The 142,445-nt window shown below is 50.9% G+C and overlaps 3 protein-coding genes across 4 annotated transcripts in view; 1 reads left to right on the forward strand and 2 right to left on the reverse strand.

The window, feature by feature from the left end:
* Positions 1-16,235: 16,235 nt before the first annotated feature.
* Positions 16,236-69,940, reverse strand: AP1S3 (adaptor related protein complex 1 subunit sigma 3). The gene is made up of 5 exons (XM_041737399.1): positions 69,808-69,940; positions 32,809-32,987; positions 30,583-30,691; positions 22,984-23,121; positions 16,236-18,294 (listed from the first exon to the last, which is right to left on the reverse strand). The coding sequence occupies exons 1-5, from the start codon at positions 69,808-69,810 to the stop codon at positions 18,259-18,261; spliced, it is 465 nt and encodes a 154-aa protein (XP_041593333.1). The 5' UTR covers positions 69,811-69,940; the 3' UTR covers positions 16,236-18,258.
* Positions 69,941-87,297: 17,357 nt separating this feature from the next.
* Positions 87,298-132,338, reverse strand: WDFY1 (WD repeat and FYVE domain containing 1). Of its 2 annotated transcripts, none has more exons than XR_005985021.1 (12): positions 132,095-132,338; positions 114,544-114,611; positions 109,716-109,789; positions 104,746-104,800; positions 103,085-103,235; positions 101,386-101,498; positions 99,884-100,010; positions 98,923-99,028; positions 93,676-93,777; positions 92,070-92,306; positions 91,216-91,324; positions 87,298-90,181 (listed from the first exon to the last, which is right to left on the reverse strand). XR_005985021.1 is itself a non-coding variant. In XM_041737249.1 (12 exons), exons 1-12 carry the CDS (start codon positions 132,229-132,231, stop codon positions 90,122-90,124), a joined length of 1,233 nt encoding a protein of 410 aa, XP_041593183.1. In that variant the 5' UTR covers positions 132,232-132,330; the 3' UTR covers positions 87,298-90,121. The 2 variants fall into 2 exon arrangements, 1 of the variants encoding a protein (XP_041593183.1); XM_041737249.1 differs by having other exon boundaries at positions 92,070-92,200; positions 132,095-132,330.
* Positions 132,339-137,994: 5,656 nt separating this feature from the next.
* The window catches only part of MRPL44 (mitochondrial ribosomal protein L44), a 7,715-nt gene continuing 3,264 nt past the window's right edge, over positions 137,995-142,445 (forward strand). Inside the window, exons 1-2 of the mRNA XM_041736982.1 lie at positions 137,995-138,265; positions 140,373-140,841. Coding sequence (XP_041592916.1) covers positions 138,087-138,265; positions 140,373-140,841 — 648 coding nt within the window. The 5' untranslated portion in view covers positions 137,995-138,086. The remainder of the gene's footprint in view (positions 138,266-140,372; positions 140,842-142,445) is intronic.

Genomic DNA, 142,445 nt, shown 5'->3' on the forward strand with positions numbered 1-142,445 from the left:
TCCCCAACGCCCCCTAATTTTCCTGATGAAAAATCGAGACATTGGGCAAAATCCAAGGTCCCACAGAGAGTAAGTAGCAGAACTGGGATTTAAACCAGCTCTACCTTGACAGCCCTGAATATGACCTTGAACAAGAAATTCTTTTCTAATTGCAGTACCAAAGCGGGAATCTAGAGATGTGGATCCCAGGTCCAACTCTGCAATTCATTATCCAAATAGGAAAGTCACTCGCTGAAAATAAATTTATTTTAAATTTTAAAATTTTCTCATTTGTAATGAAGACAAGGGATTACGAGATGATCATATTTTAAAGCCCCGTCAACTACAAGAGTCTGTTGTCTTGGTGCTTTTTTTTTTTTTTCTAAATTTAATACTCTGATAAAAGGGTACCTATTGCATTTTTCTTTCTGAAAATATTTGCAATGAAAGGTTTTGGATTTTTTTTTCCCCATTCAGCCCTTTGTGGCAGTCTCAGACATTTCTCTGGGACCATCCTGTCCCTTGCCTTTGTGCCCAGGGTCCATCCCCCTTCTCCAAAACTCTTTCGTTCCCTTGCAGACGATTTGTCATCTGCCGTGTGAGACCCAGGGCACAATCTGGGCTCCGTGATTCCCAGCAGGTGCTTCCCGCCATTGGGTTCCGCGCTTGCCCAGCCTGGTTCCCTGGGCTCCCCCCAATACAGTGTGCTCACTCGCTCGCTCGCTCATGGTCAGCCACTCGTTCTCACTCCTCCCCTCTTCCTTCTTTTTCCTTTCTGTTCTATCACTTCTCTTTCCACTCCTTTCTTTCTTTCTGAATAAATGAATCTCTTGAAATCCCTTTGAATTGGGTTCATAACCAAGAAAACCGGTCTCAATAAATCAACATGCCTTATTTTCACCCACACGGTTTGTACCTAAGTTGACCCTCCACCATATTCACCAGACCTGCCATCCAAAGACTTCCAAGTACCCAATTGCTGACCAGTGATTCGAAATCAGAAGATTTGGGGAAAAAGTCCCATTTCCACCTCCTGACACCTGTGAGACAGCACTCAGGTCAACCACTTCCTGTGCCTTGGTTTTCCTAGCTGTAACATGGGCACAACACCGGCTTGGTCAGCCAGCGAGGGCACCAACAGCTGTCACGTGGCGGGAGCTCGATAGTCATCTGGTCATTAAGTGGCGGGAAGTGTGGCATTCTGGAGGTGAGTTCTGGAAGAGAAATTCCAACGTGGGCATGAGCAGCAGCAGCAGACTGGACTAAGCATAGATCTTTCCAGCGTGAAGCCAGTGTTCATTTGGATGTGATGCTCTGGCATTTCGGCTTTAATAGCCGTCATAGACTAGAGGATGTACTGAGTGGCTACTGAGCCCAGCTCTGCTAGGCCTTTCACCCGGCTGGCTCCTTTCTTCTGGGTGTGCCACACCCGCTGGCCGGCAAATGGAGAGAGACGGTTCTGTGGTTGTTTCTTTGGGACAACTCTGCTCTGAAACTGAGTCCCCTGTGGCCTCTCCCAGCCCAAGCCAGTTGCTCTATTGCAAACTCCTTGATTCTTGCCCACGAGCATAATTCACTCCAAGCTCTTTTCGGAGTTGAGTGAGGTACTACTGAAAAAGAGGTGGGACGCCTGGCTGGCCCAGCGGTTGGGCATCTGCCTTCAGCACAGGCCGTGACCCCAGGGTCCCAGGATCGAGCCCCACATCAGGCTCCCCACAGGGAGCCCGCTTCTCCCTCTGCCTGTGTCTCTGCCTCTCTCTGTGTGTCTCTCATGAATAAATACATAAAATATGTTTTTTAAAAAAAGAGGTGTGGGAATAGGTAAACAGATGAGCAAACAGAGACATGAATCGGTGAACAATCTTCCTATATTCTGTGGATCTTCAACATTTGAACAGTGTGTGCCCCTGAGCCCTCGCCTTATGTCACCACTACGCAGCCCTGGCTATGATTAATTCTGATCTCTCTGTGCGTGAGGTACGTGGTCCGAATATAGTCTCATCTGATAGAATCATGAAATGAAATGAACTCTTTGCAGCTGCTTCACAAACTCTATTTTCTGTCACTGTAAATATGGGGGAAAGAGGTGAATATAGCAAAATAATAGCCAGAAGTATTATGCCTCCATATGATTTCTAGAGTTTTCAGTTGTCTGTCAAGGTTAGGAGAAACAAAGGCTTTAAAACAATTTTTTTTTTAAAAAAAAGGCTAAACCAAATATAAACCACGTTAGCATTCACCATAAAGGCACATAGTTTTAAACTTGAGTAAAAATATTACATTAATAAATATAGCATGAGGCACACTTGGATGGCTCAGTGGTTGAGCGTCTGCCTTTGGATTTTATTTATGTGTGAGAGAGGCAGAGACACAGGCAGAGGGAAGCCCAATGTGGGACTTGATCCCAGGACCCCAGGATCACGAACTGAGCCGAAGGCAGATGCTCAACCACTGAGCCCCCAGGTGCCCCTAATTAATTAATTAAAGCATGATATTAGGATAATAGATAGGGCAATGGGTGTTTTTATTTTTTTATTTTTTTTGTTTCTTTTTTAAGAAAGAGGAGCCAAGACATCGTAGACTCAAGTCAACATGATAACAAGTACTAATTGGGAACATACTGTGGATTTATTCATCGCCCAATCAGGAGATAAAAGCCTGCCCCTACTCGATGCCAGACTGCGGGCTCTGGACACAAAGGGCCAAACTTTGCCTTCCTGGGCTCCTCGCAGTTGGGGGGATTGGATGCAAGACCTGACCGTGCAGCTCCTCAAGGGCTCTGTTGGCAGAGCACAGAGGGTGAGGCATCCTCCTCCACCTCGGAGGGCCTGGGAGGGCGACACTTGGGTCCTAGAGATGAGGGGGTATCCTCTGGCACGTGGGGGGAAGCGGAAATGTGGGGAACCCACTGCCTGCCAAGCTCTCTTGAGAGCCGTGTTCTCGGGCCGGCACACACGCCCTAGCGGGGGCCGGGAGAACAAGCGCACACGTGCACGCTAATGCAGGTACATAGCCAACAGCCAAAGCAAGTAGACGATAATTTCGAATCATGTGAGTGTTAAGTAGGAAATAAAGCGGGTTAGTTAAAGGCTGAAAGTGACAACGGGAGTGATCTCCTCTCTGAGGAGGCGACACATGAGCTGTAGGATCTAAACCTGCAAAATCGGTTTAGGGAAGGAAGCCAGAGCCCATCGCTGGTTGGGGGCCCGGCTGACCGCGGGGCCCGGGGATGGGGCGGCTGGAGGGACCGTGGCCACACCTCGTTCCACACCTTCCAGCTTGGACATCACCTTCCGGGCACCGGGGCGCACCGCAGGCCTCAGGACAGCCGGGGACAGACCAGCCAGGTAGCTCAGCTGTGCTTTGCTCAACCACGAGGAAATGGCAGGTGCGGGGCTTGGGTCGGGGGATCCCGCTCGGTCCGCATTAGAAACACCGCAATAGGGGATCCCTGGGTGGCGCAGCAGTTTGGCGCCTGCCTTTGGCCCAGGGCGCAATCCTGGAGCCCCAGGATCGAATCCCACATCAGGCTCCCGGTGCATGGAGCCTGCTTCTCCCTCTGCCTGTGTCTCTGCCTCTCTCTCTCTCTCTGTGACTATCATAAATAAATAAAAATTTAAAAAAAAAGAAAGAAAGAAAGAAACACCGCAATAATCCTCTCTGCCTCCTTGAGGAGAGCAAACCGGGTCAACGAGACCTGACGTCTTTGAACAGAGTGGAAACGGGCCCTGATGATGCTCCCGGGCAAAGCTCGAGCCAGACTCTAGGGACGTGGCCCAAGCCCCACGGACGAGGCGCCAGGCCCCCAGAGCACGCTGAAGCCCCCACGCCCGCACCTGCACAGTGCAGGGGTCCTGGGGGCCCCCAGGGAAGAGCAGCTCTGCAGGTGGGGAGGACAGAGCGCCCTGAGCTCCCGGGGGGGGGGTGACCCCGAGTGTAACTCCCCGCCACAAAGTGTCCTAAGGGCCAGACGCAGCGTGGGGAGCTGGCAGGCTCACCCCGGGGGGAGGAGAACAGAGTCCGTGAGGCTGGGGGCCCACCACGGCCTCCTTCGGGCGACTCCGCGGCCCTGCTGGGGGAGGCTCCGCGCCACCCGTGGTCAACGACCCCCTTCGGCGACTTACTTAATAGTCACCGAACTATTCTTCTGTCCCGGGGCTTGGATTGTTCTAAGCACTTTGAACCACGGCCACGACGGCCCTTGTTCGTGCAGACTGCCCACGTTTTGGGGTGTCCCGCACGTCAGATGGCTGTGCAAAGGGCCAGAGGGTAAACACGCCGGGCTCCCCCTCTTCCTCTTTCTTCTCCTTCCCCTCCTGAAAATAGGTTAAGACCCTGCAGACCATCCTTACTTTGCCGGCCACACAAGGACAGGCCGCAGGTGGCATCTGGCCCCGGGGCCAACTTGCCAAACCCTGCATTTGACCCCCAGAATCCCTGGACCAAAGGACCATCGCTGCGTCGTGTACACACACCAACAAACTCCTCCTCGGCTCTCTATGCTATTCACCTGGGTCACCCAACACCGGGTATTATTTTTGGTTTTCCTTTTTCTGCTAAATATAATTTGAATTTATGTGGAAGCATTTGCTGGGAAATCTTATTCGTTTCTTTAAACCTGCCAGTCTTCCTGAAACTTTTTAAGAGTCTGAAAATGGAGCACATAACCCTAGAGAATTAAAATGCCTCATTATGCCTTTTTTTTTTTTCTTTCCTTCTTTTTTTTTTTTTTCTGTTCTGTGGAGGGACAGCCTTGCCGTATCCTACAAGGTATCATGTCACATCAGACCTTCAGCACACTGAGGATACATGCTCCAGAAAACACTGGCCTGTGGCCTTTCAAATGTGTCCCAAAATAAGCTTTATCATTTGGGGATTATCCTGAATATGTCAAAGAAAGAGACTATTTTAAACCTAGAGTTTGTCTATGATTAAAGTTCTTATTTTGTCAGTTTGCCCTCTTGGCCTCGGGGGTGATATTGGCCGCCTCCTCGCTTTGTCTGCTGAAGCAAGAAGTTGGGCCTAGCTGGCAGGAGTTGGGAAAGGAGCCTGAGGGAAGACGGCGGGGAGGGAGCCCCCGGGGAGCACCCCCCAACCTGTCTTCCAAAAAAGAAATCATCTTCCCTGCATAGAATATCTAAGAAATGGTATCTGGGCGCAGTCTCTGTCATCAGCTCACAAAATGCCCTCTCAGCCCTAGGCCCTTTGCGCTGTTTGGCCCCAGAAAGCTATTTTCAACAACACGAACCCTCTTACCAACGACAGTCAGGAGAGCTCTTCAGCTGCTTCTCCGGTAAATCCAGAAAAGACGCCAACAGCACTTAACACGCAATGAGCACTTCCCAGGCTCCAGGCCCCGTCCTGGGCACAGATGAAGGAACTGAGGCAGGCAGACGTCTCCTGCCCAGAGTCCCACGGCAGGCAGGTCACAGCAGCAGGACAGGAACTCTGAGACTCTGGGTGCTAAACCCACCTTATATATATTTTTAAAGATTTTATGTATTTATTCATGAGAGACAAGCAGAGGGAGAGGCAGAGACCCAGGCAGAGGGAGAAGCAGGCTCCACGCAGGGAGCCCAATGTGGGACTCGATCCCAGGACCCCGGGGTCACGCCCTGAGCCGAAGGCAGACACTCAACTCCTGAGCCCCCAGGTGTCCCTAAAACCCACTGTATTAGTCAACTCGGTGCTGATCTCAGGAGTCCGCTGAACGGCCTGTGTGAAGAGACTGCCCTGGTCTTGGTGGACGCGGCCCGTGGGGCTGAGAAGGGCCCCTCCCGCCACTGCCTGCAAGTCTAGAGGGACCAGCAGAGGGACAGGCTGCCCGGGGCAGTTAGAGCCCCCAGGTCTCCAGAGCCGCTGGCTCTATCCACACACTCTGTTCACCTCATTTCCTTCCCTTGGGAACAGGGAGATCCGTTTTGTGCCAAAGCAACAAAGTGAACGTGTGTTCCCGGCTGCCCGGTCTGGCTCGAGGCAGAGTCCCCACAACGTGCAACCCATTGTGTTCGGCCCCAAACGCCTTCCGGGCGGCGCCCTCTGTGGTCTCCGTAATCACTTGGTGTCACATGCGTGTGCCCGATGACGGCTCCTGAGCGCGAGCGGGCGGCGCGGCCCCAGGGTGGTGGCGCAGGCCTCACGGGCCCCAAGGCCTGCAGCCCCGGCTGGAGCTTCTCTGCAGTAAGTGGACACAGCGTAGGGTCAGGAAGGGACAGGGCCCGTGGGCCGGGTCCAGGAGAAACCGGGCGCAGGCCCCTGGGTGGTCACAGGGACCACCGTCATCTGCCGGCGACAAGGTGCCCAGGCCTGGGGCCCCGAGGTGAGGGCTCGGCTCTGGGGCAGGCGGGGCCTGCGCGGCTGCTCTCGGCCCGGGCTCCGGCCCCTCACCCACAGCGGGGCAGGTGTCCACCGTAAGCCACCGCCGGCCACACGCAGCCCAAGGCCTCCGTGGAGGCACTGTCCACGCAGAGCGTTCCAAGGACGCAGGCTCGGGCGCCAGGAGCCGGCGCAGCAGGCCGCACGGTGACCCTGTCCTGTACACGTTACGGTCCCAGAAAAAGTTACACCTCCTGCGACGGGTCTGTGCGTAGCATCGAGAAATAAAAAGGGACAGTGCGACCCTGAGTCTGTGCTCAGCTGTGTCCACGGGGACGTGCCGGGTGCGAACCCCAGGACCGAGGATTCCGGCTGCGTCCTCCCACCCAAGGGATGAAAGTGTGACGTGTGCGTTTACGGAACGAGCCGAAGGGTGCGGCCGTGAGCCTGAGCCCCAGGAAGCTCCCGGTCGGCAGGGCAGGTCCCGGGCCCATGGGCAGGGATGTTCTCTGCCCTGTAGCCCCCCACGGATCCTCCTGGGGGTGGGGGCAGGGGCAGCTCCGCGGGATGTGGCACCTGACCCGGGGCCTACATGGTGGCCAAGGATGGCCGGGTCAGCCGCCAGCCGGGCGCTGTCGCACACGAAGGGGAAGGTAGCGCACTGCAGGTCAGGGCTACGGCCCGTGCATTTGGGGTTTCTGGGCGGGCCCCTGGCAAGGGCTCCCCTCTAAGTGCTCCCTGCAAGGTGAGGTCTGTAAGGCTGATGGTCCCCAAGGAGTTGCCGGCAGAGGGGCCAACCTGTCATGGCATTCGTGAAAAATAATCCACTTTGGCTCTCGGGCCTCCTTGACGGTGGCTCTTCCTTCTAAATTCTGGTTTTATTACTTCTCCATCTATAAACCCGAACGTGAAATGAGAGAATCAGTAAATGCAGAATCTTTACAGCTGCCAGCGGAGACCGATCACTTTCTCCTTAATGGCTGTCGTGCTGCCATGCCCCCTCCGCTGCTCCAAATTTTAAAGATCTTTGTAAAATGGAAACTGCCTCGGGATGCCTGGGTGGTTCAGCAGTTGAGCATCTGCCTTGGGCTCAGGGCGTGACCCTGGGGTTCTGGGATCGAGTCCCGCATCCCTGAAGGGAGCCTGCTTCTCCCTCTGCCTGTGTCTCTGCCTCTCTCTCTCGCTCTCTCTGTGTCTCTCATGAATAAGTAAATAAAATCTCTTATAATAAATGCAATAGAAACTGCCTTTCTTGTCTCTTCTGAGCAATACCTGGGTGAGGTTTGGCGTGATATGTCCTTGGTGGTCGGTCATTCCTAGGGCAAATACCATTTCCTGCTACAGTAAGCGTCTTTAAACCGTGTTTTTATTTTCACTTCTGTTTACAAATGTGCATCCTTAGCTGTGTTTTCACGTAACTTGAATTCGCACAGATCTTACACGGAGTCCAAAAAGCAAGTCAACTCCTTTCCGCGGCGGAGGGCGACTTAGCATGTCACTGCTGTCTGTTGCGAGAGTTAGAAAAAAAAATCCTCCAGTGGGAGGCAGGGGACCTGGGTGGCTCGTGGTTGAGAGTCTGCCTTGGGCTCAGGTTGTGACCCCGGGACCCTGGGATCGAGTCCTGGATCCCTGCAGGAAGCCTGCCTCTCCCTCTGCCTCTCTCTGTGTCTCATGAATAAATAAATAAATCTTTTTTTTTTTTTTTAATAATAAATCTTTTTTTTTAAGGAGTCTTAAAAAGAAGAAGAAAATCCTGACAAAGGGACCTTCCAATAACAGAAAGCCATTGCCTATGGCAATCGAGCAGCTGAGTCATAATCCACGTGACCCAATTAAAAAATCCAGGCAGGCCCTCGTGGGGGCAGCGGTGGTTCCCTGGCCGTGTACCTGCAGACCCCGCCCGCGCACCTGCCCGCGCCCCCCCTCGCGCACCTGCTGCCCCCCCCCCGCCCGCGCACCTGCCCGCGCACCCCTCGCACACCTGCCGCCCCCCCGCACGTGCACCTGCCCGCGCCCCCCTCGCGCACCTGCCGCCCCCCCCGCCCGCGCACCTGCCCGCGCCCCCCCTCGCGCACCTGCCCGCGCCCCCCCTCGCACACTTACCGCGCACCTGCCCGCGCCCCCCCCTCGCACACTTGCCGCGCACCTGCCCGCACCCCCCTCGCGCACCTGCCGCCCCCCCCCCCGCCCGCGCACCTGCCCGCGCCCCCCCTCGCGCACCTGCCGCCCCCCCGCAAGTGCACCTGCCCGCGCCCCGCCTTGCACACTTGCCGCGCACCTGCCCGCACCCCCCCTCGCGCACCTGCCCGCGCCCCCCCCTCGCACACCTGCCCGCGCCCCCCCCTCGCGCACCTGCCGCCCCCCCCGCCCGCGCACCTGCCCGCGCCCCCCCTCGCACACCTGCCCGCGCCCCCCCCTCGCGCACCTGCCGCCCCCCCCCCCCGCCCGCGCACCTGCCCGCGCCCCCCCTCGCACACCTGCCCGCGCCCCCCCCTCGCGCACCTGCCGCCCCACCCCCGCCCGCGCACCTGCCCGCGCCCCCCCTCGCGCACCTGCCCCCCCCCCGTCGCACACCTGCGCACAGGCCTGTCTCCCCGCGGCGGCAGCGGCCGCGCGCACCCCGGGCTTGTCCGGTTTCTTCCTTCGGAGGCGCCGAGCACGTGGCGAGCACGTGCGTGGCCCCACTCGGGGCTCGGCCTTCCTGCCCCGCCGCCCTCCCCGGCCCACGGCGGGCCCGGCTCCATCAGCTTGCTCGGCGGGCGTCATCCTCTGCCCAGGACCCGAAATCCAGCGGTCACCTGGAGCTTGGGGATCCGTCCGTACATCGAAATCTTAATTTTAATGTGATTTCCAAATCCAGGACAAGAGATGGCGCATAGGCCCTGGGCCGAAAACACACCGTGGTGGCGACGCGCTCTGGAAAGGGGCAGGGTGCTCGGTGCCCAAACCTCTCCTTAGGCGCTTCAGAATGTTCCAGTGAGGGAGTGTTGAGGCAAACGCACCTTCTTTAAAAAAACAGGTTTTACTTATTTGACCCAGAGAGAGAGAGAACACGGGCAGGGGGAGAGGGAGAGGGAGAAGCCGACTCCCGGCTGAGCGGGGAGCCCGACAGCGCCCACCCCAGGACCCCAGACCACGGCTGAGCCAGAGGCAGGCGTGTGACCGACGGGCCCCAGGTGCCCCGGAGATGGGCCTTCTACAGCGGAGGCTTTCATACCTGATGCGACGTGTGTCGGTGACGGTGTCTGTGTGTGCGAGACACCAGCCGTGCTCTAGGAGAGCCAAAAAACTGCTCGCTCGCTCACTCGCTCTCTCTCACACACACACATCTTGCTCTCAATTTTTCAACAAGAGATAAGACATGTACTTAAATATCCGTAATCTAGAATTAAAACAACAAGTGCCCTGGGAAGAATGGACGTAATGCAAAGGGGCCTCAGAGATAGGGAGGAAGGAAGGATTGACGGGAGAGCCAGGAAGAAAGTGACACTTGGGTTTTGGGGTGAAGAATCCGGATACGGTTGGAGCCAATAACCCTTACAGGTAAAAGAATAAATAGAACGAGCAGCAGCAGAGAAGACAAGGTAACACGCTGCCCTGTGAGGGAGCACGTGGGTTAGGAGACTCCAAGATTCAGGAGGGGTGAGATCATGAGAGGTCCCAAAGGTCAGACTAAGAAGCGGCGGGGGTGGGGATCCCTGGGTGGCTCAGCAGTTTTGGGGGCTGCCTTTGGCCCAGGGCCTGATCCTGGAGGTCTGGGATCGAGTCCCACGTCGGGCTCCCTGCGTGGAGCCTGCTTCTCCCTCTGCCTGTGTCTCTGCCTCTCTCTCTCTTTCTATGTCTATCATGAATAAATAAATAAAATCTTAAAAGAAGAAGAAGAAGAAGAAGAAGAAGAAGAAGAAGAAGAAGAAGAAGAAGAAGTCGTCCAAATGAAACTGTCGCCAGCTGGTGGAGCCTGTGGCTGAGGGAAGGGGCAGGGATAATGGTGAGGACTCACTCTCCCCAGGCAGGGGTGCAGGCCCAAAGCGGAGGCTCTTACAATTCCCCGAGCAAAGCGGAGTGAAGTAAAGCAAAGCAAAATAAAAATAAAATAAAATATAAAAAATAAGTCTAATTTTCATATGCAGTCTCTCAACTGATTTCGTTTTCTTACCCAGTAAGAGCCAAACAAAACCCGCATGCATGCCCCGGGTGCCTGCCCGGAGCGACCTGTTTGTCCGCCTACAAAAGGGACCGATGCGCGGGTGGCACCCCAGGATCCGCTCTCCACCCTCTTCTAGATAATCGGTCGCTGGCATCGGCTGTGAAGGGGCCACGCATGTCCCTTGCGCTCGGTGCCCACCCCCCCCCCCCGCCCCGGCTCTCAGGGAGGCCAGGCTGGCGGCGGGTAGAGGTCGGGGCCCTCCCGCGCTCCCGGCTCTGGGGTCTGGCCGCGTGCGGCACTGGACGGACAGTGGCCGCGGGGGAGACCACCGCCCCGCGGCACCCCCTGCGTGCCGCTCAGCCCAACGCAAAGGCCTTGTGTCACAGTTGGGTGTAAAGAGGGTTGAAATGATAAGCCGGGTGACATGCAGGAAATTGTCACTGAATTTAAGGATTTTTCAAGATTATCAGTTCCTTTTATTTAAGATTAGCAAAAAAAAAAAAAAAAAAGATAAATGTATTCCTCCTCTGTCCTCCCCTCTGAAACAGGTAAGAAGTTCCACCCCCAAAATTACACAACAGACACCTGGCGATCCCCCCTTTTCCTATATTCCAGCACTAGCTTTCTTTCTAGGCCTCTCATGGCACCCCTCATTCGAGTGCACTCCCTATACCTCATCTGTGTCATTTAAAAGGGTGATTAATGAAAGGGAAAGAAGAGAAAATGAGTGAAAATATCAGTGAGGGTGACAAAACATGAGAGACACCTAACTCTGGGAAATGAGCAAGGGGTAGTGGAAAGGGGGTGGGTGGGGGGTGGTGGTGACTGGGTGACGGGCACTGAGGGGGGCACTTGGCAGGACGAGCACTGGGTGTTATGCTATATGTTGGCAAATTGAACTCCAATTTAAAAAAAAAAAAGAGCAACGGGGGAGAAAAAGAGAAACCAAGAAAACAGAGTCATAACCACACTGATGGGACCAGAGGTAGGTGGGAAAGTGGGGATGGGGAAACAGGTGATGGGGGTGAAGGAGAGCACCTGTCTTGAGGAGCACTGGGTATTTTTTGGAAGAGCCAAGTCACTATACTGTCCACCTGAAACTAATATTACACTGTATGTTAACTATGCTTCGATGAAAAGGGAATAAATAACTAAAAATAAATACTTTGTACAATTTGTTATAAAAAATTCTGAATATAAAAAAATTAAAATTAAAATAAAATAAAAGGGTGAAAAGATGTTTAAATGTCATTAGGCTTGTACTTCATACCCAGAAAACAAACTCATCCAATATTTCATGGGGTGACACCTTTGAAGAAGACAAGGTTTAATTAAGCAAACGATTAGCATGGAGACCTGATCCAAGCATAAATGTTGATGCGCTGCCTACGCTTTTTTTTCTTTGTATAATGAGCAGCATAGACAGCCTCACTTCCAAAATCCTATCTTTTTTTAAAAGTTATTATTTATTTATTCATGAGAGACCCAGAGACAGAGGCAGAGACACAGGCAGAGGGGGAAGCAGGCTCCCTGCGGGGAGCCCAATGCGGGACTCGATCCCAGGACCCCGGGGTCACGGCCCTGAGCCCAAGGCAGATGCTCAGCTCCTGAGCCCCCCATACGCCCTAACATTCCAACCATTCCAAAGAGCAAGCGGGACACCCAGCCCCAGCATAAAGGCCTCCAATGTCTAGTCCATTCTGATGCTCTGACCACAAATACGATAGAGTCTTAGGGTTCAAAAACTCCCAACAGAAAGTTATGGTCTCCACCAGTGAGTGGAGCTGTTTGCTCCAAGAGACTTAATGCTGAAAAGTTTGTATAGATTTAAAAAAAAAAAAAAATCAAGCCATATTTCTCACCAATTCAAAAGCTCACAACAGTCAAAATTACATTTGAATGCTATTTGGACGGCTGCCTCAGAAAAATCACTTCAGAAATATTTAGTAATTATGTATTTGGGCTCCTACAATGTTGAAAATAGAACACACGGGCAAAAGGCAGGGGGGATGGAATAAAAGCATCTACACATGTAGCACTTTCTAAACTAATGAATTTGTGTCATTTTTACTTTAGGACTCCTCATGCTCGAGGTTGGGTATGCTGAAGATGTAAATTTTCTTCCAACTTAATCTGCTCTATGCTGTTAATTCCTTTTAAAGTAAAGTTTGCAACGAATACACAAAGTCTGCACACACTGCTTTCTTTACAACTGTTACAGCTGTCGGATGAGAGTAGGTATTCCAAGTAGAACATAAGTGATTTTATTCATTTTTCTTATTATGTACATCGGTTTACGCATTCATCCATCCATTGTGTCAGTTTTGGCCTTTTTTGTTGTTGTTGTTTTTATTTAAATTCCAGTTAATTAACGTCCAATGCAATATTAGTTCCAGGTGTAGACTTTAGTGATTCAGCACTTCCATACAACGCCCAGTGCGCATCACAAGTGCATCCCCATCACCTAGTTCCCCCAGCCCCCACCCACCTCACGTCTTGTAACCATCAGTTTGTTTCCTAGAGTTAAGAGTCTGTTTTCTGGTTTCTCTTTCTCTTTTTCTTCCCCTATGATCATTTCTTTTGTTTCTTAAATTGCACACGAGTGACATCATATGGTACTTGTCTTCCTCTGACTGCATTATAAAGCATAATACTCTCTAGTTCCACGCATGTCATGGCAAACGGCAAGATTTCATTCTTACTTATGGCTGAGCAATATTCTGTTGTGTGTATACACCATGTCTTTTATCCATTCATCAGTCCATGGGCACTTGGGCTCTTTCCATAATTCGGCTGTTGTAGATAATGCTGGTATACACATCGGGGTTCGTGTATCCCCTCAAATTAATATTTTTGTATCCTTTGGGTAAACACCTAGTAGTGCAATTGTCATACTTAGCCAAAGTGTGATTGTTGATAAAGTATCATTAAAGACATTTTTCCAGAAATAAAAAGATGTCAGAAAATTGTAATTTAATCAATTCATCAGTTTCTCCAAAACATAGTTAATCCTACATAAGTAAAAGTAATATTTATATTTTAAGATGTCTTTAGAAGTTTATTTCATTAAAGGAAAACTAATATTTCAATACTTCCAATTTTACAAAATTAAATTATCACACTTTAATTTTGCAATTTAGTTTTATACCATTCTAAAAACTGCAAACGGCTGAAAAGTTTTTTGAGACTTGATAACCCTTCAGGTCCACTAGTTCTTTATTTTTCACATTTACATAGTCTTCGATTTTGCAGATATTTTTCCACCATATTAAAAAAAGATGTATTAAACCTGGAGTCTTCGCAAATTCAACAGATTTCTCCCCCTCCCAAACACAGTAAAAAAAAAAAAAAAAAAAAAAAAAGATTTAGTTACTACTGAAGCAGAATGAAGATTATCTCACATTTGAAACCAAACAAATTCATTCCTTTTCTTCAGCCTGAATATCTTATTTACTTCAAAACATTACTAAGTAGGGGCACCCGGGTGGCTCAGCGGTTGAGCGTCTGCCATCGGCTCAGGGCGTGATCCCGGGGTCCTGGAGTCAGGTCCTGCATTGGGCTCCCTGCATGGAGCCCGCTTCTGTCTCTGCCTATGTCTCTGCCTCTCTCTGCGTGTCTCTCATGAATAAATAAAATCGTTTTTTTAATTATCAAATAAATTATCCTGGCATCCTTCTACTGAATATTCATTTTACACACAATAATAGCATTTTTTAAAAAAGATTTTATGTATTTATTCACGAGAGACACAGAGAGAGGGAGAGAGAGGCAGAGACACAGGCAGAGGGAGAGGGAGAAGCAGGCTCCATGCAGAGAGCCTGATGCGGGACTTGATCCCGGGTCTCCAGGATCACACCCTGGGCTGAAGGCGGCGCTAAAGGGCCGAGTCACCCGGGCTGCCCCAATAATAGCATTTTAAACATGTGCAAGTATCAAGAAGCAACGTTCTAACAAGATCAGGTGTAGTTCAGAGAGTCAGCTGGCAGGTGGTGCTAACCATAGCAGAAGCTCCCAAACTCACACAATTGCAGAACCACACCTTTTACCGGCCTCCTGGAAACCCTCAACATTTTCTAAAGGAAAGACAAAAGTGCTTTTTAATAATACTACCAGTAAACAGATAAGAGGATGTGTCAAACTCATGGAAATAATCCTAATCTAGAATATGGTTAAATCATAAGCCTATCATCTCAGATTAATCTGCCTTTGTTGGGAACTATGCTGTTAATCCAAAGAGAGAGATGCTTTTGAAGTCACAAAACAGACTAGTTAACAAAATAGTAAATGAACACTTTGGGGCAAATAAGTTGAGAGGAAAACGACCTAAAATATTGATGGCACAGATGCACGGGGAAAGCTAATTGAGATTCAGCTAATAGGTGAATTTATTCACAAAGAATTTATCAGAAATAAAAGTACATCTGTAGGTCTGAATTCAATATTAAATAGTACTACTAGGGGCACCTGGGTGGCTCAGGGGTTGAGCATCTGCTTTTGGCCCAGGTTGTGACCCCCGAGTCCTGGGATCGAGTCCCGCATCGGGCTCCTGCAGGGAGCCTGCTTCTCCCTCTGCCTGTGCCTCTGCCTCTCTCTCTCTGTGTCTCTCATGAATAATAAATAAAAATAAAATCTTTTAAAAATAAATAAATAACAACTGGTACTACCAACAGGTGGAGCTGGTGTCCCTGGGTGGCTTAGTCGGTTAAGTGCCTGACTCTTGATCTCAGCACAGGTTTTGATCTCAGGGTCGTGAGTTCAAGTCCCACACTGGGCTCCACGCTGGGTGTGGAGCCTACTTTAAAAAAAAGTGTGAAGCTAATAGAGCCCTATTTGTTTCAGTCCTTCCTGTTTTTAGTTCTATGTGACAAAACAGATTATCACAGTTGAATACCAAAGTACATTGTCTACGGGCAGAGTTTTTTCAAGTTTGTCAAGAGCTGAAATAAGAATTGAAGAAAATTTTAATGATCCTCCCTTTGTTAATTACTAAAAAATGGTCGGTGGCTTATTTTACTTACATCCCCGAGCATCTGATGGGACTTAACCCAAAACTGCAGGGACCATGTGGAAAGAATACATTAACATTTACCAACGACGTTCATTGATTAAACCTTAGAAAAGTAAACACAGTTCCTCAGTGATGTTTCAAACAATATGAATCCTAGAGAGGAATCATTAGGTCTAGAAGAACAGCAGCTGATGAAAAGCTTTATCATTATTTTAGGAGACTTGATTTGAGAAAAAAAAAAAAAAAAGTTTGAACAAAGTAAAAATTCACTTATTCGGCCACAATAAATGCCAATTTTACATTTGCTCATCAAAGAAAAGAAATTACTAGATTTAAAGAATGACGGCATCACTAACTACAGGCAAGGAGATCAGACTATCAAAATGTGGGTGGATGATGCGAAAGAAGTCAATAGGAGCAAAGCAGCAAATACTCTTCTTTCATTTGCTGTCACCTGCTTGTGAAGTTGCTCGAAGCATCAGGAAAATAAAGAGATCACATTAGGGGCGCCTGGGAAGCTCAGCGGTTGAGCATCTGCCTTCATCTCAGGTTGTGATCCCGGCGTCCTGGGATCGAGTTCCGCATCCGGCTCTCTACAGGGAACCTGCTTCTCCCTCTGCCTGTGTCTCTGCCTCTCTCTGTGTGTCCCTCATAAATAAATAAAATCTTAAAAAAAAGAGAGAGATCACATTAAAGGGACTCCATCAGGAATTATGGGTAGCAATTTCAAGCACATAATTGGATTAAAAAACAATTATATTCATAAAAACACACTCAAGTACCTCATTAAAAAATTTAAAAACATTTTATTTGTAAGCTTTATACAAATTTAGTATTTATTATTTTTTGCTTGGTAGTTTTATTACAATTATATAAGATAAAGAAAATATAATGATTATTTTCCCCGAGACTCACATAAAAAGTCTTCCAAATCTCTCAAATTTACAATGTGCTACATCATTATGTTCATTTTCTATGTGAGACACTGACACAGAGTCTGAAAAGCCCTACATACAGCTCAGCAGGGTCTGAGGTGGAATTATCCAATTTGAAAGAATCATGAATAAATACCTTCACCTCAAAACGGTGGAAAACTTCAAAAGAACCAGAGAAACTGTGTTGATTTACATAAAGTCCATCTCTACAAAACTTTTTAAAAATAAAGAGTTCCACTATATTGACAAAAAAAGGCAAAACCACAAATCTGAAGACATAAAATAAATCTAAGTGATAAAAATGACAGTTAAACTTTAATCCGAGGCCATGATTGTCATCACATGATTAATTTGAGTAAATATTAGATATTAAAAGCCCAATAATTCTATTATATACTAATCTGAGTTATTTCTTTTTAGCAATGGCTCTGTTGAGGAATTGGTCCATGTTTTCTTCTGTTCTTGTGGTCTTGTCTTATTTTCCCCTAAATCTGGCAAGATGAATCAAAGAGGACGTTTTTCCCTCCTTCATGGCCTCTAAAGATCTACCATATAGGATCATCTAGAGAAAGAATACAACAGCGAGCCCACTCTTCTCATAGGAAAAGCACGAGGGGCCCCTAACCCCTAACTCAACAGAAATCATATCAGGCCTCAAAACTGGTAATGAAAAGGCACAGGTAGGACGTTGGAAGTGGAAACCCAAGACCGAGTATTAGGAGCTATTTCCCTATAATGCGTGATCACATTTACTACTGCTGTAGACAGAACGTTCATTCCAGGAAGCACGAATACAACATATTCACGATAATAGTGGTCAGCAGCAAATAGTTAATTTGGGGGCATGAAAAAATGAGAAAGAAGGAAGAGCATCTACCACATAGGCTGTAATACTATTCAATTCTCTAAGTCTAATAAACAATAAGCCTTCAAATATAGGAGATGCACATTAAAACACAGTTGAAGCAAAATCTTTCAAGTAACGAGTCCTTGGAACCTTAAAAATTATTAAAATTGAAGTAAAAATGAGAATTGCTGCTATTGGTATTAGTCTTCATTATACTGTTTTCATAGTAAGGGAAGTCATAGATACTGTATCTCCAGAAGGTGCAAATCCTTAATTAATACATAGAGTTTATAGGAAACATGGCCTTATTGGAATGCCCTTTATGTTCAATTAAAAAGTAAAAAATTAAAAAATTAAAACCTCAACTAGATAGCAGCTTCCAAGATAGCAAAACCATTTAAGTCCCTTGCTATCTTTGGTTATTTTCCTTAATTCCAACCTTGAAAAAAAAAAAAAAAAAGGGAATTCAGGACACTAAAATCAGATACATTGTATCTAGACTGGAATTACGTTTTACTAAGTATGTGAAAAATGCCGAGCGTTAGGTATGAACTCTGAACTATTAGCATGACTTGGAATTATGACACAGTTTAAAAAGCTAAACATTTAGAAAAGAATTATTGGTGGGACATATATTTTACATTCAAAATCATGGGTTACTACGATACAGTTTTCGGCTGTCAGTAGAGGATCAAATCCAACAATAACAAAAAAACATACTGCGACACGTTTATTTAAATTAGCTTAGACATAGCACGTGGAGTTCAAACATCACGAACAAATATTCCATCAGCGGAGTCACGGCAGCAGCTATTTTACCACCCAGAGCTACACCAAGTAGGGGTGTGCGGTACAACACAGACATGTAATAGTGCTAAACATGTTAAACAACTTGCTGCTAGTTAACAAAAAAATCCCTTTTGAGTTATTTTTGGCATCATGCTGGAGACTGCAAGGAGCCGGCGCGGGCGCTGCTAGGGTTCAGGCTCGCAGCGGCTGGCACGGGGCGTCTTCAACCGACGCGCAGCTAAAACGTAGGCTTGTTCATATATTCTTCCATTGTCTGAAAGAGAGCAGGAAATCAGAACAATTTCGCCTTAAACCACACTCTGGCAGAACGGGAAGCCTTTTGCATTCTCTTACTTATTCTCTGCCGCACAGAAGTTTCCGAAACACACCTGGACATACGTATCTGCATTCGGGCGGAGAGCGGCGATGCAAAGCTTGAGGATGATTTGCAACGTAACCATATGGCCGCAACTAAATAACTTTCAACAGGCTTGATCATACAAAGAATGTCTGATAAGACAAATGCTAGAGCCACAGCTGCCAGTGTATGACCACTGACCTCAGAGACACGTGCCCACTAAAGGGTCGTGCAACCGCCTCCCGCCAGGTATCAGAGCAATCTCCACGGTATTCGCGTAACATACGCCTCAGACAGATTCTGTGCCAGACCTCTTCGTGCGCTTATTGGCAAGCTGCAGAGGGTAAACAGACCACGGCTCTCCAGAATCTCCTCCATGTATTTTGAGGCTTTCCTCCAAGTATGCAAACCGTCTCCATCCCCACAGTCAGCTCGTTTGCTAGCGCGCCACGGGACCGTCATCTTTTCCCAGCACTTTAAAAAAAATATGCTCGGACAGATTCCCAGTTACAGGTAAGTCAAAACACACAGCGATGCTGCGAGCGCTCTACCGTGCAAGACAAGCGGGTTTTCTCTTGCGCTCTTTCCTGTTGGGAACTTAGGTATTTGTATTACGCCGGGCTCCTGGGTTGAATCAGTAAGAGGGTTCAGGGGGCAGCCCCGGGCAACGGCCCCGCCTCTCCCGTGCCAGCCGCGGAATCGGCGATGCACAGCCCGTTCTCAGGCTTGGGTCGCCGGGTGCGGGGCGCGGGATTCGCTCGCCCCGGCCAGGGGAGGCATTGACGGGCAGGGCCCGAACAGCAAGGCCATGGCTAAGCAACACTGTTCACAGGATAATAAAGTTAAAAATCAAAACAAAAACAAAAACGAAATAAAGTTAAAAATCAGGTGTTCGACTGTTTCTCACCAGCTCTGTTTAGCATTCCAGGGCTCCTCTGCTGCAATACCAGTGCCCAGTCACCCACACTTCCTCCTAAAGCTCTTACACCTGCTGGATGGGCCCCGGCCAAGAGAAGCCCACATCCTGCGGCCTTTCCCCTGCCTCCTCTTAACGGACGCCGCCGGTGTCTTCGGCGTTAGCCGGGGTATCACGCTGGCCCGGGGCCCACACCTATTTTGTGGGATCTAGAGTTTTTTATACCATTAAAAAAGGAATACAAAGGGGCGCCCGGGTGGCTCAGCCGGTGAAGCGTCCAACTCTAAAGACTTTATAACGTGGATATTCCATTTTACATAACATACTTTATAAGATATTCATCGCGTGTTATGTCCACTTTGCACGGAGACATCCTACCTTTGCAAACCTGACATACGAGCCTGCAGCCTTGGAAGGGGCTCGGCCCAGCAAAACGCTCTGGAATTGTCACTCTACTGGCTTCCCAGCTCGCTGGCCCCTAGTCACCGGCATGCCTCACGGCCCTGGCTCAGTCTAAGCGCCGCCCTGACTGCTCCCCCTGAACCGTGCTCCTCCTCAAAGCACAGAAACCAACAGCACCCAAGATTAATATTTTCTTGAGCTCGCACTTCAAAGGTTGGAACAGAGTTTTAAGATTGACACGACCCTAAGAGCCCTGCCCCAGCCTTTCACAAAAGGACCCAAATCTGTCCCTGGGACCCTTCCGTTACCCATCTTGCACCACCAAATTTCTCGTGGCTTCAGCGTGGGCTGTACGACAACTTTGTGCTGCAGCTCGGCGTTGCTTGGCTGTTACCAGGGGTTGTGCTTTTCAGGGTGACGATGTTGGGGCGCCCCCAGGCGCTTCTCACCCATCCACACAGACACAGGCAAGGTAGCCTATGGTTCCCTGCTAACGAGGTAGCATTTTGACCCACGCTTCTCATTCTGCGCTGGAGCCTCTTCTGTCGCCCCTGGCAGTGCAGCCAGGAATTGCAACCCCCACAGGTAACCAGCACCATCTCCCCATTCAGTTTCTAGTCCCTTCTTCTTCATTTTTTAAAAGATTTTATTTATTTATTCATGAGAGACAGAGACACAGGCAGAGACACAGGCAGAGGGAGAAGCAGGTTCCCTGTGGGGAGCCCCATGCGGGACTCAATCCCAGGACCCCAGGGTCACGACCTGAGCCGAAGACAGACGCTTAACCGCTGAGCCCCCAGGGTGAGCTCAGCTCTATTCCCTTCTCCTCTGTCCACAGGTTGTTGCTCCCAAAGTAAGGCCCCTCCTAAAGTCACCCCCCAACCAATTAAACTGTTCTCTTCTTAATCCACATCACTCATGTCCAGCCCTGGGACGCTCAGGATACCTGTCGAGCATTCGGGATATTTAAGACTATGTACGATCTCCTTACTAAGTATGTGAGGACAGGCCAGCCTTCTTTATTCTAAGAAACCTTTATTAGGTAAGAGTCGGGAAAGTTCCAGGGGCTAAAAGCAAACGGAGTATTACAAAGGCCTCCTTCAATCTTTTGTAGCTACAGATAGTTGCGTGGGTCCAGGGGCGGGGGAGAAACGGGAGCAGTCCTTCTTTTTGTCTTACACGATTATATTACTGGCGCCTGTTCACGCTAAACCCTGGCGCGTCGACTCATTGACCGAGCGGAGGCCCCGGCGCCCAGGAGAGAGCTGATGACGCGGTGTCCATCGGCAGGGGCTGCGGCTTCCCCATGGCCTCACGACATGGGCCACTCACGCTGGGGCCTCGGCGCTCACGAGGGCCCCCGAGGCCTGCCCCTCGGACCTGGCACTCACGCACCAGGCGCCTCAGCCAGCAGTTGGGGTTTCCCCGTCAGAGGGTGAAATCGCGCTCCCCAGAGTTCGGGGCACCTGCACCGGCTGCGGCACCGGCTCTTTACGAGTCCCCACTTCTTTCAGAGGAGGACTTCAAAATGACCCAGGTGGGCTTGGCCCCAGTTCAAAAAGCTGTCATTACTGTAACTGCCAAAGACCCTGGTTAAAAAAAAAAAAAAAAAAAAAAAAAAAAAAGGTCCCTTTCTCCCGTAAAGCTGAGATTCCACAGCCAAGGGCCCGAAGACAGAATCATAAGTAACCGCTGGCGCATTCTAAGAAAGGTTCTTCTGTGGAATTTGCAGACCACTGAGTTCTCAAGGACCCCGTGCAACCCCCTTCCTGCGCATTCGGAGAGACCAGCACACACCAGAGTTTGAAGCACCGAGGCGAGAACACCTGCAAGGAAACGCCCGCGCCTGCCGCAGAGGCCTTCCTCGGTCCGTCCGTCCACCTGCGGGGCCCCTGCGCGGGCAGCAGCAAGCCATCGGTCGGCCAGGAAGAAGGGCTTTAATGCCAATCTTTAAAAGAGAGTTTATCATCCTCTGGGATCTCCTGACCCGAGACTATGAAATAGGCAGGCAGGGCGGCCCGGGGGGCGCAGCGGTTTAGTGCCGCCTTCGGCCCAGGGCCTGATCCTGGAGACCCGGATCGAGTCCCACATCGGGGCCCCCACAGGCAGCCTGCTTCTCCCTCTGCCTGTGTCTCTGCCTCTCTCTCTCTCTGTGTCTCTCATGAATAAATAAATAAAATCTTTAAAAATAAAATAGGCAGGTGGAAAAACCCCAGGATGCTGTGTGAAGAAGCACCCAGTGGTGGTGGAGCTGGGGTACAGCTCAGCTTGCGCTGGAGCAGGTGGGGTCGCTCATCTGGGAGGCCGAGGGTCAGAGGGGACTGTCCCTTCTGGTGTCCTTGGAGGAGTGACGGGGCATCGCAGGGAAGCTCCCTTACTGGGCATGAGGCAAATCTGCACTGTGCCCAAAAGACCTGCTGCGATTTATATAAATATCACAGAGGCAGGAGCACGACCCCTAGGATGCTTCAGGGCCCATTTAAGCCTCGGCAAGCAAGCCACAGTCTTCCCAATTTATTTCTGCAAATAGGAGCACACATGCAGCCTCACCGGGAGGCGCAAGAAATTTTAATTAAAATGATAAATGCCATCTTCAGTAATAAAGTTCTAATATCTCCTGCAAATGAAATAATGATGTCCTCCTCTTCTCCACTCCCAGGGGAGCACAGATATTTTAATGAAAATCTTTTCATACCTTTCATGAAATTCTGGAAAAACATAGCACCGAGCTTTTGGTACCTTTCTGACAGTGAGGGGACCTCACTAAAGAAACTCAACCAAACAGAAGGAGCGAAGACTCTGGAGCCCAAGGTCCTGCCATCAAATCTCCATTCCACACTTGCTGGCTGTGTGACATCAGGTGGACTGTTTGACCTCTCTGTGTCTCAGTTTACTCATCTTCAAAATGAGGGTAAAAATGCTACCCACCTCTTAGAGCTACTGTGATAATTAAATGAGTTAAAACAAGTAAGTCACAGGGCACCCGGGTGGCTCAGTGGTTGGCGTCTCCCTTCGGCTCAGGTCGTGACCTTGGGGTCCTGGGATCAACTCCCACATCGGGCTCCCCGCAGGGACTCTGCTTCTCCCTCTGCCTGTGTCTCTGCCTCTCTTGCTGTGTCTCTCATGAATAAATAAAAATCTTAAAAAAAAAATTTTTTTTTAAATACAGTTAAGTCACTTAGAAACTGCAAGCTGCCCAGAGTGCGCGCGCAGTAAGTGTCAACCGATATACAACCATCACCACCCCCATCATCGTCTCTCTCCAAGGCACAGCACCGTGTACTGACCTCCTGTAACATATCAGAATCTTCAATGGCTTTCACAGCGGACTTTTTGGACGTTTCCTGAATTTCTCCACCCATTATGAACTCGTCAAGAATAAAGTAAGCCTTTTCAAAATTGAAGATAATATCCAGCTCACAGACCTGGTAGGACAGAAACAAAACATTTCGATAAACTTGCAGGGTTATCGGGGCAAACGTACGGCAGCGTCTCAAGCTTTTTCAACACTTACACCCACGTGGGACCCCGAAGGCAAGGCCATCAGATGGTGCTGTGAGGCCAGAGACACAGAAGCAGGGACTCCCAGGCCTTCAGCGAAAGTAAAACCACATTCCATTAGGCAGACAATTTCCTTAAATAATATTCTTTTTATTCACAACAAGAAATTTGAGAGTTGGGACAGGCATCAGGCAGCTCGGCTCATGTTTCCTTCGGCACAAATGGAAGCCAAGTCCCCGCTACGACGCCTCCTTCCTCCTGCTGTCCTGTCTGTAAATCTTGGCTCGGAGCGTTAGGACCCTCCGAAGCTTCCTCCTCAAAGGCGAATTAGCTCAACCGTGCTAATTTTTCTCAAAATTATATCACAAGCCAGTGGTTCTCAACCTTCAAGAGCATATGTGAATCACCCAGAAGGCTCCTTTAGGGACTCGCTGCTGGGCCCCAGCCCTGTAATTTTGTGACTCAGTGGGTCTGGGGAAGGCCAGAGAGTCTAAACTTCTAACTGGTTCCCTGGTGATGCTAATGATGTGGGCCTGGGGACCACCCAGGGAGAACCACTGTCCCAGTTTGAAGCAGAGGCTGAGATGGGGTGCCTGGGTGGCTCAGTGGTGCCTTCGGCTCAGGGTGTGACTCCAGGGTCCTGGGATCGAGTCCTGCATCGGGCTTCCTGCAGGGAGCCTGCTTCTGTTTCTGCCTCTCTCTCTGTATTTCTCATGAATAAATAAATAAATAAAATCCTAAGTTAAAAAAAAAAAAAGCAGAGTCTGATAGATTTTGCTGTTTAAGTGAAGCAAGTGGCAAGAGCAGCCCCATAATCCAAATAGGCCTTGTTTCCAATTCCTGACCAAAGGCCACTCAGGCAGTCTGCTGGTGTTTTCCTCCTCACTTACCCCTCAACTCCCAACACTTCCCTTTCCTGTTCCACACCCGCTTGAAGGTTTCCACCGTCAACTGGAAGCTTTTAGCCCTCCCCAACCTTGACCTCTAAGCAGCACTGGATACCCTTCCCCAATCTTTTTCTTGAAAATTCTCTCTCCCTCTTGCTCCCCAACGTTGGCAATACCATCCAACGCCAGCTCTTGTCCTGCATCTCCGGTGAATCCTCCTCAGGTTTGTCAGATGATCTCTCTCCCCGTACTTTGCATTTGGCTAAGATGTATTTATGGAGTGCTTGGGGCGTCAGTCCGCAAACCAACATCACTGCTGCATGGTGCTTACATTCCAAAGACCCAGCTTCTTCTTAAGCACCGGTGTTGCTCATGAGAGCCTCTCCTCTTTGCAACGCATGTGTTATAGACAATCCCATGGACGCTCTAGAGCGTGTCTAGCACGCAGGTGTCTTAGCAGACCTAGATATCTAGCCCTGATCTCCTGCTAGAGCGAGTCCGATACTTTCACCTGCTCATTCGACATCTCTGCCTGGAGATTCCTCGGGCCAACCAAGTCACCCACCATGTGCCAAAGTGAAGTGAAGCATATTCTTTTCCCAGTAAAAGATGTTTTGCTTAGTAGCTGCAACGTCTGTCTATCTGTGGTTCAATCAAATTCATCCCCCGGGTCCACTTATTTCCCCTCCCCCTCAGCCCTTTCCATCCTTCGGCGTCATCCCTCTCGGCTTGATCACCAATTCCTATTGATTCTATGGTGTAAATGAAACCCAGCCTTTCCCGTCTTCCCCCCATTCACCACCATTGCTCAGGCCTGCACCCTCTCTCCTTAAGGCCATGGCATTGACCCTCTGGGTGGTGTCCGGCCCCACTCAAGGCCAACAACCACTAACACTCTGATGAAGTGACGATCTTGTGCCTGCCCCGTGTGAGGTCTTATGTTCAGGGCAGAGCGGTAATTCTTCGGCCTGGCACAGAGAAGTCTCACCACCCAGCCTGGACGGGCTCTCTGGCTTCCTTGTGTCAGCGCTCAGCCTACACCACCACACTCCATTAACTCACCATGTTACCTCTTTACCCTTTGCACATCCCAGCAATTCCTGGGATGGCCTCCCCATGTCCTTTCCTTTATTCTGCTGGCAAAATTAAGCTCATTTTTCAAGGCCAAATTCAAAAGTCAGGGGCACGCTGTTTCCACCAAAACCTCCTTTCCCCCATTTCAGATTTCCCACCACTTGCTCTGTGGTCTCTCTTGCATCTTGTGGGCCCGAGTATATATATACTGACTTACCACGCTCTCCCCCAGGACTGCGAGCTCAGGCACAGACCTTATCTTAGTCATCTTGCTATGCCTGGTATCTAGCACACAAGAGGACGTGATATACGTCCGCAGGATAAATGAGTCATCACCACTTAGGCCTTGTTTCTATGATGTTGGGCACTAATGGCTTCCCAGATCCGCAATTCTCTGATGCTACAGAGTGCTACCACTTTACATAAAACGGATGTCAACATTTTAGCCAACTGCTCCATATCGTTAGGAGTTAGGTCAGAATCCACAAGGTAAACGGTTAGGTAAATACCACTATCGTAAAAGGCCAGCTCAGAAAAACTCATCTAACTCATCTGCAAAGGTCACAGTCTCCTCATTCGTTAGAAAGCACCATCTGGTGGGTAAATCAACAACCAGCAGGTGTATATGTCCACAGCTACCTTCATCCTCCCTCAACAGTCTGCCTGCCTCTGTCTGCCGTGACAACATGGAAATTCCACGTAGAAGTTGGAAAGAATGATATAGATTTCCATAGACAGTCGTGGAAACTACTCCAAGATACATTAGTAAGGAGAGGGGGAAAAAAAGAAAGTTGCAGAATAATATGCATAATGCAATCCCATGTAAAAATAAAACCATGTATGTCTACAAGGATATGTAAAAAAAATGCATTCTTTTGCAATTTTTAAACAGTACAGATAAACAAAAAGAAACACAATATATCAGACATCCGTGCTTATTAGAGAAGGAACGAGAAGCAAGCAGTTACCAGAGGTCAGAAGAGGCGAGAGGTCAGGAGCTAGAGTAGCAAGAGCTGAGGAATCTCAGAGGCAGGCGGAGACCAGGAGTCGAGACAGACAGGAGCCTCGTGGGGAGAGACCAACAATCAGTATCCTGCAAGGTGAACCTGGCAGGCCCTAAATCCAGTTCTCTAGGACCATCTCGACCCCCCCTCAGAGCAGCGACCAGTCGGGCTGGCTGACAGCCGTGGGGCCTTCATTCACTGCATCCAGTTTCAAGGGATGGGAATCAAGTAACATGGGATGTGCACACAACACACACACACACACACACACACACGCGCGCACGCACAGGCAACCTGGATATGCATTTACTATCTCCGGATCATGAGGAAATGGACCTTCTATTGGAATTACAGAGAATATTATGAATGAGCCACCATTTCACATACAGCAACTCCAAGATGCTGCTTTTATGGTTCTGCTTTGAGCCTAACCTCAAGGGGTATCTGCAAGTAAGAATGGGAATCACCTCCCAGAATTCCTTAGACCAAATGCAGACTAGTTACTCAAATACTTGTGGCTCCGCCTCTAGGGTACCGGCCCAGTACAGCAAGAACGTATCCCCCGTGCTCAAATGACTGCGTTTCATCTAATTATGCAAAAACAAATAGTGTCCGTGTTTATAAACACATGAGCCTATTGATTTTTTTCCTGCTTCTGTGTATCTATACCCTGGATCTCTCAGCATGCGCTTCACTATAACTCAGTTTGCAGGTCTTCTCTTATAGCAGAACACGTGATGTAGAAAATGGTTTCTGGTATTTGAATAACTAAGTACTTTCAGATGGAGTCTAAGAACCTTCTCTTACTAAATTCTCTTCTAAAGTAAATACAGGGGTGCCCCGGTGGCTCAGCGGTTGAGCGTCTGCCTTCAGCTCAGTTCATGACCCCAGGGTCCTGGGATCGAGTCCCACATCGGGCTCCCCACAGGGAGCCTGCTTCGCCCTCTGCTTGTATCTCTGCCTCTCTCTCTGGGTCTCTCATGAATAAATAAATCTTTTTAAAAAACAAATATAAAATATTTAAATTACATACAGTTAAAGTATCAAACCATACATAAAATACTTACAGTTTATGGTACAATAACATAGCAATTGGCAGTTTGTAATGTATTATTAATTACACAGTCTCTTTGATCCTCACAACAGCCCCATGAGATTATCAAAGTAAATATTTCTATTAGCCTGTTTGAGTGTTATTTTTCTTATCTGTAAATTAGAGATCTATTCCGAACCAAAGCATGGGTCTAGTTAGTGAGTGAGTCAACACCAGACCCAGTAGGACTCAGAAGCCTCCTCCTCCTCCAAGAAAACTTCCTAAATCAAGATCAAATGTCTCTGGGATAGGAACACCAATACCCTCTGAGCACATCTGTAAAAACTCATACTATAGTCTATGTTGGGAAAATATGGCAGCCGACTAAATTCTCAGACAGACCTTTATCTACTGGGAGACTCTGTTGCACCTCCCCTTAGCCTCTGTAAATTGGGGTTAATGCTGTTGACTGAAGATTGAAAGATTAACTAGCTAATCCTTGTAAATCTCCCTGGAATTAAAAAAATTCTCAAAAAATGCATAAATTAGAAGACAGAGATTTTGATTTCTCTCTTGTAGAAAGGTAATATTTTCCAATGTTATAAGAGAGGCTCAGTACAGAGTTTTCTCTTCAATAATATTAAGGACAGAGTTCCAGGAAACCTTCAGTATTAACACAAGGGAAAAAGAAAGCCAAAGAGAAATATATTATTCCTGAGATGATGTCAGTGAGCATGAATACTGGTAGGCTTTGCTCATCACAGTTAATTAATAAGAACTGAACACCTACTGGGCAGATAGCCTTGAATTGCTCTTAGCTGTTCTTAGCTTAATAAAAGATTCATTGAATTTTTTAGCAAATTAAATTTCGGTCCATGGCAAAGACAGAGCTTCTAGAAGTATGCCAAAATAGGATGAAAAATTAATGTTGGAGAAATAGGAATTCATTCTGATTCTCCTTATATCTTAACTAGGTCTGGCATTGGTGAAGGTGATTTAGATTCTCTTAAGAAAGCAACATGTTCTGAAATAGCTAAAATCTGTCCAGATAAGATTGAGATCAAAACTTAACCCCAATTCACATTACCACAGTCGGGTAAATCTAGAAAAACACAAGAGGCCAAACCAGAGTGCAGAAATTATGGGCAGAGGCAGGTCCTAGGAAAGCCTGGGCCTCAGGAAAATCCTTCAGGCCTTTCTAAAAGGCCACATCTGCAGTGGGTTTCAAAATGTCAGGCTTCATTTGAATAATGGAAAGCATAAAATTGAGTAATCTCAAGTTCAAAAACATGCTATTACACATCTGCACACCTCTCTTTAAAAACTAAAAATAAACACGGGGAATCAAGAGAAAGAGAAAAAAACATGGTCCGGCTGTCTCACTCTCTACACTGACCAATGACCTAAAATCTCCAAAGCAACATGTAAGGTCATCTTCTAACATCACTGACGAAGGGAAATGGAGGGGAAGAAATAGGATGAAAGGAGGGAGGGAGAGAAAAATCCCTTCAAAAACCTTTCAAGTACTCACCCTGTGAAAACTGTTCCAAGAAATCTGATAACACCTCGGCCAATACTGCAAATGCTACTTACTCCATGGAACAGAGCACAGAAAGTCTTGTGGAAGCGAACTCTCCCAACAACACTTAATAGAAATAAATCTTCCGTGAGCCAGGGAACAGAAAAGAGAGCATCACTGAGAGAAATTACATCCCAAATCCAATGATTTATTTCTGAAGACTGTGGCCTGGATGACATGTTTCTGGAATGTTTGTTAAAATCTGGCCCAGAGTGGCTCACAAGTGTTGAAAAATCAAACAGCTAAGTCCCAGGTCATTATCTCGAGAGACTTGGGGTCTCATGGTCGTACAAAGCCGGCACAAGTTAAGGGTAATACCGGGCTGTTCCATGCAGCTGGAGTGCTGAGCATGTCGGGGATAAAAAGAGAGGGCATGGCAACAAGGCTGGAGACGTGGCCTGGGACTGAAGTCTAGAAAGCTTAGAAGTTTGGCTTTTATTCATCTTAGATGATGGAAAGTGACTGGGGACATCTGTCACCTGGGTCCCTGCACACCAGGAGGACGGTAACTAACCACCCAGGAAAGGGTAGCAGAGATGAGCTCAGAGGCAGAAAGAGCCAGAGGTGAGATTTCAAAGGGAAACCACGTAAACCTGTACTAGTGGGAATGGAGGGGAAGGGTGGATTTTAGTCCATCTGAATAGATAAGGGCAGCCTTTAGTGAAGGGTGGAGAAAGAAGAAAGAAAGAACCACTGAAGGATCCTGGGACATAATAAACTCAATCGTAAGACAGAACAGGTTTGCAGAAGAGGATTTTAGTTCTTGACATGTCAAGACTGAGATGGCCGGGAGAAGCCTGGAGAAGCCCGTCCTCTGCAGAGGAAGAGACAGCCATCTGGTCATGGATTCCAGAAGCGGAAGGCAGGTAGACACCCAAGGAGAGTAGGAGGGGTGGGGGGAGGAAGGGAGTTCGGGACAGAAACCAAGGAGAGGCCTTTAGAAACAGGCTGAGAATCGGCAGAACTCAGCGATGTGGCAAAAAAATAATAAAGAGGATCAGTGACAAGCAAGGACCAGTGATGCAGAGAGGTGAGGTGGGTAAAGACTGGTGTTGACCATGAGGAAGGGGCCACTGGGAACTATGATTTCCTTGGAGGCTGAGCTGTAAGCTGCCACAGTGCGTGGGTTCTAAGGATGGCAGCACCTCATACAGGATATTACCTGGCACTAAATGCATGGAGATTAAATAGCAATAGGAAAGAAAGGGATTTTGGTATTCTTGTTTATTTGTTTGGCATTTTTTAAATGTATAAATAATATTAAATAACCTTAGTAAAGAATCCAGAGGGAGGATTAAAAAATAAAAATAGAAAAGAGATGATACACAATGAAGAATGAGGAGGAATCCTTCACAATTGGGGCATCTGGGGGGCTCAGGCAGGTAAGCTCAGGTCATGATCCCTGGGTCCTGGGGTCGAGGCCCGCATTGGGCTCCCTGCTCAGTGGACGGCCTGCTTCTCCCTCTGCCTCACCCCTCCCTTGCTGGTGTTCTCTGACTCTATCTGTCAAATAAATAACATCTTAAAAAAAAACAAAAACAGGAATCCTTCACAATTAAATTCGTGATCATTGAATGAGGCCTCTAGTGTGGTTGTGGTCTGAAGATGGAGGGGACACGGCCTGCCTCTTGAAAGCTCTGGATCCTTTGTTTACAAAGAATTATGGGAAGTGGAAGAAGGTCTCATATTCTGCACAAATGCTTATTTTAGACATGACAGAGAGAGAGAGAGAAAGGTTGTGATAGAGACAGAACTGACGTAAGAGCTGAAACAAGGACTGATTCTAAATACACCCGAAAGACACTTACATTTCCAAAGTATTTGTCGAGCAACTCCACGTAACGATGCACAATCTCCAGTGTCAGGAGCTCGTTGTCCTGATTTTCTACTGCACAGCAAAAATACAAACTAGCATACCTTGAAAAGAAAAAAAATGAAGAAAGAAAAGTAAAATATGACGATACATCAACTAACCTGAAGCGGGTGTTTCCCACAGCGCGTATGCAGAGTTACCTCTTCCCCAGGGACTCTCCCCACCAGCATCCGAGAATGAAATCATCATTTGTCACCTCCACAGCCTCCCAATGTTAAGTCGAATGCACAAAAATATGGTGGCCATTGGGTTATTTCTGTTAATTACCTGAAATATTGTCCTCCGAGACCGCACGGTGAGACAGGGCCCTGGCCCGCAGCAATAGGAGGGTCTGCTCACGCCCCTCTCCTGCTTGCGACTGTCCTTTCTCCACTTCACCCCCCACCACGGCTTTCGCTTCACACTGTGCTGCACCCACGCATCTGTGTCCCACGCTCGGCCCGAGCGGCCCATCCTCCTGCGGCCTCCGCTGCCCAGGATACTCTACCCCATGGCTCCGGCCGGTCCACGCCTCCCGGCCCGGCTCGGAGCTGGGGGGCCACGTCTTCTGGGAAATCTCCAACGCCCCTAACCACACTGGGCGCCTGGCTCTGCTCGCCTGCGCTTCTCCCTCCGAGCAGCCAGCGCTCCTCGGCTTCCGAGCAGGCCGGGCTCCCCGGGCAGATGCTGAGGCTGCCTTGCTCACGTCCTGCCCACCGCGCACCCCGGAGCTGCGGGAGCTGCCGGGAGCTGCAGTAGCTGCCGGGGCAGCGCGGGCCCAGTCTTTACACAACGCTTTACATCGCAGAGGAGCTCCAAGTCTGAAAACCCCAGCAGGCGGAGGGCAGCAGGGACAAGCTTCTTGTTGACAAGTGCTTCCTGGGCCTTCGCCTTCCGTCCCCGGGGCGCCTGGTCCTAAGGGGCCCTTGCCGACGTCTCCCCAGACGCTAGTACTGAAAGCTTTGGGCCCAGCAGAAGCAGCTTTGCCCAGGCACTTCCTGGCCATCTACTCTGTTAAATACCACCTGCCAGGCTGCCTCTGCTTCTCCCTCTCAGGTCTTACAACGGCCTCGGCAGGAGCCTTCCTAGTGCACGTCCCCATGTGGGAGCCGCAGCAGGATGCGGAGTGCAGGGCCAGCTCGGCAGGTTCGGGTCCTGCCTTAGACATCAGTTACGTGGGGCTTTTTGGGGGGACTGCTCTATGTCTCCGGGCCTCAGTTTCCTTACCCATAAACTGAGGATGCTTGCCAGTCCCGTCTTGTGACGGCAAGCCGCTGCAATCATCAGAGATTCTATAGGCTTTAAATCCAGAAGGAAGGGCGCCTGGGTGGCTCCATAGTAAAGCATCTGCCTTTGGCTCCAATCATGATCTCGGGGGTGCTGCTCAGCAGGGAGTCGGCTTCCCCTCTCCCTCTGCCCCCCACCTCCCACTCACGTGCTCTCTCTTTCTCAAATAAATGAAATCTTTAAAAAAATAAAAATTAAAAAAGCCAGGAGAATATGGATTTGAATCCTGGCTCTCCTAACTGCCATTTAGCTACTGCCCACTTAGAAACTCTCTGTGACTTCGGTTGCCACCTCTACAAATATGAGTAATAATAGCAATGATAAGAGCTGCCCATGTCTCCAGCATTTTATCCTGCATTTAAAAAAAAATTATTTATTTGACAGAGAGCACAGGCAGGGGGAGTGGCAGGCAGAGGGAGAGGGAGGAGCGGGCACCCGCTCAGACCCAGGCCTGAATCCCAGGACTGTGGGATGATGACCAGAGCTGAAGGCAGAAGCTCAACTACTTACTCGACTGAGCCCCCCAGGTGCCTGCGTTCTCCCCACAGCAGGTGTCACTACCGCAGAAGGTCTTGTTTGCCTAACCAGCGAGCACGCTGCCCCAGAGCTGCACTGTGGTGTCTCACTTGCTACGTCATCCACAGTCATTAGAAGGGCCTAGAAGCAATGCCTTGGATGCACTTGCACGTAATCCACACATAGAATCCATCCTGGCACGTGGAAAGCCTTTTGGCGAATGAGAGCTCTTTTCTGTTAGTCTATTGGTACAAGTGTTTGGGGTCCAGACTCCAAAGACTTCAGTAAGAGACAGAATTGGGTGTTGTAGCTGAAAAGGTTCAGATTAAACAGCCCAAAGCAATGATGAGAAAGACCGTTCTCATAAAGCTACTCACACCTTTTATAAACGAGTTTGAGCTCCTTCCAGTCAACAAAGCTGCTTGTCCTCTGACCACGAGAGAGGATGATCTGAACAATCTCCCGGGTGATCTTTTTCCTTTCTTTGTCAGGGAGCGTCGTGTACCATTTCTGCAGCCGTAATTTCCCCTGTCGACTGAAAAGCAATATGAAATGTATCTAGAACAAATAAAGGACAGAGAAAAACAGAACTTGATCAGCTAAATCGTTCTGCACAGACACTGGAAATCAGATGGCAGGGTTTACAAATGATGGTAACTCTGGACAGATGAAGAAATTCTCACCAGCGAGAAAATGATCTCGTCCAAAAATTCCGTTTACCCCACCTGAGAACAAAGAAGCGTGTGCATGGAAAACACAGCTTATTGATGTTAGCGGGGAGAGATAAGAGTTCGAAAAACGTGATTCCTTTTTTTGGAGTCATGAGGCAGAAAAATCATATAGAAGAAACACGTAACTCCTTTGAGAACACGATAAAATGGTCCTTCACGAGGCAAAACTAAAGGGTTAAAAACAGCGGAAGAGTTTACTTTAAAAACTACAGCCAAGTTCCCGGTCACAACTCTGGCAACACGATGACAAGGAGGAAGAGAAGAGAGAAGGAGGAGGACACGGTGTGGGCGACGGTGGGAGAGCAGCACAGGACCGGACCGATCCTCAGTCCACTCCGGAGAGAAAATCGTCCACCCCGAAGGCGCACCACAGGGATGTGATACGGGTCCGTAGCGGGGTGGCTGCTGCCGTCGAGCCCACCGACGTGTCACCGCCTCACATGGTGGCCGCGGCGCGGGCCCACAGCTCCTCGCGTCTGCTCCCAGCAGGTCTCCAGGACTCACCCCAGGGTCACGGCCTGCGCTCAGCGGCGCGAACGGCAGCCTCCAGACACGCACAGCCGCGCCCTCGTGCTCCTCGCCCGACCTCTCCCCGTCTGCCCCCGGGCCCCCCGCCCGCCCCCCGTGATCACCGGCCTCCCCCACGGGCCTCCGTGACTTTGACATTTCAGATCCCACATGTCAGTCGGATGGCGCAGGACTGGGCTTCATGCCGGGCTTATTTCAGTGAACACGAACCCGGGTTCATCCAGGGTATCACGGACGACAGGATTTCTTCCTTTCTTAGAACTGAGCGTATTCCATCGCGCGCGCACACACACACACGCACACACACATGGACACACACACGCACACACACGCACACACACACATGCACACGCACACACACACACACACGCGCACACACACACGCACACACACACGCACACACACACGCACGCACACACACACGCACACACACACACGCACACACACACGCACACACACACACGCACACACACACGCACACACACACGCACACACACACGCACGCACACACACACACACACACACACACGCACACACACACGCACACACACACACACGCACACACACGCACGTATATTCCACACTTTCTCGGTCCGCTCATCTGCGGTGGCCAAGCATCTCGGCTGCTGTGAATGCGGCTGCCACGAACCCGGACAGCAGGTGTCTCTTCAAGACCCTGACTTCATCTCCTTTGAAAACGTGCCCAGAGCGGGACGCGGGCACATAAAGGGGCTCTCTCTGTCATTATTTGAGGAAGCGCCGTAACGGCTGCACAGTCCGCACTGCCACCAGCAGGCTCCGTTTGCTCCACACTTTCACCAACTCTATCGTCTCTTTGGTAACAGTCATTCTAATCAAGGCGACGTGGTCTCCTATGGTTTGGATTTGCAGCTCTCCGATGATTAACGGTGTTGAGCATCTTTCCGCGTGCCCGTTGGCTATCTACAAGTCTTCTTTGAAGAAATATCTGTTCAGGTCCTTTCTCCATTTTTTTTTAAGATTTTATTTATTTATTCATGAGAGACACAGAGAGAGAGAGAGGCAGAGACACAGGCAGAGGGAGAAGCAGGCTCCATGCGGGGAGCCCGACGTGGGACTCGATCCCTGGTCTCCAGGATCACGCCCTGAGCTGAAGGCGGCGCTAAACCGCTGAGCCGCTCGAGCTGCCCCTTTCTCCATTTTTTAATCAGGTTATTGATTTTCTTGCTATTGACTTGTTTGAGCTACTTGTGATTTTGGATATTAACCTCTTAACAGACACATGGTTTACAAAGATCTTCTTCCATTCCGGGTGGTCTCTTCCTTCTGTTGATTGTTTCCTTCGCTGTGAAAACGCTGTTTAGTTTGCTGTAACTTCATTTGTTTATTTTTGTTTTTGTTGCCCTTGCTTTTGGGGTAATAACCAAAATATCCCTGGCCAGACCGATGTTATGAACCTATTTCCTTACGCTTTTTTCCTTTCTGCAAATTCTTAGATTTGCAGTTTCAGATCTTACATTTAAGTCTTAATCCATTTTGAGTTGATTTTTTTTTAAATATGGACGAAGGAAGGGAAGTAGGTAAGGAAAGTAAGAGAAGGGTCCAATTTCAGTCTTTTGCATGTGGATAACCAGTTTTCCCAATGCCATTTATTGAAAGAATGTCCTTTCTCTGTTGTGTGTTCTTGGCGTCTTTGTTGAAGATCAAACTAATTCTTTTTTTTTTTTTTAAGATCAAACTAATTCTTAAATGTCTTTACTCCACTTTGTGGGTAACTTGGCTGAGAGCTTTAAAATAGATTATCTCACATAACAATTGTCTTTGTCATCACAATAGATTTGTAATGATTTAGATGGTGTATTCATTATGTTTGGAAGCAACCCAATCTCATTTCCAATTAAGTTTCAAAATGTGTATTTTAAATAAATGTTTATATTTCAATGCATTTTAAAAGCAGTAAGCAAATGGAAGACACCATAACATGCAGAAATTTACTTTGGTACTTTACAGGTAAGTAGATAGGTTTTTCAGAAATTATTAAATGTTAATCTCTATTTGATGGAATAAGTTTCCTCAAGGTACCATGTGAGAAGTTTAGAATCATAATGTATTTCATCAGGTTTTTCCTTTGTTTTTTTAAAAAATAAAGTTCATTGTAGAGGTTAAGTGTGTTATGGAAAGAAGAACAATATATACTGAAAGCCAAAATCATTACAGTTTTATATTTTATATTATTTATTTTGTAAATAAGGTATTCTCCTCCTTTTATTGAAGAGGTTTGGCTTTGAACATCAGGGCATAAGTCATAAAAACTCACTAGGTGGTGATACCTGAGGACCAAAAGAAACCAGGGCTCTTGCCCCAGAGGTCCCCCTACACCAACCTATAGAATCTGAGGTCTTCTTAATAAGGTTATATTCTGTCTTAGAAAGAAAACATCTCTTAGAACAAGGATTCGAAGACCAAGGCATCACAAGTGAGGAGAAAGCAAGTGTAAAAGCCCTGCTCATCTAGCAGCTTCAAGAAATATCACCCTGGGTCTGGAATCTTAAATATCTGCTGAGAACATAGCATTTTCTCAAATATCAATTTCACTATCAGCATAGGTATAAATAATTCAGTAATGGAACACAGTGACTATTTTCTAAGAATTAAGTTGAGAACAGTATTCTTACTCCCAAGAAGACATCATCCTAAAAGTGACATTCTAAAAGTTCAAAGTTCAACAGTGAACCATAAAACCTGGGGCAGCTGGGTAGCTCAGTGGTTGAGCATCTGTCTTTGGCTCAGGGCATGATCCTGGGGTCCTGGGATCGAGTCCCACATGGCCTCCCTTCAGGGAGCCTGCTTCTCCCTCTGCCTGTGTCTCTGCCTCTCTCTCTGTGTCTCTCATGAATAAATAAATAAAATCTAAAAAAAAAAAAAAAAGAACCATAAAATCTCAGGGTCTTGAGAGCAAGGCTCAGCTTTGGATCATCGCCAATGGATAAGTCTATTCTATCCCATGTCCAGCAAATGGCCAGACTTTCACTAGAGAAATGAAATCCACACATTTTCTTCATGTTCACTTTGCATTTCCTGTTAGAAAATGTCTTTCTTCCCATCTAACCTAACCTCTTCTGTTATAGTTTAAACCAGTTTTTCCTGATTTTATCCACCGTGTCTATTAAGACAGTAAGTCACTGCCCCAAGAGTAATAACCAACTCCACACGTATTTGAAGACGGCCTTTCAGTCTAAATAACCCTGGTTTCATGCTATCTTCTTCTCGGTTCTATTTGCAGATCTCAAAAATCATCCTTGCTTGGATTCCTCAGAATGCCAAATGTTACTAAATGCTCCTTTTAATTGAGGGCACTCAGATCGATGCCCAAAGTTCCAGTGAGAGACTGGAACTTGGGCTGCGTTTAATTGTGGATGCTTTGTAGTTCTGCATCCTAAGGGTCTCTCAAGCTCAGGCGCCTCCCTTCTTGATCTTAAACATGGATCAAGAATGTAGGACAATGAACAAAGAGCAACTCTTTTTTTTTTTTTTTTTTTTTTTTTAAAGATTTTTTATTTATGTGGGGTGCCGGAAGAGGTCGTGTGAAAAACATGTGGAAGCGACAGGACTCAACTTCGTGTATCTGAGTCAATACAGAGATTGCAAACGTCCTTCTTCAATGAGAGTGTAGCTCGGTCCTAGCTCCCATCAGTAAGTGTCTAGCACACGTCGGCCTGCACAGCTCACACACGTCTGAGAGTTGAGCTCATGGCCTGTCCCTCCCGCATCCTGACTGCCTGTACAGTTCACTTCCACAGCATTTCGTTTGGTTATTTTCATGTCGAATTGATCATTTTGGTTTCGATTCGATTATTTTCGTTTGGATTGATTATTTTCTATTCGATTTGATCATTTTCTATTCGATTCGATTATTTTAGTTACTATTTCTTTACTTTCGATTCGATTCCATTATTTTCATGTCGATTTGATTATTTTGGTTTCGTTTCGATTATTTTCATTTCGATTCGATTATTTTCATTTCGATTTGTGTATTTTTGATTCGATTCGATTATTTTTTATTTGATTTGATTTCTCTCGTTTCAATTTGATTAATTTCGATTCGATTTGATTTTTTTCGATTCGATTCAATTCGTTTCTTTTCGATTTGATTATTTTCGTTTCGATTCGATTATAATCAAATCGAATTGGAAAAAGATCGAAACAAAGAGCAACTCTTTATGCAGCAGTGAGTTCAGAAGGATCATCGGGGACATAATACACACGTCTGTAAAGTCCACATGGAATACAGAAATACGATCTAAATTCAAAAGGAACAACAAATTGCTTCAAATTTAGCCCATGATTGCCTTGCCTAAGACAGTGTTGAGAGATTCAGCCCTCCGGAGTTCTGCTCTGAGACAAACCTCGCTCGTGTGGTGTCTGGTGTCTGTCACGGCTCCAGAGTCATCGGTGTGGCTTGAGGGAACCAGCAGACTAGACTGCAGTGATGCACAAGAGTTCCTCACCTCCGGCCATTAATTTTATCCAATTTATCAGTTTAGTCATTCAAGGCAGATTTGAATAATAGGCTTCAAGAGGCTAATCAAACACCTTTATTGATTAGCCTTAGCTTGAGAGTAGGAAAAAGGCCATTGGAAGAGTTTTTTCAATATTTACAAAGAGCCAACTGACATTCAAGCTGATGTCATAAACAATCCTCATATGACTTCAGAAAACAACGCCCAGACCTCCTTCCATAATATTGCTGAGACGACAGGAGTAATGGAGAGGCTGACCGGTAATACTCTTCTAGAAAATGCCAGAAATAACCATAAAATCCAATGAAGTGTGTTGAACAAGGTTGACTTCTTACATTTCGCCCAAATGCTTTGGCCTCAGGTGGACACTTAGCTTCGCCAAGACCTCCCATTCCTATCCCAGAAGCCCTTCTGAGGGGTCTGGTTCTGTACCAGATAATCCTTTAAATCCTTAAATCCAACATGTCAGGTTTGGAATCCAAGGAATCCGTTTGGAATTCCCTGTCCTCAGAGCTTCCGCTAGTATAACCCTTGACCTCACTGGGTGCAGCCCGAATTTCTCATTTTGACCCAGAATGCAAACCGCTCGGGGCATTTTTGTGATTCTATTTCTGAAGCGTGTCCAGGGAGGTACCGGTAGGCCTTTGCAGGAAGCACAGAGCAGACCAATACCAATCTACTTGGACGCTTTGAACCAGCGTTAGCATCTTCCTTCTCATTGAAGATACAAGGTGAAAGCAACTAGCAGCACTTTGGTTCATGATGTTTGCCAATCTCCCTGCTGCTGACCTGAACTCATGTATTAGACCCACAACTCCCTTCCCAGAAGAGAGGAATCCAGGAATCTTTCCCTCTCCCCAACACTGTCACCTCATGAACACCACCTATTCCAGCCTGGCTTGTGTTTCAGGATCTGAGCGGCCAATACAAACGCACAGAGTATGTTCCTTCCCTCCGATTCCATCAACCTGACAGGCCCAGCCTCTGGTGCCCTGGATCCCAGGACACATCAGTCAAACAGCACTAATGCTAGAGTCCTCACCCCCTTAGCCCCTCTTCCAACTTCTGCAGCCTCTCGACCAACTCCCAACCCGGATCAGCGCGTCCACCCTCATCTCCGCTGCTACACTGAGGCACCACGTACTGCTGAGAAAAATCACAGAGGACTTTGCAGATTGGAACTACTTTCGATGGATGATGGTCCAGCTCGGCGAAATCTCCAGTGTTACCTGGAAACTCTCCATCTACCTCTTCACGTCAAGGGTTGCTAAGCAACTCCCCCTTCTATTCCCTGCAGAGGTTATTGCAAGTCACCACCAAGCCCCTCCTATTCCATTCTGACTCCCTGCTCTGGGAAGATAAAAGTCAAGAGGATAAAAATCATGCTGCAGGATTTCCTTTCCTCCTCCCACCACCCGCACACCGTGTGGCACAAATCCAGTCACCCCCACCTCCACCCTCGCCAACGTATTTTCTCCCTGTGTCAGAGAACACACATCTTCCTCTGCCCTGGCTTTCCACCTCACCTATGTCTTCAGGAATGTGGATCCAGCATCCTGACACCCACCCTCCCTTCGAGACTCCGTACATATAGGCACTGAATAATGCTAAGTTGCTCTCGTGTTTATAAAACAACAGTCCCCGGGCACCCCGGGGGCTCAGCGGTTGAGCATCTGCCTTGGGCTCAGGGTGTGATCCTGGGGTCCCGGAATCGAGTCCCGCATTGGGGTCCCTGCGTGGAGCCTGCTTCTTTCTCCCTCTGCCTGTGTCTCTGCTTCTCTCTCTGTGTGTCTCAGGAATAAATAAATAACATCTTAAAAAACAAAAACCAAAACCAAAAAACAGTTCTCTCTAGAATCTCAACCTTGACTTACACTGTCGAGTCCAGAAAGTCCCCATACCTTCTGCCCCAAGGAGCCTACTGCTTACATCTATATTAAGGATGGCCTTAAAATGCAGATATTTAAGCATTAATGCTCACTGTAGAGTTCTTTATAGTAACACAAAAAATAAAACTGCAAACTACCTAAATTGCCAATAAGAGGAATTTTAAAATGCTATTTGTTAAATGATTTCGGTAAGTGAGAATGCCTACAATATAATGTCACATTCAAAAGAAACGGAACATAACATAGGACACGGAGTACGACAGCAACACTTTGAAACCGTGCTCACGTAGACGGTACATAAAGGAAAGACACGAACTTGTTCATACTGTTCATCCTGGAAGAGGGAATTATAAACGTTATCTTCTTCTCTGCACTCGCCTGGAATTTCCCAAGTTCACATACACGATTTTAGAATTAGAAGGAAAAAGGGCTTATCGAAAAGGACGTTCGCAAGTTCAACGGAATCAGCGGGCCTTCAGCCTGGAGGCCAGACACGAAGCAAATGCCAAAGCGCTTTCAACACACGAAACGACACCCGCAGGAGCCGCGGGCTACCCCCTGGCCTCAGGGCGGGGGCTTTCTAGAACATTCAGGTTTTTCCGGAGATGACCTCTGAAAAGCCCGGGGTTTTACTGAGCACCCCACGAGGACAGGGAAGGGTTTTCCTCCAGCTGCAAGAGACCTCGGGCCGCGGGCCCAGAGAGCTCGGCAGGACCCACAGACTGGGACGGGGGCTGCTGCGTGGACCCGGGGCGCGGCTGCACAGGCTGCGGGGGGCTCGGCCTCCTTGGGGCCCGGCCTGCGCCCCTGCACCGCCCTCCCTCGGGCCGCCCCTGGGCAGCGCAGGGCTCTCCGGAAGGTGCGGGACAAGCACGGCTCCCTTCCCCCCCAGGGTTCCCCTCCTCGGGCCCTAGGGCGCTCCCTCCGCACCCCCAGGGTGCACAGATCCTCCCAGCTCCTGGGGGGCTCCCCCAACACCCCCACCTACTGTGCGCAGACCCTCCTGGCTCCTGGGGGGCGCCCCCCAACACCCCCAGTGTGTGCAGACCCTCCTGGCTCCTGGGGGCGCCCCCCAACATCCCTAGTGTGCGCAGACCCTCCTGGCTCCTGGGGGGCGCCCCCCAACACCCCCAGTGTGCGCAGACCCTCCTGGCTCCTGGGGGCACCTCCCAACACCCCCAGTGTGCGCAGACCCTCCCGGCTCCTGGGAGGCGGCTCCCCCCAACACCCCCTGTGTGTACAGACCCTCTGGGCTCCGGGTGGGTGGCTCCCCCCAACACCCCCACCTAGTGTGTGCAGACCCTCCGGGCTCCTGGGGGCAGCTCCCCCCAACACTCCCCCCTAGTGTGTGCAGAACCTCTGGGCTCCTGCTGGGCACCCCCTTTCCCCCCCACACCCCTGCCAGGCCCTCTTCACACGGGCCGCACCCCCCCAGCAGGAACCAGGGGGCAGGTGCAGCCACCAACCTGCCCTGGCTCCCCTCTGGGGCCCTGGGTCCTCACCTGTGAAACAAGAGGGGAGCAGGGTCCCAGACTCCCATTCCCTCAAGGCTGACACAGGGCAGTCACCTTGCACGTGAGGGTAAAGGTCTCGGGTGATAGAATAGAGGGCGGAGGGACAGAGTGGCCCGGAATGGCTCCCTGTGACTAAGGGCACAGGCACAACCAGCCCCGCCAAGGGCCCGCCAGGAGGAAGTACCAGCCCCTGTCACTGGGTCTTCAGATTTTTTCTTTTCCAAAATAAGCCTGAAATCCGGATGCTTATGTAAAATATTGGGATTGTTCTAATGTTGGCAACTTATGTTAATAATAATACCAACAAAAGGGCCTTCAAGCCACGCACAGGTGGGTGGCCATGGTCTGGGACCCGCTGGGGCAGCGGCCTCGGCGACCTGCTGGCGACCTCCGCAGAAGCCCCTCCTGCCCGGCTCTTTCTGTGGCATCTGCCCCCCGCCCGGCGCATCCTTTGCTGTGATTCCTGAATCTGTCTGAGGAAGTGGCCCCGGGCCCGGGAACCTGCTCCCACGTCTCAGCCCAGGGTCACGGCCCAATCTCCCGTGAATCGGAATCCCCCATGAACTTAAGGCATCAAGCGTATAGGTTTCCCGTCCCCAAGATTTCTAGCTCCGGTTACTGCTTCTACAGTAGAAGGTAAATCCAGCGCGGAGAGTGCAATCCGAGCCATCTCAGAACCTCTCTTGGCTGGTTGCGTCAGCCTTTCCGCTGAAACAAAATATTGAAGAGCAGCAGCTGCATAGGCCAACATCTTCGATTCTTTCCCCGATCCTCGCACACCACCTGGTGGCAAGACAGTCCGCTCGGAAGGCCTGAGGTGCCCAGGGAGGGCGGCAGGACGCATTGAGCATCTGCTCAGGGGCAGCGAGAGAGAAGGAAGAAAGGAATGAGATCTGAGATCTCAGAAACAGAAGGTAGAGATAATCCACAAATTAAAGGATTAACTGCTGAGAATTAAAGGATTAACTGTGGAGAATTAGCTCCTGACCATTTACGTAAAATTTTAAAGGTCCCTCTGCAAAGAGAACTCCTCATAAAGCTGCCTGGTATCCACCTACCTGTACCACACCGCACAGTAGTGTTCACTGGAGGGAGGAGGGAGGAGGGGAGGGAGGAGGGGAGGCGGGGAGAGGGAGGGAGGGCCAGGCAGCAGCTCTAGGACAGGATAAGCGGCCTTATGGGTTGCACTGCATCACCCTAGAATTCTTTTTTTTTTTTTAATTTTTTATTTATTTACGATAGTCAGAGAGAGAGAGAGAGAGAGAGGCAGAGACACAGGCAGAGGGAGAAGCAGGCTCCATGCACCGGGAGCCCGACGTGGGATTCGATCCCGGGTCTCCAGGATCGCGCCCTGGGCCAAAGGCAGGCGCCAAACCGTTACGCCACCCAGGGATCCCCACCCTAGAATTCTTATGTGAAGGTCCTGACCCCTAGTAGCTCAGAACTTGACCTTGGTCCCTGCAGATGTAATGAATTAAGTCGAGGTCATACTAGACCAGGGTAGCCCCTACCCCAATAGGACACGCATCATTCTAGACATTTGTTGATTTGTTGACTTAGCACAAGCAGGGGAAGCAGCACCCAGAGGGAGAAGGAGAAGCAGTCTCCCCGTGGGGAGCCAGATGTGGGACTTGATCCCGGGACCCCGGGGTCACACCCTGAACTGAGCCAGATGCTCAACCGCTGAGCCACTCAGGCGCCCCCGTTTTTTCATCTCAGAAGGCATCACTGCTGTTGTCTGTGCCAGCAATACCTGCCATAAAACCCAATCATCTACGTTCTAGAGATAAGGTGAGCAGATTCAAGTCAACTTTGCAAATATTTATTCGGTGTCTACACAGTGAAGTATTTAAAATGAAATAATCCCTCATTCCTGGACTCTTAAAATGCTGATGTGAGAAAAGAACAGAGCTGCTTCGGGGCAAGCCCTGTCCTCTGAAGAGAAGGAACTGCAGACCCTGCAGAGAGCTGATGGCTGGACCCTCAGTTGGGCAGAGTTAAAACAAGCTCCTGCTTCCCAGCCCATTTTTTTCCCCATTTTTTCTATTTATGCAAATATTTATAACTGAGCCTCATGCTAACACCAGACCTGCTTTTAATGGTTGATGTATGCTGAGCATGCGGTAGGCACACGCTAAGCACTTCACCTGCAATACCCCCGTGTCATCCTCATCAAAATGTTATTCCCACCCCCACGTAATGGGTAAGGAAACTGGGGCCCCCCAAAAAGCGAAGCACCTGCTCCAGGTCAATCAGCCTAGAAGACTCCAGAGCTGGGCTTTGATTCCAGAGCCCACTCCTGAAGTGGTTATGTAACGTCGCCTCCTTGAAGGGAAAACTAGCACCAGTGGGGCTGGCTTCACCACGTTTAAAGTCCCTATGATGTTGAACCACCCTTTGTAGCCAAAAGGCCACATTTTTCCACGACTGTTTGAACCGTGTTTAGGGCAACTTGAAGCCGCAGCGATGTTATCAATGGCGAACAGATACATCCGCCAGCAGCCAAGTTTCATTTTCTTCTTGTAAATCACCGGTGCTCAGTGAAGACAAATCCATCCCAAGCCTCAGACCTGCCATCCTCAAATACACCAGAAGTTCACTTCTAGGTCTTCCTTGTCCAGAAAGATAAAAGCCTTATTCAAACGTTGATTTTTAAATTTATATCTCGGATGAATCCAGAGGAGCCAAAATGGTATGTGAAAATTAGACGCTGTGGAGGCATCTGATGGCCCCCATTTCAGTTTTTTAAATGCAGTTTTAGTGTTATGAAATGTTACCTCTCGGGACGCCCGTGTCAGTGCTGTCCACGTCACGCAACAGTTAAGTGTCTTCTCCTAACAGCAGGGCATCCAGCCCGAGGGCAGGGGGATGGGTGCAGCCGTGCTGTGACCTCAGGCCAGACCGCTCTGGACGTCTCAGGACGGCAGGTCACCCACGACCGCTGCTGTGCAAACTGTATGCCTGAGTTCAGAAAACACGCGGGGAAGGTGCTGTGATTAGAACCAGAGAGATGAGCCTCGGTGACGGCAGGCTCGGCTCCAAAAGACACTTAGGAAGGACTTCGTATTCCTGGCCTTTGCGTTGAAAGCCAGCAGAAATGTGGGATGCGAGGCTGTCAGAACTCGAACTCGAGCCGAATGCTGAATCCTGCCTCCCCTGCCCCGTAGGTCTCTTCCCGCAGGCTGCACAACAGCCCTTTAAAAACAAAGCAAACAGGACCAAGCAAAAAATAAACCCCCCAAATTATGGCGATGACAGAGCCAGGGGGAGTTGGACCCGCAGCGCCCCCAATCCATGCCTCGGTTCCTACTCGGGAACGTGGGCCCCCCAAGAGCTGAGGCACGACCGCAGGCCCATCAGGCCCCGCTGAGCTCACATCCCGAACGCTCCGAATTAGTGGCTGCGGATCTGTGCTGCCCACACGGAGGCCAAAGCGCTAACTGACGTCACTGTGCGGGTGCCGTGCACATGGCCAATGGCACGGTCCCTCTCTCCAGTTTTCCAGCCCACTGATTCCAACCTGTGGGACGACAGAAAAGATCAGGATCTTTGGGGCCAAACGGAAAGAAGGGAATTGTGCCAGTTGCGTTTGCACGTCCCTCTGGAACACTGAATCTTAGGGAAAGACGCAGCCCTGCAGGGTGGTGGGCAGGGGACCCTTCGGTGCTGGCTACTCAGAAATCACCGTCAGCCAACACGTGAAATGACGCAGGCTTGACACCTGTACAACGGTGATTCATGGCAAAAGAACCTGGGAGAAAATATATAGGGAGGAGCCACCACAGAAAGGGTTTGCCTCTGAATGGCCCAGGCAGGAAAAGGCTGGCGTCCAGCAGAAGCCCGGGCCACCCGTCGGTGGGCTCAGGAAGAAGGAAGCAGGGACCGGTGCAACGTCACACACATTTACGTGCGATTTCCTGAAATCCTTGTGAAGACCGTGTTTCCTCACATTACCACCATGACACACGGGGCTCCCCTTCTGAAGTCAAGACAAAAGCGCTCAGTCCCCACGTTGATCCTGCCAAATAAGTGATCCATACGCTCCTTGAGATGCGTAGCCAACGTGTTCTAAACCACTCGGAGGAATAACACACGCTCAGTACATGCTAACGCCTTACGGTAGCTCAGGGTTACATCTCCCTTCTACATACTTGGGGGAAAATGCAGTTTGGAATATTACTCGGCCATAAAAAAGGATGAAATCTTGCCATTTGCCATGACAGTGATGGAGCTACGGGGTATGATGCTAAGTGAAATACATCAGTCGGAGAAAGACAACTACTGTCATTTCACTCTTACATGGAATTTAAGAAACAAGACAGATACACAGGGGCACCTGGGGGGCTCAGCAGTTGAGCATCTGCCTTCGGCTCAGGGCATGACCCCAGGGTCCTGGGATCAAGTCCCGCATCGGGCTCCCCACAGGGAGCCTGCTTCTCCCTCTGCCTGTGTCTCTGCCTCTCCCTGTGCGTCTCTCATGAATAAATATAAATAAATAAATAAATAAATAAATAAATAAATAAATAAATAATTTTAACAAACAGATGAACATGGGGAAAGAACAAAAAAGAGAGGGAGGCAAATCATCAGAGAGACTCTTAACCATAGAGAATAAACTAGGGGGTCCCTGGAGGGGAGGTGGGGGGACGGGGGCTAACCGGTGACGGGGACTCAGGAGGGCACTTGTGCTGAGCCCTGGGTGTTGTAAGGAATGAATCGCTAACTTCCACTCCTGAAAGTAATAACACACCATATATTAACTAACTAGAATTTAAGTAAGAACTTGAAACATTAAAAAATAATAATAAAAAAAATATTTAGAAATGTGGTTCGGCATCTCATAGGCTGACCCGTACCTATTTCGTGTTCAGGTTTCCAGGAGTCGAAGCGTTTGTTTTCCCTTTTGCTCTGTGCCTTTTACCCAAAGAATATACATGATTTACAAAGGTTTTCAGAACTTTTGCAGGCGACGATGACTCTAAGATTGACCCTCTCTCTGTGCCTTCGCTAGTCTGCGCACGGCAGAAACCTCCGTGTGTAATGGGACCGACAACCACAGACGTCACAGGAGAATTGGTACCGTCGTAAGTAAGGGTTAGAGAGAGGAAGAATGTCAAACGTGTAACGTCTGGAAGAAGAAAAACACAGACTTGACTACAAACACCAGAAAAACCGCACAGCTCTCCAGCAGGCGTGCTGGCCAAGTTTAAAAGAAACCAGACAGGTTCCGAACGACCACGTGCTTTCGTTGCTAACTGTGCCAAACCCAAGGAACCCCTCCCCATAACCACCGACACACGCCTTATTAAATTCACAGCCACACTTCCATTTTTGATACAAGCGAAGGATTATTCTATATCACTTTACGTACATATTTTTATATCGTGTAGCTGATTATTTTCATATCCTATCACTTGTGTTTTAGCTACCTATTTTTGCTGCCTATCATTTTGTGTCATTTTTTTCCTTTTTTTTTTTTTTTTTAAGAAGGGGAGGTGGACAGGCAAAGGGAAAGAGAGAGAACCCCAAGCAGGCCCCACACCCAGCAGGAAGCCCAACACAGGGCTCGATCTCACCACGCTGAGATCACGACCTGAGCCAAACTCAAGAGTCAGATGCTTAACTGACGGAGCCACCCCAGAGCCCCCATTTCATATCATTTCAGATTCTCCCTTTTACCTACTTACTTTTGAAAGTTGACTTGATATTTTCAGTATTTAAAAAATACATATATTCTTTTATATATATGTGTGTGTGTATGTGATTGAGACTCTAAATGTTCTTTCTTGGGGCCCCAATAATTTCAGATATTGTTCATGTTAACTTTTTACACTATTTGGAGGAAAAAGTAATTGTATAAACAACATCGGAAGGCTCGCGCAGGCATCATGTCGGATGGTTTCTATTTTCCTCTTTGTATTTGTTTTCTCCAAGTATTCTGTAATAATTATGTATCAGCTACAGTTTTTAAAATGTAAGGGGAGATCGCTATAGGGAGCTATAGGATACAGTAGCTGCCACATAACACAGGGAAGGGAGAACTGGGTTTTCTGGGACGCTGGGCAGCTGGAAGCAGAGCTGTCACTCGGGGCACCAGAGCAAGCACTCACACACCCCAGCTCCCTGCCCAAGAAAATATGGCTTTGCCGACGCCAGCTTGAGGTCAAGAAACAGCCCAGTATTTGTAAGCATCCCCTTCATCAAAAGTGAAAATAGAGGGCAGCCCCGGTGGCGCAGCAGTTTAGGTGCCGCCTGCAGCCTGGGGTGTGATCCTGGAGATCCAGGATCGAGTCCCACATCAGGCTCCTTGCATGGAGCCTGCTTCTCCCTCTGCCTGTGTCTCTGTCTCTCTCTCTCTCTCTGTGTCTCTCATGAATAAATAAATAAAATCTTAAAAAAAAAAAAAAACTTTCCTTTAAAAAAAAAAGTGAAAATAGAGTTGACATAAATTCTTCCCAAAGGGCAGGTAAGCCCCCAAAACACAGGGAGGTAACAGAGCTAGAACTGGGCGTCAAGGATTTGGGGGGCACCACCTTGCTCTGAGGGCATCATCGGCAGCTTCCACCCAACACTGTCCATGAGGTCCTGGGGACCCAGGCTGGGAAGTGCTGCCTCTCATCCTCCCCATGTGACCCTCTCTCCCTTTGCATACATTTTCAATTCTAGGCTATCACTGAGAATTTAATGGAATGCGGCATGGAAGGGGGCGTGGGTGGGGGTTGTTTCTCCTTTCGGTAATCTCGGTAATCTCGCAACCCGGGCCAAAATCTTCGGTAATCTCGGTAATCTCGCAACCCGGGCCACAGAAGAAGGGCTCTTTGCAGTCACATTTACATTAGAAAGTTGCATGACAAATGATTTCTGCTTTAAATAGCTTATCTTTTTCATGAAGGCAGACCCAAAAAGACCTCTACACTTCAGTACTTTGATGGTAAATCAACCGAGAGGCCCCGGACTAATAGGAGCGCTAGAAAAAGACGAAACTAAAGTTCCTTAGGATGCTCAACATTTTCTCTTCAATAAATTCTAACAGGTGGTGAAGTTTTAAGAGACTTGATTAAACAGGTCCTGACAATGACGTCGTCCACTGCTCCCTTACCATCTGTTCTTAGTATCGCAGCCAGATAACGCAGGACAGGTCACTCCTCTGCTCAAAATGTTCCAAGAAAAAGCCATGACCAAGTCTCCACCATGACCGAGATGACCCTACTCACTGTGCCCGTCCCTCCCTTTGATGTCACTGAACACTCTTCCCATTCCTCACCCTGCCCTAGGCGTACTAGGCACCCTACCTCAGGGCCTTGGCACCAGCCCTCCCCGGACTCAGTGCACTCTGCCCCCACGTATCTGCATGAGTCACTCTCTCCACTTCCATCAAGTCTATTCGAACATCCACTTCTCAGTAAGGACTGCCCTGACCACTCCACATGGAATGTGCTACCTGCCATCGCTGGCCCGCCCCAAGACCCCTAATCCTCCAACCCTACTCCAGTATTTTTCAAAGTATTTGTGACTTAACATTTTACTTTATGACTGTATTATCATCACTCCACAGTATACAACATAGGCTTCATGAGGTGGTCATGTAGTCTCTTGTTTATTGATGTGCCCCAAGCTTCCAGAACAGTGCCCGGCACATAGTAGGCCCTCAATAAATGCTTTTTGAATGAATGAATGAATGAATGAATGAATGAATGAATGAGGCAGATCTGCCTCTTGTAAGAAGACAATGAAGCAGTCATTTACTCAATAGTATTTCCATAATACAAAAAAAGAGAGAAAAGCTAACGTGTAAATGTAATCAGTCAACTCACAATAGAGCTGTGAGGATTTAGGAGATTAATGCTTAGAATAATATTGATAGGTTTTGAATTATGTCTAAATCAACCACTGCTTTACATCGAAACAGCAGAATTTTGCCCGTGGGAGAGAAGACAAATTAATTTCTCTGGGCAATGTTGATGTACTATCAGCACGCAAGTATATTTGGTGTCAATCTTTGGTGGATAAATCTAGGACAACAGATGAAAAAGCAACATGAAAACACGATGAATTTTTCTCCCTATAAATTTTATAGTAAAAAAAGGAATAATCCATCATATATAGTCAAAGAAAATCTCTCTTAGCCCATTTACTGGCAAGACTAACAATCATGAAGTAATTGCCAAGAGGATGTCATGTTTAGTTGATTCCCATTGAACTTTTCGACTGGATGCCAAGTATCTCTCCTTTCAGAACATTCAATATCACCCATCCCTGAAAATGAGACACCCAACTATCAAAGGAACTTACGGCCAAAGGGAAAGTCCTGGCAACACAAGAGTAGGTGAGGCTTTGCGCCTGGCACATACCTACGTTACCTGAGTGACCACGGGACAGCAGGTAGAAAGCAAGCCGGTAAGGGCACCTGAAACTTTAGCTAAGCAGCCATTTCACTTATTTTCCTAGGAAAACTTTGTTTTAATTCCCAAGCCACTATTTTCAGATGGGGATCCAAGTCTTTGTCACCTTCCATTCCCCTCCACGTCCCCGTGATCTTCCCAGCTAGTGTATGGGCAGCAGGACGGCGGCAGTGCCCACCAGTGCCCACCAGAGGCCAGCTCCAGAGAGTCAATGGCAGATTCCATCAGCACCAATGTCAAAGGGGCTTAACAGTGGCTTTCACAGAAATGCTTCTGTAACAACACTGAGCACAATGGATAGAACACGCCACCGGACGTCACGATGCTTCTGTCTTGGACCGTGGCTCTTCTCGAGTCTTGGCTATTAACTGAGTCTACTAGGCTTTCTACATTTTCTTCAGAAGCAATCTTCAAGGACTCTTTTGATTTGGGGAATGAGAAAAGAGCTGTATGGATCAAGAGCCAAGAGCAAGGTGTTTTAAAACCTGTGTATGCACTAAAAATCCCAACATGTGACCAGAAAGTTCACAAAATGCTAAAGCCGAATAAACCACTGGACATGATCTAATAGAAACCCAATTCCAGAGGAGAAGGTGCTACCCAAAGCCTTAGTAGTAGTAAGGTGTTGAGTCAGAGTGATGGCCTGTGGAGCCTGACCTCAAATATTGTAGCGCGCACACACGTGTCTCTTTCAAATTCCAGGTTACACCTGTCTTTTGACCAAAGCAAAACGCAGCTGGGCTGTAAAAATTTAGACTAAGTGGCTTAATACATAACAGAGGGAAAATATATGATACCTGACTCCTTTCTTTTATAGTTTTTGAAAGTCACTACTCTTACGTTTGCAGCTGCCCAAGGAAGCATTGTCATTTCCCTTCTTGGAATAACACATGAAGAAATGTCTACTGTACCTAACTGCAGAGATCCGCGGTTCCACTCACCAAAGAAACACTGCGCAGAAAATGCTCAACACATACCGCGTGATGGCAAGAAAACTCCCAATACGTTAGACAGCCCTTGTGTAGAATAGACCATTAAGATTCCTCTCTTTCTGGTCCATTTGCTGCAATAGTCTTTTAAGAAGTGTCTTATCCTTTTATTATGGTTTAAATTTTGGCTGCATTTTAAGGGTATCAGATTTTTTTTTATTGTAGTAAAATACACGTGACATCAAATTTCCCATGTTACCCATTTTTAAATGTACAGTTCGGCGGCATGAAATACATCCGTAATGTTGCACAGTCCTCACCACCATCCACCTCCAGAACTTTTTCATTTCCCCAGACTGAAACTCTGTACCCCACGGGACAATAGTTTCCCTGCAGCCCCTGGCAACTACCATTCTACTTTCTGTCCAAGAATTTGACTAGTCTGGCTACGTACGTCATGTAAGTGAAATTATGCAGCATTTGTCCTTTTGCGACCGCCTAATTGCACTTAGCACAATGTCTGCAAGGCCCCTCCATGCTGTAGCAGGTGTCAGAACGCCCTTCCTTTGTAAGTCTCAGTAATACTCCTTGTGTGGACACACTGCACATTTTAGCCACTCGCCCATCAGTGGACGTTAGGGTTGCTTCCATTCTGTGGTGAGTAATGGTTGGTGATGTTACAGACATGGGTGCACACATCCTTCCAAGTCTCTGCTTCCAATTCTTTTGGACACGTACCCAGAAGTGGAATTGCTGGATCATATGGCAATTCTATGGTTAATTTTTTTGAGGAGCAACCATAACTGTTTTCCACAGCAGCCACACATCTTCCATTCCCACCAGCAGCACCTGAGAGTCCCAGTCTCTCCACATCTTTGCCAACACTTGTTATTTTCTGGTGTTTTTAAATAGTAGTCATTCTGATGGGTGTAAAGTGCCATCTCATTATCACCCTGATTTTTTTTTTTAAGATTTTATTTATTTATTACTGAGAGACACAGAGAGAGGCAGAGACATAGGCCGAGGGAGCCCGATGTGGGACTCGATCCCGGGATCCCGGAGCCATAACCTGAGCCCAAGGCAGACCCTCAACCGCTGAGCCCCCCAGGCACCCCATCATCCTGAATTACATTTCCCTAATGAATCATGACATTGAGGATTTTTTTTCCATGTGCATATCTGTCATTTTGATGTTTTCTCTGGGAAAATGTCTATTCAAGGCCTTTGTCCTTTTTTTTTCATTGAGTTGTTTTGCATCCATTTTTAACAATTCCATCTCTATACAGTGGTAGATGCTGGGGGCATTCTGATTTGATGGCTATTTGGAACTTGGGAGTCGTGCTCATGTGGTGGGGGCCTCTTGGACATAAGTTGTAGAAACTAGAATATGTGATTTAATAGTTCTTAGGTGTCCTGTGAGTAGTTTGAGGTTTGCTTATTCTCTTCCTATTTACTGTTCAGTTAGTAAAATAATAGCCTTAGGAAAAAATAACACAGCCTAATGGCGTAAACTGTGGTTACAATTCCGGATTTTACCAAGAACCAGGTCCATGTGACTATACAATTTGGCCAGCATCTCTGGGGTGCTGGGTCTGGAATAACTTCCACAGTTCCTTTCAAACCCAACAGTCTGACACTAGATATCTACCGCACGAGGCAATGATAACCATATATTCTTCAAAATAATGGAAGGCAGAGGGTGATTCTCCGATGGGCAGTCATAAGGCATTTTTTTTTGTACTTCTCAGATACCAAATGTGATAGAAAAACACAAGTATCACATTTGCTGACCAGAGTCTTCTCCCCCAGGTATGTGAGTCATTGCTTACCTGGTGTAAGGCAAGTTCAATAATAAAACTTAGTTCTCTTCTAGCCTTTGCCCTTAGAGAAGGGGTTTTCAAGTTTGAGGGACTTTGTTTTTGTTTTGTTTTTTTAAACACAGAATGCCTATATCTAAATAAAAGTGAATTACAAAGGGTAAAAAGTGAAATCTGAGCAGCTCTGATTAAAGAGATGTGGGGGCTTCAGGATCTCCTTGGAGCCCTGCTTGCACAACATTGTCCCAGTGTTCAAATAGTGAAAAGAGGGAGGGATAAAACCAGAAATGTGCCATCAAGTCACAAAAACAAGTAAACTGGAATCAAAACTAGTAATAAGGCTAATAAAAAAAAATTTACTTTTCGGAATGCCTGTGTGTCTCAGTGGTTGAGCGTCTCCCTTTGGCTCAGGGTGTGACCCCGGGGTCCTGGGATCGAGTCCCACATTGGGTTCCCTGCACGGAGTCTGCTCCTCTCTCTGCCTGTGTCTCTGCCTCTTTCTGTGTCTCTCAGGAATAAATAAATAAAATCTTAAAAAAATAAAAAAAACTGAGGACAGTCTTTGATTCTCCTTGTGTGGTAAATTTTAGTCGTGGGCTCCCGTGTATGACACATATTCTTTGGGAGGAAGAGTCTGGAGGAGGGAAGTCTGGGAGAATCTGTCCAGGGTTGGTTTTGGACACAATCCAGGGAAAGCAGAGAGACTGGGTTAATTAATTCCAGAAAGACCTAAATAACAATTCTTTTAGGTTCTGATTTAACCCTCAGAGAACAATCACCTTCCCTCCTAAGTTTACGAACCAACCTCAGGCCGTGTTAGTTGGGCATGAACTAACCTACCAGGAATGATGCGCAGGCTTGCAAAACCAACCTCACCCGTGAACCTTGCAAGGAAAACTAAAGCGACGGGCCTGGCTTCCTAAGAAATCTAAAAAGGTTTTCAGTCCACAGCAAAGAATAAAAGCACATAAACCACTCTTACGTGAATATTCCACAGAACACAATACTAGCAGAACAAACCTGACCCTCTTAGGTTAATTGGCTTGATTAGGAAAGTCAGGTGACCTGGGCGGTGACGACAAACCTCTGTGACAGATGCTGGGTGCTTATTCCTTTCATCCCCCTACGTTTGGAAAAAACCACTTCAGTTGGTCACTTGACCAAAACAAATCAAGAGATCACATGGCCCTTCGGGAACAAAGTCAGGGCTCCAGGCCACGAACTCGCAGCACTGCTAAGGGAAGCAGGAAGCATGAGCAGCCACGACAACCACAGCAAGGACCGGGGCGCACATTCATGCGAGGCCCCGGAGAGACCCCCTGGGATGGCCGTGCCGGGGGCCAAGCTCACAGGCCGGAGGATGGCAGAGGCGGATTCCGGCACAGAACGCCTGCGGCCTTCCCCGCGCCCACACCAACCCTTCCTACCACCCGAAGGTGGTCTTCAAATGGGCACGGCCACCGCAGGCTGCCAGCTACCCCGTGGGCCGGCGCCTGTGTGAGGTGGATGCGTGACTCTGCAGAACAGCACTGCCCGCAGAGGACCACAGGGAATCGCCATCACCTGGAAACCAGAATAAACCAGAATCAACTCGCCCACAGTGGTGACATCAGCTCTGTAGAAGACGCGGTCCAATCAACCACGGCGTGGTGGCTCCGTGGCTGGCGTGGAAACCAGTAGGGCCTTCAGGATGGACTCAGCAGTAGCCTGTCTGAAGACTGACATGTCAGCAGCACTGGTCTGCCCAGAGTCCTTGGGGAAAAAGGACAATTTGGAAGAATTTGTCAGCAGATCCCTAGGGGGAAAGACGCCCTGTCTGGCCCCTCTGAGTATCCTGTTGACCTGTTCACCAGGGTGGAGGTGGATATAGTATCATTTTACCTGACGGAGACGACCCTGGAGACCCCGTTGCTGCCCCCGTCTCACTGCTCTGATCCCACACTCTCCCAAGTGACCATCGCTGAACTTCTCAGGGGCCCTTTCTGCTCAGGAAGCCTTGGGTCTACTGACTGTGCGATATGAACAGTGTTCCACGTGGCAACTATATTTATCGGTGAAAACAAACCACTGAGGGGCGCCTGGGTGGCTCAGGTTAAGCGTCTGCCTTTGTCTCAGGTCATGATCTTGGGGGTCATGGGATCAAGTCCTGCATCTGGCTCCCTGCTCAGTTGGGGCATCTGCTTCTCCCTCTACCGCCCCCCCACCACCAACTTGTGAGCTCACTCTCTCTCTCAAATAAATGTATAAAATCTTAAAAAAAAAAAAAAAAAGAAAGAAAGAAAAAAAAAACCTGGGACACCCAGGTGGCTCAGTGGTTGAGTGTCTCCCTTCAGCTCAGGACGTGACCCCGGGGGTCCTAGGATCGAGTCCCACATAGGGCTCCCCGCAGGGAGCCTGCTTCTCCCTCTGCCTGGGTCTCTGCCTTTCTCCCTGTGTCTCTCATGAATAAATAAATAAAATATTTTAAAAGACAAAAAACGACCCATTGCATGGCAGGCACAGTTTGGGGTAAATTTATATGTAATACATTGTTTAATCCACATACTTAGGTGATGTATCATTTTGAAGATAAAAGAAATTGAGTTGTTGACACTTAAAAGACTTTCCTGGAGTCACAAGATCCAGGTGGCAGAGCTAGGGTTTGAATTCGGGTAGGACTCTATATCTTCATAATAAACGCCCAAGGCCTAAGGAGGACATAAAAGGGAAAGGGGTGCTGGTAGACTTCTCAAAAGTCTATGCAAAATTTTAGAATCATGAGCAACTGCTCTAGGGAACAGGTCCAGAAATTTTAGCAGATTTTCCAAAGGGCTTCTTATCCCAGAGGACGTCGAGAACCGCCGGCCGGGTATCTTCTGCACGCTCCACGCATCACGGGGACCTTATTTCCTTGTCACAGACGTAAGCTTCAGTCATAGGTACACCATTTAATGCTATTTTAATTGCCATTAATGTGACCTCAGGGCTAATTATTTGATAGTGAATCTGACGTCCTGCCCGAATCTCATCATACGATGCCTTTCCGGGAGATGTGAATGACCGAGGGCAGGAGGTGAAATAAAGATGCACTGGCCAAAGCGCTTCCCCCCTACCTGGTGGCCTCCAAGGCCTGCCCGCGAGAATCTGGGGAGCGGCACACCTCACCCTGCCCCGGCCTGGCCCAGGTTGGGGGGGAGGGGGGTGGATCACGGCATCCGCCCTGTGCCCACGGGGCTGAAGATGGGCTCCGCATCCTCAGCCCTGAGCCCGCCTCCCTCTCCTCTGCCCTCCCAAATAGCATGAAGTGCTTCTGAAAGGGAGGATACAACAGATGTTTCGGGATCACGTTTGCTGGAAATAACCATTCTTTACGTCACCCAGTAGAGGAGCTACCAATGTCAGAAGAGTACCCTCTATTTTCTCACTCCTTTTCCTTGCACAACATGTTGAACAGTTATTTTAAAACTCAGAAATCAGATCTAATTTTAGCCATGTGTAGCTGCAGAATAGACTCTCAAGTCATTGGCACCCAAACATGTGTGAGTTGGCAGGAAAGCTGATATTTAATTATAAATCTTATCCAATTATAAAAAAATACCACCCCAAGATTTGTTGGTCAATTACATCTCAATAAAACCGGGGAGAAAAAAAAAGATGCTTTGTAAAGAAAAGGAAGTCCTATTCTGTTTATGATTGTCTTATTTCGCATGAATAAGAAAAAGAACTTTATATCTCTTGGGGGCCACTTTTGTTCAAGGTATAAAATTTTTAGCTCCCAGAGTTAAGACTAGTTACAGAATATGATTCTAAATTAGAAGTATATTGGGATCCCTGGGTGGCGCAGCGGTTTGGCGCCTGCCTTTGGCCCCGGGCGCGATCCTGGAGACCCGGGATCGAATCCCACGTCGGGCTCCACGTGCATGGAGCCTGCTTCTCCCTCTGCCTGTGTCTCTGCCTCTCTCTCTCTCTCTCTCTCTCTGTATGACTATCATAAATAAATAATAATAATAAAAAACTAAATTAGAAGTATATTTTAGAAACATTCATGTTGTAGACATTTGCTGAAAATACATTGATTATTGCAGATCTACTTATCTTAAATCTTCTATTCTTTGAACTCTTACTGATAAAATATCATCAAATTCACTGGCTATAAGGAAGAGCTCAGGAGAATAGGATTTTGAAGCTGGTTTTACTAAAAAGTCTTAATGCCACTGTGTTAGGAAAACTTAGTGTGGTCTTTAAAACATCAGCATTTTGACCTTGAAACTGATTTACGTGGCACAAAGAGGACACCGACGCAAACTGTACTGGGATAATGTTTGCTAAGCCAGTTGCTCCAAAAATTACTTTCTATCATGATTTAACAGACACTTTTGATACTGATTTTACTCATAAATATGGATAAGCATCACTTACTCAGACAGGCCCATTACTTCAAAGAAGGTCACTTCAAAAAAAATTTTTTTCTCAGAGCACAACTTGTTTATCTTGCAACAACTGACAAAAGGATAAGTCTTTTCCAACGTTACACAAGGAGCCAAAGTTGGGAGTTTTTAAGTTAAGTCTAATGTATGAATTTTAATAGGTATTGACATAGAGCTGCTCAATAAATACTGCCTGGATTTTGTTTATTTTTTTTTAAGGTTTTATTGATTTGAGAGGAGGGGGGAGGCAGAGGCAGACAGAGAAGCAGACTCCCCGCTGAGCCGGGAGCCAGATCGGAACTCGATCCCAGGACCCGGCATCATGACCTGGGCTGAAGGCAGACGCCCAATGGACTGAGCCACCCAGGCGCCCCTGAATTTTGTTCTAAAATGATCATAGGCAAAGGCAGGCTTAAGTTTTCCTAAGAAATGGGTATAGTTGTTCAACTCACATCCCATAAAAAAAGATGAACATAAAAGTTTAAAATTTCATCTTAAAACTTCAAATCAGTGCCGTGTACAGACTACCCTATACAATACCCTATATAATACTGCAGAGGGGCAGAGGTTTAGTCCAGGTGTCTGTCCCAAGCGGAGCCCGTCATGCGGCCCGTCCCCATCCATGGAGTGACGCTCCTGAACAGGAAACTAAAAAGCCAGCCCCTCGGACTGTGTCCCAGATGACGGACATGGAGAAACCTTCCTGTCTCCCAACATCTCCCACCAAAGTGCTCCACCTTGTGAACTAGGTATCTGGGTATCTGGGGAGAGTGCGTGTGTGTGTGTGTGTGTGTGTGTGTGTGTGTTTTCCAAACCCACTCCCCCGTGGGCCCTGTCACCTGCTTGCAGGCCCTGAGACCCCTCCTGCCGGGGCCCACCTGCCACCCGCTCCTCCTCCCTGCCCACGTCTGAAGCGCTCCTCCCCGAGTTCTGGACCCCCCTTTCAGGACCACCTCAACACTCCCACCTCCCCGTGGTCCCGAGCCCCTGCTGACCACACCTTCCTTTTCGACATTCTCTAAAGAAACCCCAAGTTGGGGGAAGCACACAGGCTGCTCTACTTGGCGGTCCCCACGGGACTCCTAACAATCTCCGATCCTGGGTTCAGACCACAGTAGGCGCTCAGGAGGCTTGTACCTAAAGCGCAAGGACAGCGCTGGGCCTCTCTGACACCCGCCCCGCCTGAGCCCAGCACACTCACGTCACCCTGCAGCCGAGCAGCCGAGCAGCGATGCGATGACCCGCGATGCCGAGCCGCGCACCGTGGGAGCGGCCCCGCGCCTTGAGGCCAGCGGCCGACGGGCACCGCACCTGCCCGCTGCACCCAGGACAGGCCCAGCTCGTCCGCAGGACACAAGGCCGTGCGGGTCCACCCCTGAGCTCCAGGCCGGCCCTGCCTCTCATTCTGGCACATTCGGAAAACAGGCGTATATCAGGTTTGCAGAGGCCCAGGGTCTTCTCGCAGCTGAGGACGCTCTGTGAGAGCCCAGAAGGGCTGCTGACACCAGGCCCCGGGTCCAGGCCCCCGCGACAGCAAGATCTGGCAGGGAAGGTGGGGGAGCAGCACAGGCGGGGATGGCTCCGGGGCCCCTCACTCAGCGCAGAGCCAGGCCAAGCGTTAGGCTGTTCGGTCTTCCTTGGCTGGCCATCCTGTGCTGCCACTAAATTGATCTTTCCCCTTTTTTTCAAGATTTTATTTATTTATTCATGAGAGACACAGAGAGAGAGGCAGAGACAGGCAGAGGGAGAAGCAGGCTCCATGCAGGGAGCCCGACGTGGGATTCGATCCCAGGACCCGGGGTCTTGACCTGAGCCAAAGCCAGATGCTCCACCGCTGAGCCCCCGGGTACCCCTAAATTGACCTTTCCTTTTCGAAACATGTGAAAGTGGGAGAAGAGAGTTTGGGGACAGACACACAGGGCAGTAGAGGGAAAGAACCGCAGGCGGTGTTTGAGAGAGAGAGACACGATGGAACTCGGCCACCTGAGACAACTCACGCGCACACACACCCTTAAGTACACCTGCAGATTTCAGGGACATTGTACCTTGGCTGCCAAGAAGGCAAAACTTATCTCTAAAACCAAGCAGTGGAAAAAAAAAAAAAAAAAAACAAGCAGTGGGATGAAGTGAGTCTGCCCCTGACTTTGGACAAGCCTCAAGATACTTTTGATCTGTTTCCCCCAAATACTTGAGGAGGGTATTGACATTTTTTTTTTTTACTCTAAAATTCAAACACACACACACACACACCCCACCGTGCTCTTGAGCTATCTGGAAACCTACTTGTGAGAAGTATGGCTCTGGGATGACACTGGAGGAATCCTGTCCTAGCGGGGTCGACGGGAGCGCAGAGTGAGACCGCGGGGTGCGGGGGGGCCAAAGCAGGCTCTCCCCCAGGATCGGCGCTTCCTCACCGCCGGCCCGTCTCTACGGTCAGCTTATTAACCCGCCCCACTCACACGCACAGTACAGTGTCTTCCGAGGAGCCCGAGGCAGGATCGCGCTGCCCTTCTGGACTCAGGCCTGTGGCCTTGAGCCCTCCCGGGCCCGCCTCACGGAATTCCTGCAGCCGTTATATAATCCCGCGCAGACTTTGGTGCTGTCACTCCCGCACTCGCCTAGATTGGCTACGCACGGGAGAAATTTCTTCCCGACGACACAAGCTTCTTGCCCTCAAGAAACAGATCTGACACTTGGAGGTTTTTCTTTTCTAATAACCTCCCGGGTTAAGAACTCAAAGAGGAGAACAAGTGAAGGCGGGTGGGGGGGGGGGGGTACCCAGCCTGAAACGTGATTCACATATGATTTCTCCACGTATCACTTCCTCTGGACAGAGCGATCGACTTGGAATATCCCAACGATACCTGTTAATCATCGGATTTCTGTCTTCTGGTAAATATGCCTGTAATTAGGATTTTCTCCTGGAGTCTTCTGAGACGCAGCCTGGCCTTTGGTTCTGTTTCAAATCACTTAAGGACCAAAAAGATACTGGAAATAGAGGGGTCGCATTTCCAGGCGACGTTTCCCTATGACTTTGAAGCTGCATGAAACATTAGGGACTTGGGACCCTATTTGTATTTCACAGTGATGCTTATTTGGTCTTTCTTAATGTGAATTTTTCTATAATCAGGAACAGTTTTGTTTAAGAGGCTGTGCTTGCGATGCTGCCCGCAGCACCCTGCCTGGTGATGACCACTTAAAATGTTTATTAAGAACTTTCATTTTCTCCCTAATGCAGCCTACCTGGCACTCATTAAAAAAATCTGTCCCTGGGGCCTTTACGACTTGACAACGACGTCTACAGCCAGTGAGCGAAATTTGCTAGGAGGTGGGAGATGGCACATCCATCGTCCTCTTTGAAAAGTTCAAGTTTGGAGCCCCAGGGTGGCTCGGCGGTTGAGCATCTGCCTTCCACTCAGGGCGTGACCCCAGGGTCCCAGGATCGAGTCCTGCACCGGGCTGCCCGCAGGGAGCCTGCTTCTCCCTCTTCCTGTGTGTCTCTGCCTCTCTCTGGGTCTCTCATGAATAAATAAATAACATCTTTTTTAAAAATTAAAAAAAAAGAAGAGTTCAGGTTCAAGCTGAGAGATGGACCTCCCTTGTTATATAGTCACTTCCCCCTTAGATTCTTACCACGACGGTGGATGTAGAGTGGATTATCTGAACCCTTCAAGCAAGGATGTCATGAGGCCCAAAGAACGTCTGAAAGGGAGGCCTCATCCGCAGTGCACTTAGATCAGAGGACTTGGCTTCTTCATAAAGAAACTGAAAATACTGGTCTAAGCAATAACAGAAAAATGTCCCATCCCATATACACGCTGGGCTTCGAACCACAGCGGAGAAACACTGTGATCGTGCAGTCGCCCCGACACCTTCTCTCACCTCCCTGCTGCTTACAGTCTGGGCTGTTTTGTTTCTTTCCGTTCATTGGTTCAAATAAGTTTCCTAGGGCGGGGAAAGCACAAGTGATGAGCCAGTTTTAAACATCTTGCTGGGTTTTTTGTTTTTTTTCTTCTGTTTCTCTTTAAACAAAAAATCGCCGAGCTAATGTGGATGGAATGCGCTCCAGGTGCGGGGCCGCATGCCAAGGGCTTGCTCTGGGTTATCTTGTTCAATCTTCAGGTAAATTGAGGAAGTCGGGCCCGTGCAAGGGGGCGAAGCAAAGCGCCCCAGGTCACCGGGCTCACACGCAGGCCCGGGGCCACGTGCCTCTCGTCTCATCCTGTCCCGGACACACCGGCGGCCGCCGGGGCTCTGCGAGGGGGCACGTGGAGGCGCAGGCCGGGCTGCAAGGCGCCGGGTGCCCCGCCGCGGGGAGCAGGGACTGTCCTCCCACGGCCCCGCTGCCGGCCCGCGATGACATTCCGACACTTCTCTCAAAAGAAACATGTTTCCAAGCCTTTTATCGTTTCACCTGCATCATGAGGAGCGGATGCCTTTTTTCCCCTTTTTTAAGGGAAGGCAAGGAAGCTGGTGGGGGGGCGACCCTGGAACTGGGGGCAGAACAGTTGGGCGGTAATGGGAATCCGATGCCCCATGCGGTGGGGCCTTCCTCACTTTTTCAGAGACGTGACTTCTTAAAGTCGCTGGAACGTTTGGCTGCTTCCGGGACGGAAGGCCGAGGGCCCGACCCCGGGGGTCTGAGAACCATCTCGTACTTGAACGGCTGCGTCCTTGAAGGGACTAGAGACATTCCACATTGTGACCAAAAACCTCCAGCCTGGGTGGCCCAGTGGTTTAGCGCCGCCTTCAGCCCAGGGCGGGATCCTGGGGACCCAGGATGGAGTCCCACGTCGGGCTCCCTGCGCGGAGCCTGCTTCTCCCTCTGCCTGTGTCTCTGCCTCTCTCTCTCTCTGTCTCTGTGTCTCTCATGAATAAATGAATAAAACCCTTAAAAAAAAAAGTTCAGGGTCGCTGAAATGAGAAAGATGAAGCACGTTTTCTTCCCCTCGGCTATTCTCGGTTCCCAGATGAGAGCAAGGTGCAAACAGAAACCTACACGTCTAGCCCAGAGCCCAAGTTCCAGAAGCCTCCAGGGCCTCGTGTGCGTGTTTATTTTCAGGGAACTACTTCAGCTTCCATCCCGATTCTAGACACATCCGACCTTCAGAAGTCACGAAACTCAGGGGAAAACAAGACAGAGAGTTTTGCTGGAGAAGTAATGTAAATGGCAAAATATTTTAAAGTCATGTTTCACATAATTCAGAAGAGACAACATTCAAATGGAGAAAACTGCATGGTCTGATAGAACATGTAATAAAAAGGGAAAATTAACCACACGGGATGCTTAGAGCCCTTCCCAGAAAGAATCGCTGCTGCTTGCATATCCTCCTGGAAGCCTCCAGCTTAGATCCTGGCACATCTGCCTTATGTCACACAGATGGGGCCCTGACGTACAGGATGTACGTTGGCAAATTACACCACACCTGGATCCTTAGGGCGAACCTGCGAGGGGCTGGGGAACCCAGGGTGTCCCACCCCCCAGGCTCCGCTCTGGGAACAAGGCCTGGGATACGGATGCTGGACTCTGTCCAGCCAGGACCGGGTCACAAGGTGACCGAGGGCAGAATGAAGGGACCCACGTCCTCAGGCCACAGAGGGCTGAAATGGCAGGGCCTGAAGTAGCCACCAAGGCGGGTCTGCCCCAGTCCACACGCCCCCACCAGTCCCCACATCGCCAGCCTCAGAAATGCCTGCGACGACTGTGCAGTAAAAAATGCGATGACGAGGACTCGCCAACGCTTTATCCTTTCTTCTTCTGTGTGATTGGCACAGAGTGTTCCGAGAGTTTAGAGAACTTCCCACCGAGAACACAGGCTCCTGGACAGCGTGAGCTCCTGGTGGACGTAACACAACGCCTGGGGCGCAGGCCCAGGGCTAGTTTCCGTGAACACAGGGTTCTTACCTGGAGCCCCCAGTTCAGAAGGATCCTAGACTTGGTTTGATGCTCCGCAGTCACCATGATCAATAATTTCTGAACAAGGGGTCCTACATTTTCATTTTGTAATTTTGTACTGGGTGCCATCCTCCCTGGAGCTCGCCTACCCGAGGGCGGGTACCCGATTCATTGGCCAAATCCACAGTGAATTCATGGAAGTCACCTTAGGACATGGGTCAGCAAACCACAAGGGAGAGCCCAGTGCTGGCCCTCCACCTGCTCTTATAAATAAAGTTTTATGAAAACATTGCCACACCTGTTTGCATCTTGCCCATGACTGCTTTCACTCTGTAACAGAAGAGTGACAGGGACACAGACTCTAGGACCCACAAACCCAAAATACTCACAACCAAACCTTTTCCAGAAAAACTTTTCTGACCCCTGCCTCAGAACACCATCTCTCAACTTTTTCTACCAAAATAACGGGAACCGCATAAAAAGGCAGGTAGCCTTGAGGGGTGGTGCGCTGGTCCCAGGCAGCTAGCCGCAAACAAGCTATTTCTGAGGTTTTTATCGTTCAGGTTGGTAAGCATTTTGCATCTTGGACCCAAATGCACTCTTGGTTTTGTGTAGAGAAGTTTCTTAAATCTAAAGCCATCTGTATGAGTCGCATTTGTCCCTTGCCGTCTCCCCCCTACAAGAATGAGTACAAGCTCCTCAGCTTCAGGCCACGCGCACATGCACAGCCTTAGTTTCCCCTCTTCAATGACCCAGTGTGGAAAGAAGGTTCCTGTAGCGTTTCAGCATCCACTGACCCGCACCGCACTGCTCTCATTTCTTACCAGCCCTGAAGTCCTGCTAGAAGAGATCCAGCAAGGATCCTAAAACGTAGAATCCTGAACGCCCTCGTTCCGGACCAAAGCGACTAGCTCTGCGCCCCGTCACGCTCAGAGACTGATGAAGGCCTGGATTATTTTCGCCCAGGCACGATTCAGAAACCAGTTAGGGAGCCAGTCCAGGTCCGAGGGCTCAGGTCTGCGGCTCTGTTGGACATTTCTGGAAGCCAGCTTCCTCGTGACAGTCAGGGGCCCGCATTCCTAACGTAAATAGTTTGCAGCACTTCCGCATCACAGCTCAAATGCGCAATGTGTCCTGCTTTCAGGAGCCCCGGGATTCACCCATTTCCCCCGGCTGCTCGGGTGCGAGCAAGGAGGGGCTGTGCCTCTGGTTCCTGCGCCCTCCTCTCAATCACACCATCTGGGGGATCCGGGCGGTCACGGGGGAGTTGCTCCTTGGTAAATAGGGAGGATACTTTACAGAGAACAAAGAATTTTCCATCAGGGAAGAACAAGATGTGCCAGAAAGGAGACCTCATGAGGGGCCAGTCCCAGGAAAGAAGTAACCCCTGTGACGTCTCTCATTGGGAGAACCTCTGGTCGGGGTAACAACAAAATAATATCGAACAGATGACCCCGGAGCTATCCCCACGTGCTCATCTCTGGGGCTCTTCAAGGAGTCTCCCTGTTTGTGTTGGGGGGATGGAGAGGAGGGGGGTTAGTGTCATCTATTATGTCTTAGTCCATAATGACGTCATTCACGGGGCCCAAAAGGACACACACGGAATCACCCTGTGCCAGGGGGCTGGGGGTCCGTCAGCTAAGCCTCTGCCTCGCCTGGGTCATGATCCCAGGGTCCTGGGGTCCAGGCCCGCGCTGTCCTGCATTGTCAGGCGTTGTCATTGTCGGGCTCCCTTTCAGCAGGGAGCCTGCTTCTCCCTCTGCCTCTCCCCTTGAATAAATAAATAAAATCTTTTTTAAAAAAAATTATTTATTTATTCATGAGAGACACAGAGAGAGAGGCAGAGACACAGGCAGAGGGAGAAGCAGGCTCCCTGCGGGGAGCGCGATGCAGGACTCGATCCCAGGACCCGGGGGTCATGACCTGAGCCAAAGGCAGCCGCTCAACCGCTGAGCCACCCAGGGGTCCCTAAATAAAATATTTTTTTTAAAATACCCTGTGGCAAATACACAATCTGCTGACCATTTCCTTCCAGCTGCTGTTAGTGACCTGCCGTATAAAAACTGTGAGCTGTTGATGGGACTCGCCACAGAAGCCAGTAATGGAAACTCGAAAGCAACAATCCCAACAGCCAGGGGTAAATACAAGTCTCACCGGTGTTGTTGAGACACCTTTCTCCCTCTGGGGACAACCGAACACCACAGAGGGACAGCTCCCTCTATTCCCAATCCCCTCTATGCCACACTGACCTCTGGCCAGCAGCCCAACCCAGGCCTCAGAACAGGAAAGGACGCATTACTGCAACAAACTACCTCACCCTCGACCTAGACCTTAAATTGCCAAAACAACTACACGCTTATGACAATTCACTTAAGCCTTGGACAACTACAGTGAGATACTGGGGGTGGTGGTGAGAGGGGGATCATTGCAGGATCGACGGGTTCACAGTTAGATTTCTCCCACCCTCTACAACTCCTCTTCCTCTTCCCTGTTTCCAGGATCAGGAACGAACATGAACTTTGAATTTCTTGATTGAGGAGGAGAAGGGCACTCATGCTGTTTCAAACCATCAAGATTTAAAATCACACCAAAAGAATCTTTGATTATTATTTTTTTTACTGTAAGTCTATCTCACTTTAGACAAACAGCATGCATTATGAGAACTGGATCTGTAACACAAGAAGATGATGATTCACATTTCAGAAATGGGGCACCACATGGGTGTCTTTTCGACCGGTAACTCCACTCTTGTTCACAATGTGGTTTTAAGAGTCACTTCAACTTTTCAGAAGCATGCAGACTGCATAAAGCAAAGTCCACTTGCATTTTTACTAAAGGTGTCTTCAAAGCCTTTCAGACTTTACCCTTTAAATCCCCACTGTTACCTTCTTCCAGGAAAACAAAATAAAGAAACAAATAAAAGAAAATCCTCCTTTTTCCATTGACATTGTTGACCATTCAATGGTAAATGCTTCCCACTAAGATGTTTAACTACACCCGGGCTCAGAAACCACAGGAGTCCCTGAAACACAATAGCCCTACATTGTTTTCTATGGCAGAGGTTTCTAAAACAAAGACAGGGTGCAGAAGTACAAAGTTGATTCCTACAAAATAATACAGATACAAACACAGCCCCAGGAAGCACGAGGTCTGAAATCTCTGGGCTGGAAACCTGGACCACTGTCACAATGGAATGAAGAACCATTTCCTGTGTGGAGGTACCAGGCGGGATGCTGCGAGCGCTTTTCAGTTTCCTAGAGTCTTGAGAGCTGGCAAGACCCAGGAACAGAGCAGGAAAAAAGACAGAAAGTCACAAAGTGGTCGTTGCCCAAAAGTCAAGCTGCTGGGCAACAGGGAGGGTCACTTGTTCTCCCCTAATGCACAGCAGGAGTAACAGATGAGGTGTCATATCCTTGAGGTCTTACGGTGGGCAAAGCTCTACATGCATTCAGTTGCATTAACTCACCAAACCTATGACTCCTTTACACTCTTAAAAACAGCCCCAAAGGCCTTCTATTCTCGTAGGCTGTGTCCCTGGGTATGTACTGTAATATGCATTTAAATAACATTAAATATGCACTTAAATGGGAAACAAATTTTTTTACATATTCACCAACTCATTTTAAAATACTATTACATGTTAACAGAAATAACTTTTTAGGTGAATAGTAACAATATTTTCTAAAGCAAAAAAAAATTACTGAAAAGAGTGGCACTATTTTATAATCTTTCAAATCTCCTTGATGTCTGGCTCAATAGAGGACACCCGGACACCCCTAGCTGCTCCTGCATTCACAGTGTCACACCATCCCGGGGCGTGTGAGCCTCAAGCAAGGTCCACATTCAGTCACAGGGGAATGAATGTGGAAAAGGCAAAAAGTCTCCCAGTGCTATTAAGAACCGTTATGAAGATACTTGGACCTTGTGGACCTGTGACAAGTTGTAGGGATTCCTCAGATCCCTCAGACTGCACTTGGAGAACCTGTTCTTACCAGTTTGGAACAGTTTCTATCCCCATTTCACAGAGGAGCAAGCTGGCGCGCGGGGAGGTCAAGGGGACTGTCCAGAGACACGGGCTGAAACAGGCCGGAGCAGGTAACCGCAAGGAGCTAACACTAGTGTCATCTGGCTGCTGCGAGGTTGCCTGAGCCGGGGTCGAGGCCCAGCGCCCCGCGGCCTCCAGAAGAGCCCAAGACCATGAGCTCTGCTGTGGGGGAAGGCCTGGGGGACGGGCCGGGGACCCACACACCTCTGGCCACCTGCCCATGTGACACCCCAAGGACTGACACCCCTGCGCAGCCAGTGCTGTGGGAGCCGGGATGCTGCTGCCCCTGCTGGAGGCCGAGGCCGCGGTTGGCTGCTCTGCAATGCCCAGTGGCAATGCCCAGTGCCGGGGCCTTGGCGCACCCTCCCTGCGGGCACCTTGGCCGGGGCCAGCCCGGTGCACTGTCCCTCGCTCCCGGCCCGAGCAAGCCGAGCAAGGCGCCCTGGCAGCGCTGCTCCACTGGTCACGGCCTCTCGGTGAGCAGGAGGCCTCCGGGGGGCAGCGGCCCCGCTCCCGGCAGCGAACCTCCAGGGTCGGCCCCTGACCCCGCGGCCCCGCCCCGGCCCCCGCATCTACCCTGACCCTCGGCCTCTGCGCTCCCCCGCGAGCCCCGGACCCGCGGCCGCCCAGGGGTCTCCTCCGGGTGCCCAGGGGTCTCCTCCGGGTGCCCAGGGGCCGCCTCCCGGTGCCCAGGGGTCTCCTCCGGGTGCCCAGGGGTCTCCTCCGGGTGCCCAGGGGTCTCCTCCGGGTGCCCAGGGGCCGCCTCCCGGTGCCCAGGGGTCTCCTCCGGGTGCCCAGGGGTCTCCTCCCGGTGCCCAGGGGTCTCCTCCGGGTGCCCAGGGGCCGCCCTCCCGGTGCCCAGGGGGTCTCCTCCGGGTGCCCAGGGGTCTCCTCCCGGTGCCCAGGGGTCTCCTCCGGGTGCCCAGGGGTCTCCTCCGGGTGCCCAGGGGTCTCCTCCCGGTGCCCAGGGGTCTCCTCCGGGTGCCCAGGGGCCGCCTCCCGGTGCCCAGGGGTCTCCTCCGGGTGCCCAGGGGTCTCCTCCCGGTGCCCAGGGGTCTCCTCCGGGTGCCCAGGGGTCTCCTCCCGGTGCCCAGGGGTCTCCTCCGGGTGCCCAGGGGTCTCCTCCCGGTGCCCAGGGGTCTCCTCCCGGTGCCCAGGGGTCTCCTCCGGGTGCCCAGGGGTCTCCCTCCCGGTGCCCAGGGGTCTCCTCCGGGTGCCCAGGGGTCTCCTCCCGGTGCCCAGGGGTCTCCTCCGGGTGCCCAGGGGTCTCCTCCCGGTGCCCAGGGGTCTCCTCCGGGTGCCCAGGGGTCTCCTCCGGGTGCCCAGGGGTCTCCTCCGGGTGCCCAGGGGTCTCCTCCCGGTGCCCAGGGGTCTCCTCCGGGTGCCCAGGGGTCTCCTCCCGGTGCCCAGGGGTCTCCTCCCGGTGCCCAGGGGTCTCCTCCGGGTGCCCAGGGGTCTCCTCCCGGTGCCCAGGGGTCTCCTCCGGGTGCCCAGGGGTCTCCTCCGGTGCCCAGGGGTCTCCTCCCGGTGCCCAGGGGTCTCCTCCGGGTGCCCAGGGGTCTCCTCCCGGTGCCCAGGGGTCTCCTCCGGGTGCCCAGGGGTCTCCTCCCGGTGCCCAGGGGTCTCCTCCGGGTGCCCAGGGGCCGCCTCCCGGTGCCCAGGGGTCTCCTCCGGGTGCCCAGGGGTCTCCTCCCGGTGCCCAGGGGTCTCCGGGTGCCCAGGGGTCTCCTCCCGGTGCCCAGGGGTCTCCTCCGGGTGCCCAGGGGTCTCCTCCGGGTGCCCAGGGGTCTCCTCCGGGTGCCCAGGGGTCTCCTCCCGGTGCCCAGGGGTCTCCTCCGGGTGCCCAGGGGTCTCCTCCGGTGCCCAGGGGTCTCCTCCCGGTGCCCAGGGGTCTCCTCCGGTGCCCAGGGGTCTCCTCCCGGTGCCCAGGGGTCTCCTCCGGGTGCCCAGGGGTCCTCCTCCCGGGTGCCCAGGGGTCTCCTCCGGGTGCCCAGGGGTCTCTCCCGGTGCCCAGGGGTCTCCTCCGGGTGCCCAGGGGTCTCCTCCCGGGTGCCCAGGGGTCTCCTCCGGGTGCCCAGGGGTCTCCTCCCGGTGCCCAGGGGTCTCCTCCGGGTGCCCAGGGGTCTCCTCCCGGGTGCCCAGGGGTCTCCTCCCGGGTGCCCAGGGGTCTCCTCCGGGTGCCCAGGGGTCTCCTCCGGTGCCCAGGGGTCTCCTCCGGGTGCCCAGGGGTCTCCTCCCGGTGCCCAGGGGTCTCCTCCGGGTGCCCAGGGGTCTCCTCCCGGTGCCCAGGGGTCTCCTCCCGGTGCCCAGGGGTCTCCTCCCGGGTGCCCAGGGGTCTCCTCCGGGTGCCCAGGGGTCTCCTCCCGGTGCCCAGGGGTCTCCTCCCGGTGCCCAGGGGCCGCCTCCCCGCGCGGTCTCCCTGCGCGCCTCTGCACCTGCGCCCGGGCCGCGGGCTCGAGCCCTCCCTGTGGCCCCGGGAGCCCTTTCCCGGTGGACGACGCGCCTCCCGCGCCTCCCTCCTCCTGCGGCGAGGACGCAGCCCCCGGCCCAGCACAGGTCCGCCCCGCCCCGCCCCGCCCCGACCCGACCCCGACCCCGACCCCGCGCCTGCGGACCGCGGAGTGGACCGAGGAGCGCCCACCGGGGGCGGCGAGGTGCGTCCCGTCGGGCGGCGGCCCCCGCGGCCGCAGCAGGTGCCCCCGCCCCCCCCCCCGTCACTCACCATGGTCGGGCCCCCCCAGCCCAGCGCGGACGGCCGGGGAGCGCGGGAGCCCGGCGACAGGTGAGCGGCCGCAGACCCGGCTGCTTCCCACAATGCCCTCGGGCCGAAAGTTGGGGCCGGCGGAGTCCGCCCCGCCCCCTCCCCCGCCCCCTCCCCGCCCCTCCCCCTCCCCCCGCCCCGCCCCTCCCCCCCCGCCCCGCCCCCCCCCCCCCCGCCCCTCCCCCCCCCCGCCCCCCCCCCCGCGGCTCCCGGCGGCGCCCCGCAGGCGGCAGCAGGTGCACTTGCACCTGCCGCGCCTCTGCACCGCGACCCCGGCGGCCCGAGCCCGAGCGCGAGCCCCGAGGGGCTGGATCCTGCCCCGGAGCGAGTCGTTCCTTCGTCTGAGGACCGCGTGTCTGCGCGGGCACCTGCGGGGGGTGCGGGGCGGGGCCCAGACCGCGGGGGAGCGCCCGGAGAGCGGCCCAGAAGCGACTGCGGGCTCGCTCGCTTCCCTCCCTCCCTCCCTCCCTCCCTCCTTCCCTCTCTACCCTGCAACCCAAGGGCCAGGCTCTCCAGGGCCTCTCCTAAGACTTCGGGGCTTCCAGTCTCCACTTCATTTCTCTCGAGCCTCCAGTTTCTACCTGTGGCCGTGGAGGTCTCCAGAACCCCCACCCCCACCCCCACCCCCACCCCACCCCACCCCCACCCCCACCCCCACCCCCACCCCACCCCCGGGCTGCAGGCAGTTTTGACTGTATCCATCCGTTCTTTGGGGAGAGACCTTTGGTTTCCCCAGTACCTACAGGTCCCTGCCTGCGGGAGGGTGCAAGGCCTCACCTGGGTGGTCCCTGGGAGCCCGTCCGAGGTCGTGCTGTGTAAGCTCCGCGGGTGGGGCCGAATGAGGTGAGGGAAGCCAGGCAAGCTCCACCCACCCAGGCCCCCAGGCCCCTCACTCCCTGCCCGTCCTACAGAAGGAGATGGGGGTCCCGTTGGGCACAAACAGGCTGTCTTTCTCCGGAAGCACGCAGTTTCTTGTGGGACAGCAAATAATAAACAGGTGAATAAATAATGATTTGAAACAATAATTATCAAGTAAGATGAGCGTTAAGTAGGTGAGAAGATTATAAGGAAGGTGAGTGCAGGTGGCAGGGAGGGGCTGAGGGGAAGCCACCTTGAGCTTGGTGGGCAGCAAGGGCTGCCCCTGAGGCAGTGACACAGACCTGCAGGTGAGAAGCCAGTGCTCAGAAGCAAGAGAACCGAGACTAAGCCTCTGTGTCGGGACTTGCATGATAGGACGTCGGAGAGCTGGCCGGGGCCAGAAGGCAGAGGGTGTTCTCTGCAGCAGGGCACCGTGCACACTCCGAGCCCCCACGGCAGCCTCAACGTCCTCCCAAAGCTCCCCCCCCGCCGCAGGTTGCTGCACACCTCCTGCTGGCTCCCGCCCTGGGGGTTGGTTCATCTTCCCGAGAGTTCTGGAAGAGGGTGCTTAATAGTTACACCCCAGCCAATGGGGTGTTTGTCTCTTGACAGATGATCCATAATGTACCATGAATTCAGGAGACCTGCTTTCTAAAGTTGTCATTGTCACCCAGGGTGCGTTTGCTCCCTATCTCTGGCCTTTGACTTTACCCAGTGCAACTCTAACCTCTGTGTGTCTTTTTCTTTATCGCTCCAGGCTCCAGTGCGGGACCCAGCCCTGCCCCACCTGCCTTGCCGAGCCTGGGACAAGCCCCCAGGGCCCTCTCCGCGTTAAGGGTTTTATTGCTCCAGGAAAGAGCTGGGATGCTCAAGTTGTTCTTGAAAACTCCAGACATCTCAGTGCTGGAGATGGTTATGGAAAAGTTCCCATGTTGGGGAACATTTGATTAAAAAACGAGGGGAGTTTAACTTAAAAACTATTAATATCCGGGGTACCTGGGGGAGCCCAGGGCGTGATCCCCGGGTCCCAGGATCGAGTCCCACACTGTGCTCCCCGCAGGGAGCCTCCTTCTCCCTCTGTCTGGGTCTCTGCCTCTCTCTGTGTCTCTGACGAATAAATAAATAGGATCTTAAAAAAAAAAAAAAGAAAATCCGTTTTCTTGTCAAAACAGGATATGTTGATTCCAAGTGGAAGCACCTTACCCAATATATTTTAAAGAATATTTTCAGAAAAATGTTCAGTTGAGGATAATACAGGTTCATTGGAGATGAGGAAAACCAGGAGAAGTGTTGCTTTAAAATCCCGTTCTTGATCCTACCCTCAAGGAATAACCACTGCTCTACGTGGTGTAGTTCCTCTCAGATTTGCAGTTCCGTGGAGACAGAGGAGGAGAGGGACGTCGTTTTTTAAACCGAAAACTGGAATCCTGTCATGTGACTGTCTCACCGTCTGCTGTGGGCTCTGGTTGGTTTTGAGGACAGAGTTCTGGAACGGACGCTAATTGAGCATGTGCTCTGTGCCCAGAGCTGTGCTGGCGGCGCACGAGGACAGCGAGCGGAGGGGACAGGGTCCCTCTCCGAGTAGGGCAGGTGTTACGGGAACGACAAACTTTTACTGACTGAGGGCGTGAACCATGTCCAGGCCTCTCTCTCTATGTACGTCCATCAAGAAAGACTGTAGCAATTTACACAGAGGCAGTTCCCAGCAATAATACACAAGCCCATGTACCTCTGGAATTGAGAATAGATTTCACTGCCCTCTGCGTGGCTCAGTACTTGAGCATCTGCCTTCAGCTCAGGGCGTGACCCCAGGGTCCCAGGATCGAGTCCTGCATCAGGCTCCTCACAGGGAGCCTGCTTCTCTCTCTGCCTGTGTGTCTATGTCTCTTTCTGGGTCTCTCGAGAAAAAAATACATAAAAATCTTAAAAAAAATAAAAAGAAATTCATGCCCACAGATTTAAATAGGCCCAGGGCAGGCTCACCAGCCACTGCCCTCTCCTGGAGGACTACTTTCCACGTCCCTTCCTGCCTCCCCTTCAGTGCCGGGGCCTCCCCCTCAGCCTCTATTGTGCTGAGAAAATGGAAGCAATCAGAGCAGAGCTTCCTCATCCTTGGAACCCGGGTTGGCTTCCCGCCTTCCCCCACCTGGGCTACAGCTCATCCCTCCCGGCCTCCCGGGGTGCCCACTGCCCCTCACCCCTCCTCCCGTCCCAGGGGCACCCTGCATCTTGCAGAAAGAAGCCAAGACGTCCGCCGGCACCCCTTTCCCCCCTTCCCTTGTGTCTGCCCCCGAGTCTCTAAGTCACACTCGTCTTCCTTTCCGCGAAGCCCACACTCCTTTGAACTGACTGCCTGGGTTTGGGCCTGGCCAAGCTGCTCCCATCCAGATCCCAGTGAGGTCCCAGTGCCCACGTGGTGGGGCAGCTCTGATCACGGGCTCCATCCGCTGGCGGTCCTGGACCCCAACCACTCCTGACCCCGGGAGCCTGGCTAGTCCACCAGGTAGCTCTGCTACCTCACTAGCCCTGTCCTTTTCTCCTTTGCTGAATCCCCCTCACCTTACAGCCCTCTACCCCTCGGCCTACCCAGTGGCTCAGCGTGTGCAGCCCTCTCGTCTTCACACTCACTCCCCAGTTTAGCTGAGATGCGGGGCACGTTAGGACAGTGGGTGTTTAAAATTTTTTTTATTTTTATTTATTTATGATAGTCACACACACACACACACAGAGAGAGAGAGAGGCAGAGACACAGGCAGAGGGAGAAGCAGGCTCCATGCACCGGGAGCCCGACGTGGGACTCGAACCCAGGTCTCCAGGATCGCACCCTGGGCCAAAGGCAGGCGCCAAACCGCTGCACCACCCAGGGATCCCCCAGTGGGTGTTTTAAAGTGGCAAACGGACCAGTTTTTAAAGGGCACCGGTGCCAGTCAGTGAATGTACACCTTACTTTTAAACAATGAAGAGCTAATGGTTTTCTCAGGCAGGGTGAGAGCACGGTGCGGGGAGTCCAGGAGTGCAGGGGAAGGGGCTAGTGTGTGCTGGAGCACAGCAGTGCTTGAAGGACACTAACCTGGGGACATGTCCAGCTGCAGGCATAGGGCACGATGCCTGAAGGAACTGTTCTAACAGCTCCGTGCTCCACTGGGTAGGATTTTTCGATGTACTTTTAGAGATTTGAGAAAAATGAGTGATCCTGGCCAAGAAATTCAGAGTGTGGGTGTAACTTAATTCACAGACACGCATGCGTGCGCGTGTGCACGTGCAGACACACAGACGCACAACGTGCAGGCTCCTGCACAAGGACACAGTTCCTTTATGGGTTTTATCACTTCCTGAAATAAGTCACTAGGGAAGGCAACGCATGCGCTGTCAGACTGTTTCCATCTACGTCAACAGACTCCCAGCGTGGTTTTCATGCACTGGGGATTTATGGGAAGCTGCGGTGGGACCGGGACACATCCTTGAGAAGGGGGAAAGCCAGCAAGTGAGCTGCTACAGATACACCTCACCCCCACCTGTTCTTCTGGGCAGATACCTTGAGTAGATCCCTGCCTCTTCAGGTAGGTTCTGGAATGCCAGCCAAGTCCTTTTGGTCCATCCTTAACCCGATTGTGTCTATTATCTCTAGAGACCACAAACTGGCTTTAAAAGCATCACTACATGCGTTGTACCAAGAGCGATCTGGCCTGTCACCTCCTCTGGGCCTGTTGAAGGATTCTTGCGTGTACGTCAAACCCTCGAGAACGTGAATTGATTCCAGAAGGAGACCTGCATCCCTGCCTTAGAGTCTTTAACCACCCATCCAGACGACGGATATGCCAGTGAACACTATTCCACTGTTATTTCATCACACGGCAGATGCCGTATTTTCCTTAGAAAAGACAAAGGTGCAAAGTATGCCTTTTTCTGTGTGATTATGAGGAGCACTTCCCGATGGCTCCTGCCTTCAGAACCATAAATCTTTGTGACCAAGTAAGACTCACTGATACCCAGCAACACGTGTCAGGAAGTGTGCAAGTGGCAATCTGGTTAAAGGCTAACTAAACTAAAGATAAGTGGGGAGGGGAAGAGCAGCTCCTGGGTTCTCATTTGATTCGCCAAATATGAGATACCTCAGCAAAGCAGGCCGATGGTTATCACCACAAAGTGGAACGCAGACACGCTCTGATGTGGGCCGGCGGCTGCAGTCACCATGAGCAACGCAGGAGGAGGTACCTGGGGGGTTAAGTGTCTGACTGGACCTCAGCTCCCGGTCTTGATCTCAGGGTCATGAGGTCAAGCCCCACACTGGGATCCATGCTGGGCGTGGAGCCTACTTTAAATAAATACATAAACAAAATAAAAATAAAAACGCAGAATATGGTGGCGTCGTGGGTAAGACCAAGTACGTTTGAAGCAACCAAAATGTCTCATACGTGAGGACCAGCCTTTGATTTGATCCGTCCGCGTTCCTCGGCTCACCTTCCCCGCTCTGGGTCCCTGTTGAAATGGGTTGGCACCGTTCCAGATTGCTGCATTCCACTTGTGTCTGATTCCTGCTACCATTTCCTTACGACTCATATCCACCCTGCTTTGGAATTCTGGAGACTCAGACAACAGCCACACCCCAGGCTCCTGAGCATATACAGTGTTGGTGCTGATGAACTGCCCCAGACACAGATGTCACATTGAGGGGCCCGGTCTAGAGCTGGGTAGGAGACACCTTCCCGTTTGAGAGGCCTCTGGTTCGGTCTGCAGCTTGATGCCACATTGGTATATCCGTTGCCAGCCTCTTAAGGAATGTGCTGGAATCCCTGGTTGATGCTTAAATTCCAGCATCAAGCCGAGAAGTGCTGGCCCCGGGCTCCCAATGAACAGCAGTCTTTGCTTCTCTGTAGGTTTTACGTGTGAAGCCCCCGTGCAGCCCCGTGACCGTGGGTAGCTGAGCATGACAAGCACAGGGTCCCTGGATAAACGTGTGTGTCAGGCAAGGAAGCAAACCTCTCAGCTGGTGATTCAAGATCTGGAAGAGGGACCAGGAAGGGTGATGGAGAACAGAATCACCTAGCTGTGCCCTGGGAAGTGTGGCCACAGACCTGTCTCGGTGCTGGGGTTGCCTTAGATGACGAGAGGGGCCTGCAGCCAGAAGCCCTGAGTGCCGGGCCGGTTTCTCCTCCGATAGGTCTTTGGGCAAGATGCTCAACCTCCTTGTGACTCAGTATTCTCATCTGTAAAATGGAGATGATCATTCTTATGCCTCCTAAAGACACTGCCAGGATTTAAAAGTCAGTACTTGGGGCCCCTGGGTGGCTCACTGGTCAAGGGTCTGCCTTCGGCTCAGGGTGTGACCCCAGGGTCCTGGGATCGAGTCCCGCATCAGGCTTCTCCCTCTGCCTGTGTCTCTGCTTCTCTCTCTCTGTCTCTCATGAATAAATAAATACGATCTTAAAAAAACAGAAAGTAGTTTTCTTCTTCTGTCGAGAGAGATCAAGAACGTTGACTTCTATTTCTGTCCGTGCGACACCACACCGCCGTACCTACGTTTCCACAGTGGCTCTTCCCGGTGTGGGCCAGAGTTCTAACGCCAGGGCTCCGGCCTCTGACGCTGCATCCTGAGAGCGGGGTGAGCGCACAATCGCCAGCCACCGTGCGTCTGACTGTGGAGGTTTCCCGTGCAGGCTCCTTCCCCCTTTATCGTCGTCCTAAAGCACATTCTCCTCCCCTACCTCTCGTTTCCTCTCTGGTCGCACGTTTTGGAAAGGGCTGCTCCGGCTGTGCTGGGTAAGTCACTAGCTCCCTGGCACAGACGAGGAAGCCGACGCTCAGAACGGTCCGGCTTGGGGAAGGCGCGCAGCTGGGATTCAGACGGGCGACCCTGCCTGCACCGCCCGCCGCCCGTCCAGTGCGGGCACCTCTCAGCCCCCAGCATGCTTTAGCCTCTGACCTTTCCTTTATCTCGTCCTCTTTGCTCCCAGCTGTCCGGGGCATTTCTCCGGCCAAACCGTGCTGCGTTTGTGAGTAAGATTCTGAAGAGGGTTCCCTCTCCCCCGCCCGCACGGCGCGCCCACACCCTCCTGCAGTCACCACCCTCCGCGCGGGGCGGCTTCCCCCTGATGAGGAGGGGACCTCACACACCTGCGAGGAAAGCCCCGCGGAGACCGTGGAGGCCCCCAGGGCCCGCGACCCTCTCCCTAGGCCCGTGGCCCTCACGTGCGGGGCCCGCTTCCCCCTCTGCCTGCGTCTCTGCCTCTCTCTGAGTGTCTCTCATGAATAAATACATAAAATCTTAAAAAATGAAAAAAAAAAAGGGAAAGCCTGAACCTTAGCTCAGAGCTGGATTTCCGGGAACGTGAAGCTCCGGAGCAGTGAGTAACCGTGAGGGCTGGAGTAAGGCCTTCGGGAGGAGCAGAAACCCGGGCTGCCGAGGCCGGACGGGGCGGCGGAGCCCCCGTGCCCATCCCGAGCAGTAGCTCCCGCGCGAACCTTCCCTTCCAGGGAGGAAAACTGAGCCGCTGAAGTGGGAAAACGCTTAATGCGCCGGGGCGTTCCTCGGGCCTCATCCATCCTCCACCAGAGGCCACCTGCCAACCGCAGCTTGGCCAGCGAGAAGCGAGCTGAAAGGCGGTGGAGCTGGCGGGGGCTGCGGAGCCTGGTGTCCAAACAGAAGGTTTGGGCCCAGCACGGCGCAGGCCCTTCCCAGCTCTCCGGTCCCGGAGCCGCGATGAGGGCTGGGGACCCGCTCCTCGCCTCGCCCGTTGCCCTGCCCTTGGCCGGCGTGGCCGAGTCCCTGGGCCGCACCACGTTCCGAGGTCACAGCCCAGGCGTGGGGGCGATTCCGCGCCCTCTACTCTTGCCAGGACCGTGGACTTGCTCCTTTCCAGGTCCCCACCCCACCTGCCGGGCCTGGGAGAGTCGCGGCCGCCTGTGCAGGGCTGCGGCCTCGGGCCCGCGCTCGGGCTCGCCTTCCACGGCCGCCTCGGCCCGCAGGAGACCCCCAGGAGACCCGCGCGAGGCCCGGGGACCAGTCAGGCAGCGGACAAGGAAGGTTCCGGCCGAGCCACGGCCACGGGCCTCGTCACAGCGCCAGCGGCCAGGACTGCCTGACCCCCCCCCCCCCCCCGGGGGCAGCGACGCTCGGAGCCCTGCATAGTCCTTGAAACTGTGCTGTTCCCGCCTAGCTTGACGGAGGAGCAAAGCTCGGATCTCCCGGGCGTCGAGCAGGGGGCGGGCCGCGGTCAAAACCCTGCGTGAGGGGGCGCCCGGGGCCCGGGGGGGGGGTGCAGCGCCCGCTGCTGCTTTCTGCACAGGTCGTGACCTCAGGGTCCTGAGCCCCAGCCCCGCAGGGCGCCCTCCCAGCAGGGACTCGGGTGCCCTCTCTCTCCTTCTGCCCCCCCCCCTCCCCGCCCCCTCTCATGCACTCTCTCTCTCTCTCTCAATGTCTCGCAAATAAATAAATGTATCTTTAAAAAAATACGCCGTCTATGTATTAACTCATGTAATATTCGCTATGACAGCGTCTAGACGTATTTACTGTCCCACCTTACAGGTCAAGACATCTGAACCCAGAGGTCACAGAACCGGTCTGCGGCCACCAGCTCTCCGGGGGATTCCGGCCCAGGGGCCGCCGCCGCAGCGCCAACACACGCCGAGGGAACCGATGTCCAACGAAGGTTTAAAGCCAAAGGGAATCACCTGAAGATCCCAGGGAGAAGGTTCCCAGGGGCCAGAGCCTTTCTAGCACCTGCCCTGCCTTTCTAGACCTTAGGAGGTCTCTGCCAGCAGCTCCAGCCGGGACCCTTGCAGGGATTCTTCCCGTGACCTCGGAGCACTCGGCCCCCCTGGGAGACTGCGGCCCACCCACAGCCCCAGGGCTGCTCATTCAAGCCCTCTGTGTTCCTTCTTAAACTGGCAACGGGCCCCCGAGGGGCTGGGCCAGAGAACACCTGCACGGCCCTGCCAGCTATCAGCCTTTCTAAAAGGCTGTGAACCAGGGGACGCCGGGCTGGCTCCAGGGTGGAGCGTCTGCCTTCAGCCCAGGGCATGATCCCAGGGTCCTGGGGTCCTAGGATGGAGCCCTGCATCAGGATCCTCGCAGGGAGCCTGCTTCTCCTTCTGCCTGTGTCTCTGCTTCTCTCTCTGAATAATCATGAATAATTAATCACTAATAAATAAATAAAATCTTAAAAAAAAAAAAAAAAGCTGTGAACCAGGAACTCCAAATGGGATCAAGCCACACATCCCAAGTCTACCCCAAAGTGAGCTTTGCCTCAGGGGGGGGGCACATGCCACACAGTGTTCTCCTCTTCTCCATCAACCTCTCCAAAGCAGGTTCAATCCCTGCTTCATCTCTGTCACTTCTAATTGAAGGGGGGAGAAGGAAGGTACTGATATTTATTATCTACTACGGATACTAGGTCACCTACTTTAAATGCCTTAATCTTTTTTTTTTTTTTTTTTAAAGAGAATCTTAAGCAGCCTCTGTGCCCAGCACAGAGCCTGAAGCCGGGCTCCATCTCACAACCCTGAGATCCAGACCCTGGGGTCATGACCTGATCCGAAATCAAGAGTCAGACTGACGCTTAACAGACTGAGCCTTAAGTGCCTTCATCTTTATATTCATGATATAATTGTACTTATTTGCCAAGTAAGGAAAGCAACAGGCGCCCAGAATGTTTGCAATAGCTTGCAAGTGTTAGCTTGGCAGGTGAGCAGCTGCTTTGGAATTCAAACCCAGATAAGTCCAGGGCCAAAGTCTGTGCTCTTTCTGCCCCGGGGTGTCCTGAAGGTGGCCTGAGCACTTCCTGCTGGCCTCCCGCGCGGGTCTGTAATCACTGTGCGGGAAGGCAGTGAGAGGGTGCATTTTAGAAGCAGAACACCTGGAATTTGGGGACCGTTTCTACAGAGCATGCTTAAAAGGATTAAATCAAATAACCCAGGTGAAGAATTTGGCACCGAGGTTAGAAAAGAACAGGCAGGCGGTGCAGGTGAACCATCCTGCTCCCCCAGGGCCAGAAGGGGGAGCGTGGGGAAGATACTCAAAGGAACAGTTAAATAAACAGATGAACCCATATCTAGAGCCTCTTCCAAACGGTTCTTCAACGCTCTACGTTTTTATTTGGTTTTGTTGAAATAACCAATTGACTCTAAGAAATAACCCACTTTTCCCTACATTTCATCAGAGATACCCAGAAAAACATAAGGAGGCATATGTTTTCGTTGAATTGGCTCTAACAAAGCCCCTGACGCCAGAAGAGAGGCAAGGGCTGTGAGCCTCCCACGAGGTGCACACTCTTCCTTTTATGATCCTTTCAGTATTTGCTGCTCAGATCCTGAGCGCAAACACCGACACCAAGTCTCCAGTGGTTTTCTGTGTTCTGAGATGTACGGGCCCCTCCGGATCCTGCTGTGACTCGGTTCTGAGACATAAACAACTCCGGCGCTTAGGCACCTAAGTAGAAGCTTCCCCGGCATCCATTAGGAGGCAGGTCAATAAAGAGGTGATCAAAGGGCGATTGGAATGATAGGAACCCAGAAACATCCTTGCAACTGGAGAGAACTTTCCTAAATTGCGTTTTTCAACACAACTAGGTGCTTTTTTGTGTCCTATCCTTAGTTAATGCATTTTAACACGAAAAACATTAGATTTGTTTTTAAAGCTACTTTTGTCTACTTACTGCTTTTGGAAATCAGAAAATAAATACACGAAGACTCCTTCTTACACTCTCCCCAATACGTTACTAAAGTTTTAAATGGTTCAAATCCACTCATGTGTAATTTGCTTAATGTTTGGGGGTAATTTTTTAAGTTTCTCTAAGGCATTTGGACAGTGCCATGTGAAAACATACACTTCACCTTCCCAGACACCAGCCACGATTTGACTCAGCTGCATGATGAGGACTTTGGTAATTTTTATCAGAATTAAATATGAAGATTTGAGATAACACACTGTACACTTCCTCGTTTTCATTTATGCACTTTCACAAATTGTGGCTGAAATGTGGCAGAAAAAGTCTTCAAATAATTCGCGATCATTGTGCCACTGATATCCAGGTTTTATGAAAAGTATAGTTTCTCGCGACAAAGAGGGGAACACAAAATAGTAAGAGCGCTCAGCACTCAAGCAATCAAAGAATTCAGTCAAGAAGCAGGATATAATTTCAAAAGACAAAAAACAAACACAAAACAAAACCCAATAACCTTTGTTTGTAGGATTATCGGTTCAAAAATCCCATAGTAGACAGATGTCTATTTACCACAGCAACAAAAATAGACAAAAAAAAAAAAAAATCACTTGGGAATAAATTTAACATGAAATGTTGGAAACCTCATTTGAGAAAAAAACAAAATTTTCCTGAAAGACACAAGATGTAGATCTAAACAAAAGGGCACACGGTCTCGATTACTCAACAGTATAAAAGCATCAGTTCCAGTAAAAATACCAAGACATTGTTTAGGGAGCAGGGCAAGTAGGAGTAAAGATTATATGGAAAGATAAACGCAGGAACAGTCAGGAAACATTTAAAAAGAAGCGCTTCAGGGCAGCCCAGGGGGCTCGGCGGCTTAGCGCAGCCTCCAGCCCAGGGCCTAATCCTGGAGGCCCGGATCGAGTCCCGCGTCGGGCTCCCCGCATGGAGCCTGCTTCTCCCTCTGCCTGGGTCTCTGCCTCTCCGTCTCTCTGTGTGTCTTTTATGAAAAAATAAAATCTTTAAAAAAAAACAGAAATTTAAAAAAACAAAGCACTTCAGCATGGGATCAGGCCTGCTCGACACGGCCACGTACACGAAGTCACAGAAGCTCTAGAAAGAGCCCCGGCGCCCCGGCAGGTCCACGACAAAGCTGGCACCTCCAGGAGGGACGGGGCAAGGACGGGCTTTTCCGATAGGTGATGAGGGGACAGTGATTCACCATCTGGAAAAAGATAAAATTCGATCCGCATCTCACAGCACAGAGGAGATGAACCTCCAGGTGAGTCACGGATCTGAGTGACGTACTTTGGGGATGTCGGTGAGGTGCAGAGGCCACGTAGGCCACGGAGGCCACGGAGGCCGCAGCAAGAGTTGGCCCGACGACTCGGGGGCAGGCAGGGGATTTTCTGACAGTGGGGCGGGGGGCGCTGATGACACCCCCGGGGGTCGGGGAGGCGAGGCCAAGGGAGGTGTCCGAAGTGACTGCCGCGTGCCCCAGGAGACCCAGGCCCCGGAGGCCGGGCTGCCGTCCAGCCAGGGCGGGGTCTCCCTCGGGCAAGGCGTCCCGCATTGGCCCGGGGCGGGCTGGGGACTGGGCAGTCGGGGCGGCGGTGGGGCCTCGAGGAGAAGGCTCCCACCTGGAGAATCACGGAGGCGTTGGTAAAGGGAGGGACACTCCGGGCTGCGAGCTCGGTTAGCTGCCCCTTGGCTTTCCCCTCCCCAGGCTTCAGGCAGCGGGGTGCGGGGTGCGGGGTGCGGGGGGTCCCCGCTAGTGCCCTGCCTCAGCCAGCCCGCTGCTCCCTCACCATGAACGTGGGGGGAAGAAGAGGAAGGGAGGGCCGCCCGGGCCGGCGGCGGAGCAAGGCCTCGGCCCAGGGCGTCACCCCGAGACCCGGGATCGAGTCCCGCAGCGGGTCCCCGCAGGAGCCTGCTTCTCCCTCGGCCTGCGTCTCTGCCTCTCTCTCTGTGCCTCAGGAATAAATAACTAAAATCTTAAGAAGAGGAAAGGCCAAGTCCTTGCCAAGGCCGTCAGGCCCTGCACACGCAGCCCCCACCGAGCTCTCCCCGTGCTGCAGCTCCAGCCTCCCACGCTCTGCAGCAGCCGCTCTGGCTCCTTGCTTTGCCTCACACACAGGAGGCTCACTCCTGTCTTGCAGCATTTTGGCTAGAGCTATGGTCTCTGCCCGGCACCTCTTTTCTTGATTTTCACTCAGCTAAATTTCTCACCTCTTTCAAATTCTTTGAATGTGCATCGTCCTGATGACTCCAGGATGGAGTCAAACTGCCCCTCGCCCCTGTGCTTTCTGTGTGTGCAGTAACCTGCTTCTTCTTTCCTCCACAGCACTCATCACCTTCCAGCATATTGTGGAATTTATTGTTTTTAAAAAGATTTTATTTATTCATTCATGAGAGGCAAAGAGAGAGGCAGAGACACAGGCAGAGGGAGAAGCAGGCTCCCTGCGGGGAGCCCAATGCGGGACTCGATCCCGGGACCCCGGGGTCACACCCTGAGCCCAAGGCAGGTGCTCAACCACTGAGCCACCCAGGTGTCCCAGAATTTATCTTTTTATTAGGCTTATGGCTTATCGTCCGGCTTCCTCTGCAAGAACGTGGATTCCACAGGAGGGGAGATCTCTGTTTTGTTCGCTGATGTTCTTTTAAGAATCTAAACTAGTATCTATATGTGATAGGTACTCAATACACGCATCACAGTGTAGTTATGTCATCAATGCTCGGGAATGGAAAATTCTGTTAATTCCAAGCTTTCCATGCCCTAATCATGTTGCACCACTTGTGTTTACATAAGGAGCAAAAACATGGAAAAATCTGAATACCTTTCAGTGTGGCCAATATAAGAATCTAATATGCTTAGTCCAGGCTGGGTCAGTTCAAACCAAATTCAATGTGGCCAGAGGGAAGACCTCAAGGAACAATTTGGAGAGGAGGCAGGGGGTTGGCAGTGGTGGATAGAACCACGGAGGAAGTCGGAAGAAAATCATGAGGACCGTGACTCCTTGGCTACAGGCTCTTCACGCACACTTGTGGGAGAGGAACCTGCTCGTGAAGCTCACCGAGGTTCACTGCCTTGTGTCCACATCACTTCTGTGTCTCTTGTCTCAGGAATAGACACACAAGGTCTGCCCTTTGGATACCAGGTGGGAACGGAGTCCAGTGGCCCACTGGCAGGTGGCTGTCGCGTGTGGCCAATCACCCTGCAGCTTAGCAGCTGATAGCAGCTTTTTTATTTTGTTCAAAATTTGGAGGGTCAGAAATTCAGGAAGGGCTCACATGGGCAGCCTGGGGTCTCACCGGGGCCCCGGGGTCTGGATCAGACCTGTGGAACCAGTGCCTGAGTCCCGGAGGCCCAGGGCATTTCCTCACGTCGCTCCTGTGCGCGGCCTCCGAGGCCTCCCTATGCCTCCTCCAGCCGCTCCTTTCAGCCCCTGGGAGCGGGACAGCAGCCTACGGGTGGGATGGGACGGGCAGGGGTGGTGGCGGAGGGACAGCCACGCACACCGCACACTTGCGCTCGTCCACACGAGCTCTTTTGAGTTGACCCACATAGGACCCAAACTGCACAGACGAGCATCATTTATTAAGCGCCTACTATGTGCCTGACACGGAGCTCAAAGTGATCGTGTCACTCCCGAGAGCAGTTAGAACGGGGAGAGCGACAACTGTGAGGGCGGACGGGAGTACGCAGGGAGAACACGGACCCGGGGGTTGGGGGGCGTGGGCCTCTAGTGAGCGGGATGAGCTGAGGGTTTTGTGCACAGGTGTGCTGGGAACAAGACCCGAGGGGCAGGGGCAGAGCAGGGATGGTTAGGAGGCTAATGGAATCTGGGACGCAGGGTCAGGTCGTGGTCCCGGGGTCCTGGAATCGAGTCCCACGTCAGGCTCCCTGCTCAGCAGGGGCCTGCTTCTCCCTCCCCGTTGGCCCCTCTCCCCTGCTCATGCTCTCTAATAAATAAAATCTTTAAAAAAAAAAAAAAGGGAGGCTAATGGAATCATCCAGAATGACACTCACCTGGACCATGGTAAGAGCAGCTCGGTGGTGCCAAGGGGCCATGTTGGGGGACATTCGGACGGTGGAGCCCACAGGCTTGTACTAAGGTTTGTCTGCAAGCCTGCGCGTGTTTTCAGCACACGTGCACCTGGGACCCATTGGATAGACCAGCGAAGGCTCCACGTGCTGCCGCCCGGTACGGGCCGTCACTGCCTGCCGCGGTCCACGGGAGCTCCGGCTGCGGGAACCGTGCCACAGCGCTCCTGCTGTAAAGAAACTTCCACTACCCTTTCTCCAGAACGTCACACTCAGGACTTAAATAAAGGAGCATGGGCTTCGAGGTCAGACAGACTGGGCTGGAACCTTCAGCTCCCGTGTGGGTTTGACCCAGCAAGTAGTTTTAGGCCCGTTCTACCCTGCAGGTGACCACACCGACGGTGGTCCTGGAACCCACTTCTCCGCTTTCCTGAGAAACCGTAGGTGCTGACAGGTAATGGGCTTCCCGAGGGAGAGTTTGCTGCACAGTTCAAGGAGAGAGACCTAAGAGAGAGACCTAAGATAGAGACCTAAGAGAGACCTAAGAGAGAGATCTGAGAGAGAGACCTAAGCCAGAGACTCAGGAGCTGAAGGGGGGAGGGAAGGAAGCCTGGGACTCACACACGTGAACCACTCACCTAAGAACATTTCCTCTTACAAATGAACACTAAGCTACGTGAAATCTCAAAAGGGAAGGCGAGAACAAGAACTTGCTCATGTGTTTCCACTTTCCAAGTGAAAAGGGGTCACCTGACCGTCCGGCAACCTTGGCAATGAGCACATCAGGTTGTCACGATGGCATCAGTCATCCAGTCGGCCTTTCTCCCTCTGGGCCCTTGGCTGCTCAGGAGCCTTCCGGTGCTGACCTGGGTTCTACCTAGACTGTCCTAAAGACACGTGGTCTGGGGACGCCTGGTGCTGCAGCCGGTTAAGCGGCCGGCTCGGTTTCAGTTCAGGCCGTGATCTCAGGCTGGTGCGATCAAGCCCCACATCAGGCTCTATGCTCAGTGCAGATTCTGCTTGAGACTCTCTCTCCCTCTCCCTCTGCTCCTTCTGCTTGTGCCCTCTCACTCTAAAATAAATAAATAGATAAATCTTTAAAAAAATCAGATATGTGGTCAGGTTGGGAGATACAATTCTCATTTAAAATAATAAACTGGAATTCCGTATGTTAAGGCATTAAGATATGTCCTTTTATTCCCTGTTCAAAGTAAGAAAATTCAAGTGTTTGCAACGGTGTGAAGGTATCAGCAGTAAGAATAAAAAACTTAAAATATGCATATTCTTTTTTTAAAATTATTTATTTATTCATGAGAGACAGAGAGAGAGGCAGAGTCCCAGGCAGAGGGAGAAGCAGGTTCCCTGCAGGGAGCCCAATGCAGGACTCGATCCCAGGACTCTGGGGTCACACCCAGAGCCAAAGGCAGACGCTCAACCGCTGAGCCACCCAGGTGCCCAAAACATGCATATTCTTTGACCTAGTAATTCCTAGTAATGTTAAATTCCTGTGAAAATAATTGGAAGAGTGGGCAAAGGGATGCCTGGGTGGCTCAGTGGTTGAGCGTCTGCCTTCAGTCCAGGGCATGATCCTTGAGTCTGGGGATCGAGTCACACATTGGGCTTCCTGCATAGAGCCTGCTTCTCCCTCTGCCTATGTCTCTGCCTCTCTCTCTGTGTCTTTCATAAAATAAAATAAAATATTAAAAAAAAAGAGTGGGCAAAGGCATACTGAGTTTAGTACTCTTAGACTTTTAATTAAAATTATTAATTTAATAATTAATAAATTAAATATTAAATCACCTGGTGCAGGCTGGGTGATGCCGCAGTGCACACACACATGCTCACCCTACCTCAGGGGGCTGAAACTACAAAGCCTTACTGATTCCCCAGGCAGGGTAGTCGGGCTCCGGGGCATCTTCTGTGTCTGGGGCTGTGGGAATCCCACGGGGGCTAAGCCCCTCACCTGCCAGTGACGGCTTCCCCTGCACTTCTTTGGCCAAAGCCAGTCATGTGGCCTCACTGACCCTCAGGGCCCCCAGGGCAGGTCCCACAGCACAGAGTCGCATCCCTAAGTGAAAATGCTCCTGCGGAGCTCTGTTCTTTGATGTGGGCCAGCAACCCCAAATACATCAGGTGGGGGCGGGGGGAGTACAGCCCCTTAAAACTGTATCCACGGGCGTTTGTTACAGATGCGCGCACACATTTAAGAAAAACACTGCGAAGACCTCGGCCCGAGTTGAACGGTGTTTTCTCTGTGTGGTGGGACAGAGGGCCTAAGACTAATCTTAATACTTTTTGGTATTATCTTTTTATTTTCGCTTTCTTTTTATTCTTTATTATATGTTATTTTATTACATATCATTTATTAAATAAAGCGAGATCGCTTTGGGGAAACACAGTAAACTGCCATGCTGGTTTCTAAGAAATCAACTTCTTATCAGCTGAGCAGAGGAATCAGTTCTCCTGGGTCTGAACTACCCTGTGTTCATCCACAGAACTGAGCGTCTGATGTGGAGAACACGGCACGGACGCCCAAGTCTCCGTGGGACTCAGCGAGCCTAGGCGTCCAGAGCCATCGGGCTTCGAGGCTTCACCAACCTCCAAGGAGGTAATAATACTTGACCCCTAACCCCGACAGGAAACTCTCATTACATCCTAGTGCGTGAAAGCAGGTGGTATTGGAGAAGGCAAGTGCTTTCGAGTCAGACAGACGGACAGACGGGATTGTCTCGGTTTTCTCATCTGTAAAACAGAGACAATGATGCTCTGCAGGGGAGCTGCCAGGACTGAGGAGTATCATGCGGACAGAGCCCCGGGCACAGCTGGTGGCTCTATGACTGCCTTATGTCCTATCAAACGTAACAGAAGCTGAATTAAGCCACAGAGTAACAAGCAAGGAACATTTTATTGTGTATGTATATTCTCAAAAAAACCCACAAAAACTGAACCCACAAACAGGAGCAAAGAACAAAGTTTTCTAACTCTCTGGGATACACAGGGCACCGCATCTTATAGAAACAGAGCTCGTACAAGACAAAATGTACTAATCAACACCGCCCTTTGCTTCCCCCCGTCAAAAAGGCTATAGAGTAAAACACTTTAAATTGTATCCTAATATAAATTTGTTGCACAATTAATCGATTTACTCAAAGAGTTACTGTACAGTAAACTGCAGAAAATAGAGTAGGTGTTCAATGACCTGCTCATAATTAACAATTAAGCAATAGACACTTGAATAAATATAGCATGTATTACTTACTTGTTAGGCCTCACATTTATAATGAGCAGATGGTTATCATTAATAGTAACTGGTTCCTTACATTTTAGAAGACATCAGATCCAGTAACGGAAGTAGGAAGTAAATGAACGAAACCTCTCATTTTAGAAAATATTGCCTCGGGTCTGAGTCACTATGGAATTTATTATATATGCAGGTAGGCCAGTTTCAACCAAGTGCCACATTCTAGAGCCCTATTTTTTGTTCATATCCTGCAGGCAGCAGGCCAGAAGTAGGACGTGGTGAATAGAGGTGTACAGTGCACTGAATAACCTGTGGCCAGCTAATGCCATGGGGGTGTTTCTATCATTTGCACTAAAAAAAAAAAAAAAAAAAAAAAGGCAATTTTAGAACATGTCTCCAATGAAAGATTGCGTTTCCTTATTGCATCTGTACTAGATCTAAAACCCAAGAATCTTCTCTAACATCCTGTACTTCTTAACCCCTAGCTATAGAAATCCGCGTTGAGTATTCAGGAATGGAAAAACCGTGAACTGTTAGTTGAAGAGCTATTTTAAAGGACCCGTTTAAGAGTAGTGCAGACAAAATAAGGCAGGACCTAGAAGTCTAGCTGGGTTTTCCTTATGTGTCCAGTCGGCAGAATTCAGAAAATAATTTTTGCCCACCTCTATAAAAAATATTACCCCATTTGCTCCCTGGTGTGTAGTAGAGACAAGACAAACCTGCTGTGTGTGTTTTTAAAAAGCAAAGTGCAAACAGGCTCTGGTAGGGAGAAAAGTCCATGAAAACACACTTGCCTTTTCTGGATACCCTTCTCCATTCTTCCTTCCCTGTGCCTTTCCCTTCTGGTTTATATTAGCTTAACCCCTAATATCAGGAGGTGCTCTCACGACCTCATGTTCCCTACAGAATACTGGGTTCTTCATTAAGAATTTTTTTAAAATAAAAGAAAGTAGAAAGCTACGGCATGATATTGTGCTCAGTCTACCACAGATTATAAAACCACATTTTCCAGAAGTTAAAGGCAAACAAAACCACAGTTCAGTACTCGTCAAAAGGCAAGACACAGATCCTGCCCTATTTTCCCTTCAGGACGTTGGTGAAATCCCCAGGGGAGCACCTGTGGACGCGCCGGACCATTAGCTGAACAGGAGCTGCCCCGGAAGGTCCCCTTCCTCCCGTCTCCTTCCAGCCTGTCTTCGCATCAGTCGTTTTGCAAGGATCGTACAGACCGGTCTTGTTTTAGAGGAAACACCCTCCTCAGGTGACAGAACACAGAGGTCACACGGAGCGACAAAACCCTTCCGTCTTATTTCTGAAAACAAGTCCATTTTTAATGCAGGTCATTCTAGAATACGAGCTGCCTGACCTCCTTTCCTTATTGCGTGTGTCACTTGGCCAGGGCACGTCTCCGTTTAACGACCGGTCTTCGGCCCGACAGTCCGTCTCAGTCGTCGGAAACCAGGCTGAGTCCCTTCCTGCTACGGCGCCGAGCCGCCCCGCCGCCTTCCCACCACCTGGGCAGTGACGCAGTGGTGAGGTTTTCTGTTTCCACCAGGAAGACTCGCAAAAGCGTCGCTGCTACCTGCTCTAGAATCTGTCGTTGACACAAGCGGCCTGTGTCCCTCAGCCGCACAGCCCTAGGGGGGCCCGGAGCGGCGTTCACGGGAACTAAGTCTTGGCACATCGGAGCGCAGGCTCCCCGGCCCGCCGCTGCCCCCCCCCCGCCTTCCCCGCTTGCTACCGAGCGGCCCAAAACCCGAGAAATGCCGTTTGCTACGGGGCAGCTTGCAGGGTGGGAAGGGCCGTGCGGGCCGCCAGGGACCAGCGCTCCAGGTGACCCGCTGCCGTCCGCGCACGGCCGGGACGGTCCTTACAGGGAGAAGTCAGCAGTTTGGAGGCTCCCGACTTGTTCTGTTTTGCTCCTCCGAGGCGTGGTGAGGAGCGGCCACCCCCGCAGGGCCGCCTGCCGCCCACCCGGCCCCCGAGCAGCAGCGGAGTCAGGCGGCGGCTCCCCCTCAACGGCACCGGGAACACGGCGTCCTCGGGGCACGTGCGGGAAGGGGCGGGCGGCGCCAGGAGGGTCCCACGCGGGAGGAGCGAGGCCTCCCGCCGCGGCCCAGGGCAAGGCGCCGCCCGAACGCTCCAGCAAAGTGGGAAGCGCGACGCCCTCGGAACGGTTCTTCCCTCGCCAAGCCGCAGGGGCAAAGGGCTCCGTCAGCCCACGGGAGCTCGCGGCCGGCGGCGTCTCACCCAGGTCCCTCCTCGCCTCGGGAACCGCCACGGATGAGCCTTCGTCCCATGCTCGTCCCCACGGGCCGTTCCACAAATGCCCCCAACACACCTCACGTTTTTTGTTTTGTTTTAAATGTCGTCGTGTTCTGGTCTGTTCCAGCGGCCACCGTCCGTCCAGGTGACGAGCGGGCAGCCGCGGGCAGGCGCGGGCAGGGGACACCTCGCCCGGCTCCCGGGTCAGCGAGGGGCGAAGCCGGCCGCCAGGCTGCAGCCCACCACGGGCGTCATGTCCCATATCTGCAGAGGAAGGACAGGCCGCAGACGGCAGCTCACCACGGGCCCGAGGCACAGCTCACCCCGAAAACAGACGGACTTAGGCCTGACCAGGGGCCCGCGGGCTCGCTCGGTCCCTCCGTCACCACAGACCCTCTCCGGTCCGACACAGAGAGGAAGCCCTGGCGCACCAAGGCGCGGGCCGAGCTGACAGGTGCTTACCCGCAGGTTACGTAGCAACGTCTGCCGCTAAAAGGCCTGCTGGGAAAGGCCCCCCTTAAAATCAAGGGTCTCACGGTTCCACAAGTCCAGAGCCGTGCTCAGTTAAAACCCGGCTTTTAGCTTCTGCGCTGGTGGCCGAGGACTGAGTGACAACAAATGTGTGGTTATTTCTGACACTGAGCAAACCGTCCAGGATGGCGGCCACACTAGCCAGGGAAGGGGGACCAGGGAGGCCTGGCTACGGCCCAGACGGGCCGGGGGGCAGGAGCCCCGGGCGGATGCAGGGCTCTGAGACAGAGCTGGTGCAGGAAAGCCCTGGAGTAGGCAGCCACGGACCCACGGGGCTCAGGTTTCCAGCCGGCCACAGGTCGCAGGAGACCGTGACAGGCGGCTTGTAAGAAGGGAAGGCGGGACGCCTGGCTCAGGTGGTGACCCCGGGGTGCCGCAGGGAGCCTGCTTCTCCCTCTGCCTGCGTCTCTGCCTCCCTCTGTGTGTCTCTCATGAATAAAAAAAAAAAAAGGAAGGTAAGGACCGCCTGGGTGGCTCTGTCGCTTAAGGGCCTGTCCTCGGGTCAGGCTGGGAACCAGGGCCCTGGGATGGAGCCCCACCTCTGGCTCCCTGCTCGGGGGGCGCCTGCTTCTCCCTCTGCCCCTGCCCCACACCCCTTCTCCTCTCTCTCACCCTCTCTCTCTCAAAAATAAATAATAAAACCTTAAAAAAAAAGAGCGGGGTTGGCAGGCCTGCCCATCAGAAGCTGAGACTGCAGCAGCAGCCAGCCGTTCGCAGCACAGTCACGAGCGGCCTACACCCCGCCACGTCGGGACAATGGAGGTTACCTTTACGATGCGGTCGGTCCCACAGGTCACCATCAGTCCCCTGGCTACGTCCATGGACATGTGGGAGATGTTATGCTTTCCTTCGTGAAAGGTCGCTAGAGAAGTCCGGCTGACAGAGAGAAAAGAGGAAAGAGACGGCTGAGAGCTCCCCCGTTTCCAGGGCCGAGGGAACACCTGACCATAAAGGAAACAGCGACAGTGTTAAGATTTACTTCTAAAAATGGGGCTACAGTTGGGGAAAGTTCATGATTAGAAGGCAGAAGGCATGACCAGCTGCCAGGCTGCTCTACGTAAGGTTGGACGGAACTGCCCGAGTAACTGCTCCCCGTGGTGTCAGTGGAGAGGCCGCTATACCCCCGACACAGGGCAGGGGCCTCGGGGCGCTGCGGGGACCCCGCCCGGGGGAGCGAGGCGGGCCTGGGGCCCCGGTGTGCCCGGACCGTGTTGCGCTGTGCGAGCTTTCCAAGTTCGGCCTCTGCCAAGGTTTGCCACTCTAGCACTTTCGAAGAGGATTCGAAGGGAAGGAAAAGAAAATTAAACTTTCTATGCGCGTGTGCAGAGGCTGGTGCACTGGGGCGAACCGGCTCTGCCACTGTGGCCGCTTGGGCTCATCCCCGCAGGACACCTGGGTGCTCCCGGGGCTGCACCTGAGTGCTCCCGGGGGCCGCCGGGCTGCTCTCCTGCTCTGCGCAGCCCCAGGCCTCACCGGGGCTGGGAGCACCTCCTCTGAGGTCACAGGGCGGGGGCGGAATTCCTGCCCCAGAGCCCAGCACGTGGCAGACACACAATCGCGTCACTTCCCAGGCTCCTCCCCCCGCAGGTGCACGGTAGGAGCAGGGCCCGCCAACACTCACTCCTCGTCCTTGATGGAGTCGTAGCAGGAGTCGCACACGCGGACCTGGAACTCGAAGCCCATGACGGGGTAGCTGGAGCGCTTGCTGCTGCACCTCCCACACACCGCCTGCCCGCACTTCCTGCAGTGGTGCTTCAGCATGGGCGGAAGGAGGGAAGGGAGGGGAGCTTGCACCTCGATGCTCCGATTTCCCCTCAGGGTGGGGCGCGGGGTGGGCAAGATCCGCCCTGAGCTGTGACTACCCCGTTTGGCATACCCATCAACACAAAAGGGAGACGGGATCAATACTTGTCAAGGATTTCCAAGTATCCTTGGTTTCACTGGTCAAATGCTACTTTTTATTCATCCATATTATCCATGTAGATGTCAACAGGCAGCACTATTAAAACCAGTTTCAAGTTCATTTAAGCGCTCAAATGAGTACAGGTTTCAGGGGAAAAAAATCTATTCCCATGTCGGAGAAAAGTTTTGAAATAATGTAATATGTTCTCACGAGACACTGAATATCCATAATCATGTATTTCACTATTTCTTTTAATCTTTCAAACTGAAATTCTGGTAATAAGCTTCAAGAGCATTCAGAATAGTCTGGTTAGTTAAGTTTGTCATGTTCTTTAAAAAGTGTAGTGACCCATACCTTTCCTCTCTTCTAGTACTTAATTCATAAGATGGAAACTAGTTTCCTCACGTTTCCTGTAGAGGCAGGGACCATGTCCCCCATCAGCTACAACGCACCAGGTCGCACAGGGCAGGCACTGTGGGGAGCAGGCCTACGAGGGGGCATCAGAACGCCACAGGGGTGCTAAGATCACGCCTGCGCGGCCTGCCAGCCTCACGTTAGACCTTGTGGTACGGCGGCTTTGTGGGTACAAGTAAAGAAGGTTTATTTAATACACAAACTTTAGGCCAGTCCCTCCTACAGGTGCAAGGACATAAAATCAGCATTCTTTCTTCACTCACCTGCACCAGTTCACAGTCAGCCTACTGGGCGACCTTCGAGGTTGCTGTAGAAATCTGTTTTTTTGTAGGACTTTAGAATTATATGAGCACCTAGTGATAAGGGCATCTTTGAAATCTACAGGCTATTTGGGACATGTTTCTTTAATCCAAAAAAAAGAAAAAAAAAAAAGTACCAGAAACATGCTTAATAAAAGTGTTCCAGGTTCGCTTTACGGATAATTAAGGTTCTTAGTGTTGGGAGTGTTCCAGCGAGGGCCAAACTGTCACATTTTTTAACAAACGATGACAGCGTAAGGCTCACAATCATATGAGCTGCTTCACTGTCATTCTGTGTGTGGCGCATGAACAGTGCCTCCGGCGAGCAATACCCCTAGATGAAGGATCTTTTGTGCATTTACAAACAGGCTCTCAGTGTTGCACACACATCCCTGCTTTCCCAACACCAGACAGGCGATGGGACACACAGACAACCATCTCACAGGCCCCGGGAAGGCCCCACTCATGTTAGTCACACAGAGACCGTGACGTCAAAATGCCAGCATTCGTAGCACTTGTACGAAAAAGTGTAATTCCAAACAAAATGACAGATTAACACCACACATAAGATACATGATCAACACAGTGACCGTTCAGCGTTGGCTACTCACTTGTCTCAACCCCAGCGTCTTTGTGTCCCACATCTGCTTTATGTTCCAGAAAAAGGGCTGCTCGCACTTCTGGCAAGAATCACTCTCCAGCCACTGAGGAGCCTGGGGGAGGGGAAAGCCAAAGCCACCGTTAGAGCATCTCCTGGTTTCCTAGGATTTCTCAGGGTTAATGCAATGGTTTTAGACCTTGTGGTTGTTAGCATTTTTAAAAAAATTCCTCGTTATAGCTGTCACCATATTCAGTGTTACGTGTGTTCGGTGATCTCCATCATTTTAGCAAGGTTGACCGGACTGCTCGAATTTTAATCTAGAGATAGGAAGGAGTGATTCGGTCTTCACTGTGAACTGCTCAGGGCTCTCTTCATGTGGTTCTTTTCTATGCCAGAGTTGTTGAGCACCTAGGCCAGTTGGGCGAGAGCCCGTTTCTTATAGAACCTGGTGAACTAGCACTTGGGATGTCTGGTGGGGTCACAGGGTGACCAACAGGAGAGCTCTTCTGTGTGCGTCCGTCACACAGACTTGCCACCTCCCAGCTCCTATGAGCGGCCCCCCATCCTGTGTGCGCACAGTACCCCCAGCCCCTCTCCATGCCATCACCCTTCATGCACTCTTCCTTTCTGCCACTAACCTGTTACACACTGCTCTTGCCCATCCTTGTATACAGATGGCCTGTCACGGACTAGGTTCTCAATGAATTTTTATTGAAACACGACGATTAAAGTCTCGGCATTACTTTAACAAGAACTTAGAAAATATTTCTCCAAACAAACCATTACAAATTGTACCCGATCAGGGGCCCCTGAGGGGCTCAGTCGGTTAAGGATCTGCCTTTGCTCAGGTCACGATCTCAGGGTCCTGGGATGGAGCCCCAATGTGCGGCTCCCTGACCCTCCCCCGACTCATGTGCACACGTGCGCTCTCTCTCTCAAATTAATAAGTGAAATCTTTAAAAAAAAAAAAACAAAAATTGTACTCTTGTACTCGATTACAAGATAAAGCTGTTCAAATCTATTATTTAACCTCAATCACTTACTATATATGTGCAATAACAACAGAAAATATATATTTCTGTCAATTAAACCAAAGACTGAAGAAACCATCTTTTCTTGATCGTAAAGTTGAACATTCAAGAAAAATACACATGGTAAGAGGAGACAATGCTGGGAGAGCCAAAGACACCCCATCACACCGGCCCTCTGCACAGAGGTGGAGACAGAGGGCTTCCCAGGCTCAAACGGGAACTGCCAGGGGCTTCAAGGGCAGGTGACTCTGCTTCCTTCTTTTGCTTCCTATTGCATCAGAACTTTTGGGGTTCCTACTTCTGATTTTAGATGTCACTAGAAACACTGCTACACCTGATGGCCACTACAAAGGGGTTTCTTGGTGGGGGCGGGAGTGAGCGCTCCCAAATTGCATGTGATGGGCTGAGGCCCAGGAGAGGCACCTGGGAGAGAAGGGAGGCTGGGGGCAGTGCAGGCGGAGGCGGCACGAGGAAGCTGTTACCCGGTGCCACCACCACAGCAGGGAAGGGGGTTTGGGAGCACCGACTCCGCAGGGAGGGAAGCCGGGACCCCAGCAAGCCAACGGGGCCAGATGGCCTCAGGGCCACCCCGTGGAGAGAGGGTGGTGAGTGCAGGCCATGCCCCGAGGGGCTGGTGCCCCAGCAGCGCCCTAGGCCACACTGGCCGATCTGGGAGCCGATGCCCGTGCCTGTCTGCCCCGCCCCATGTGGCAACACCTGAGCATCCCTGCGCATGGATCTGGGCGCCAGGCCCAGCAGGGGCTCCCTCAGGGGCTCCACTCCGTCTTGGGGCTCAGAAGACAATATTGCTTTGCTGAGCTGGAGGGGACAGGGGCTCAAGGGAGGAAACGTGCACATGAAGTGATTTGACAACATGACAAACAAAAAACATCAGAAATGAACAGGCTTTCTGATTTAGTGTAAGAAATACCCATCATTTTGTTTCTTTTAACAGGACGAAGTGCTGTGCTCCAAGTTGTCAGAACCATCCTGTTACGTGCTTGTTCTATACAGAGAAAAACAATTTCTTTCCTAAGGAGAGCAAAAGAGAACGTTACCCAGGCTTCCTGACTGTTCCGCTCTCTTCTACATACTGTTCCATCTGCCCAATGGGCACAAAGATGACGTGGCAAGAATAATCCCCCTGCACCGCTGTTACCAATTGCTGCAATAATCCCCGCTGTACTAAGGCAGACCATACACACTAGTCTACACCGCTATACACCCACTTTATCCAGCCGTTGAAAATAATGTCCTCTGTTAAAGAGGATTCATAATTAATTATGAATTATTACTAATTATTACTTGCTCATCTATATCTCATGCCTACTTCCAGAAAGGAGCAGGGAGGCAAATGTACTTCCAACCTGCCCCAATCAGTATTTCCAGGTAAGTCAGAAAGAAATTCCAAGCAAGCAGGTGAGGCTAACAGATCTGGGACGCACTCCGTATGCCTTTGCCCAGGGAAGTCCTACACATGGCGCAAACCCTCACTCAGGGCCAGGGCCTTATGGATCATAGGCTGTTGGCCTTCACACTATACTACGCTGGTTAAAAAAAATTACTACTACTAAAAATAATGCATTTTAAAAAAAGATTTACTGGGATCCCTGGGTGGCGCAGCGGTTTGGCGCCTGTCTTTGGCCCAGGGCGCGATCCTGCAGACCCGGGATCGAATCCCACATGGGGCTCCCGGTGCATGGAGCCTGCTTCTCCCTCTGCCTGTGTCTCTGCCTCTCTCTCTCTCTCTCTCTCTCTCTCTCTCTCTCTGTGACTATCATAAATAAAAAAAAAAAAATTAAAAAAAAAAGATTTACTTATTTATTTGGGGGAGAGAGAGTGTGTGGTGGGGGCAGGGGGCAGAGAGACTCTCAGGCAGACTCTGCACTGAGAGTGGAGCCCGATCTGGGGCTCGACCTAAGATCCTGAGATCACAATCTGGGCTAAAAGCCAGGTGCCCCAACAATGCATCTCTTTGACATAATTTGCTCCCCCACCGACACGGTCAACTATGGAGAGGGAAGCTGTTAGAGCGTGATGTGTTACCAGCCAGTGTGACATGACCTGGGGTGACCTTCCACAGACGATCGAAAGCTGGCTCGCCTGCACAGGAGGCATCCCGAGTGACAGGGCTGTCTTTTCTTTCCCTAGATGTACAGATAAACTCCACCGTCACGTAACCTTGAAGGTGGGAATCTTGCTTTTATCTTTTAACTTTTTTTCCTAAAGGAATTTAGCAAGGATGAGAATCGTGGACTGAAATCCACGTGGGTAAGCCCTCAGGAGAACCACCGGCAGCACTGGCCCCAGGGGTCACCGTCCCACGGGAGCCAGGGAACACAGCCTCTGTCCTCAACAACCACAAACAAACAGGCCCAGAGTCGGGGGAACCGAACAGTACACTAGCCGTCCTCAATGCCTATAACCAGCAGCTGCTGTAAAACAGTTAAAATGAGTCTTTGTAAGGGAAGCGTTTATGATTAGTATCAAGCCAATGTTGTGTGTATTTAATACGAGGCACCTTAAGCTGTACCAAGATACTTTGCCAGTACACAGGTAGTCAAGAGCTCCTCTACCTAACTCATCTCACTGGGTCACTACAAAAGCCAGCAGTCACCACTTCCCCACATTATGGACTTTATGGGGTCGTCAATTTCCTCCCTGAGATTACAAGCCTATAAGAAGCAGGCAACACCCCTGTGTATAGAGCATGGGGGCCATAAAGTCTGGAAATGAGTAATGCCGCTAGTTTTTTTTTAACAGATCAGACCCCTTGCTAGGTCTTCTGTGATATGGGGAAGACGCAGGTTTATTGAGTGAAAACGAGACTCCCAAGGAATCGGAGGCGACGCAAAACAGACAGGTGCACAGTCTGGTGGGAATGTCGCACCCACACCGGGCCGCTGCTTCTACGGGGCACAGAGCCGGCCTCCCCTCCGCACAACTCCCATCACGTCGCCCAGCACAGTGCACAGCGCCATGTGGTATCGTAAGCCCTTGACGATGCCTGTGTGCCTGCGTCCAGGGGCTCAGTAATTGCCTGCGGTTAGACTGAGAGTCCTCGGTCTCCCGGACTCTGAACTCTCTTTTGAGTCAACAAGAAGTCTCTTCTGCTATTTACATCACAGGCTGGAAAAGACCGATAATAGCCGTGCTGGCAGACGTGAGAATGGAAATCCTGCCTGGAAGTCACCGGACAACATCTATAAAAAGCAGTAAGAATGTACATCTCCTTGTCCCAGAATGTCTATTTTCAGAAATTTGTCTGAAATAAATAACTGAACATGCACACAATGACGAGATCAAGAATGGTCGCTGCAGCATTATTTAAAATAGAAAAAAAGACCGAGTTGCCCCCAGGTAAGGGAACAGACTGCAGTTGCTACAGAAGACAGTTGGAGGTGGGGAAGGGGTGAAGGGGGCCAAAAGGCACGAACTTCCACTTACAAGGTAAGTCAGCCCTGGGGACGTGACACACAGTAGGGGGCTAAGGCAGGCTGCACGGTGTTTTTCAAAGTTGCTAAGAGAGTAAGTCTGAAAAGTTCTCGTCACAAGAAACGAAGTTCTGTAACGATGTGTGGTGCTGGGTGCTGGGTGCTGGGTGCTGACCAGGCTCACTGCGGCGATCACATCCCACAATATATACAAATGCCGGATCGCTCTGCTTACACCTGAAGCTCATATAATGATACGTGTCGGTTATTCCCCAATGTAAGAGGAGGCGGGGAGGTTGTGTAGACAATCAGATGGGTCTCAAGACCCAGAAGCAGCTTTGGAAGTTGTGTGGCTGAATGAGTCTAGTTTATGGGGGGAGGGAACAGACCCTGTGAGAAACGGTGACCCTCCTCCCAACAGGGTCTCACGACTCTTCATGGCCCAAACAAATGAGAACTCAGGTCTCCTGAAAAGAACACCACAGCGACGTGCACTCCGCGGACAACATAGCGGAGAGCAGAGACAGCGTTTCCCAGGAGAACGTCAGGCTCCGGGCTGGTCCCCGGCACCGGTCACAGCAGGCCTCCAGGCATCGGGGACAGGGATGCTGCAGCCGCGTCCCCGGGCTCGGGTGTCTCTGTCAGCTGGGTCTGCAGGCAACGCCTGTCACTGCGGAAACCCTGAGACGGGGAGGGGATGCGCCGCGCCGGGACCTGCAGGACCCCGTCAGACGACACCGGGGGGCATGAGGGCAGGGGCCCCCCGCCAGCCGTGCCTGCTCGTTCTCTTACCTCCTCTCTGCTAACGTCCATGTTCCACACGGCGATCCCTCCATCCGAGGAACAGGAGACCAGCTGCCTCGTGAGCTGAAGGTAACACAGGGCCTGCACCCTGTCGCTGCAAACAACACACAGCGGTCACTCGTCTCCATGTGGAAAGCACGGATGCTGGGTCCCTCCCCGTGCTGGAACCAGCGGCTGGCATTTCACCACTGGCAACTGGGGACGTACTACGGCTTCTAGCATGAACGTTAGCCAGAGTCCTGTGACTTACTCTACAGCACAGAAACTCTACTTTCACATCAGTCCCTCAGAACTGCAGGCCCCACCCAGGACGGCGGCCACGGCTCTCAGGGCCCATCACTGAGCTCCGCTCCTCCTCAGGTCCACAACATTCACCCACCGCCCTGCAGACTCGCGTGCAGACTCTTTCCTCGGCTACTTTACAGCCAGGTTCTGCTCAGCTGCACAGCAACAGCCTGACCAGCAGGGAGCAAAGCAGAGGCCCATGTGTCCTTGTCCTCTCAAAACGGGAAGGTAAAGGCCTCGGTATCACACCGTCACAGTTTAGGTGACCGCGTCAACCCCCCCCCCCCCCCCCCGTTTTAGAATAAAAGAGCAAGTCAGGCATTCAGGCAACCCTCCTCTCAGTCAAGGTCCTCACCTGCACCCCCAACCCAACCCCCCGTGTCCTAAGCAGGTATTTCAACAGGGTGGTTCCTCGGGAGAGACAGGTGGCAAGTGCTCTTTGGACTAAGAAGGAAGGTGAACGTGGCTCTCTCTCTCTGCTACGACAGCAGACACCCAGGACTAACAGGAAAGCAGCTGGAAGGGCCTGAGCGAGCCCCAGCAAACGGCCGTCTTGCCAGACGGGGTTTGAGAGAGCAGCAGTAGAGTGCGAACGCCGCCCCACCTCCCACAGGCTCAGATCCTGCCCCCAGCCCTGCAAACAGTCACAGCCACGGTCACGCACTGGTGGCCCTGCAGCAGGAGCGTGCGGCCTTTGCGGCCGCCGATGTCCCACATGATGATGCTGTTGTCAGAGGCTCCAGAGAAGAGCAGCCGCTGAATGGGGTCCCACCAGAGGCAAGCGATGCTACCTACGAGGAGAGGGGGACAGGTAAGTATAGCCCCACACCTGGACACACACCCCGGAAGTCTTGCCTTCTACAGATTTCTCACTTAGGGTTCTACAGATTACTGCTTGCCTAGGAAAAATGATTGATACACTTCATAAAAGTGACCCAGTCGCACAAGTTGTTTGCATTTTCATGGCTACAGAGAAGACTGATGACGTCATATTCCCAAGCAAACAACAGGGACTAGCTTCTAATGGAAACTTAACGTTAAGTGAAAAATGAAGTGTTCTGCAAAACTGGCCTCAAGCAACAATTATGCATAAATTTAATCCTGGGCCCCATAGGCTTCAGCTAGAGGCCCGCCAGCAGATCAACGTGGTCCTATAAACGCCACCAACCAGTTACCAGAAGCCAGTCTGTCCTTAGCAACACAGACTACGTGGGAGCCTGGGGATCATGAGACCATTAGTCATAAACACAAGTGGTTTCCTTAGGGGCTGTGCTTTCCTGCCCAAGCTCATTCTGACTTCTATTCTTCTCCTTTCTTTTGCTGTACAAGGTCCATGATCTGACATACTCAGTTTCACCCAAATAGCTTAGCTAGAAAGCACCGAGTACTTGTTTCACTGGTTACACTTAAAACACTATTTTCATAAATAAGTTCATCCTCAAGTCTTTGAACAAATCCCTGAATCTTCAGTGTAAACCAGACAGTGTCAAAGCTTCTAACTCGTTACCCCCCCTTACAGCCAATGGGGTTTTCAAACCCTTCCATGGAACCTGGCCAACTCACTGCACTGTAAAAATAATAAAATTCCACCCATTCTTTCCCTTCAGACTCACCAAGCAGAGGCAGAAGCAGCCCAGACATTTCTCCTAATTGACTGCTCTAGCAGGTCTTATACAGTATCTCAGATACTGACAAATTAAAAAAAAAAAAAATCTTGGTGCTGCCTGGCCAGCTGAGTTGGTTAAGAGCCTGCCTTCAGCTCCGGTTGTGATCCCGGGGTCTGGGATCAAGTCCCACATTGGGCTCCCCGCTGAGCGGGGAGCCTGCTCCTCCCTCTGTCCCCTACTCAGCTTGCTTTCTTTCCCTCAAATAAATACATAAAATCTTCAAAAAAAAATTCTTCTAAAAATATCACCATTTCCAAAAAAAATTTCAAAGCTCTTCTAAAAATAAATTAAAAAGGCAAGCAAAATAGGAAGTATTTATCCACACAAGCAATCTGGAAGGGATTTTGATGACACAAAACCCGAGGTCCCACACCCCCCTTTCAGTTAGCTTTCAGGTTCTAGCTCTCGGCTCCACGTCTGGCTAATCACACTGAAACTGGCAGTCTTCAGAGCTGAGAACTAGGTCTGGATGCTCACATTAGGTCAGCACATGCCCTACCTTCATGGCCTTTGAGGGTTGTAATGACTGAGCAGGTATTCTGTTCCAGCTTCAGCAGGGTGATCTGTCCAGAATAATCACCAACAAAAGCATACTGAGTATCAAAATCGTATCTGTGGAGAAGCAGTCAAGGATATACAACACAATCCATCGAAAAGCTTTAAAAGAGAAAAATGTGCATTTTAAAGAATTAAGCACAAATCTAACACAGGACAGGAAGTACCCAACTGAAATTTGGGCAATATGTAAATATTCAAGAAAATAAGCTTTTCCAGCTGGAAATTTTCTTGGGAAAGTTAATTGTCATTCATTCGACAACAATTCAAGTACCTATGACTACTCCAATCAATACCCTAGGAGTTAGCAGTAAAAAAGAGCTGACAGCAAAGACAGGCAGGGAAACAAGTGGTTATAATCAAATTATAGTAAACTCTAAAAAAAAGTAAACTACTCAGTACTGAAATGGCGAGACAGAACTGGAAAAAACATGGGTATTTATGAACTATCTCTGGAAATAATGTAAAACTGATAGACATGAACACCCATCTTTCTTTTGGCGTGGATAAAACTGCTTTAAGTGAAAAGCATGGTTTATTTTAAATTGCCCTGGAGAGTTTAATCATCCCAAAGGCAGTTATTTGGGGTAGTGGTAAATTTAAATTTAAAAAATATACTATTAGTAACAGCTGATTACTTTCTCGGCCACTTAATGGACATAGACATTTGCAGCCAATCCGCAGTTTAAACACATCAGGGTAAGCACTGCTTTAATTCCGAAACACAGGTCAAAAGGAGCATCACAGGCTGGGCCATGCCTCTGTGCTTCTGTGCCATTTTTTATCGATCCATATGAAGAGCCAGCACATCACAGGAACATTTATTTAGCCCATGATATATCTGAGTATTTCTCTCTTACTTGGTTGTAAAGTGTATGGTACTGCTTTAATGTTCACTGTAAACATCTCATGCCATGTATCCATATGTAGCAAACCTTTTTTATAGAGGTTTTCGATGGGGAAAAAAAAAAGAATTTACTATGCTAGACATCTGACTCTAAAAAGAAACGACTGTGGGGTGTTTGTCTTGCTGACAGCCTTGCTCCTGCTGTCACTAAGATACACAGCTACCACGGGCAGCCCAAAGCAAGGGCAAATTCTACATGAGACAAATTCCATACAGTGGTGAAAAATTGTGAAAGCAGTAATCCTGAGACACTTTCAGAATATTGAAAGGATTATGAACCCTCTCCACGTTCACACAATCTATAAAATTCCTTTAAGACCGTTTATGAACTTCAGGATCGCAATCCTTATTATATTCTCTTTCAGGGTCTGCAAATAACCAAATAAAAGATTGATTCCTTTTTGTCTCTCTTTATTGAACAAAAAAGTCCTTTCTATCACCTTGAAATGCAAAGGAATGAGAGGGTGGGAGGTTTGCATTAATGAGGTTTAGGTTTCCAAGATTCTGTGCTATAAATGGACAGGACCTCTCAATAAGAACAGCAATTCATCTCATTATTATTTTTAATATACCCATTTTATACCAAAGAAAAGCAGATACAAGTCTTGGATTCCATGTGAAATACACAGCAATCACTCAGCCTTTGGATCTCTATGGACAACACGGTCATGCTCCAAGCTAATTACTGAGAGGAGGAGGTGCTGGGCAGGAGAAGGTCCAGCCCTTCAAAGGATACTGTAAACACGAGGCCCAGGAAGTGAAGAAGTGCCTCCCGAGCATGTTTCCACTGCGGGTGCACATCCAGCTGACACACTTGTCGTGGCCGGTGCTTATCACCCACTCTGCCGCCAGGCTGAAGATAATCGCAGACACCCGGTTCTGATGAGCTGCAGGAACAGAAAAGGAAGTCTGTGCCCTTCACAAAGAAACGGGGCCTTCCGACTCAGAACCGGGGCGCACCTCCTCAGGCTGCTCGGCCTGGAGGCTCATGGTCTGAACAATCCTCCCATGGTCTGTGAGCTCCCGTGCTGTGAGCAGCTTTCCCAGTACCTGCACCACCCAGCTCACGACTGCAGGCTTCCCTGGGTCCCCCCAGCCCCCACCCCAGTCTCCCTGCTTGGTAGACAATCAGAAGCACAGACCACTCAACACTGATGCTCAAGAGGGATTCCAATAACCAATCGAAGGCCAGACCTTCTTTCCCTTTTTGCTGTCCTCAAGAGAAAATGTCTACTTTGCTCTTATTATCAAGTTCCATATGGAAAGTGGTAGTCTTTTCTTAAAGGAGCAACATTATTTTATTGTCTACCACTTTAGTATTTTGACCTTCTAGAAAACACTAGCATTGTAGCGGCACCTGGGTGGCTCAGTCGGCTAAATCACCGACTCTTGGTCTCGGCTCAGGTCATGATCTCAGACATGGAGCCCACGCTGGGCTCCAGGCTCACTCAGTGGGGAAGTGGGAAGCCTGCTTCTCTCCCTCTGCCCCCTCCCCCCCTCCTTGCATATCATTCTCTCTAAAATCAATCTTAAATGATACTGGCATTGTAAATAATTTTCTGAGTTAAAAAAAATAGTGTAAACTTTTTGTTTCTGAAATAATTTGTGTGTAACCTATTATTTATAAAGAAAAAGTATTTATAAAGTTCTGTATTCCAAAATAATAGCTGAGAATGAGGAAGGTATTCTATTACCTAACTCCTAAGATGTCTGCATTTCCAGGTTGATTGGGAGCCACACTAGGCCAGTGACCGTCTAGTCTCCTTCATCTACTACAGGACCTGGCAAACAGCAGGTATCTAATAAGTGCCCAGTCTGATGAACAGAGTCAGAGGCTAGAGAGAGAAACTTCTGATCTTGAGAACACTCTCAACCACCACTCATGGGATTATAAAACTTTACACTAATGCTGGGAAGAAGTTTACAAAACAAATCTAGAGCAGTAAAAAACTTTTTAATTTTTGACCCAGTTATTCCATTTTTAGGAATCTGTCTTAAATAGAAGTAACCACGGTTACAGGATTAGAGTCAGAGCAGTAGTCAAGGACACACACACGTGTGTATATATGAAATATACCCTCACGGATACATATATGTTATCACCTATGTTAGTGTGTATTATCAAAAAATGGAAGCAGTACGTTTGCTCGAAAACAGAATGGTTAAATTAAATCAGATAACACGCTCAATAGAACAGGATGCAAAAATTTAAACACTGATAAGCAGGAAAAGGATGGTAAATAACTCTAACGAGTTAACAGCATCCTACTCAACTGGGGGAAACACATCTAAAAAGTTATGTGAAAACCTAATTTTGATCATAAGGGACCATGCTGTAGTTGTGTGTGTATCTATCTCATGCACGTGTATGCAAGTATGTCTGTGTGTTATAATTACCTGGGTAGGTCTTGATAAAGTTCATTTTATTAAAATCTTCAGAAACGTGAAATTCCTAAAAGTAAACACATGCAATAAGAAAAAGTTAGTGGTTTAAAAAACAGGAACTTAATTTTCAAAACCGTAAAATCCACAACTAGCTATGGAAGTAATGAATTTTTAAAACGCACACACACACACACACACACACAGGCACTTGCTCACCAAAGTACAAAAAATGTATCAGTATGTATTTGTGTGTGTGTGTGTGTGTGTATAAAAATATATACAGCATCCGCACACACTGAGGATATATACACACGTGCACATATCCCCAGCATGAACGTATTAGTACATATATCACTGTATAAATACTACTCTGTATTGGCGGAAAATCAGTAGATCAACTGCTAATGAACGATAAACTGGATTTACATTGGCTCTTTGCACTGAAGAGCGTTTGTGCGACTGTCCTTTAGACGCTGTCCTGTAATCACAGAGTCCACCCTTGCACCGGGAGCCACAAGGAGGGTCCCTAGAGAAATGGGCAACCACTGCCACCCCTGGAGAGACTCTTTGTGCTTCATGGCTTCTGGTTATGTGTGTCTGCACATGACCATCATACTCCTATGACATTTTCAGAAGGAGAAAAACAAGAACATGTGCAATTACGACGACGACGACGGTATTTGCAGCGGCCCCAGGCGGATGGGCAGAGCACCTGTCCTTTCCATGGCTTTTTGATTCCCGGCCCTTAAACACACTCAAAGCTTCTTATCGTTTAATTTCAGAAACAAGAAAAAAAACAAAACTCTTTTCGCAGCGACTTCCTTCGGCCCCTTCTCTAACCATCAGCCCACCTGGCGCCCCACCGCAGGCTCGGAAAGGGCCTTCTTCGCTTACTACCAGCGCTCCCTGCCATCCTCAAGGCCATTTTCCAGGCCTGACGTCATCTTCTGCTGCACCTGACACTTTTACTCACCCTCACGTGAAGCTCCATGGAATAAGTGGGTCAAAAACGAAACAAAACTGAGTTTCAAACGGATGGCATGGGGATGCCTGGGTGGCCCAGTGGTCCAGTGTCTGCCTTCGGCTCAGGGTGTGACCCTGGGGTCTCGGGATTGAGTCTCCCATCGGGCTCTCCGCAGGGAGCCTGCTTCTCCCTCTGCCTGTGTCTCTGCCTCTCTCTCTCTCTCTCTCGGTGTCTCAGAAATAAATAAAATCTTAAAAATAAATTAAAAATAAGTAACAATAAAACTCTGGAAGCCATCTTAACCCTGCTCTCTATAAAACACCCACAACAACTAGACATCAAGTCTGTTGCCCAGAGGGCTCTCAAAGCCAACACCACCCCAGCGTTGCAGTGGCACAGTCCCGACACTGGGATGCCTCCATTTCAGCCTTGTCCCCCCAAACACCTCAAATTAGCACACTAAGCTCACAAAACAGAACCCCAGCGATTCTCTCCTCCCCCACTTACTGCTCCTCAATGGCTCCCCTGATGCACCTGACCCTGAGGTTCACACGACCACCAGCTGACCCACGAGCTGGGCCCTGGCAATGGCAGCCAGAGGCTCCTCGCCCAGAGGCTGTTCCAAGCCATTGGCCCTGACAGTGAGTGGTGCTGGGGCCACCTGGAAGCTGTAGGTGGCTGAGCCCACCTAAGGCTCCTGGTGGGTGGGGGCAGAGGTCTACTCCTCTTGCCGTCACTCAAGACCAGCCTTGCATGGAAGCTCCCTTGCTTATTAACCCTGCCACCCAGCCCTCTGGAACGGTCTCTTTCTGCAGTGTCTCCCTGCCCTCCGAGCATGGGGGCTGGTTTCAGATCCCACCTGGGGAGTCCCCAAGGTTGTGAGCCAACATTCACCTGGAAGACTTGCTAAACTACTGACTCCCAGACCCCCTCACCTAGGGATTCAGGAGCTGGGAACCTGGGGTAGAATCAGAGAGCACGTATTGCATTCAGTTCCCTAAATGACGTGCAGGACAGTGTGTGTCTGAGAAACTTGCTTACAGAACACAGTTGGAGCTTCTTACTACACACAGAAGGATCACGACACCCCCTTCTTCCCCGGTGGACGTCCCCACTAACCCCACGTCTGAATGTTGTTATTTAGGACCCAGACCTGGGCCCTCGCCTCTCTCACTCTCTCCCCCAGGTGAACACAGCCATCCGTATGGCCTAACAAACGCCCAACGTGCTAACGTCCCCCCGCCCAAGGGCCCAGCTCTGGGCCTGCATAGCCAATGCTGACCCCCACGGCCACCAGCTCCCCTGGTCTCTCAACTGTACAGCCGGCTGACTGCTTCCCTACTGTCCCCTTTCCTCCCAAAGGCTCCTTCCCCCCACATCCCCAAGTCTTTCTCTTCTCGGTAAAGCACAGCACTGTGTACCCAGTTACTCAAGCCAGAGACCTGGCTGTCACCTGACGTCCTCTTCTTCCTCCCCTCCTCATGCCCAACCTCTCCCAGATGCACCTCAACTCCATCCACTTTTGCCCACTCTCCCCTTTCATCCAGGCCGCCACAACAGCTGGGCCACCAGCTTCTACTCCTGCCCCACCCCATGACCTCTTCTCCAGCGAGCAAGGCCACAGGGATCTTGCAAAGGCCTAAATTGTATCATGTCACACGCCTGCTGATGGCCCTGTAAGAGCTTCCCCCGGTGCCCACGACTGACCCTAACACATTACCCACACCTGCCAGGCCCGGCGTGACCTGGCCTCAGCCCCCTCCTCCCATCGGCCCTCAGCCCCAGCCGGGCACTCAGCGCCATCCAGCCTCTGTCACGGCCTCAAACACAGAGATCTCCCCACCTCAAGTCTTCAAGTGGACATTCACTTCTGGAAAACCTACTCTGGCTCTGTTTGGCTCCTCCCGGCCCTCCAGGTCTCAGCTGAAATGTCCCATCCTGGGAGCAGCCTCCCTGATAATCCTGTGGGGTGGGGCCGCAAACCGCCCTTGCCCGGACGCTGTCACTCACCGCCCTCTTCGTGTCTCTGCAGCACTCACTACAGCTTGCAATGGGACGCTTCTTTATTTATGTGTCATCTGAACTTCCCACAGACCACAAGCATCCTGCCCCAACCGGCCCAGCAGGATCGCCTCCGCTCTCCGCAGTGCGCACTCTGCTCAACACGCAGCGCTGAAGAAAGGCGTCTGGGACCCGCTCCGGCCGCCTCCCCGGCTGCGGGTGTGCAACGCTGCCAGGTGCCTCACTGCCGTCCTCCTCTGCAGTCTGGAGGTCCTCCGCCACCCATCCCGCCCCGGGTAGCTCCTCGCCACCCTCTAGGACTGGGCACATTGGTGAGCCTGCTCAACCCTCTCCAGCGCTCTGCCTCGAGGAGGGCGTGCACCCCCGCCAACAATTCCTGCACTCCGCGTGGCCCTATTCGCGACATCACTTCACACCTACGGGACCCTGCTGGCTAAGTCTTACTCTTACTGTTTCTATTCTGTAAAGCAGGGCTACTCAGTTGGTCTGCAGATGGCTGGTCCTGATGAGAGAAGTGGAGAAATTAGCTGTGAGTGTTCAGAAACCTCGAGAGCAATTTCATATTGTTATGAATCCATGGACTTTCTCATTCAACAATGTAATATCAAAAGTATCAATCCAGCAAGCTAAACCCAAAGCAAATAGAAGGAAGAAAATAATAAAATTAGAGGTGAAATAAATACACACAGACCAGGGGAAAAAAAAAAAGAAAAAGACCAATGAAACCAAAACTGGTTCTCAGAAAAAATGGATGAAATTAAGGTACATTTAGCTGGAGCAATGAAGAACAGCAAGAGGACTCGGATCACTAACTTCAGGAAAGACGGCGGCACCTGACGACCAGCCTCACAGGAGCACAAAGGGTCGTGAGGGGCTACCCTGTCCATTTAACAGAAAACCACTCCATCGCAGAGAGCAACGAGCTGCTAATTCAAGCTACCACAGGGATGAACCTTGGAAATGTCCTGCTCAGTGAAAGACGCCACACATAAAAGGCAACACATATTATGTGATTCTGTTCACATAAAATGTCTAAAATAGGCAAATCTCTGGACTCTGAAAGCAGGTTCATAATTGCCAGGAGTGGGTGGTCCGGGTGGCTCGGCGGTTTAGCGCCACCTTCAACCCAGGGTGTGACCCCGGGGTCCCGGGATCGAGTCCCATGTCAGGCTCCCAGCGTGGAGCCTGCTTCTCCCTCTGCCTGTGTCTCTGCCTCTCTCTGTGTGTCTCTCATGAATAAATAAATAAAATCTTAAAATAAAATAAAATAAATAATTGCCAGGAGTTGGGAGAAGAGGGAGTGAAGGCTGACTGCTAATGGGTATGAGCTTATGGGGCGGGGGGAGTGATAATGTTCTGGAATTACATAATATTAATGGCTGTAGAATCTTGTGCATATATTACAAAACCAGTGAATCGCATGACCTTAAAATGGTGAATCTTGTATGAATCACATCTCCATTAAGAAAATATACATCGTAAACACACACCCACACAATTAGACTCACAAAAATTCCTACCAATCTGTAACAAATTGAGATTTTTAAATATCTGGTCCTTCACCAGGGGTAGTTTGAGGAGCGCTGCCTCCAAGAGCTCCAGGAGCTGCTGGTTGGATGATGCTCCCTGGCCTTGCTCCCCTCCCCGTCGGCGCTCACTCGCACTTACCCACACACAGGCAGCACGTGGGCTTCCCGCCGTGCCCTCGGGCCCCAGCCCCCTCGTGGGCCGAGGATGGGGCTGCTACACGCCACACAGTCTCTGCGTGAAGGCTGTGCTTCGTGGGCTAGCCCGAGCACCAAACCATCAAGCCTGAAAGCATTCTCAGCTCCACGGCTGGGTTTAAAGTAAGCAAATTAAAATTAATCCACATGGAGGCCTAACAGCCCTACTGAATTAACCATGGTTTATGCCAACGACCAGGGGTTCGCAAACTGTCCAACAGGCGTGAGCACCGGGTGGTCAATACAACGGAAACACGGCGAGAGGCACCTACCATTACGGCGCCGTTATCCTGGCCCACGAACACCCGCCTGCTGTCGTGATGGTAAGCCATAGCAGAGCAGGGAGCTGCGGAAAGACAAAGACCACGTTAGAAGCCAAGCTGAGCCTTCTGAGTCATCGTTCAAAGTACAATACTAAAGAGTTATCCACTTTAGGTTTAAGAACGAGATCAAGAAGGTTTTATAGAAAATGATGATGTACATGGAAAATGCCACTGAAGTTCGTTCTGTTATTTTAGCTCAAAATTCCAATTCAAAAAAATCTTCTACATTATTTTTAGGACTTTGAAGCGAGCCAGCAGGAAGTTTCCTCTGCTTGCATCTCCTGCCCGTAGACTGCAGAGCGGGGGGCCAGTGCGGGGCGTGAGGGGTCTGTTGCCCAGGCCCAGCAGACCATCCTGCCCCCCAGCCCTTCCCCCGTAGCAGGTAGCAGAGTAGCTGGAGTCTGTGGAAAGGGGTTCCCCGCACCAGAATCCCCATCCCCTGCTCGCGTGACCGAGCCAGGAAAGCTACTTTGGGACTATGTCTTCTCTCCCAAGGGTCAAGAGAGGTTCTGTTTCGCATGACGCATTCAATCTCAGTTTGTGGTAAGTGCAGCTGTGAGATGTGTCCATGCTTCTTTATCCACAGCAGGGTTACGTGCCCGGGATAGCACCGCTGTGCTCACGTCCATACCCCCTTCCAGGTTCCACATGTCCGTCTTCCAGAAACCGTGGGCCAGAGAATGAGTTTCAGAAAGGAGAAACTCTAAATCATTTCCTTCTGCTAAAAATCAGGATTCAAGTGCTTTGGAACATGGAACATGTGGAAGAAGAAATGCTTGGGTTCGATTCAGCCCTAAAGAAGGTTAACGGACCATGGGAGAACCGCAGTGAGGTGGTTCACACCACGAGGCACACAAACCTCAGTTTACTCTGAGGTAACACTTCTTATAAAAAAGCAAAAGAAAAAAAAATCTTAGGACTTTGCTGTTTGAGAATAAAGTTTTCTCTCTACAAGGGGCTGGTATTTTCCACCGAGGGACGAAAGTAAACTCTAACACTGGGCTGCACCCGAAGGCCAAGACACCGCTGGCTGCGTGATGAGATCATGGAAAGAGGCTCTTTTCTGGTGCGTTCCGAGAACGGCCCAGCCGGCAGGTAGGAGCTGCAGCTGTCTGCACGCCACACAATCACGTGCCACTGAGGCCTGCACCCCTCGTCTCGCACACCGAACAGTGATGGGGCGCCTGGTGGCTCAGGCAGGTAAGCATTCGACTCTTGAGTTCAGCTCAGGTCATGATCTCAGGGTCAGGAGATCGAGCTCCATGTCGGGCTCCAAGCTGGGTGTGTGGAGCCTGGTTAAGATTCTCTCTCTTTGGGATCCCTGGTGGCGCAGCGGTTTGGCGCCTGCCTTTGGCCCGGGGCGCGGTCCTGGAGACCCGGGATCGAATCCCACATCAGGCTCCCGGTGCATGGAGCCTGCTTCTCCCTCTGCCTGTGTCTCTGCCTCTCTCTCTCTCTCTGTGACTATCATACATAAATTAAAAAAAAAAAAAAAAAAAAAAAGATTCTCTCTCTTTCTCAGAAAGAAGATTGAATTTAAGAATTCTAACCGCAGAAGTACATGTATCTTCTTCATCTAAAGCACCCTTCAATGACTACCATCAAATTACCTTTGGCAAATCAAACATGCATGGATGGTTTCTGGTTCATTGTTGCTTTTTTTTTTTTTTTTACTTTTAGGTTGGTACAAAATCTTAACGCTTTAGTTTTAAGCTTCTTTTCAATTCTGTTTATGCCCAACCTAGTCACTATACATAAATATGTAAAATCCTCTTGTGCAAAATTTACAACCTGTTGACGTACTTTTACAACGCTAGAGAATTCTTACATTTAAAAAAAAAAAAAAAAAGCCTCTCTAATCTATTTGGTCTGTATCTAAAGATGTCCTGGCCTTTTTCCTAGAAAGGAAGCTTCGAGTGAGATAAGTGGTATTAATTTAAAAAAAAAAAAAGTTTGGACATTCACATAGTTTTATAAACACACAAAACACAAATCATCTTGCAAACCAGTGGCCTTTTAAAAAGGCATCATCACCACCCAAAATCATACGGTTAAAACTCTAGTTTTGGATATAGAGGTACTTTTGTTTCTCTGGAATACAGCCAGGCTCCTTCATTTACGTATAGCTCGAGGTTGCTTTCACGCCCCGACGGGGGCAGAGCCGAGTGGTTGCCCCCGGGACCGGTTGGCCCACGACGTCTAGATCTTCACAGGCTGGCCCTTGGCAGGAAAAGTCAGTACCCACCCCGGGGCGGTGGTGGGCAGCCCCGTTCTGAGTCCGACGGGCGCGGATCGGCACTTCACCCCATGCCAGTGACTTACTCCCCTGCCATTAGTTTCCTCATTTACAAGTCGTGAAAAAACTCACCTGCCTTGCACAGCGGTGTCATTTCATAAAACGGTAACCCCAAAAACACAGGCACAAGTTACCATTTTTCCTCAGCTGAAGCAGATTCTGAAAGTAATTTTTGTTACGTGAGGCAAAGTCATGAAGCAACGGGATGGCGTAGAGATCCCTAGGGCTTGGCTTGGTGATCACTGCGTCAGGTCACAAGAAAAGGTCCAAACCGGTGGACGGCGACTAAAATATCCTCAACTGGAAAATGTGCAGATAGTTCTTAGAACCAGCGGGGCACCTGTCATCTTCTGAGTCCAGCCTTCGGCCCCAAGTCATGCAAAGCAGTCACCGCCCCGAGGTCGCCGGTTCGGGTGCAGGCCGCGCTCCCCGGTGGCACAGGCCCAGCCGGGCCTGGGAGCAGCGTCTGGAAGCAACAAGCTGAGTAGGTCTGGGAGCTAACAGGTGGGTGGCGGCCACACGCGGCGCCGCCGTGCCCGTTCTTTCCAGTCGTTTCTGGCCTTCTGGGAGCTGCTCCCGGGAGGGACCTTTACACAGAGCTGGGAAGGGACATGACAGAGCCAGAGCCAGGTGCGTGAGGCCTGGAAGCCAAGGGAGGGGGCGCACCTGCGCTGCTAGAGTTGGGGGCGCAGCTGACGAGGCCCCACCAAGCACCTGGGATAGAGACACACCGAGGAGGAGGAGGCGGCGGTGGAGTAAATAGGGGCCAAAATCCAACTCGGCCTGCGCTGCAGGGAGCACGGTCGGCGCTGAGGACTCGAGCCCGGGAGGCCGCGGCCGAAGCGGGGGGCGGGGGGCTGGGGGCTGGGGTCGGGCGGCCTTCGCGCTGTCCCCGGCAGCGGCCGTGTCCCCGGCCCCGCAGTCTGACACGCGCCTGGCCGGCTGCAAGCAGGGTGCCCTGCCGCTGCACCCCGGGCTCGGGGCAGCTTCCAGGCGGCCTCCTCGGCCACTGCCGCCCGCAGGGGTGGCCCCGCGCCCGCATCCCACCGAGCCTTCACCCCCACGGCTCGGTCACCACGACCGAGGGAGCAGGTGGCCCGCTGCCCGGGGCGGGGGAAAGCCCCGACTCCCATCGCCTTCCAGTTGGTCCCGAACACGGTGGCAGGGTCCCGAGCCGGCCCAGGGAAGGGGCGCTCAGGGGCCAACCCCGCCCGCGGGATCTGCTGGAGAACTGGCTGCTCCGTGCTTGGGACTCGGGGCGCTGCTGCGGAGTGAGCCCGGCCAAGCCCTGACAGTGCCCTCCGGGAGCAGCAGAGCAGCAGAGCAGCAGCGGCCCGGAGCCCTGTCCTCTTCCGGGGCCTCTGATCACGGGCACCCTTAACTGAGGACAAGTTTTCAGTGAGGGCCACACGGGGAGGGAATAAGCAGCTGGGAGGGCAGGACGCGCCCAGGGTGGGCCTGACCCCCGCCCCCCCGGCTCCCTTCTCCAGAAAGGATGAAGAGGGGTGGCGGGAAGGATGGCAGGCGGCCCCCGGCGCCTGGACCTGAGGCGGGATTTTCCGTCACTGCATCTCAGGACTCTTGCAAATTCTCAGCAAAAGCTTTAGCTTCCAGGTTTATTTCTGTGAACACATGCAACCACTGAGAACATTCTCCGTGGGCAACGGGCCACACCGTGGACCCCATCGCGCACCGCACCCAGGAGGTTATGACAAGGCTGGGCAGAGGGCTGGCGAGGAGGGCACGGGCCGCCGGGCTGCTCCGGTGTCAGGACGGCCGCTGCCAAGCGCAGTCACGGGCGCGGCTGCCAAAATCAGAACACGGAACCCGCGACGGCGCGCCCCTCCCCCACCCCGCCTTTTGTTTTGTTTTGTTTTGCTCAATCGAGCCAGTTGCAGTCAGGCCGGCAGACGGCAGACCGAGGGCAGATGGCACAGGCCGACCCGACTTCCTCTGCACAAGAAAAGGAGCTTTCCTGCCGTTGGGCACAGCCGGCCGAGTGTTGGGCAACTAAGAAACTCACTTTGAAATCTAGTAGCACTTTTTTTTTTAAGATATTATTTATCTGGGGACACCTGGGGGGCTCAGGGGTTGAGTGTCTGCCTTCAGCTCAGGGTGTGACCCCAGGGTCCCGGGATCGAGTCCCACCTCGGGCTCCCCGCAGGGAGTCTGCCTCTCTCTCTGTGTATCTCCTGATTAAATAAATAAAATCTATTTTATTTATTTGAGAGAGAGAGAGGAGGGGCGGAGGGGGACGGAGGGAGAACCTCAAGCAGACAGCCCACTGAGCATGGAGCCAAAAGCCGGGCTCGATCTCACAACCCTGAGATCATGGCCTGGGCCGAAATCAAATGACTAAAGCTTTGCTGACTGCGCCACCCGGGCGTCCCTCTAGGGGCACTTTATACCCAGGCATTTTGAAATTTGAATCATCAAAGGCACTGGACACACTTCCGCCCAGCGAACAGTTCAGCTACTCACAGGCCATCGTGTGATAGATGCTGGGCCAGTACTGACCGCTGTCTCTTTTCAGCCATACTCGGATGGTTCTGGGGAGAAAAGAAGAGGATGGAAGAGCAGCCGTTAGCAATTTGATCTTATCTGTGTTCCAGGGAAAAGTGATCATTTACTTTATTTTTAATCCTATTTCCCAACTAACCCTGTAACGTTCATTAATCAGACAAATGAGATAAACAGAGCAGCACCCAGGAGAGCAGCACCCGACGTTATCCGTGGTGCGCACACCACACACCCCCATCCAGCTAGGTCTATGGGCCACGTATGGCAGGTTCGTGGGAGCCAGGAGTCAGGATTCCAAATGATCCTGATGATATGGTAAATCTCATTGTAGAAGGATGTACAAAGAAAACTGCTGCTCTTCTTAGTGAAAAGCCAGCTGTGCAACTTGGTTGCTTGCTGTTGGAGCCCAGTGAGGGGAGCAGAAGACCTCTGTGGGAAGATGATGCTTCTGGAGAACGGTGCCCACCACCGGCCGTCCTGCCCCGGGGGACGCCGCCCCACACCAGGTCTCCGGGCCTCTCCTTTCATCAGAACCCACACGGGGAGACAAGGAGATCCTGCACACGGGCAGGACAATGACAAATGACCTAAATAGCCGAAGTGATATCCGGGCTTATGGGGTCAGAAGGGCGAGCACCCCCGGCCTCCTCCTCGGCACCCCAGGGAGCAGCCGCGCAGGCCCGGCTACCTCGGCTGGGAGGGCCCCCACTACCCACGGCCCACCCACGGCCCCTGCAGCGACCTCTGTCGCGGTCCTGCCACTCTCTCTAACAGCGACATAGACGCTGCCCAGAGTCTGCACTGACCAAATGTCTGCCCCTCAAACCAAAATACCCAAGACCAAATGTGGACTCTCTGTGTCTCCACCTGGTTTGACTTTGGAGACACGGGTCACTAGTCTGTGAGGGTAAAAATCAGACTAGTGTTGCTCCTGGGGGAGGAAGACAGAACGGGAAGGGATGTGCAGGAGCTTTCGGGGCCCTGGCAAGGCTCCGGGGAGTTGGCTTCACGAGTCCACACGTTTGCCAGGACTTGCCCAACTACAACCAAGGTCCGTACAGGTTACTGTGTATAATTAGGTCGCAATAAAGACAGACTAGATGCTGACCTTCATTCATCCAAATAAATCAAAGAGAACCTAGCAACACAGTGGGCAAATCACCACTTTGTACGTGACCTGGATACAGGCCACAGAGTAGGAGAAGCCACGTGTTCAACGAGCCACTGGTGACGGGTCACAATGCAACCCTGGCCAACTTTCTACACTTCCCACCCCTGATCACAACTGGCTGGACCAGAAATGAGCATCTAATCCTCGCTCGATCAATCAGCTCCTCCCTTGGGAAATCAGAAATAAGGAGAGCGAAAAATAGATCAGAATCTCCCAACGGCTGAAATGGCTGTTTTTGGTCACAGGCTTTGCAACTCGGACTGCAGAATGTTGCACATCAAATAAAGAGAAAGAATGAAGTCCACCTATTACAAGAGGCAGAGGCAAGCGGAAGAGCATCCCTCATGCCCGAGACTGAGCTATTTCCCTGGCCTGGAGTTGTGTGAGCTGGACACCTCGGCAACCTTACCAGAAACACTCTCAGTAGCTTAAATCAGCCCGAGGTACCTCTGCTGCTGGCAGTCAAGCAGGTACTAATGCACAAGGACACCAAGCACAGTCTCTTCAGTTGGGCACCATAACAGATCCTCCGTCATGAGCTTCTCACGGCAAGATAATCGGACTTTCTTCTGAGGGACCTGTACTGTGACAGGGAGTCTAAAAGTCTAAGTTCACATCCCAAATTAGAAGAGAGGGGGAGGGAGATCAGAATACAGCCATGTAGGAAAAGACCTTTAATTTTTATAGTTTGTAATTCCATTCCTTTTTTAAAAAAAGGAGAGATGTATTTACCTATTTATTCATGCGAGACACAGGGAGAGAGGCAGAGACACAGGCAGAGGGAGAAGCAGGCTCCCTGCGGGGAGCCCGAGGCGGGACTCGATCCCAGGACCCCGAGGTCACGACCTGAGCCAGAGGCAGACGCTGAACCTCTGAGCCCCCCAGGCGTCCCTGTAATTCCATGTCCTCATGGACCCACAGCTTGAAGAAGGACTCAGTGGCACACGCTCTTCCCTCGGGTAAGAGGAGAACACTCGCTAACAGGGAAGTTGGCCGTGAGAGGGAACACCCCAGAGGCTCTGTCTGCCATCCAATCGTCTAACCTTGGAAAGTCTAATTGCAATTTCATGAAGTTCCGAACGATATTTAAAATAGCCCAAGCGCAAAATGGAAACTCTCCAGGCACCAGCATTTTGGGAACACAGTGCTAGGCCCTTTGGGGGACAAACGTTAGTACTCAAGTTGGGTCTGCACCCGGCTGACGCACTAGGAAACCGGGGAGACTTAAATGATCGCGCAGGATGTTTCATCTGAAAATCAATTACGTCCAGGCCTGGCCGAAGACCATCCTTGCTTGGGCTGCGGGTTCCAAAATTCCCAAACAGGCTCAATCTTGACCTTGATAGTGAGCTCTCTACCTCTTCGTCTTCACATCTGAAATTCCATCCCGCCTCTTTTCATGCTCCTTCCGTTCCTTCCACGATAATGCTACAATCTCCCATTTCCAAGATTAAGTCAAAATGATGGCAAGTTTAACCCTTAACACTCCGGTAGTGCCAAGAACCTACATATTAAACATACGTTGTAAAATTTCTATTAAGGTAATATAAGAATTTGTTTTGTGTTGTGTTTAGACTGTGTCTCGACTGGGTAGTAAAAGGTTGTTTAAAAAAGGGCTTAAGTTGGGCTGCTTATTAAGAAAAAGTCAACAAATTTGAGAGACCAAGAAAATTTACTATTCAGTAAATTGGAAGTAAAATCTATTTGAGAAGTTGAAAGCAATACAAGAATATAGTTTAGTAACATTTGCAGGAGAAAACTTTTAAAAACTCTAGCACGTTATTAATAGACCATGCAATCACCAAGCGTCAAGATCAGATGGTTTCATTTCTACAGAACCACAATATTTTCTGCCTAGCTGAACGTCTAAGCTGCTTTCTCTACCAAGTTAAATTAAAATATAACAGCTTAACTTTTCCTTTAATATTTTGACAAGTTCACACCCACTCACCTAAACTCATTCTATGCTTTGCTTGCTGCTCAATCTACCATTTTTTTTTTTTTTTTTTTTTAGTGGATGAGTTGTTTTTGAGATTCCAAGACCGTGTCAATCTGATAAAAAGTCTTTCCTTAAAACCGAAACGTCAGAAACACGTTCACCTTTGCCAGGCTCTAATTTTAAGTTGTTTTAAAACAATAGTTTGATATTTTTCCAGGAGGTACTTAGAGAGGAAATGTGTCATTTCTTTCAGAGCCTAAATAAAACATTTTCAGAGTTCTCCAAGCTACTATTCCCTACAGCAACCTCCTCTGCCCTCCTAGTTAGAGAAGCATGGTAATATTTATGCATCACTACACGGGATGCCCACCACTACCATCATTTTACTTGTCTATCATTATTTTTTTTTATAAAAATTTTATTTATTTGAAAAAAAAGATTTTATTTATTTGATACAGAGAGAAAGCAAGAGAGCACAAGCAGGCTCCACACTGAGCAGAGAGCCTGACGTGAGGCTCAATCTCAGGACCCTGAAGTCATGGCCTGAGCAGAAGGCAGATGCTTCACTGACTGAGCCCCCCAGGTGCCCTGTTGCCTATCGTTCTTCAGCAAGGTGGATGATCCGTTTATTTTCTGGAAAACAAGAAGCCAAAGCTGGATTGTATTTTTTTTTTTTTAATATTTCAAGTGTTTAAAACATATTGCTGTGCAGGGCTAAGCAAATGAACAACTGAAAAGAAGAATAAAAAGCCATTTCTAGGGTTCTTGTAATTTTCTGTCAGCACTGGGAATCAGAACTCTTTGGCAAAAATTTGTCCCATATACTGAGAAAAATGTTTCCTGCCTCATACTGCTGCTGCTGCTGCTACACTACTAGTAATAACAGCAACCAAGTGATTGAGGAACTCCATACTTGGCAACCGATTCTGAAGAAATTATTTAACAGGAAAAAAAAAAAAAAAGGAATTAACGCATTACAAAAAAGTTCCTATGAGCATTACATTACTCAAAGGAGTAAAAACTGGGGGGAAAGGTGAAATAACGAAATGGGTTAATGGCCTATTAATTCCATAGCTTACGCAGTCATTACAAATCGTTCTGAAAATCATGAGTTCATGATAAGCTACTGAATTAGTATGCTTCACAGGCATTAAAAATCCTCACAGAGATCGTGAACCCATGAGAAAACGTTTATGAAATGTTAATTTTTTTAAAGTATAACGTAAAATGATGTAACTTCACTTCTATAACTGGGCCGAGCCAGGTAGGAGAGAAGGATCATAGCTGTGGAGCCACCAAGGCCTTCAGCGACTTGGGGGTGGCGGTTGGGGGGGGGGGTTCCTCGAGCCCAGAGACTCCAGTCCCCAGCCCCCAACTCAAGGAGCAGAATGAGCCAACAGTTGAACGAGTCCTCGTGAGCCCTGCGCACTCAGGGATGAACGTCTGACGTCCAGGCAGCTGGCTGGGGGCGAAGCCCGACCGCTCCCTACGGACGCCTGTGCTCTCTCATTCGGGCAAGAGCAAGCAGGCGGGGGAGGAGGGCAGGCCTCAGGCGGAAGCTCCAGCGCAAGCGTGGGCACCAGAGTCAGAGGCGATGTCAAGTAGGGGGACCCATCGAGGCTGGTGGGAGATCTGAGCATCCCTGGGGTTAGTGCACAGGGCCCAGGACACCCAGAGCTCACAGGGAGACGCAGACCCAAGGACCGGGACACCAGGGTCGAGGTGCTGGATGGAAAGAACCTTGAGCATGTCAGCAGGGGACAGAGCCAGTGAAGGAATCAGAAGCAGGAGGGCAGGAAACAGACGACACCAAGAGGCACCAGGGCCACCAGGCCTGAAAGACACAAGGCGATAAATACTCTGTGCCTCTTAAAAAACGTGTCCCTGCCTGAGTTCTTATGAGTTCACAGCAGTGAACCGTAGTGGCAGACAGAGCTACTTCCTGTGTTCTAGAAAATACTCCAGGATACGAGAAAGGCTACTGTTGGTGGAGAATGTGAGCCACATCCTCATGACAAGACGTCAGCCAAGGCCTCCCTTTTATACGCAGGGAGGCAAATGTAAGGAGAGTCAAGGTTCTAGGATCAAACAAAACATCAGTTTGTTGAATTGTTTTGTCCAATTTTATTGCTCTTTTATGAGGATAATAAAAATTCACATTTCAAAACATTACAAAATAATTCAAAACCAAGCAGCTTTACGTGGTAAATAATAAGTAAAACAATTTATTTTTTTAAATTAAATTTGTCTTTTCTTTTTTTAAGATTTTATTTATTTATTCATGAAAGACACAGACAGAAAGAGAAGCAGAGACACAGGCAGAGGGAGAAGCAGGCTTCATGCAAGGCGCCCGGTGTGGGATTCGACCCTGGTACTCCAGGATCACACCCTGGGCTGAAGGCAGGTGCTAAACTGCTGAGCCACCCAGGGATCCCCACCCAGGGATCCCCTAAGTAAAACAATTTAAAAAAGAAAAAACGCTTTTCAGAAAATTCCACATTTTACCCTCCAAAGGAGTTAATCCCTAAACAAAAAGGAAGCATGAAAAAGTAAATTACTTTTTCCCTCCAAAAAAATCCAGACTATGCACAAGTCGAGGTCTAACTTCAAAGCTCTCGGGATCCCTGGGTGGCGCAGCGGTTTGGCGCCTGCCTTTGGCCCAGGGCGCGATCCTGGAGACCCGGGATCGAATCCCACATCAGGCTCCCAGCGCATGGAGCCTGCTTCTACCTCCGCCTGCGTCTCTGCCTCTCTCTTTCTCTCTGTATGACTATCATAAATAAATAAAATTAAAAAAAAAAAAAAAAAATTAAAAAAAAAAAAAACTAACTTCAAAGCTCTCATTTAGTTCAAAGAAACCCTGACTTCTGTGCTAAACAGAAACAATGAGTACAACAAAATCTCTCTCGATTAACACATATTTGGTATGTTTTTCATTTCAAATTTTTACTAATTCCCGGCGGGGTAACGCTTTCAGGACGCCACCTCAGGACGACCTTCCACAACACCCCGCTGTGCTCCTCTAGTGCCTGAGTCCCATCTTATGGTTTGTTCCTCTCTTCTCCTCTCTCTCTCTCTTTTTTTTTTCTTCCCATATGTGTCTCTGTTTTGTTTCTTAAATTTCCCACGAGTGAAATCATACAGCATTTGTGTTTCTCTCTAGCTCCATCCACATTGGTGCAAATGGCTAAATTTCATTCTTTTTGGTGGCTGAGTAATATTCCATTGTACATATAGTTTACCCCTTCTTTATCTAGTCATCAGTTGATGGACATTTATTTTTACAATAAACCAGAGAAAAGAAAAAGTTGTTAAGAAAATCATCAGGAAGAGAGAATCCATTTATAGTACCATGCCATATAAAATCCATATATAAGTGGGCCTGCACAGTCCAAAGCCATGCTGTTCAAGGGTCAACTGTACTTGCTGTTTTAAGACTGAATCTTACCTGGTTTGTCTCATAGCAGAAACTAAATGATACAATGCTATCTGTTCAAGAAATAGAGTATCTTTGATTCTGCCCTTAAAATAAAAAATAGGGGGATCCCTGGGTGGGTCAACAGTTTAGCACCTGCCTTCTGACCAGGGCATGATCCTGGAGACCCGGGATCGAGTCCCACATCGGGCTCCCTGCATGGGGCCTGCTTCTCCCTCTGCCTGTGTCTCTGCCTCTCTCTCTTTCTCTTTCTCTCTCTCTCTCTCGAATAAATAAATAAGATTTAAAAAAAAAAAAAGATAGCATTTGGCACTTACTGAGTGTCAAGGATTTAAAAGTACTGAATAAACAAATAAGTTCACTTCACTTTGAACCGAAATAGAGGATCCTCGCTTTGCACAGATGTTAATTTTTTTTTTTAAAGATTTTATTTCAGAGAGAAAGTGAGCAAAAGAGAGAGACGGCATGCCCATGTGCGAGAGAGGACAAGCAGAGGCAGAGGGAGAGGGAGAAGTGGACTCTCTCTGAGCATGGGGCTCAACGTGGGGCTCGATCCCAGGACCCTGAGATCATGACTTGAGCCGAAGGCAGATGCTCTACTGACTGGGCCCCGCAGGCATCCCTGCGCAGATGCTAAATTGAATCCCAAGAAACTAAAGAAGTTACTGTAAAGCATAAACAAAGTTATTACTCTTAATTATTATTCAATGTTTTTCATCCTATCAAGGATCAAAATTCTGCATGTTCTTAGCTTACTACAGTAGATATATGAAAAGCAGGCTAAAAACCACAGGTCTGGTTAAGAATGAAGTATGTGTTCCAGGGAAACTAGTCTGTGCTCTTCTCAAAGACATGCCTGATGGTCAGAATAGATGGAGGAGCTCCTTTCATTTCTTCGAGTCCCTTTGACTCCCCTCAAAGAGCTGATTAAAAGCAACTTAAAAATGCACTTTAGGAAATCACGAAGTCTATAAAGCCTCATCTGCTTAAGCTAGAAAGAGGAGGAAAGGAGACAGATTCCAAGCATGGTTCTTCTGGTGAAAAGCGCTGGCTCTCAAAGCAGGGCATCTTGTGGGAGTGCTGATTAATATCATTTTTAAACCTAAAACTGCATGAGGACACACATCTGGATTCAAGACATTTTATTTTCCAATACGAATACCCTGAAAATCACGCCCACACTTTGGTAAAAAGATTCAAAGCACACACCAGTGCTGCGGTAAAATCACAAGGCCAAATTCTGTCTCGCCTGACACATCAGCATTTCTAAAACCAGATCTTTTTTTTTTTTTTTTTCTTTTAAAGCAGGTTCCACACTCAGTGTGGAGCCTAGTGCATGGCTTAAACTCACTACCTTGAAATCAAGACCTGAGCTAACATCAAGAGTTGGACGTCCAACTGACTGGGCCACCCAGGTACCCCTTTTTAAATTTCTCAAAAACACCCTAATGATCCCCAAACAGCTAAATGAAAGCAACTCAACCATTTTTACATTATAAACTGTTACATTATGCCAGGATTGCTCAACTAACGAATTGAACACAGAATACAGAGGATAGGATATGTTTCAAATTAAGCCCAAGGCCTGCTTCTGTTAAACTCTTACAATAGTTAAGTTTGAGGAAAGTCACTCTTAGGGCTGCTGATACTATTTCGCATCTTGATAAATCACCAAACATTTCCGTTACCTTCAGCAAAGGATATTTTTTCCTACTCTAACTACTTCCGGGGGCTCCAGACACAGTGTGTGATTCTGGTCGCCTCCAGAGCTTTCTCTGACATTAGAATGTTAGCCTAAAAGAGAAAGAAAAGGATATGGCCATCAGTGCAATCTGCTTTTATCAAATAAAGAGCAGTTTCCTTTCAGCCAAGTCTCCTGAACTCTGCCCTCTTCATTCCTGGAACAGAAAGAAGCCTTTCTCCTTTGGTAACAAAGGGGGGAAAACACTAGATTTTTACTGAACCAACTAAACGGGTAGGCAGGGAAACCAGCCTCTTTTCACCAAGGAAAATTAGATTGGCTGAGAACAAATGTATATTCCCATCTCCTGCTACCGTCCAGGGAAGGAACTGTGAACAGCTCCAACGGCCCGCGCTGGTGCCTCTCGAACTCCTGCTGTTGTCACAAGCAGATGTTTATCCCAAGAGGAAGGCCACTTATGTGGCATCCCCACCAGCTCCTGGACTGCCTCTCCAGAAGCCAGATGGCTACTTTCCTACCTGCAGATGTGTTCTTTTTCAGTTGAGGAACCATTCCTGCTGCCATCTGTGCACCGTTAGCATCGGAATGATTTTTTTGCCACCTCTGTGCTACCAAGAAGGCTGACGGCCATCAGAACCTCGAGCAGCAGGAGCGATCAGGGCAGGATGCAGTCAACATAGGGTCCACGCAACACTTTCTTATGTCACCAAGAGAAAAGGTTCAAGCTCTATCCGTAGCCTAGATGTCTTAAAACGCAGGGTTAAACCAAATCCAAAAAAGTACAGTCTGAGGCAGTGAGGAAGAGCAGCCTAGCTTCCAGATCTGTTCCACACTTCTTTCTTCCTTCCAGGTCTGTCTGTTGATTCACCCAAGCTAGCAACATTGAGACCAGCGCACACCTGCTTCCTTCTGGGAGTCTGGAATTTCGGCAAGCGCCAGGCAGAGGACACCTACCCGGCCAGCCCCCAATAAAAGCGGTGGGTACAGAGTCTCTACTGAGCCTCCTGGTCGACAGTGCTGTACCCGAGGGGGCATAACTCAATGCGGAGGGATGGAGCCCCTCCTGTGGGTCTCTCCACGGGGCAAAGATGCACAGGAGCTCACGCTGATCTCCTGCGGCCTCTGTGCCTTTCCTTCCACCAATGCTGTTTGTGTCCTTTCACTGCAATAAATCGTGGCCACGAGCATGAGCTAACGTCAGCGGTGCTCCTAGGGAATCCATGGGCCGAGGGGTGGCCTGAACACAGCAGGGCACAGGTGTTATGAGGGAAAACCCACGACTGACGTGACTTGTAAGTGACCGATACAGAAATGATGAGAAGGCACGACTCAAAGACAGTTACCAGAACTTAGGTTTCTAAGTGATCCCCAAATGGTTACTGTCCTACTTCATACAGAAAAAAAATTTTTTTTATTTCCACATGCACACAGAGCAAGCAAACATCTTTAGCTTTTGATGAGATTAAAATAATTACATAGGAAATAATAACAGACAACACGTGCAAACTGCTTTCCCTGTGCTGGGCACTGTTCAGTGCACTTTGCATATTAATTATCCTAATTCTCACAAAACCCTGATGTAGGCACTGTCCCCATGTCACAGATAAGAAAACTATGGCACAGAAAGACCAAGCAACCTTTCCTGAGGTCACACGGCTGGGACTCAAACTCGGGCCTTCTGGATCCAGAACTGGCTCTCGACCGTGCCATAAAAAGAAAACGATCCTCACGGCGAAGGGCCACTCTAACAAGAGGAAAAAAATCCTTCCTCCTTCTCCTTTCTCCGTTTTGTTTTCTAACAGAGTCCACTTTTCAGCACCGCGTGCTGACAAAAACACGGCAGTGAACACCCCAGTTTAATGTGTAAGCCAACAACTTCCAGCTATGCCAGGTTTTCTCCTAAGCGTAACACTTTAAAAACTCAGGTTGTTTATTCAAAATGACTTCCGCGTGAGCAGCTAAAAATATATAATTTTTCCCTCAAACTACCTTAATGTGCTTAGAAACATCTGAAAGGAAACAAGTGTATCAGGATAAAAAGCTGGTTTATAACAATGGCAAGAAAAGCAGATGCCACACTTTAAAAGTTGGATTTCTATGACTGCTACTGTTTACCAGCCTAAGTGCAACATCCTACAATATTTCAAAACACATGAGATCTGCCTTTGTTTGACGTAGGCCAGACAAGTGAGTTTCTGGCGGAAATCAATGGTGGCCTCCAGTTTTGCATCAGGGCAAAAGCATAAGCACGCTCATCCTCAAATTGTTTGCCAAAAATGAAGATGGCAGGATGGAGCCTTATTTCTTTTTTCTTATTTAAATATTTTATTTTGGGCAGCCCACGTGGCTCAGCGCTGCCTCTGGCCCAGGACGTGATCCTGGAGACCCGGATCGAGTCCCACGTCGGGCTCCCTGCATGGAGCCTGCTTCTCCCTCCGCCTGTGTCTCTGCCTCTCTCTCTCTCTCTCTCTCTAGGTCTCTCATGAATAAATAAATATTTTTTAAAAAATTATAAATAACTTAATTAATCTTTTATTTAAATTCAATTTGCCAGCATATAGTGTAACACGCAGTGGCTTTATCATGACGTTTTTTCTTTTAAAAATTCTATGCTTCAACTGATTCTAAAAGTATGGTGCAGTCCACAGCAAAAAAAAAAAAAAAAAAAAAAAAAAAATCAAAGGGCAATGTGTCCTGGGAATGGGTTCTCAAGGTCTCAGCACATTTCACTTCTGTTCAGAAAGCTGAGTCTCACTTTCTGTTTCCTCTATCAGGAAAATGGTTACTGTAGTTCAAATTCTACAACTTACCACCCAGGTTTGGTACTTTTCTTTTTACAGTTTCCTGGCTAGAGAGAGTCCTACTTTATTGATTCGACAATATTTTTTTAAAGATGCATTTATTTATCCATGAGAGGCACGGAGCCAGAGGCAGAGGGAGAAGCAGGCTCCCTGCAGGGAGCCCGATGCAGAGCTCCATCCCTGGACCCCCCAGGTCACGCCCTGAGCCGAAGGCAGAGGCTCCACCGCTGAGCCCCCCAGTCCTGATTGGAGAGAATATTTTTTTTTTTAAGCTTTACAAATGCAGCATACTTGGCATGTTCAAAAATGCCAGTTCCCAAGTTCAGGCAACTGCAAACTTAAGTTAAAAACACACATTCAGGTGTAGGGTAACAAGAGTGCGGTAATGAGGCCCTTAAGAGGATGGACAGGCAGGCACACAGGGGAGCAGTGCCACCTTCTGCTGACCCCTCCGGGGCAGGAACTCCGACGGTTTCTGCTCAGACCCCAAAGCTCGGCACCCAAAGCATTACTAGTGACTCCTGGTGCGAGGGGCTTAGGCTGGGCATTCTGCAGCGGGTTAACACTCCCCGAGGGGACGGTGTGTATTCAGACGTGTCCCACACGGTTTGGTTTTAATGGGAAATAGACGGGTACAGGTAACTGACTCCAGGCAAATATATCCCGGAGAAGGACACAGAAGAGGACAGAGGACAAAGTATTCGCCCCTCGTGGGCCTGCAAGGCAAACACCGTGCCCACAGCACTCGTGTAGAAGAGCGGTTCTCAAAGTGGGGTTCCTGAACCAGCAGCATCAACATCGACATCACTGGGAACCTGGAAGACATGCAAACGCTGGGGTCCCATCCCAGCCTCGCTCAATCACAATCTCCATCTGATTCTCATACATGCTCAGGTTTGAGAACCGCTGTCTGGGGAGACCAGAGAAGTAAGTACACTGAGCCTAACCCCGGCTGTCTCAACCACGGTGCTACTGACATCTGGAGCTGCTAGTTGTGGTTGTGAGGTCCTGTCCCGTACCTTACAGGATGCTGGGCAGCATCTCTGGCCTCCACCCTCTAGATGCCAGCAATCCCCCCTATAGTCCTGCCAACCAGAATGTCCCCAGAGACTGCCACATCCTGCTGTGGGGGCAAAATCACCCCTTGTTGAGAACCACAGGCCTAGTTTAGAAAAATGAGCACTAACTTTAGGCAACCCTCACATCTCACTTTTCCTCTCAAAATGCTCTCATGCCAGTTCTCACTGCTTTTAACTTTTATCAAGTGAATTAACTTTAGCAGGAGCCTACTTTAAATTTAAAAGTTGCCGTTCTGAGCATTACAGCACAAGTTATATTAGAAAAGGTACAAACTTCAAAAACAAAAAAGCCAAAAACCTAAAAGGAAGGAAGGATCGCTGCATTATAGCCAAACGTGATCCTAGCACGTCACACCCGCTGCCAGAACAGTCAATCGCTGATGGATACCGACTGGATTCAGTTTCTCCAAATGCGCAATAGGGCCCCCTAGTCGCACCTGGGTTCAAATCTCAACCCAATCACTTACTAGCTACTAGGCCTTGGGCAGTGACTTCAGCATCTTTGTGCCTTGGTTTCCTAGACTGTCAAAGGCCCACTGCCATCGGAGGGAGGCACACACCCACCGTCTGTCCCGTAACACTCCGGGGGCCCAGGAGAGCTGCTTCTGCGGGAAGACGGACAGACACACCGCACGGGATAAAGACTACACACGGTCCCATCTCTTCAGGTCAGGTTTTACCACCAAGGAGTTTTCAGGCCCAGTTACAAACCAACCAGCAGAACAAGCCCACCTTCGGCTTTTACAACACACTGAATCTTGGAGCTACGACAAGGGAGGTGCCTGTACTCCCCACCTCGCGGGGAACGTGAGAGGGATGCAGCCCCATACAGAGGTCCAACTCTGCACCAGGAGGGAGCACGGACTTTTATTTTATTTCATTAATTCATTTATTTTTATTTTTATTTTTTGAGAGAAGGGACTTTTAAAAGGTTTAGCCACTGTTATTTCCAAAGTACAAACTCGGGTCCTGTCACTTGCTTTGAAATCTCTGATGGTTTCTTACTGAAGTCAAACAGCCCACACTGGCGTACGAGGAAGGCCCTTCCACAACCAGACGAGGCCTTCCAGCTCTCAGGACTCTCCTGCTGCGGCCACTCAGATACCCTTTGCTCTGGTCACCTACAAGTAACCGTGCTCCCTTACTGCCCCTTGCTCTCTCCACCTGCCTGGGACAGGGATGTGCCCCTCTCCTTCCCACAGCCCACTGCTCTGTCCAGGGACATCTCCTGGGGCTGTCCTTAAACCCTGGCCCTCAAGGACATGCTCCCCTCTGTGTCTCCCCAACGCCCTGGAAGCTGACAGCACAGAGCCATCTCGTCACCAGTCTGTCCAGCCCTTCGGAAACAGATTTTGGCATCACTTGTCTTTCTACCCCACGGGTCCAGCACACAGTGTCTAATAAATGCCTGTCTGATGAATAAGGGTGGTCAGAGTTCTGCTTCCTTAATATGCTGGTTCCATCAGGTCAAGAGCCATAAATATCTATGAATCAGAAGTCAGGAGGGCAAGTGCTATAACTTTTGATCCCTGTTGTATTCCCTAAGCCTGGCACTCAATAGGTACAGTATCTCTAAATATATGAATGAATGAGTGCATGAAGGTATGAATGAATGAATGAATGAATGACTAAAGAGTACGGCACATATTCATGACAATGTTAAAGATACACCACCATATCCAACGACAAAAAACCCATAGCCACGGGCTTCCATAAATCTCATGAACTAAGGCACCTGCTAAAAAGCATCCTGCCTTCAAGGAAGCTCAAGGGGCGTGAAACACAAATTACAAACACAAGGCTTCACCCCTCCCCTGGTCCTGTCATCGGCAAGGGCCCTGCTGGGCTCCGGGGAAAACTAGGCTGATCTGAGGCTCCCCCGGAACATTCCAGTCCCCGAGCAGCTAAGTAATCACTTTCCATAAAACATTTATCAGCACTGCTCCTGGCCAGTAATCGCAAACATTCGGCAACTCACCTGACATCGTGAGTCAGGAATACGATATTTTGCTGCATGAGATAGCTAAGTTTTATGAAATGCTGTCTGCATCCAAGTTCATGATGTGCAAATATCATCATGGTGTCCTTCGCCCTTTTGCCTTTTTTCCACCTTCCCTTCTTCTCTCTTTTCCTTGCTGCTTCTGCAAAGCAGCAGCTAGGTCCTCGCAATAGCTCCTTTCCTCCTTTGAGGTCAGCTCCCTGCAAATGAGCTGGAGAGGCCACTGCCTGCTCATAAAACAACGGACTCAAAAAGCAAAACACAAAGTTGACGAGGCACCGGGGGCTTCAGGTTCTCTGTTCCCAATCAGGACAGGCCCTCAACGGTACTTCAGAAGCTCTATGCCTACAAACGGCGGGACAGTGCCGTCCGCTCTAAGGGGACACGGCAAGTGCCTGCCGCCTTCCAGAAGGCCTTAGGACTTTTGGAGTTCACCGTTTAAGAGCACTCATTGTGGGAGGAAACCCAATTTCACTGGCAAACATCAGTCATTTCCTCCAAATTCCCACCGTAAAGCCACAAACCTTTTAAACATTCAGGGCTTTAAAAACACCAAAGTTTTAAAGCAAATAATTTCTCTTCAATCCAATCACACAGCCCTGGGCAGACCAAAGAGCTGGAGCCTGGGTTGCGTTCCGGCTTCACCAGCATCTCTGTGACTCTCCAAGGGCCTCCGTGTCCTTCCTCTTGGATGAAGTGAGAGAATCGGATCAGATCAGTGATTCCCAAAGTGTGGTGGGCAAGTTGTCTTAGCACAAGAAGGAGATGACTTTAGGCGCACAGCTATGTGCTTTAGCTGAGTTGAATTCTTTGGGGCAAGTCATACTAGTTTTCCATTAATGGTGGAAAATAATGTTTTCTTTCAAAGAAAAAGCAAACCTTATAAAACATAAGTCCCCTTTAGGAAAACAACAACTATGTGATAAGTAAGAGTTCAGGTGGTTCTTGCAGCTGTAAAGAAAAAAAAAAACTGATCTAGGGACCCCGTGTTGTGCAAAAAGAGTTGTCAAGGCAGCATAAAGCAGAAGAAAGGGATGGAAGCTCCTGGAGGTCTGCGGAGACAAGGGAATCCCTGGCACCCGACCCGCGGCGGCGACCTGCCACCAGGCTCCTGGCTCCAGGCTCCGAGGCTTGGAACCGACCACAGCCAAGGGCCCAGAAGCCCTCCTCCCGCCCCAGAGGTCGCAAGGCTTTCGAGGAGCAAGCAGAGCCCCACAAAGGAGGGCAGGACAGGGATCCCAGGCTAGGCCGGGCTTTGGGGGGCACTGCCTGGAGGGGCTCAAGGGGACGCACCCCCCGGGGCGCGGCTGGCAGAGGGAGTCCCCGCCGGAATGGGGGGGCCTCCAGGATCCCAGGCTGGGGGCGGCTGGTTACTGGCTGCAGAGGCGCTGGGCAGGGCTCCCGGATGGAAGGGGCAGGGATCCGGGCTGGGGGGGGGGGTCCCGGCTGGCAGGAGCAGAGATCCCGGGCTGGGTGGGGGGGGTCCCGGCTGGCAGGGGCAGGGATCCGGGATGGGGGGGGGGGTCCCGGCTGGCAGGGGCAGGGATCCCGGGCTGGGGGGGGTCCCGGCTGGCAGGGGCAGGGATCCGGGATGGGGGGGGGGGGTCCCGGCTGGCAGGGGCAGAGATCCCGGGCTGGGTGGGGGGGGGTCCGGGCTGGCAGGGGCAGGGATCCGGGATGGGGGGGGGGTCCGGGCTGGCAGGGGCAGGGATCCGAGATGGGGGGGGTCCGGGCTGGCAGGGGCAGGGATCCGGGATGGGGGGGGTCCCGGGCTGGCAGGGGCAGGGATCCGGGATGGGGGGGGGGTCCGGGCTGGCAGGGGCAGGGATCCGGGATGGGGGGGGGGTCCCGGCTGGCAGGGGCAGGGATCCCGGGCTGGGGGGGGGTCCCGGCTGGCAGGGGCAGGGATCCGGGATGGGGGGGGGGGTCCCGGCTGGCAGGGGCAGAGATCCCGGGCTGGGTGGGGGGGGTCCGGGCTGGCAGGGGCAGGGATCCGGGATGGGGCTGGGGGGGGTCCTGGCTGGCAGGGGCAGGGATCGGGATGGGGGGGGGGTCCCGGCTGGCAGGGGCAGGATCCCGGGCTAGGGGGGGGGTCCGGCTGGCAGGGGCAGGGATCCGGGATGGGGGCTGGGGGGGGGTCCGGCTGGCAGGGGCAGGGATCCGGGATGGGGGGGGTCCGGCTGGCAGGGGCAGGGATCCGGGCTGGGGGGGGGTCCCGGCTGGCAGGGGCAGGGATCCGGGATGGGTGGGGGGGTCCGGGCTGGCAGGGGCAGGGATCCGGGATGGTGGGGGGGTCCCGGCTGGCAGGAGCAGAGATCCGGGCTGGGGGGGGGGGGTCCGGCTGGCAGGGGCAGGGATCCGGGATTGGGGGGGTCCCGGGCTGGCAGGGGCAGGGATCCGGGCTGGGGGGGGGTCCGGGCTGGCAGGGGCAGGGATCCGGGATGGGGGGGGGGGTCCCGGCTGGCAGGGGCAGGGATCCGGGATGGGGGGGGCGGTCCTGGCTGGCAGGGGCAGGATCCGGGATGGGGGGGGGGGCGGTCCTGGCTGGCAGGGGCAGGGATGCGGGCTGGGGGGGGGGTCCGGCTGGCAGGGGCAGGGATCCGGGATTGGGGCTGGGGGGGGTCCTGGCTGGCAGGGGCAGGGATCCGGGATGGGGGGGGGGTCCGGGCTGGCAGGGGCAGGGATCCGGGCTGGGGGGGGCCCCCGGCTGGCAGGGGCAGGGATCCGGGATGGCGGCTGGGGGGGGTCCGGGCTGGCAGGGGCAGGGATCCGGGATTGGGGGGGTCCCGGGCTGGCAGGAGCAGAGATCCCGGGCTGGGGGGGGGGTCCTGGCTGGCAGGGGCAGGGATCCGGGATTGGGGGGGTCCCGGGCTGGCAGGGGCAGGGATCCGGGCTGGTGGGGGGTTAGGGCTGGCAGGGGCAGGGATCCGGGATGGGGGGGGGGGTCCCGGCTGGCAGGGGCAGGGATCCGGGCTGGGGGGGGGTCCCGGCTGGCAGGGGCAGGGATCCGGGATAGGGGGGGGGGTCCCGGCTGGCAGTAGCAGAGATCCCGGGCTGGGTGGGGGGGGTCCCGGCTGGCAGGGGCAGGGATCCGGGATGGGGGGGGTCCGGGCTGGCAGGGGCAGGGATCCCGGGATGGGTGGGGGGGGTCCGGGCTGGCAGGGGCAGGGATCCGGGATGGGGGCTGGGGGGGGTCCGGGCTGGCAGGGGCAGGGATCCGGGCTGGGGGCGGGGGTCCGGGCTGGCAGGGGCAGGGATCCGGGCTGGGGGCGGGGGTCCGGGCTGGCAGGGGCAGGGATCCCGGGCCGTGTCCCCCCCCCCCCCCCCCCCCCCCCCCCCCCTCCCCCTCCCCCTCCCCCCCCCGCCCCCTCCCCGCCCGCCCCACCTGTCCTCGCTGGCGGTGATGACGCCGTCCTCCTTGGGGATGAGCAGCGCGGCCGTGACGGCGTCCTGGTGCCCCTCGATCTTGCTCAGCAGCGCGGGGCGGCTGCTCTGCGGCCTGGAGTGGATCTCGGCCGCCATGTTCGCGGCGGCGGCGGCGGCGGCCTCCCGCGGGGCCCATCAGCTGACGGCGGGCGGGCGGGGACGCGCCGGGGCCGCGGGGCCGGGCCGCGGGGGCGCCGCCGTAGTTCCCCGAGCGCTGCCGCCCGCGCCCGTATTGCCCGGAGAAGCGGCGCAGCCAAAATCCCGCGGGGGCGGGGCGGGCGGGGCGGGGCGGGAGGGCCCCAGGGGCGGGGCTGACGGGGCGGGCTCGGGGCGGGACGAGCCGGGGGAGCCTCGGGGAGTCGGCCGGGCCGGTCGGAGCCTTCGGGAGCCGGCGGGGCCGCTGCTCGGCAGGTGCGGCCTGGTCGGAGGAGGGAGCACCGCGGCGTGCAGCCCGGAGCCGGGCGGCCCGGCTCCATCCCTCCCGCGGTTGCCTTCCTTGCTGCCGACGACGGCTTCGGAGAGGGAGAGACCAGCGCTCCCGGATCCCCCCGAGGGAGGCGAGGTCACAGCACTTGCTTGGTTAAGGCGGAGCAGCCGCTAGAGGAAGGAGGAAAGCGGCGCCGGTGCCCCGGGAGCTGCCTCTGCAGCCCGGAGGCCTCCCACGGCGCCCCCGCGGCCCCACGTGAACCCCCGAAACACGGACTTGCTCAAGCCACAAACACGACCAAGAGCTGACAAGAGTGACCCCGGCCTCCTGGCCAATGACACCCGGACCCTCTGCCCAATCTTTCTCCCTCCGGACAAAATGAATGATCCCGTCTCCTGACAGCTTCCAGGCCAGTCCAGAGCAGAGGCCTTCCTTCAACTGTCTCTGAAATCATCTAATACCAACCCAAACCCCACAACAAGTCCTTCCAACCACCAACGCCCCACGCATCCCGCCATAGGCCTCCTCCTGCTGATGAGCAACCAACCCAACACGCTCATCTGTGGCTGTGGCTGGTGCCTCTGGGGCCACAGAGCATCCAAAGCTACTAAGTTGAAGGGTCATGATGAGGACCCAGAAAATCACTGACGTCGGAGACCTCCCCTCTCCAACCCACGCTCCCCTTCCACATACTGTATTATTCTGCCTTGCGAATCGCAGGATTCCAGTACAGCTATGCTGCAGAGGGGGCTATCCAGAACTTTTTAAAAAAATTTTTATTCATTTATGATAGTCACACAGAGACAGAGAGAGAGAGGGGCAGAGACACAGGCAGAGGGAGAAGCAGCTCCATGCACCGGGAGCCCGACGTGGGATTCGATCCCGGGTCTCCAGGATCAGGCCCTGGGCCAAAGGCAGGTGCCAAACCTCTGCGCCACCCAGGGATCCCACTATCCAGAACTTAAAATGTGACCAATCCAAAACTGAGTTACGGTATAAGTGCAAAATACACACTGAATTTTAAAGACTCAGTGCAGAACAAAATTTTTTAAAAAATAAGATATTTCAATAATAATTTTCATATCGATTACATGTTGAAATGATAGAATTTAGATATATTGTGTTAGATATTTTAAGAATTAATGTTACCTGTTTCTCATTATTGTCTAATATAGCTAATGGATTTTAGATTACATATGTGTTTCATGTAACTGTCGTTCATAGATGTATTCACTTATTAAACGTGTTGCACACCTACTAAGCACCATATGCTGACAAGACGAATAAGACAGGGCTCTTGCAAGGCTTTCACATGTGATGACTAGACAGGCTACTGAACGGCTGCTTTCACGTAACAAATATTTCAAGTAACAAAATTCACTGAGTGCCTGCTATGAGCCGGGCACCATTCTAAATGCAGCTGTGCTCCAAAGACACAAAAATTGCGCTACCATTAGAATGTATATTCCAATGAAAGAACCACGTAATAAAATAAATAACTAAATTACATCATATATTAGAAGGTGTTAAGTGCAGCGAAAAAAATAAAACTGTGGAGGGTGATAGAGATGATAGAGGGTATTGCAATTTTAAATGGGGCGACATGGAAGATTCCAAGATACACCGTACAATTTCGCCTTCATAGAAGGGAGGTGGTCTTGGGACCCCCAGGTGGCTCAGCGGTTTGGCGCCTGCCTTCAGCTCAGGACATGATTCTGGAGTCCCGGGATCAAGTCCCACGTCGGGCTCCCTGCATGGAGCCTGCTTTTCTCTCTGCCTGTGTATCTGTCTCTCTCTCCCTCTCTCTGTGTATCTCATGAATAAATAAATAAAATCTTTAAAAAAAAAAAAAAAAAGGAAGGGAGGTGGTCAGCACACACTCTAGAGCTTGCAGACCCCTTCAAGGCTGAGAGCCACCATGGCTCAGCCACGCCCTGCATGGGGCACCCAAATTCCGTAACTACATGAGAGCAGGATACAGAAGCCTGGCCACGTCCCTATAGCGCAGGACCCGCTGGCAGAGCTCTCTCCCAGGTTGGATGACGCCTTGTGGGGCCTGTATTGCAGCTGACTTCTCCTGCCTAATCCTGTTACATCTGCCTCTCTCCACAGCTGTGAATCCCTAATAACTATTCAGCACGCCAACCTCTGCCTCAGCATCTGCTTCCAGAGGATGCAGCCTGAGGGAAGGCCTCATGGGGAAGCTGACATTTGAGCCAACAGGGAGCATAGGGAATAAACCCCGTAGAAATATGGGAGACGTCCTCTCCTGGAGAAGGAAACAGCAAGTGCTAAAGCCCTGAGGTGAGAACCTGCCCGGGGCTGTCTAGGGAAGGCAGGGCAGCCGGTGTAGCTGGAGCACAGTGAGTGAAGAGTACAGAGAGATGAGGAAGAAGGGTCACCAGACAGGACATGTTGAGTCCTGAGGCCACGGTAATGACTTTGGCTTTTACTTTAAGTGACACGGGAAGCCAGTGGAGGACTTTGAGTACAGGAAACTGCTTTAATCTGCCTTCAGTCTTAAAAGTCATGGGTGTCAGTTGGAAGGCGAATAAGATAAAGCAGTTGAGAGGTGATGATGGCTTAGCACAGAGTGCAGGTGGTGTGAGGGCAGCAGAGTCTAGAGACATTTCTGGATGGTGGAGCCAATGAGCTTTATTGGATATGGGGTATGAAAGAAAGAGGAGTCGGGATCTGTGGGATGACCAACTGGAGGAATGGAGTGGCCCTTTTACCAAACGGGGGGAGATGTTTGGGCAAGAAGACAGGCAGTTCACTTTTGGAGGTATGAAGCTCGACGTGCGGCAGATGTCCAGGTGGAGGTATTAGCAGACAATGAGGTGCGGGAGTTTTGTATGCACAACTGAGGAGCAGAGAGGCCTATACTGAGCACAGAAGCTCCGGGTCGGAAGGGACATAAACAAGGGGATGTAAATGACCCAGACCCTGTTTTCTGGGCCTGGGTCATAGAACTGAGAAATCCCCTTAGCACCTGGTTTACTGAATAAATAAACAAATTCATGAACTAATTTTAAAAACTGGTTAATTCCTCAGCTTTGTGAGTTAGTTAGTGGTAAAAACTCCCTGAGACCCTACATTTTTGGTTTCGTAGACAATGTTCTCATTGTTGTATTTACTGAGAAACTCTCAATACAGAGACACCTCATTTTAACATAACATTATTTGCTTCAACTACGTTATTAGGTTATTTCCCCCAATAAATGGACTATTACAGAAATAACAGTCCCCTGTGCTTTCTTCTATTTATTTGATTAATGTTCAATGGATATTCTTTTTTTCACATGTAGTATAGATCATTGAAACACAAATACTAATCATGATCTTCTCTTGTCCCTTCTTAGAGAATTTGCTTCACCCAGAAATCCATCAGCTTGTTTTATGTTGTGTGCCAACCCCCTATTTCCTCTCTTCCTCCCCAAAGGGAGAAGCCTTTTATAGGCTAGGGTGAACCACTCAGATTTTCCCTTTTGAAAGGTTAAGCTATGAGACTTAAATTGAGTTGTATCATCTATCAAAGAAAAACAAGAGCTACACAATAGTTAAAAACAGATTTCAGGGCACCTGGGTGGCTCGGGCCATTAAGCATTAAGTGTCTGCCTTGGGCTCAGGTCATGATCCCAGAGTCAGGGGATGGAGTCTTGCTTCAGGCTCCCTGCTCAGTGGAGAGTAGGGAGTCTACTTCTCCCTCTGCACCCCCCCTACGCCCCCCCCCATCCCGCCATGCTGCTCTCTCTCTCTCTCAAAAATAAATACACAAAATCTTTTAAAAATAATTTAAAAAAACATTTTATTCAGGAACTATTGCAATAAGGGAAAAGAGACCTCTGTATACAACTGAGCTCAATTCCAAATACAGCATGGACCAGGGGAAATTTATAGCCATGGGGGCTGGGAGTTGTCAATGAACCTTGAACTAAGTAGAAACATCAAAGGTAAGGTGGGGGGCAGGATTCTAGCTAAACCAAGTTGACAGGATTTTCCAGGAGGCAGGCCGGAATGATCACCTAATACCTGGGGATGGTGGTTGGTGATGAATTTGATTGGAGATTAAGGGTAATCAGATACTGAGGGTAGGGGAATCCTTTCTGGACTGAATTGGGAGCCTGACTCAAGTTTGATCAAGCGGAGAATCTTTGCTAGAGCCTAACATTAGCGATTTTTTTTTTCTTTTCTTTTTTAAGATTTTATTTATTTGACAGAGAGAGCAAGAGAGTACAAGCAGGGGCAGCAGCAGCAGAAGGAGACTTCCTGCTGAGCAGGGAGCCGGATACTGGGCTCCATCCTAGGACCCTGGGATCATGCCCTGAGCCACCCAAGTGCCCCTCACATTAGAGATTCTAGCCAGGAGCCCAACCTGGGTGAGTGGGGGCAGCGATGCCTCCAAGCACAGGGGCCCAGCCAGGTGCCGCCTGGAGCCCAGGTGGTCGTGCCACTCAGGGCGGGCCTTCCCTTGTGAGCATTAGATGGAGACATTTACATCAGCAGTTTGGTAAGAAAGTCTCCACCAAGAGTGCAAGATAAAGGGGGGGAAAAGGGCTTATTCCACTGTTCTCACTTTGGTGTATTGTTTCCCAGTCCTCGTTTTGCGTGCTTTAAAGTTTGTGCTGTCAGGAGTTTGCACCTCGGTTAAACCAGCAGCCCTGGGTCTGTGGCTCCTGGACACCCGCTGGGTACCTGCTCCTGCAGCGTCTGCGGCACTTGAAACTACATGTCGACAAACAGTGTTTTCCTTTTTTATTATTTTTTTATTTTGAGCCTTTGTTTTCTTAAAATCGAGAGTGAAACAGGTTTCTGTGCTAATGAGGAAGGAAAGGTCCAAGCAACACCCCGCGCACTGCGCGCCGAGCTCCCCCGCAGGGCTCACCCCGGGGCGGAGCCTCCGTGGCCGGGGCCCAGAGCTCGCACCTGCGCAGTCAGGCCCAACGGCCGCCCCGCCCTTCGCGCTGGCCCCGCCCCGCCCTTCGCGCTGGCCCCGCCCCGCCCTTCGCGCTGGCCCCGCCCCGCCCTTCGCGCTGGCCCCGCCCCGCCCTTCGCGCTGGCCCCTCCCCGCCCTTCGCGCTGGCCCCGCCCCGCCCTTCGCGCTGGCCCCGCCCCGCCCTTCGCGCTGACCCCGCCCCGCCCTTCGCGCTGGCCCCTCCCCGCCCTTCGCGCTGGCCCCGCCCCGCCCTTCGCGCTGGCCCCGCCCCGCCCTTCGCGCTGGCCCCGCCCCGCCCTTCGCGCTGACCCCGCCCCGCCCTTCGCGCTGGCCCCGCCCCGCCCTTCGCGCTGACCCCGCCCCGCCCTTCGCGCTGACCCCGCCCCGCCCTTCGCGCTGGCCCCGCCCCGCCCTTCGCGCTGGCCCCTCCCCGTCCTTCGCGCTGGCCCCTCCCCGCCCTTCGCGCTGGCCCCGCCCAGTTCCGGGGGGAGGGGGACGTGTGCTCCCGCGACACCGCTCCGGCTGCCTTCCTTCCGCCGTCCATTGCCCTTTTTAAAAACTTCCTTTTATTTTTAACGGAGCCCTGCGATGGCCTCCGGCCTGGGGAGGCTGCTGGTACGGGGGCCTCGCTGCCTCCTGGCCCCGGCCGCCCCCACGCTCGTCCCGCCGGTTCGGGGCGTGAAGAAGGGCTTCCGCGCCGCCTTCCGCTTCCAGAAGGAGTTAGAGCGCTGGCGCCTGCTCCGGAGCCCGCCGCCGCCCGCGCGCCGGTAGGAGCCGGGGGGGGGGGGGGGGCGGCGTAAACAAGCGTGTTTCTTCCTGATCCTGTTCCAGGACTCCCGCAGAGAAAAACATCCTTATTTTATTTTATTTTATTTTTTAAAGAGTTTATTTCTGTCCCCATGAGGGGGAGCAGCAGGCTCCCCGCCCCCGGGACCGGGTCTCGCCCCGGGCCGCAGGCGGGCGCTTACCCAGGAGCCCCCGGGCGCCGAGGGGAAGGCCCCTGCCGGCTGCCGGCGACCTCCGACCTCCGACCTCCGACCTCGGGGCCCTCCCGCGCCGCCTCCGGGCGCGGGGTCCCGGCGTCCCTGCTCCTGCGGCTGCAGCCGGTGAGCAGCGACCCGCTGTGAAGTCCGCGCTCCTGGGGCGTCGCAGTCCGAGGTCCTGGTGGCCGCCTCGATGCCCCCGCCCCGCCCCCCCCAGGAGTCGAACCCGCGGGTGCGTTTATCAGGAGGGAACATACTCGCCTGCTCGAGTTCTGAGCCCTTCGAAGCAACGCCAAGTCGTCCTAATAGGCACGAGGCTGTGTCTGTGTTCACATTTCTTGGATCCTTGTGCGGTGGGTCGTGTTAAGGCCTTTATGGTCGCAAAAAAGCTTAAGGATCTATGCGGGTCACATAGGCCTTCTATGGCTCCCGACCGAGGTCTCCGTGTTTTACTGTCGGTTTTTACCGGAACGTTTTATTCGGATTTTATTGTCTTTTTTTTTTTTTTTAAACCTTTAGGCATTATTGGGGAATGATTATGCACTTTTAACGTACTTGCAGTGCTTCTAGATTATTTAGGCACTGATTTATTTATTTATTTATTTAAGATTTTATTTATTCATAGAGGCAGAGACACAGGCAGAGGGAGAAGCAGGCTCCGTGCAGGGAGCCCCACGCAGGACTCGATCCCGGGTCTCCAGGATCATGCCCCGGGCTGCAGGTGCCACTAAACCGCTGAGCCACCGGGGCTGCCCTAGACACTGATTTTTTTTTTTAATTTCTTTTTTTTTAATTTATTTATGATAGTCACAGAGAGAGAGAGAGAGAGGGAGAAGCAGGCTCCATGCAAGGAGCCCGACGTGGGATTCGATCCCGGGTCTCCAGGATCAGGCCCTGGGCCAAAGGCAGGCGCCAAACCGCTGCGCCACCCAGGGATCCCTAGACACTGATTTAAATGAGTGTTTTTAGGGGCACCTGGGTGGCTAAGCATCTGCTTTCAGCTCAGGTCATGATCCTGGGGTCCTGGGATTGAGTCCTGCCTGGGGCTCTGCAGGGAGCCTGCTTCTTGCCTGCCTGTGTCTCTGCCCCTCTCTCTGGGTCTCTTGTGAATAAGTAGAATCTTTTAAATATTTTTTTTTAACATTTTTTAAAATTTTTATTTATTTTTTATTTTACGATAGTCACAGAGAGAGAGAGAGAGAGAGAGGCAGAGACACAGGCAGAGGGAGAAGCAGGCTCCATGCACCGGGAGCCCGACGTGGGATTCGATCCCGGGTCTCCAGGATCGCGCCCTGGGCCAAAGGCAGGCGCCAAACCGCTGCGCCACCCAGGGATCCCTCCTGTCCCGTTTCTAACCGGCTTCCACACGCGGCCAGGACTTGCTGGCTTCTTTGCCTCCAGGTCCAGAACGGCAGGAGCAGCCACCTGAGCTTACGGGGGTGGGGCAGGGGTCCAAGCCGCTGGCTGCCCAGGGATCCCTAAATATTTTTTTAATACTTAAGAGATAACTGTAGAATACTTTGGTTAATAGTGTGAACCTGTGAAATTATAACTCCTATTTCATACCTAGGTATAAAGCATAATTCCATGGTAATAGCAGAAATAAAGAATCTGAAAGGTAGGGTAACTAACGGCTTAGTTTCTGATGTTGAAGAACTTCTTTAATGTGGCCGTTAGCCCAAGGGGAAAATGAATCCATGTAATATAGCAAAGAACCACAAGGAATCATCTGACTTGAATTTTAACTTTCAGAAAATCAAAGCGTGGTGTTAAAGTGAAACTCCGTCATTTTAATTTCCTTAATCAGTAAAATTGCAACACAAAGGTTTTGCGTCATTGTAACATCTTGTTTTCTTTACCATCTCTCACTGTCTTCTGTTTTACTTTTCAGTTCAGAGAAGCCCAACTGGGATTACCATGCTGAAATACAAGCATTTGGACCTCGGTTACAGGAAACCTTTTCCTTAGATCTTCTCAAAACTGCATTTGTTAATAGCTGCTATATTAAAAGCGAGGAGGCCAAGCGCCAAAACCTTGGGATAGAAAAAGAAGCTGTCCTTCTGAATCTTAAAGATAATCAAGAACTCTCTGAACAAGGGACATCTTTTTCGAAAACTTGCCTCACACAGTTTCTTGAGGATGCGTACCCAGACTTACCCACTGAAGGCGTTAAAAGTCTTGTTGACTTTCTCACCGGTGAGGAAGTAGTGTGTCATGTGGCCAGAAACTTGGCTGTGGAGCAGTTGACCCTGAGTGCAGAATTTCCAGTTCCCCCGCCTGTTTTACAGCAGACTTTCTTTGCAGTAATTGGAGCCCTGCTGCAGAGCAGTGGCCCTGAGAGGACTGCTCTTTTCATCAGGGTAGGTAATGCTTACAATGCATTAGATGAGCAGAAGGAAAAGTTTTGCTATTTCTTTGTTAATGTGATCTTAGAAGGTGATATGTGGGCTTTTCTTCCTACCAAATTCTGAGAAAGACCTAAAGGTGTTTTTTTTTTTTTTTAAAGATTTATTAGAGCGTGCACACATGCATGCTGGGGGGTGGGCAGAGGAAGAAGGAGGGAGCCCTACACAGATTCTGTACTGAACCTGAAGCGCAGTGTGGAGCTCGATCTCACCACCATGAGATTACGACTGAGCCGGAACCAAGAGTCAGTCCTAACCAACTGCATCACCTCACTTGCATTTTATTTTTTATTTATTTTTAATTTTTATTTTTTTAAAGATTTTATGTATTTATTCGTGGGAGACACAGAGAGAGACAGAGACACCAGCAGAGGGAGATGCAGGCTCCCTGTGGGGAGCCCAATGTGAGACTTAATCCCAGGTCTCCAGGATCACGACCTGAGCCAAGGCAGGCGCTCAACTCCTGAGCCACCCAGGTGTCCGTCATGTGCGTTTTAGAAACATCATTTCTTTACGCTATCTCCTTTTCTAGGGAAATAGGATTAGAATATTCAACCTACAATCCTATTGAAAGTTCTAATAATGTACTAGTAAGACCAGAAACCTGTAGAGAACAAATAGGAGGCATAGGTGATGGCCAGAAAAATCCAGACTTTTTTTTTTTTTTTTAAGATTTATTTATTCATGAGAGAGCGGGAGAGAGAGAGGCAGAGACACAGGCAGAGGGAGAAGCAGGCTCCATGGGGGGAGCCCGATACGGGACTCGATCCCCGGTCCCCAGTATCACACCCTGGGCTGAAGGCGGCGCTAAACTGCTGGGCCACTGGGGCTGCCCTAGATTTCTTTTTGTGTTCCTACTAACATCTTAGGCATTCAGATTGTTTTTCCTTCACCTTACAGTTGGTTATTCTGTATTGCAAATAAGCCAGGGATTTATACATAGATGTAAGTAACCGTATGTCTCTCGTAAGGTAACTCTGTATCTGTGCATTAAAAGATTCAAAATCCCCTACTGAGAACTTGTAAATTAAGATTTTTTTGTTTCCAGTGTAATTAACGTATATTGTTATGTTGGTTTCAGATGATAAATATTTTTTATTACCAGCTGTGGCCGAGGTCACAGAGGTGGCTGCCTGTGTTCTCCTCTAAGGTTTTGATGGTTTCCAATCTCACGTTTAAGTCTTTCATCCATTTTGAATTTATTTTTGCGTATGGTGTAAGAAAGGGTAGAGTTTCATTCTTTCATATGTTGCTGTCCAATTTTCCCAACACCATTTGTTGAAGAAATGGTCTTTTCTTCCATTGGATATTCTTTCTTGCTTTGTCGAGTATTAGTTGACCATAGAGTTGAGGGCCCATTTATTATTATTTTTCAAATTATTTTATCTTTATTTCATTTTGAGGTGTGGGGAGGGGCAGAAGGAGAGGAAGAGGAAGCAGGCTCCATCCCCACCACAGAGCCTGACGCTGGGGTTGATCTTAACACCCTGAGGTCATGACCTGAACTGAAATGAAGAGTTGGATGCCTAACTGACCCTGCCAGCCAGGTCCCCAGTCCC

Source organism: Vulpes lagopus, chromosome 22, assembly GCF_018345385.1.
Source record: "Vulpes lagopus strain Blue_001 chromosome 22, ASM1834538v1, whole genome shotgun sequence".
Classification (NCBI taxonomy): domain Eukaryota; kingdom Metazoa; phylum Chordata; class Mammalia; order Carnivora; family Canidae; genus Vulpes; species Vulpes lagopus.

Excerpts from the sequence above, each read along its gene's own strand:
- WDFY1 (XM_041737249.1), bottom strand. The coding sequence starts at position 132,231 with ATGGCGGCCGAGATCCACTCCAGGCCGCAGAGCAGCCGCCCCGCGCTG. Across the intron at positions 103,236-104,745 it reads CTTTATCAAGACCTACCCAG|CTCATCAGAACCGGGTGTCT; the intron begins GTAATTATAACA and ends CTGTTCCTGCAG. Across the intron at positions 90,182-91,215 it reads GGACCGACCGCATCGTAAAG|ATATGGGACATGACGCCCGT; the intron begins GTAACCTCCATT and ends CTTCCTCTGCAG.
- AP1S3 (XM_041737399.1), bottom strand. Across the intron at positions 30,692-32,808 it reads CTCAAACTCGTTTATAAAAG|GTATGCTAGTTTGTATTTTT; the intron begins GTGTGAGTAGCT and ends TTTCTTTTCAAG. Across the intron at positions 18,295-22,983 it reads ATTCTGATATGTTACAGGAG|ACAATGGAAGAATATATGAA; the intron begins GTCAGTACACGG and ends GCTCTCTTTCAG.